This window comes from Crocodylus siamensis, chromosome 7, assembly GCF_052110815.1.
Source record: "Crocodylus siamensis isolate JL-2025a chromosome 7, ASM5211081v1, whole genome shotgun sequence".
Lineage (NCBI taxonomy): Eukaryota > Metazoa > Chordata > Crocodylia > Crocodylidae > Crocodylus > Crocodylus siamensis.
In genome coordinates this window covers 55982409-56104304 of record NC_143401.1, presented here as the reverse complement: position 1 = coordinate 56104304, position 121896 = coordinate 55982409, and the positions used below count along the sequence as shown (strand labels likewise).

At 45.3% G+C, this 121896-nt stretch overlaps 1 protein-coding gene across 4 annotated transcripts; it reads left to right on the top strand.

Annotated features, from left to right (window-relative positions):
- The first annotated feature begins 8215 nt into the window (after positions 1-8215).
- On the top strand, positions 8216-88762 carry LOC149859828 (uncharacterized). Of its 4 annotated transcripts, none has more exons than XM_090057292.1 (3): positions 8216-8246; positions 53786-53917; positions 84436-88762. In XM_090057292.1, exon 3 carries the CDS (start codon positions 85779-85781, stop codon positions 86793-86795), a length of 1017 nt encoding a protein of 338 aa, XP_089913418.1. In that variant the 5' UTR covers positions 8216-8246; positions 53786-53917; positions 84436-85778; the 3' UTR covers positions 86796-88762. The 4 variants fall into 4 exon arrangements, with proteins under 4 accessions (XP_089913418.1, XP_089913420.1, XP_089913419.1 ...); XM_090057293.1 differs by lacking the exon at positions 8216-8246 and having other exon boundaries at positions 53704-53917; positions 84436-84721; positions 84980-88762; XM_090057294.1 differs by lacking the exons at positions 8216-8246; positions 53786-53917 and adding an exon at positions 32347-32637.
- Positions 88763-121896: the final 33134 nt, after the last annotated feature.

Below are 121896 nucleotides of genomic sequence, written 5' to 3'. Positions count from 1 at the left end.
CAACCGGCAGCCCGATGTGGCCGGATCTGGCCGCAGTTGCCCAGGAATACCTGTCCTGTCCACTGACCAGTGTGCCAAGCGAGAGGGTGTTCAGCAGGGCTGTGGGTGTTGTGACACCCCACTGCACCTGCTTGGATCCTGGTTTGGGGGAGCAGCTGGTGTTCCTCAAGGTGAATCTCCCGCTGCCGGGGCTTCCCAACCGCCAGGTGCAGACAGAGCAAATGCTGCCCTCCTCGCTCCATCTGGATCATGAGTTTTGCCTGTTAGCAGCCTAAGGTGCAGTTTCCCCCAGACCTCTGTACCTATCACTGTGAAAGTTGGCAGGCTTTGTGGGCTCCTCAGGGGCTAGCAAGCCTGCAGTTCTGAGCTCCCTGTGGCTTTCCACAGAGAAGTCACAGGCAGTTTTCGCTCAAGAATTTGGGGTGCTGTTTCTCCAAACTCCCTGAACCTATCTTGTTGAAACTTGGCACGCTTTGTGAGATCCTCAGGAACTACCATTCCTGCACGTTTCATCAAGATTGGACAAGAAATGCCAAAGTTATAGCCTGCTTCAACCTTCCCCATTATAACCTATGGGGAAGTTGAAACAGCCTGAATATTTGACTGAGCTTCAACCTCGAGTCCAAGTGGACCTGCTTCAACTCGAAGCAGACGGCAAATCAAAGTGGGACCCAGTTTAATATTTGACATGGCTGTCAAATCGAATATTACCTGCTCTGCACAGCCCTAGTGTGTTTTTCCTAGTCTAGACATGGAAGTAACTGGGCTGAATGAAAGGTACCAAGGCTTGCAAAGAAATAGTAAGTATTAGGTAAGGACAGGGCACATAGAAATCTTTATTTTTACTTTTTGCTTTGTGTGCTTTTGTATTTTTGGCAGAATGAATAAATAATCCTTTATTTTGTTTTTGCGTCACTTTAACTTGCTGGTTACAGGTGTGCATAGTTAAGGGTGCATGTGCCAAATTCACCTAGACCTATTGTGTTAGCATGGTTGGGAAATGGGGAGTTGCTATCTATAATTCCAGTCTCAGAGGGTTGAACCCCATGGGTGCATCCAGAAAAGCACGCCCATGTGGTATGTGGTGCTGCAAACACATCTGCAGGACCACATACTGCACACTGAGGTGTTTTCTATGCTGCAAGGGCACACTGCCTGTGCATGTACTGCTCTCAGTTTTATTCTGTGGGGTTTTTTGGACAGTCTGGAGCTGCCAGCCAGGCTCTGCCCAGGAGAGTCACCAGGGCTGCAGCCCTGGGAGGCCCCTAGGTAAGGCTGCTGGAGCCAACCCAGTGCTGGCCCCAGCCTCCCCTACCACCTCGCAGGGTAACCTCCTATGTGCCAAAGTGTGTATGGCCCAGGCATTCCCCAGGGACAAGTAGTTGTAGTGCAAGGTGCATCCCTACTACTCGTTCCTGGGGAACCAAATGTTCACACTCATCTGGATGCAGCCCTTGGTTCCTCTCAGAGAGGGCTGACTATGACACCAGCACATAAGTAATTTCTAGAGAGTGGTATACATTTGTGTGATAGGAAGCCTGAATCCCATTCTGAATCTTGTGTATCCTACTTATCTCTAAACTCTCTAGTTCTGAAGAGAAGCTGCTACAAATGATTACTAGTCTGCAAAGACATTACTTCTCCCAGCTGCCTTATAGAGCATTTTTCTTCACACTGAAAGGATTCCTCCCTGTCTGTTGAGTCACGCATGAAGAAGAGTTTGTTAAATAGGCACCATTCAGTTTAGCTTAAAACAAATGAATTTGATTTAATGTGTCTGTAGAATGGGCAAGTATCTGTGTTATTTAAGACTATTGGCAGTTTGAAGGCTGAGCACTAAAAGCACTTCATTTTTATTTTAACTGTTAATTGAAAATAAGTTGATTCGTGCTGTTCATTCAGTAGTTCTCCTCCTGCCTTTCCTCTCCTTTCCAACCCCCCCATGATAACAGCTGCTAATGTAACACTCCTGCACAACATGTTAGTAAAAATGTGGCATGGGGCCAGGCTTTCACTTGTGGTTTATTGATTTAATTAACCATGTTCTTGCAAATACTATTTGGTGAAGCAGAGATGAGAGAATCTAACATCTCTTAGACAGTCTCCTTAGGCAGTCTGCAGGCATCAGTTGTAAAATGGGGGCCATGTGGTTTAACTTTGACTACTTAAAATCATAACTTAGAATCACATCATCTGCCACCGTATACGTTCCCATCTTTTCATTTCTTAAATTTCTCCTTCCCCCTTTGCTGCAACAGACTGAAGCTGATGAAAAAAGCAAGGGAAAGACTTGATAAAAAACAGCTGATCTCTCATGGGAAAACATTCTACTTGGAATGAGTTTTTCTTCCATATTGCATGTTTCCTGATGTTCTGGTTTCTCTGATTTTTATATACACAGATATTTGCCCGAGGATAACAATAAAGAATTGCTTAGAGGTGACCAAAAAGTTATTTTTTTTGAATTATGATGATAATGTGATGAATGCTTTAAACCAGGCTTGTCCAACATATGGCCCATGGGCCGCCATGCGGCCCGCCAAGGCATTTTCTGAGGTCCGCGGTGCTGCGACAGGAAATGAAAGTAAACACTGTTTACTCCTTGTCCCTCCCCCAGCCCCTCAGCAGCTTCCTAATGGCTGCTGAAGGGCTGGGGAAGGGACAAGGTTCCCACACGCACCGCATCAGCTTGATGTTGCTGATGTGGTGCATGTGGGAAGAGGAGTAGCCATGTGCTGCTTGGGACAGGATGAGCCCAGCTCCTCGTGGGAACCCGGCTTCAGCCGCATGTTGCTCCGGATGGGACAGACCTAGCCAGGTCAGCACCAGCCAGGAAAAGTGGCATGCAGCTGAAGCCCATGTGCTACTGGGAATGGGACAAGCCTGGCTGGGTCTGCACTGGCCAGCAGAAGTGGCAGCGGAGCCGTATGCTGCTCAGGACTGGATAAGCCCGGCTGGAGCGGCAGGGGCTGAGCTGCATTTTCCCCCTGCCTGCGCCAGTCAGTTCTGAGTGGGACATGGCTCTGCCGCCGCTTCTTCTGGCCAGTGCCAACCTGAGTGGGCTCCTCCTGTCCCCAGTAGCATGTGGGAAGCCGCCTTCAGCTGCATGCTACTCTGGATGGGACAGACCCACCCAGGTTAGCACCAGTCAGCAGAGGTGGCGGCAGAGCTGTGTACCGCTTGGGACTGACCAGTGCAGGTAGGGGGAAAGTGCAGCTGAGCCCCTGCTGCTCTGGCTGGGCTCATCCTGAGGTTCATTTCATGTTTGGCGAGCCACACATAGATGCACTGCATAGAAATGCAAAATGTATTTTGACTTATTTGATTGGCAGCTTGGGCTGAGATTTTCAAAGCTGAGTCAAAAGGCCAACTTCCATTAAAATGAATGGGATTTAGAGGGCTCCACATCTTTTATGACAACGTAACATGCCTATCTACCCCTTTTTGTACATCTCAGCCATAGTTTGGAAGCTCAGCCAAAGAACATAAGAGCTTCTGAACATAAGAGCATAAAAAGTGCTATGCTTGGTCAGCCCCATGGTCCGTCTAGCTCAGTATGCTGTCCCAAACAGTGGCAGAGGTGGATGCTATAGAGGGAGAGTTTTGACCTGGTTATACCCATTTCATTCTCACTTCCTGCAACTTCATTGGTGTCAAAGGTCACGTGACATCATTTCCTGATGTGATACCACTTCCTGTGAGGTCTTTGACTATAGCTCACCGGCCCACTGAGTGATAAATAGTTCATGATCCGGCCCCACATTCAAAAAGGTTGGACACCCATACTTTAAATAGTCCTGGTGATTGAGCACATTTTTCATTTTTAGAATCTTCCCGTGCCATATTATGAGAACATTTCAACAGGAAACATGGGTTGAGCAGTGTCATGCCTGGCTTGTGCTTGAATGGGATGCCTCCAAGGGAAAATGAGGGTGCTGCCAGATTCAGTGTTGGGTGGCTCAGTTTCTTCTCCCCTCTGAGTTGCTCCTGAACTGTTGACTAATCATGATATCAGCAGACACTGTTCTGTTAAAGTTGTCATATATTGTTTTGGAAGACATAAAACAGAGGCCCTGACCACCTGGTGTTATTCATGATCCTCTGGCATGTATTTAAAATAAATCCCAAGGTACTTTTTTACAGGAATAGAGGAGCATTATCTCCAGTGTCTTGGATAAATTGATTATAGGCTGAGTTTCAAAGCCATCTAGGCAATTTGGATTTCAGAATTGCTTCGACGGTTATGAAAACCTTAGCACTTTTATACATTATTTGCATTTCTAAATTCCACTTTTGGCAAATGCAGTTCACCTCCCTAAGTTTGCCTACAGCAACAGAGGCCAACCTTTTTGGCACACATGCCACTCTGATCCCCATCCCCCACTTAATCTGCTGCTCAGCTTTCTGTTTCCTGCCCTGTCTGCTTCTGTGCTGCTGGTCCTCTTCCCTGTCTGCTGTGTGCCATGCACAGAGGCTGCCCATGCAACTTGTGGCATGTGTGCCACAAGTTGGCGATCCCTGTCCTACAGAATGTCAGCATTCCTTATGCTTTCTTTTTTCCTAAATTTATTGCTAGTCACTGATGCCTTTATAGACCTCTTGTGATCCTCCTGGAGGTGGCTGAAATTGCTATATTGTTTGTAGTGGTTCAGAGTGGTGGGTGTACTATATCAATCTCAGATACCATTAGCTATTATTATTTTAACTTGCCTTTATGTTGTTTTGAATATCCTAGAATTATAGTGTGGTGACTCTTCCATGAAGTCGTGTTCTAACCTGCACTATGGAATTACCATGGAAATTCTTTAGGGATAGAATTGGCCTCTAGTGGATGGAAAGTTTTGGTCTAATGAATGTCACTGTCTACTTGTTGTTCAAAGAATATTCATTATTATTGTAATGTGAATGTAACATTTGTAACAGCAGGTGGAACCAGGGGGCAGTCTGCAGAGCTGTGATGTCTGTTAATTTGGACTGAAACTCCCAGAAACCCCCAGGGGCTTGGGGGCAAGGGAAAAAGAAAAGGAAGTTTGAAACTAGAGTAAGGAGAAGAGAGAGCAGCGTGCACATGGAACCTAGTCAGCTATATACAGAGAAGTGCACAGTGGAGCTGGAGATCTCTTTGGGTCGATCTACCAGGACTGTGGACTGAAGAAGCTGGACTCAGACTTGGATGCAGATGCAGGCTACTGTTTGAATGCTCTAGGAAATAAAAGTTTGTTTAGAGACACCTCTGGAGGTGTGTTTGGGAAAATTAAGGTGCTGAGTATATGCTGATGCCTAGAAAATGGTATTTAGAGGTTAGCTTCTGAGAATTGGCTTGTAGGTAAAGCAGCTACTGTATTAGAACAATGGTCCAAGGCAGTGGCAATGGTTAATTGATTTCTAGAAAGCCTGTTTGTGACACTTTCTTCAAGGCCTACTGTGTCTGACACAGGCAAGCAATAAGAAGATACACAGGCTGGGAAATTGAAGACACGTATCACGATGTTCCATAACATGAGATAAGGGACTCTGCTGTGTTGGCTAGGTTACAGTGCCCAGCTGCAGAGCCCTTAGGATTTCTAGTTTTGAGGAACAGACCAAATTAGGAGAAGAACTGGTAGGGCCCAAATTAGAATGTGTGCATGTGATGGGTTTGTGAAACAAAGGAATACGCTGACAGCACAAAATGAGGACAGTATGATGACCACAAGGAAATCAATCAGGGATGCCCAAAGATGAGTCATCAGAGGAGGCAAAGGATACAAAAAGGGGAATTTCAGAACAACAAAGGGTCCCCAAGAGAGAAATCCAAGGCCACCATGGACGAAAGGCACACCATTAGTCCATCTCACCTACTCCAGTGGGTAGAGTGGGCCTTGGCCTACAACCTCCATGCTGCTGACATCTGACATTCAAGAGAGAACTTCAGAGTGATGCTTGTGTACTGGCCAGATGTACCTGGACTTCGTGAACCCTGGGACTGGTAGATATAGAATTGTTTGCTGTATTCTTATCTGCTATCACTGTGGATCAATAAAATTTGCCTGTTATTGGACAGAGAGGTCGTGGTTGGTCTGAGGGTTTTGGGTCTGCCCGGAACAAGGTATCTGGGTCACAAATCCAGTGCCAACATACGTTGCCATAGTGTTGATGTTTCTTTATGTTTTGCCTGTTCCCTCCCTTTGGCCTATTGGCTTGTGACACTAACCTCTATAATTTTCTATATAAAAGTAGGAAGTCCCCCTTGCTTCTTGTGCCAGTTTCTGGGGCTACAGGGTTGGCACATTATTCTATAACTCTGGTTGTTATAAATACACTTCAAAATCTTTGTAGTGTCATGTCATGATATTATGCACTTGATTTCTAATGACTATATGAAAGAGTGGTCATGGTAGTGATTATTTTTATTGGTATTTTTTTGAAATTACATTATCCCTTTCTCCTACATATATTAATGGGAAGAGGAGGGGATGATGTGATTTCCTCTGGCATATGTTTCACCAGCTTAGACACCTGTGATTCAGTCCTTGAGATTCATGTATACCTGTTGACATGTGAGGTTCATCAGAGGCATGTTTCTCCACAGCAACAAAGCCATGTTTCAAGAAACAATCATTTTTTTTCTTTTGATATTTCAGACCTGGTTGTCATTGATGTTCTGTGATTCAGTGAGGAAGTATGGACTAGCTTATCTGAGGTAGGTATACGATACTTATCTCTATGTTCATTGTGTCCAGTTGGCATAGCTGAATCCAGTGCCTAAAAGACTGTGAATCAGATAAGTACTATCTGACTGATGCTCAACACAAGACAAGACTGAAGTAAAGCATATTTCTTACATGAAAACAAGCAGAAGAATGGGATTCCCTTATTGTGGGTTTACCTCCCCTTTGTGACACATGGAGCTTGTTTTCTCCTTTTGGTCCAGTGAAGTCCGAGTTGACTGTTCTTCATACATACAGTTCATTTTCTCTATAGGCTTTTGAGAAAACAGCGAGCATAAGGAAAGTATTTGCATTGCATTTGATTGGATATGAGCTGAGGATAGCTCATAAATACATAAATATAAAACGTACATGCAGCTGAGAAGTTTAAGTATCTTATTAGAAACCCAGATAATCAAAACATTTAAGAAGTCACTTGTCTCAACTTAAATAAGCGAGCTCCTTCCCTCAAGAGAGTCTTAATGGCATCAGATTAATGCATCCAAGAATGCCATTCTGAATGGCAGCTGGAGAGTGAACTTGAGGGGATCTACAATGTGAAGACAGTGTTTGCAATCAGTTATCTGATACACTCTCCTCTTAGCCTGGCTATTCAAGATGTTCAACGTATAATTGTACAATAAAGTCTTTAAAAAATCAGTATTGCAAATCATCCACAAGAAACTATATTTTCTTGCAAATTTCCTGAATATTAAATTGAGGAACTGAAGAACCTTAGAAAATATACTATATGTGGGTAGAATTATTGCTAATTGTAAAATATTTCTATGAGATGTTGACAGCTCTTTAACAAACCTATTACTGTGATCTTTCTGTAGCTTCTCTTAGTGATTTTGTGGGGAGGAGGCTTAGGGAGGCATTTACTGAAACCAAAACTATTTTAAGTGGTTGTTGCACTGAGAAATAGCTTGTGAGAACTGATAATGAAACAATGATATTCTGCAGTCATCCTTCTTGGTTTGGATTAAAAACCAAAATGTGAACAATTTCTGAATTATTTTGTTAGCTCCAAAATTAAGACTAAAGTATGCTCCCCCCTTCCCCTCATTAAATGTTATATAGAGTGATCCTGTTCTCTAGACCACACAGATATCATGTGACATTAACTTCTCAGTGCAAGCAGTTTCTGTCTCATAATTATAGATGGTTGAAAATTTCTATGACATTTCAAAGCGGAATAAGTAAACAGGAACGTGTTCTGGGTGTTTTGCCTTAGCTTCATTGGTACAAGATTTCACCCACTGACAATCTTGTAAAATCACCTTTCATTTTGGCACTGAACACAATGCAGAGAAAGCACCCGACAGGTGGTTTACTCTTTCCATAAATAGCTCTCAAGGAAGAGCTTTAGAGACAAGTGTAAGGTCTATTACTGTTAGCCATTTTGCTGTCTGAATTTCTACTCCTTATGGTATTAACTTTGGGCTGTTGTGATGAAGGTGGGACATTTACAGCTGCATCTTTTTACAGGCATCATGTGATCCACATTTTATGGGAAAAGTCTATTTAGTTCCCTGATGGATGAAGTAAACTCAGGTGAGCCTCATTCCCTTGCATGATTCTTAGCTTGCCATAAAAAAGTTACAGTTTTCCAGAATATTAGCTGTAAAACTGTGCCTTGTTAAAGTTACAATCAGAGGACGCAATAAACAGGTTATTTAAGCATATATTATAGTGTAATGCTCAACTCGAGGCGCTGTGTTCTTTGACTTGGCTGTAATGCGCACAGCCCAGTAATCCCACGGCTGCTGCTGTGGTGGAAAATACACGATCCCTCCCTTAAATAATACATCCACTCCTGCTCTGGCTCCCCTCTGGTTCAAAGACAGACCCTTTAAAATTTAATCAGTAGCTTTATCATTGCCTGCAGGCAAAAAGTACCCGTGCAAAAGTGCCTTTGGAGCAGAGAAATCTGATATCTAATGAAATTGCACCCTCTCCTCCCTTTCACCTTTTCATTTAATCTTCATAAAGATGATGATAAATAGTATCAGAGAAAGAAGGGGGTGCTTGAGTGCTGTTGTCATGGCTGAGTTCTATTACTCCAGTGAACATGTCTCAGGAATAACTGAGCCCTTAGCAAGACTCTAGGTGGGTTGGGGTTGAGTAAAACTGAAGACCTTTGCCAAAAGTGCAGTTCATGAAGCAGCAGGCATGCCAATGGCTGTTAAAAAGAACCAAAACCAAACCTCCTACCTCTGCCTTCTGCCAGAGAAATGCAAGATTGGATGCCTCAGAACACACCTCCTTGTGTGGTCATGTCTCTTTTAGTTTTCTTGTTGCATAAAGATGTTCCCAGCCTCAGAAAGGTAGGGTCAGGCTGGGGCAAGAATGGAAGGGTGGCATTTGATGAATATTGAGACTTTTCAGTAGTTGGTTATATGCTTAATCCAGCTGCTCGCTCTCACCTTTTCCATGTTTTCTAAGAGCAAAACTCAGGGAGCTATCATAAGATTAATGTAACTTGGCATATCATGTGACTAGAACAGAAGTGGGATGGCACATGGATCATGCAGTCTGAGCAGCCCAGGACAGAAATCACTGGTAAAGCTGAGGATGGGATGGGGAAAGAGTTAATTACCATGAGCCTGGAGCCTGACTAGCCTTTCAAAGACTGCATACCTGATTCCTGGCTTCTCAACAATTTCATCATTTAAGCAATACTCTGTGAGTGCATCTGCTTTCAGGGTCTCTCTGCTTTTCACTTGTATGGACATATGAAGGGAGGGCTGGTCTATGATTATAACAAGGCATGAACATATGCAGGGTAAAAGGACCAAATTCTGCTTGTAGTTACAGACTACAACTTCCATTGAAGTCCCCTCAAACAGTAATTCACTTCCTCTAATATATTTGTGCATGTATATACACACACATACATTTAAGCTAACATTCATGTACACACTCCCAATATATGCTTGCCTCCTATTATCGCCTTCCTTTTAATACAACCTGAAGCCATTTTCAGATACAGAAGATGGCATTTCTAATAATATGTATGACTAATACTTTCTGAACAAATGAGAGGCTTTAGGACTACATTGTTTGGGCAAAACTTATAATAGCAAGCTGGTGTTTTTCATCCATTTAGGTTTTGGGAAATACAGATGTTCTACTGAGAATGCTGTTAGTGCGATCAAACATCTAGTGCATATGAACATGGTCATGTAGTATTGTTGCTCCCTTAATATTTGCTCTTTTTTTTTCTTTTCCAGTAAATGTTTCTTGAGTTTGGCTAGTCGAGTGTGTGTGGCAGATCTGTGGTTCTTTTGCTGCTTGCAGACATTATGCTGTACCAGGAGTGCAGTCAGGAAAAAATATCACTTCCTCACTTGGAGAGATGCAAGAATGATACTTTAATGACCAGAGTTGTGGGACACCTTCAGCCGTGCAGTATGCAGTACTGTATTTACTTTGTATTTTTTCAAAACTGTTTGTGCTCCCTGGAGATATTTAGAGGCAGGCAAACAAGTGATGATATATGCATATAAAATACAGAGGTATATACACACGTCCTAGATATGGCATTGTTATATTCAGCTACAAAAACAGGCAAGCATTTGGTACAGCATTGCAATAGACTGATAGATCTATAAGGAGCTAGTGTAGTTTTTATGTTGACAGCTACATAGGCATTTGCAGAATTTTTAAACATAGCTTAGTATGCAGGTATTTATTCAGTATATAAATAAGAGATTGACATCTTTATAGATCTATTACAATTGTAATCCTAGCTCAAGGTGGTGATTGTTTGTTTCTTGCATGTTACAAGTAGCTCATTCAGTGAGGCCCACTGCTTCTCATGCTGGTTTTGGGACTGTCTGATCCATGCTGTGATCTCTTCCATCTTTCATGCTTCTCAGATGTTGTTTAACCTTATTGTAACTTCAGGGTTTTCTCTTGTGAGTCATAATCCAATACCACATTTCCTTGCTGTTGTTGCTACTTGTATGCACTTTTTTTTATGGCTGTGCAGATTTAAGGACATATTTTCTAGAATCTAATGGTGTTTTTCTTTTTTTTTTTGTGAACAAGTGTTAAGACTTTCTTCAGCTCCTGTCACCAACAATACCCATTTGACTGGATTGGGTTGTTGAGGAAAATTCTGAGATGTTTCTAGTTTCCTTCACTCCTGAATCTGAGTTTGCTGTCTAAGTTATAGCAAGGGTCTTGGAGTATTCCAGAGTTGGGAGAATACTGGCATAGTTTAATTTGCTTCCGTTCCTTTGCCTTGGGCTGTGAGTTTGCCCTTGTCACTTTTCATGTTAGTTCTATGCATCTCTAATCATAGTTTTATAGTTTCATAGTTGTTTGGGGCTGGAAGGGACCTTACAGTTCATCACATCCAGCCCCCCTGCACTTGGACAGCAAAGGCTGCTGGGGTCAGATGACCCCAGCAAGATGGGCATCAAGATGCTTTTCGAAGATCACCAGGGTGGGTGACTGCACCACCTCTGCAGGGACCCTGTTCCAAACCCTTGGTATTTGACTTGTAAAGAAATATTTTCTTATGTTTAGAGTCTGAAGCGATCTTCAATCAGCTTGTGCTCATTATTTCTAGTTTTAATGGGGGGCTTTCTTGGGCCCAGTCCACCGTTGGCCTGCTCACCTGTTCCTGGGCTAACTGCCCACCTCACTCACCTGCCACACCTTGTTGTTTCATAATTGGTTTTAATTTGGCAGGAGGCTGCCTATTCTTGCCCTGATGCCAAAGGGCCTTTCACCAGTATGGTAACTGGTCTGGTATTTCCTGGGTGCTCCCACACTACTAGGAGCCCCACCAGGCCACCCATTCCTGACAGGGTGCAGTTTTAGGTCATGCCCAGAACCAAGAGCCTCCTAGCCATCCCCATAAGCTCTTGCCCTTACTTCCTGGGTTGTTCCCGCTGCAGCTTAGCTAGGCAATGTTTCTGCCTGGCTGGCAGCAGCAGACTGCGGCCTTTCTATACTAGGGTCTCAAAATGGCTGCCCCCATCAGGCACCTGCTGAATGCCCACCCAGCCCTTAAAGTGGCAGGCACCAACAGTGCCCTGCCACACTAGTCCTCCCCTGGGGGGCCTTGGTGAAAAGTTGCTCCACAAGGGAGGACTAGAAATAACAATCATGCATTGTTATCATGCAGAATAAAGAAAAGAACCTGCTACCCTATCATGGAGTTTGCTTCTCTGAGTTATCACACTGTTAGAAGTGCTCTTCCTTCCTGAACTGTCTATATAGCACTGAGTTCATTCCAGTTGAGCATGGAATTCCAGGTTTTCACTCTGCAAGAAGAACTCTACCCAGAGTCAGTCCAGATACCTCATTTTCAGAAAGAAATTGTGAATTTTAATGGGTGATTCCATTGCAATGTTATTGGCATGTTTGCTGGATAAATAATTTATGTCAGTTAATTTATTTGTTGAATTTTTGTTTCTTTCTTTGGGGAACTGTTCCTGAGACAATTTTGAGGTTCTCAAGTGCATCTATTGGTAAATATTGACTACAAATAATTTTTAGTCTGCAAGTAGTTTGCAAACAGTTCAGTGTGAGCTTTTGATATTCAAAACTTATTATTTTGAGATGTGCTGGCTGTCCTGATGGGATGCTTAGATTGTACATAACCTGATTTGATAAGAGTAACTTTTTTTGGTAAAATCAGGGTGATGGAGCAGCTACCTCAGTTTATTAAGCCATAATTCACTCTGTGGATATTTTCCCATATGTCCTTAAAATTGGACTGCTTTGTGCATAGAAATCAAACACAAATGGAACACACATAGCCAACGTGAATTTTTGAGATTGTTTGAAGGTATAGTTGTGGAGCCTGTTCAGTATTCATTCATCTCCTGTGAAGATGTGCTCACTACTGTATATGTGTAAGGTAGTGCATCATTTTACCTCATGTGGCAGGCAGAACAGATAGCAGTGGGCTTCAGTCAAATACTTTTCAACTGTAGAGTCAGAAGTTAATGCTGACGGACACAGAAATCCAGCTCTGTTTCTTGTCCTCTAAAGGCTGTACAGAAAAGTCCAGTCTACAGGAAGAGATTGTTAATTTATTTCTAGACTAAGCTACATCAATATCAGCCCCTCTTAACTGAGGATAAGAAAGTCCACACAAGGGCTTTGCAATGATTTAAGCTATTAACTGGTTTACTTAAACTCATGTTATTGCTGTGTGTAGACCAGCTGAAAGCTCAATTTTGATGGACAAAGAAACTCTAACTAGGTACTTTCTTCATTTCCATTAATGGAGGGATCCCTTTGTTCAGTGCTCAGTCTTCCTTATTTAGTACTTCTCACACACAGCAGTCACCTGAAAAATCCCAAACTGGAGTCCTGAGCCCTCTTTTTAGTTCCTGCTGTGCCACTGCTGTGCTGTTAGTTTCTGCCAGCAGGGAGTCTCCCAGATTGAGAAATAACAACTGAGCAGAGAGTGGTGTTAATAAGCTAGAACATGATCTGGGCACCAAGAAACAGGTTGCTGTAGGATTCCATTTCTTCGTTTCAAGATAAAAGGGATGAGCTTTGAGAGAGATAAGTGGGGGACTGGATAACATATCTACAATAAAACTTTGTAAGCCTGGGTTCTTTATCCATTTTAGGCAAGAACATGATTGCAGTGTGGACATTTCAAGAATGGATATTAGCAAATGAAAGCCCCGATCCAGCAATCTGCTCCACACAGGCTGATTCTTATGCCTGCATGGAGTCTCAGTAAGTGGGGACCTTACATGATTTAGTTATGTGGATACATGGTCAGGCACACAGTCTTCATTGAACTTCTTTAAGTCATGGAGAGAACCCAAAACATGAAGTAGAGACTGAAGCAGAAGTAGACTCACCAGAACTCCCTGTTAACATTGTATCTGATGATGGGCTACCTTGTGGATAAAACAGTGCAAGTCAGGAGAGCTTGGTTCTATTTCCAGCTCTTCTTTTTACTTACTTAGTGTGTCCTCTTTTCAGTGTCTGTAAAATGGATGATGCCTGCCTGCTTCAAGGAAATGTATGAAGCTTTATTCATAAATGATCAAAAAACTATTGGGAATCAAAGTATTATTAAATTACTATTAATTGTTATTAATAGTTGAGTAGTAAGGGACCTACCACCTAATCATGGCATTGTATGACTGAGGCCAGGCTGTTTAGAGGCTTGGGGGAAGACTGTATGCTGCACTTTTACATGATTCAGGGAACTTAAAAGGAGTCCCAGGTGCTTCTCCCACAGTGTGATCAGAAAGTGGGGGTGGAAATGCAGTACCACAACTCCTCAGGGTCTGTCCCTGTGCTGCATAGAAAGGCAGTCTGTGACCTCAGAAGAACTTAGAACAGCTCCCAGGACTGCTGTAACTTTCGGCAGCATCCTAACAGCTGCAAATGGGCTGCTCTATATCGCAGAATCGCCACAGTGCAAGCAGGCTTGGAGGGAGGAAGGCAGTGCTGGGTAGTGCACATGCTTTATGCTGTTTCTGCACTGAAAAAAATCACCCTATTTGCCACCGGAACCGTGTACAGGAACCTGGTGCAGGCAGGGCCCCCTTGGAATCTGGTCAGGAGGTGGGAACTGGTTAACAAGCAACAGTCTTTTCCCCTTTCAAATCCTGAGACAATCCACTGCTTCTTTTAGTCTAAAAACTAACCACAATGCTTACTTCTCTCTTTTTCCCTGTTCAGAATAACAGAAGCTAGCAGATCTGTTTGTTCCCTCTAACATCATTTCCCTCTCGCCCTCCCATTTAAACTTGGCTTTGTGGAGGTGCTGGGGGTGGGATGCTATAATGAAGGGGTGGCAGACTGAAGGGGCGGGGGAGTAGAGAGCAGGTGTCAAAGACAGACTTGAAGTGAAAAGCTGCTCTGTAAACTGTTGAGCTAGTGTTTGGATTTGCTGTTGAAGTTCTTTGGCATACATCCCACAAGGCTCTTCTTGAAAAAATAAGTTCTTGGTTCTATCAAAGAAAGAAGTGTAGCACAAGTCAAACAATTCAGCTAAGTCAGCTGATTCTTTCCCTCCACCACCACCTGCCTCATTTCCGATGAATATCTCTTTTTTAGGGATTAACAGACACAGCAAAATCCTTATGTCAAGTCTCTACCTGGGCTGTCCATCCCACCCATACTTAGAGCTGAGGTTCTCATGGCAAGCTGTTTCCCTGTTTGCAGCACAGTTTTTTTTAACAAGCTAAACATTTTTTCAACAGTAAATGACACGAATAAATCCATTTCCTCTCCTCCTTTTAGTTTATTATTTAAGGGGAGCAGATGATTTAATCCACCACAGCTGATTTGAATTTTCTGTCAGGCAGGAAGAATGCAGCCAACGGGGAATCTGTCAAGCCGCAATGTTTGTATTCATCAGCAACTTGGGAGAAACAGAGATGCCAGCTGAATAGAAACATCTGTTTTTCCCTGCTTCCCTTTCTCCCTTTTTGGTTAATTTTAGTACTACTAATTGTAATGGATGGATCTGGTGTAGGAACTGCTTCTTTTCCCATACTGGCCCATTCTTTTCCCATACTAGCCCATTCACCTAGCAAGACACCTTGGCACTGGCAAGAAAATGGAGGTAGGTGTGAGCTTAGATGGTCCCTTTTCAAAATAATCTTGGCTGCTTAAAACATTCTGAAGCATGTGACCTGCTGCTTGAGTTCACTGAGTGGAAGGGGGAGTACTTCAGTGAAGTAGTTAATGATACCAACGCCAAATTTGCCGCACGCTGTCAGAGAGAAGGGGAAGTCATAGGGCCCTTGAAGCAGGAAGATAAAATGTTTCCATACCTTCAGTGGGGCCAGCCTCAACTGAGTGAAAATTTGAACAGCTAAAAGCTGTAGAAGCTCCAGTACAGCTAACAGTTGGGTTAAAAAAGACAGAGAGACTGAAATTTCATTGCCTCATATTTATTTTAGCTAATTTGACCTTTCTCCCTCAAAACCTGCTACCGGGTCTTTTGACTTTAATATTAGAAGAGACTTGAGCTGTCTTCCTCAGTAGCAGTCATGGGAAGCACAGTTTCGCATTGATTGTGTCACACTACTTATCCATTTCCAAGGAGGTCCAACGTGACCAGAGAAATTCTGGAGCCTCCCGCTTCCCCTCCCCCTCCCCCCTTTTCCCATCCTCATCCTAGGTTTAAAAGAAATTCTGATAAGAGGGTTTAGAAGTTAGTTACCTTGGCCAGTTACCTCAGGTGTCTGTACACAAATGCACGGAGCCTGGGAAAGAAGCAGGAAGAATTGGAAGTCCTCACTCAGTCATGGAAATATGACATGACTGGAATAACAGAGACTTGGTGGGATAGCTCACAGGACTGCAGCACTGTCATGGATGGGTACAAACTGTTCAGGAAGGACAGGCAGGGGAGAAGAGGAGGAGGAGTTGTGTTTTACATTAAAGAGCTGTATGATTGCTTGGAACTCTAGTATAATTCTGGAAATAGGCCTGTTGCAGTTCTCTGGGTTAGGGTCAGAGGGGAGAGCAACAAGAGTGATATCATGGTGGGTATCTGCTATAGACTACCAGACCAGGAGCATGAGGCTTTCTTCAAACAGTTAGTGGAAGTTTCACAGGCCCTGGTTCTCATGGGGGACTTCAATCACCCTGAGATGTGCTGGGAGGGCAATACAGCAGTGCACAAGCAATCCAGAAAGTTTTTGGAGAGTGTTGTGGGTACCTTCCTGGTTCAAGTGTTGGAGAGGCCAATTAGGGACCATGCTTTTCTTGACCTGCTGATCACAAACAGGGAAGACTTGGTGGAGAATGTAGAAGTGGATGGTAACTTGGGCAGCAGTGACCACTAGATGATTGACTTCAGGGTGCTGAGGAAAGGAAGGAAGGAGAGCAGCGTAGTACAGACCCTGGACTTTACAAAAGCGGACTCTGAGTCACTCAGGGAACTTATGGTCAGGATCCCCTGGGAGGCAAGTCTGAGGGGGAAAGGAGTCCAGGACAGCTGGTTGTATTTTAAAGAAACTTTACTGAGGGTACAGGAATGAACCATCCCAATGTGCAGGAAGTCTAGCAAGCACAGCAGAAAACCGGCTTGGTTTAGCAAGGAACTCTTCAGTGAGCTAAAACATGAACAGGGAATTTACAAGAAGAGTAAACTTGGACAAATGACTAAGGAGAAGTATAAGAGTGTTGCTGGGGTATATCAGGATGAAATTAAGAAGGCCAAAGCACAACTGGAGTTGCAGCTAGCAAGGGAGGTGAAGGGTAACAAGAAGGATTTCTACAACTATGTCAGCAACAAGAGGAAGCTCAAGGAAAATGTGGGTCCCTTACTGAATGGGGGAGGCAACCTAGTGACTGCAGAAAAGGTTGAAGTACTCAATAGCCTTTCTACCTCAGTCTTCACTGGCAAGGTCAGCTCCCAGACTGCTTCATCTGGCAGCACAGATGAAGGAGGAGGATCGGGGAGGAGGTGAGCAATCAATAGTGGCAGAAGAACAGGTTAGGGACTATTTAGAAAAGTTGGATGTGTATGAGTCCATGGGGCTGGATTTGGTGCACACAAGGGTGCTGAGGGAATTGTCTGATGTGATTTCAGAGCCACTGACCATTATGCTTGAAAACTTGTGGAAATTGAGAGAGGTCCCAGACAACTGGAAAAGGGAAATATAGAGCACAGATTTAAGAAAGGGAATAAGGAGGATCTAGGGAACTGCAGACCAGTCAGCCTCACCTCAGTCCCTGGAAAAATCATGGAGCAGGTCCTCAAGGAATGAATTTCTAAGCTCTTGGAGGGGAAGAAGGTGATTAGGAACAGTCAGCAAAGATTCACTTAGGGCAAGTTATGCCTGACCAACCTAATTGCCTTCTATAGTGAGGTGATTGGCTTTGTGGATGCAGGGAAAGCAGTGGACGTTATATACCTTGACTTTAGCAAGGCTTTTCAGACAGTCTCCCATAACATTCTCATAAGCAAGCTTGTATGGGAAATATGGGTTAGATTAATAGACTGTAAAGTGAATAGAAAACTGTCTGGATTGCTGAGTTCAAAAGGTAGTAATCAATGGCTCAATATGTAATTGGCAGCTGGCATCAAATGAAGTGCCCCAGGGGTTGGTCCTGGAGCCAGTTTTGTTCAATATCTTCATCAACGACCTGGAAGATGGAATGGCATGTACTCAGCAACTTTGCAAATGACACCAAGCTGGGCAGAAGAAGTAGATATGCTGGAGGGTAGGGCTAGGATTCAGTGGGACCTAGACAAATTGTAGGATGGAACCAAAATAAATCTCATGAGATTCAATAAGGACAAGTGCAAAGTCCTGCACAATCTCATACACTAGTACAGACTGGGGACCAATTGGCTAAGCAGCAGCTCTGTAGAAAAGGACCTAGGAGTTACAGTGAATAATAAACTGAATATAACCCAGCAGTGTGCCCTTGTCATGAAGAAGGCTGTACTGGGCTGCATTAACTGGAACAATCCCAGCAGATTGAGGGAACTGATTATTCCCCTCTATTCTGCACTGGTGAGGCCCTATCTTGAGTACTGTGTCCAATTTGCCTGCCCCCACTACAGAAAGGATTTAGACAAATTGGAGAGTCCAGTGGAGGGCAATCAAAATGGTTAGGGAGTTGGAGCACATGACTTCTGAGGAAAGGCTGAGGGAACTGTGTTTATTTAGTCTGCAGAAGAGAAGACTGAGGGAGGATTTAATACCAACACTCATTTACCTGAAGGGGAGTTCCAAAGAGGATGGAGCTTGACTAGTCTCAGTGGTGGCAGGTGAGAGAAGAAAGAGAAATGGTCTTAAGTTGCAGCAAGGGAAATCTAAGTTAGATATTAGGAGAAATTTTCTCATGAGGAGGACAGGAAAGCATTGGAACAGGTTACCCAGGGAGGTTGTGGAATCTCCATCCTTGGAGGTTTTTAAGACCTGGCTAGAGAAGGCTTTGGCTGGGATGATCTAGTTGGTGATGGTCTTGCTTTGAGCAGGGGGTTGGACTAGATGACCTCCTAAGGTCCCTTCCAACCCTCATTTTCTATTATTCTAAAGTATACGATGACTCATCATTCAGTCATCATAGGTGTAGATAGGATGTGATGTGTCAAGAAGAATGAGGGTCCTGGAGGTGTCTTTGAAAAGAGTTTCTGTCCCCACCAGGCGTCTAGTGAATCAAGCAAAAGGATGTGTGTATATGCAATGTGGAGGGCTGGACATACTAGTGCGTAGAAAGGGCAAACAGTTCTTGTCATCTTATTATTAAATGTCATTGAAATGTTGGGAATATAAAGATAGGGGCTGTGGAGAGAATTTGAAATAACCAATGTCATATTCTATTTAGAAACTGAGAAATAAAAGTAATCCTGGTAGGTATTTAGCTGTAACTTGTTAGAGGGAAGTTATGTTCTGCTAAAATATCCACAAATGCACACCAAAACAAGCATGCTGTATCATTTAAAATGAGAACAGAAGCCCCCTTCCCTCTCCATCCATAGGGAATACCAAGCTTCTATCCTTATGTTCTGTCTAAAACTTGCTCTCACAAGTACCCCCTGAATGTTCATGTTCCCTGATGTCAATGTTTTACTTTAAGTTGCAATAAAATCTATATACTGGCAATTGAGAATATGTGTCTCTTTCCAGTTCTGTTTTTCCTTTCATCTATTTTTCTCTCTCTCCCTTCTCTTAGGTTTTTTATTTTTATTCCTACTGTACTTTCCATTGCTCTGGTTCACTATGACTTCTTGCTAGCACAGCTATATCAGTCAGGGATATGATCTCTGACTGATAGAACTACAGAAGCCCCCAGTGCAGATGTAGTTACGTAGGCAAAACTGCTCTTTTACCAGTATAGCTTGTTTAGCTTGAGGTTAGCAGTTCTACTCGATTGGTATAAATTGCAGCTTTGCCAGTACAGTTGTATGCATGCTAGGAGTGCTTTGATGGTGTAATATACTGGTATTGCTGTACCAGCAAAGGTGTCCTAATGCAGATGTAGCCCCACCTTCATTAGTTTCTCTTCCTCATCTCTTCTCTGTGTTCCTTCTTTCGCATCTGAATCAGCATTCTCTCCTTTACCTCTCCTAATTTACTTTTCCCAGAACAGACTAGCAGGCAATGACTGCAGATGCTTTTAACACTGAATTTTTAACTAAGGCCAGCCTAATATTACAGAGCCAGACTCAGTAGAACTTCTTTTTGAATTGTTTCCACTTCTTTTAAAGCCCATTTTAATGAAGTGCTAGCAACAATTGTGGGTTAGGTCAGTTTGATATGCAGAAAAATAATTTTCATACAAAATAATCTAAACAGTTATAAATAGGAAGGTTTGGGATGATATTGTCAGGTTAAACGGCCCCTTGTTACTCACACCCCAGATTCTTTCTCTGACATACCATTAGGATTGTGATGTTCTACCTTTATTCTAGTTGCAAACCAGTGCCCACACAGCGGTCTTTTAATCACAGAATCAGGTCCCTGCATACTCCATATTGCATGTGAGCATGAACAAACCATTCTGTGGCTTACAAATCATAACGTGAATATCTTAATAAAATTGTCCGGCAGATTTCTATGTCTCTGTTCTTACAGACATAACTGACCCTGAAAAAATTAACCTCTCTTTTGGGAATATCTTTCAGACAAAAGTGAATAAATCTTGCAACAGATCAAAGAGGAGAGACACCAGACTGTTTCATTCAGAGAAGGCATGAAAAAAGATCTTGACTTTACAAAAGTGAGGGCTATTGCATCTTTGCAGATGGCATACAATAAGGCATGGATTGTAATGGCTCCTTGCAATTTGTCCTATTCAAAGCCATTGAACCATTTCAATTGATAGTGGAGTCTCCAAGTATTTGAACATAACTGATTTGATATACTTTTTTTAGACAGATTGTTCATGAATGTAAAATAGATGGTAATTGATAAACATTTTCACACTTTTGATAAAATAGCTTGTATTGTGAGCTTTGCAACTCAAGGAATGGTAAACTGGGCTTTGGATTTTTGTGGGACTGTTGATTTTTGACTGGGTTTCCTCAGAAGGTAAAAAGGTGTCATAAAATATTCTCATAGATGATATAGAAATGACAATAATTTCATTGTATTGTGACATGATGCTACTGCATTATAAAATGTTCACTTTACAACATGGTAATATGAAGTTACTTTGTCTAAAAAATAGTCTTCTACTTAGCCACTCTATAGACTTAGACATTTTTATTCTGCTGTATCATATTAAGCACTGCCTTCACTGAATGAATAACCATACCATTCCAAAGGTTAACCATGAGTCACTTAATTTCGTCTATATTTCTTTTTTTTTTTAACCTAGAAAAGCCAAGCCTCCAAAATGAAATGTATATAAAAAATATGTAGCCCAGGTCCTCTTGGGGAGGTGTGCCCTGTCCTCTGATGACAGTGGTGGTAGTCAGGCCCGGTGCTGAGGAAGGGGTCAGCTACTACAGCGGCTTTGTCCTCTCTCTATAGAGCTAGGTCAAAACCAAGTACTTAACTATGTACAGTTTATTACAAGAATTAATACAGACACTTAATATAAAACATAGAATATTTACAAGGCTTAACATATAATACAATATATAATATTCCACAATTCACATATAATACCAAATATGAACCAAATAACTTACAACCTATACAACACAAATAACACATAGGGATATTAACCTATATAACCCAAGTAAATTAACAATAATATTTCTTTAAACCTTCACAAATAACTACACCAAGATACATATTGAGGCATTAAAACACATAAACCATGTAAACCCCCTTAAAGAATACCCCTAGCTATACAGCCCTTAACACAAGGACAACCTCAAAATAGGGAGTGCACTCAGGACCTTCCCAAGGGGTTTCTCTGGAGCCCCTCCCCTTTAGGGCCCTGTGTTGTGGACACACCCCTCCTGCATTGGAGGGTGGAGGCAGCAGATCCTCCTCACCTGTGTCAGCCTCCCCTGTGGGGCCTGCTTCCCCAGTAACTCACGCTTTCTCTCTGGAGAAGTCAAGGCTCATCCCCTTGCGGCTGATCCCACATGAGCCTCTCCCCAGCAGTGCCTTTGGCTCTCCTTGATGGCCCAGTGCCCTACACAGGGCACCCAGGGCTCTCTCTCTCTCATGGAAGCCAAGCCCTTGCAGGCTCCAACTCCCCGATTTCACACTGGGGGTTCTCCCCTTTCCTGGTCCCTGCTCTGGGCACCAGGCTCTTTTAGTTGACACTAAGATGCGGGGGATGTGGGCATGCTAGAAGGGAGGAATAGGCTGCAATCGGACCTAGACAGGTTACAAGGGTGGGCGGATGAGAATACGATGGGATTCAACACCAACAAGTGCAAAGTGATGCACCTGGAGAGGAAGAACTGGCATCATACCTACAGGTTGGGGAACTCCATTCTTGTCAGTACAGAGGTGGAAAAGGATCTTGGAGTCATCATTGACTCCAGAATGAACATGGGCCAGCAGTGTGGGGATGCAGTCAGGAAGGCCAACCGTACCTTTTCATGCATTCACAGATGCACCTCAAGCAGGTCCAAAGAGGTGATCCTCCCCTTCTATGAGACACTGGTCAGGCCACAGCTGGAGTATTGCGTCCAGTTTTGGGCACCACACTTCAAGAGGGATGTGGACAACATGGAGAGGGTCCAGAGGTGGGCCACTCGCATGATCGGGGGCAGCAGGGCAGGCCTTATGAGGAGAGGCTACGGGACCTGAACTTGTTCAGCCTCCACAAGAGAAGGCTGAGGGGGGGTCTAGTGGCCTGGTACAAACTAGTCAGAGGGGACCAGCAGGCACTGGGGGAGTCCCTGTTCCCCTGAGCACTGCCAGGAGTGACCAGGAATAACGGTCACAAGCTGGCAGAGGGTAGGTTTAGGTTAGGTATTAGGAGGCGCTACTTCACGGTCAGGGCGGCTAGGATCTGGAACCAACTTCTAAGAGAAGTGGTGCTGGCTCCTACCCTGGGGGTCTTTAAGAGAAGGCTAGATGTACACCTTGCTGGGGTCGTTTGACCCCCGTACTTTTTCCTGCCATGGCAGGGGGTCGGACTAGATGATCTACTCATGTCCCTTCCAACCCTACCAATTATGAAACTATGAAACTAGTTAAAGGTAGAGCCACAATATGGGGCTCCAGTCACTCAACCTAGGGCCAGGGCTAACGTGAGGAGCCGTGAGCTGCTTCCAAGGTGGTTTCTCTGCATGTCAACCTGAACACTGGGTGAGGCCTGAGCAGCCACGAGCTGCTCCCAGGGTGAACTCTCCATGCACCGACCCATGTACTGTGTAGAGCCCAAGCAGCCATGAGCTGCTCCCAGGACCAGCTCCCCATGTGCTGATCCGCACACTATTGAAGCTCAAACAGGGTCCTGAGGACAGCTGTCTCTGAAGCTCCTCTCTCCTTGCCGTCCCTCATCATCTCTCCCCAGCCTGTCAAGCATGCTCCCCTTTTATACTCTTTAGGGGCTCCACCCGCAAAGTTCTCCGGATCTGGCTGGCACAGTTCTGATTCAGGTCCAGCTGCTCCTTGCCCCCTCCTCCCTTTGGAAAAGCGTGTGGTATTGCTTCCCTTTGCTGTTTCCAGATTAGTGGACAAGCTCCACCAATCAAACAGCAGACCCTTGAGCCTGGGACTCTACCCAAGCCCTGAAAAAGGTAAACTTGCTACACTATAATATAAATAATGCCACATTTGACAATAAATTGGTATTAATTTCCTAAATTAACAGAAGTTGTGGGATTAGGTCAACCGAGGAGGTAGATTCCTGGGGCCCCTCTTGACATCAAGGTAAAGATGATCTGTGATGCATGATTCCCCACCATCATGCCTCCTTCCCGTGACAGGGGAGCACCTCATCACACATTCAGATACTAGCGAGATAAGAACAAGTCAAAAAGTATTTTCACATGTTTTGTGGAATAACTTTGTGGCTTATTCCTTGTTCTGTTCTGCCACTAATTGATTGAATGTGTGGCTGGATCACAACTTAAGACGTGGTTGAGTATAACATTTAGATGGGGACCTGTTTGAACATATCCAATAGCATCTTCCCTGACCTAGTTCTGAGTGCTTGGCAAACTCTCGAGTGGAGCTGGCTGAAGCATACAGGAGCTGGAAAGCTGCCTTTCTGGAGAAGTTGGACCTTGAGAAGTCACTGATGCCTGTGTGTGCTAGAAATGCCAGTCTGCCAGGCAAAGGCAAGTATTCAGGGAAAGAAGAATGAGTGACATGTGAGACCCTTCACTCCCTGTTTTTTCAAAGGTGGTTGGTCTACTGTAGGAGGGAAAAATTTGACTTTGGTCATAATGAAGGGAGAACTTCTGAGAAGTTATAGCACATACCACTGAGGCTACTAGAGTATACAAATCAATAATTTCAGGGCCCATTTTCCTTCCTGGCATATTCAGAATGATTCACAGTAGGGTAGTCTTTTTTATTAATTGTGTTCAATCATTTTGCCATGTACAACCCCCTGGAAAAGGTTGATTTGGAAAATTCAGCTTTCAGAAAGTCTTGGAAATGGCGTTGTGCATTCAGAATCTGCTGCTTTGGAGCTGTTTGTTTCATTGGTTCAATGTGTTGTCTGATAATTGGCTACTGAGTTTTGAGGAGGTGATTCTGTGGAAGCTCAGTGCTGCCTTTCACATAGAGTTTCTCAGTTAAAATCTCACTCATCTTTATTATTACTTTACTAATTCCCCTCAGCATTCCTAATGACTATGATTACTGCAAGGTGAACACATTTCATTTACCTCTGAAATGATTTTCAAACACCCTCTCACACTGTGTCTTGAGGGGCTGAGCTGGGCTGGCCTCCATGGGAGTTTGGCTGCAGCCAGATTTGGAGTCTGGCCCCTGATCACACAGGGATTGGGTTGGGTTCTGCAGGAGTTTGGCCCCTTCTCTGATCATGCAGGGGTCCTGAACAGAGTGTGTGGCTGGTGGTACTGGACTCTCTGCTGCTACCAGCCTTGCCCCTCCTATCCCCCTCTCTCTGCCCCAGATTGCCTTATCTCCATCTCAGATATCTATTTATATTATATATTATATTAAAAAATATATATTTACATCTTTATGTAAATTTCAATGTAAATTTTGATGTGAGTGTCATGTGAAAAAAATATTTATTGATGTTTATTAATAAATATTGAATCCTGACAAGCTGAGTTATGTCAAAGCTGTAAACTTCCATCTCCTATAAACTACTCTTTGTTTTTTCTCTTGCTCACTCCTGTATTGGAAACATTGGGCTACATTGTGGAGTACAAACACCTAGGAGTAATTGTTTTGACTTCAATGTGACTATTGGCATGCTGCAGGGAGGAATGGCTGTAAAACTTATCCTGTGAGATTCCTGCATGAAGATGATGGTGTTATACTGTGATCAGTGGTGGCAGATGACAAACAAAGAGCAATGCTCTCAGGTTGCAGCAAGGGAGGTTTAAGTCAGATATTAGGAAAAGAGAGGTAGTGAAGGAAGGTAGTGAAGCACTGAAACAGATTACCTAGAGAGGTGGTGAAAGCTCCATCCTTGGAGGTTTTTAAGACCGAGCTAGACAAAGCCTTGGCTGAGATGATCTAGTTGGGGATGGTCTTGCTGTGAGCAAGGGGTTGGACTAGATGGCCTCCTGAGGTCTTTCCAATACTCATTTTCTGTAGTTGTATGATAGGGGATAATAGTAACATTGATGGTATAAGCAGTAACATTTTTTATCATTGCAACATAAAAAACACAGCTGTTCACTCATCCCACAGCAAAAGCCTCTACTTGGGATGTTTAATAAAGAGTGCAAAAAATGGGCCCCTGGCAATGGCAGATGGCTGTGATACAGAAAGCCATATTTAATAGTGGTCTTTAGGGACTGACCGATGCGGTTACCATTTGTGTTAACAGGAAGCCCCTCAGCCATAGCAGATTCTTAATACATTACTCAGGAAAGAGTTCTACAACCAGCAGGAGGAGACTTTTGGTGCTTCAGCTACAGATAGCAGGGACATGCATTGCCTATACAGGCCTAAAGCATCAGACAATGCTTAGGGCTTGCCTAATCACTACCTGACCTGCCCACTTTGTCCCATTTTATCCAAATAATATAATATTGTGGCCACTCTAATAAGTGTTCTTCATACTGAGTGCTAGAGGGCATGCCCAAAATAGGCAGCATTTTTTTTCAGCATTTGGTATGTGGAGAGAGGTGGCAAGTGGGCAGCTTGCATATTTGTGGTGGTGCTGGTTAGTGTAGTCTGACACAGTATAGATATGCCCTAAAAGGCCCATCGGTGTTTCTCTATGTATCAAATGACTGCAGCAACTAGTAGGATCACAGCAGCCAGGGTGTGTGTTATAGGGAGAAAATCAAACAAAACATTGCACTTTGGATACATGAATAGTATGCTGCAGTGAAAGGTGAGTCTCCATCATGGGTAGGTCTGCTCATGTTTCATAGATTTCATAGATTTCATAGACATTAGGGCTGGAAGGGACCTCGGGAGATCATCGAGTCCAGCCCCCTGCCCAAAGGGCAGGAAGTCAGCTGGGGTCATAGGATCCCAGCAAGATAAGCATCCAATTTACTCTTGAAGGTGTTCAATGTAGGTGCTTGAACCACCTCCGCTGGCAGACTGTTCCAGACCTTGGGGGCTCGGACAGTAAAGGAATTCTTCCTTATGTCCAGCCTGAAACGGTCTTGCAGGAGTTTGTGACCGTTCGACCTCGTCATCCCTTGGGGCGCTCTGGTGAACAGATGTTCCCCCAGATCCTGGTGGTCACCCCTGATAAACTTATAGGTGGCCGTCAGATCACCCCTGAGCCTGCACTTTTCCAGGCTAAAGAGTCCCATGGCTCTCAGCCTGTCATCGTAAGATCTGTGTTCCTGACCTCTGATCATGCGCGTGGCTCTCCTCTGGACTCTCTCAAGCTTCTCCACATCCTTTTTGAATTGTGGAGCCCAAAACTGGACGCAGTACTCCAGCTGCGGCCTCACCAAGGCCGAGTACAAGGGGAGAATGACGTCCCGGGATTTGCTCGAGAAGCATCTATGGATGCATGCCAGCATTTTGGTCGCTTTACTAGCCGCAGCATCGCATTGGAGGCTCATGTTCATCTTGTGGTCAATGATGACCCCCAAGTCTTTTTCTTCTGTAGTGCTAGCCAACGTAGCACTGCCGAGCCTATAAGGGTGCTGCAGGTTTTTCCTCCCAAGGTGGAGAACCTTGCATTTTTTGGTGTTAAACACCATGAGGTTCTCGTCTGCCCATTTGCTGAGCTTGTCCAGGTCAGCCTGGATCACTCGCCTATCTTCTGGCATGGATGCTTTGCCCCAAAGTTTGGTGTCATCGGCGAACTTGGCCAGTCCACTCCTAACTCCAATGTCCACATGGTTAATGAAGATGTTGAACAGTATGGGTCCCAGGACAGAGCCTTGAGGGACCCCACTGGTCACAGGGCACCACGATGAGTGACTGCCATCAATCACAACCCTCTGGGTCCGACCACGAAGCCAATTTCCCAGCCAGCAGATCGTGGTGGAGCCAAGGCCACAACTGGGCAGTTTGGCCAAGAGGTGATCATGGGATACCAGATCAAAAGCTTTTTTGAAGTCAAGATATATGACATCAATCTCTTCTCCCTTGTCCAGGTGATAGGTCACCTGGTCATAGAAGGAAATGAGATTGGTCAAACAAGACCTACCCGCAACAAACCCGTGCTGGCTGTCCCTTAGAATGTTAGCCTGGGCCAGTCCCTCAAGGATGGCCTCCTTAATAAACTTTTCTAAGATCTTCCCCAGGATAGAAGTCAGACTAATGGGCCTGTAGTTATCCGGATCCACTCTCCTCCCTTTCTTGAAGATTGGCACCACATTGGCCTTCTTCCAGTCTTTGGGCACTACACCAGAGCGCCAGGAGTTTTCAAAGATCCGTGCCAGGGGCTGGGCTATGACGCTCGCCAGCTCCTTGAGTACCCTGGGGTGCAGATTGTCAGGGCCGGCTGACTTGAAGGTATCCAGCTTCTCAAGGTGTTCCTTCATGTTAGCTGTGATCTAACAAGCAAAGTTAAGTACAATAAAGATATACCAGAATGGATTGCATTGCAAGCATTGCAAGTGTATTGTGGATGCTAGCAGGGGGTAATCCAGGGGGTGCAGTTGTTTCTCACCTGACTCCTTTACTTCCTGTTCCACCCAAACTTTAAAAGCAACTGCCTGGGAGGAGTTGTGGCATTTCTATTCAGTCAATAGTAAGGGAATCAATTGACTTCATGGCTTGAGGGCTAAATACAGACATTCAGGTGTGTTAGGGGGAGATTAAATTGATTCAAAATGGCTGCCTGATATCACATAAATTGGGATGGAGGGGTGAGCGGGTGGATTGGGGGTGTGCCGGAGAATGGGGGGAAGGAGCAACCCATGAGGGGTGGGCGGCAGGTGCAACCTGCAGGTGGGGTGGGGTCCCCCTCAATGAACCTACTACTCCCCCCTACTGCCCCTCCCCACACTGGGACTTACTTGCTCAGTTCTGGCAGCAGTGAATGCTAATAAAAGCGTCTTCATGCAGAGTGGCTTGTGGGTATTGGGGAGGGGGGTGAAAAGAGCAGCCTTGGGGCTGTACAGGGAAAGTTATACCGAAGTCCATGCACTGGTTTGACCTAAATTGAGTTTGATACTACATAGGTCTAGGTTTATTTTAAACCGGGTTCTGCAATTTTTGGACCAGTTTGTCTATATGGAACTTCTATACAGTTACAGGTTTAAACTGATTGCCGGTCACTGAGACTGGGTCTCTAAGTGTCAGATCAGCACCAGGATGAGCTAAGTTTAAATCAGGCTGCCATTTTGAATGTAATTTAAATGTTGTCCACTCCCCTAATGTCTATATTTAATCTTTCTGATTCCTGCTAATCTCTCTCCACTCGACAGGCATTAACCTGCTATCCTTTTAATGGGCTTGATGTTCCACTATTCAAACCATCCTTCTGCAATTTTGTTGTCTATTAGCCATTCTTGGTGATGTCTTCTATTTCACAGCCCTGTAAACTAGCTAAAAACATTAACTCAGGTGTGGTAATATTAACTCAAGTGCAGAAATGACTGACAGTGAAGGATTGGAGGCATTGTCAAGATTTTGTTTTGTGACTCTGAATAAGAGATGCACATTTAACTATAACGGCTCCAGGACTAATGATACAATATCTTTTGCTGAACTTGAGTATTTCTTGCTTAGTTTTTTGTGTTTTTTAAAAATGTTATATATCTTTTAGCAAATTAGTGTATGTTTCAGTAATTTAAGGGTGTCAAAGATGTCCTGAGGGCAGAATCCAGCTCATGGAGCCTTACTGTTCAGCCCCTTGGGCTGCCTGTACATCTTGAGTGGTCCTCAGAGGCAGCATGTGGGGTGAACTAGATGGCTCCTCATATCTGCTCCAGTAGTGGCCAGAGCAGGCACCATGTACAGCGTGGCTGTGGCTAGAGTGGGTGCTACATGGGACATAGTCCCGAACCAGCCATTCCAGGATATGCCATGTGCAGCATGGTCCTGGAGTAGCCAGAGCAGGAACTGCACTTGACACCCACTCTAGGGCCATGCTGTTTGTGGCACCTGTTCTGCTCTTCTGGTTCATGCACTGGAGCAGGCGTCATATGCAGTTTGGTCCTGGAACAGTGGGCTGTGCAAAACAGCACCATTTTGTTTTGACTTCCGGTTTGCTGGTTCGAAGGGACAGTGTTTTGTTTCACTGTTCTATTTCGTTTCGTTGAAACTGTTTTGCTGTTTCTACGCTGTTCTGATGTGTTGCGGCGTTTTTCCCATAGGCTATAATGGGGAATCACAAAAATGCCTATTACTTTGCCATTTCTTGCCTGCTTTGGATGAAAATTGCAAGGATGGTAGCCCCTTCTGAGGGGCACCTCAAACTGTTCAAAGCAATACTCATATCACTTGCCAGCAGCAGCAGCCTGCTGTCATCCCACAAGCAGATCCAGGGGCCTGTGCCCTGGGAGGAGTCTGGCACAGATCCACAGCCATCCTGGGGGGCTCAGGCCCCTGGATCTGCATGTGGGGTTTCAGCAACCTGCTGTTGCTGCCTGGGGAAATAGCCCAGAATTGCCACCATCACCAGCTGGCAGCGGCAGCCTGATGTCATCCCGTATCATCTGGAGGCCTGTGCCTCCTGGGAAGAGCTGGGGAAAGCGAACAGAGAGCTGGTGGAAAGACCATGGAGCTGGGGAATCCATCCAGGAACTGGGGGAGTTTTCAAAGACCTGAACATTCCCCCCAGCTCCCAGCTCAGCTCCCCAGGTCCCAGTTTGATATCCCAGCTCTGTGATCGCGTCCCTCAGTTCTCTGATCACTTCCCCCAGGTCTCTGAACATTTCTCCAGTTCTTCCAGTGGGGCGTGGGCCCCTGGATCTCTGTACTGGTTTCAACAGGCTGCCACTGAAGCAGCAGCCTGCTGAAACGTCGCATGCAGACGGGGGGCCCACATCCCCTGGGAATTGCTGGGGAAATGATCAGAGAGCTGGAGGAAGCGATCAGAGAGTTGGGGAATCAAACTGGGAGCTAGATGTCAATATCAGAGCAGTCCTTTCCCCCTCTTCCCCCTCCCACTCCTTAGTTTCTGTTTAGCTGCAAGCAAGTGTCCTCGTTTCGTTTGGAAGCTTTTTCGAAGCCTTTCATTTCATTTTGATTTCACTGTTTTGAGCTTGAAACATGTCAAAGCAGCTTCAAAAGGAAACACCCACAGAAATTTTGCACAGCCCTACCAGTCAGGGACATGTGCTCACTCTGAATCTTGTCAGTCTGTGGGCCTGGTCCAGCGCATAGACCAGCTCCATGTCACCCATCTAGCCCAGAGGGCTAAGTGACCATGACACAACTGCAATAGTTATATTTGTTATAGTTATATTTGGTTTTGCTTTGCTCTTAAACTGAATGCTAGCCCCCTAGTGTATTAATAAAGCATCTAGGGCATTTTTACATGTGCTGGGGGGGGAGGAGAGGGGCACTTTAACTAGAGTGGCTCCAAGAGCTGATCTAATTAAAGTGCCCAGAGCGTCTCATGTATCAGTGTCCTCACACTTCAAAATGGTGGCAGGGGGGCTTTATCTAAAGTGCATTGAATGGTAATTACCACACTCCAGCAGACTCAATTAATCTAGTCTGCTGTGATGCACTGTAATTACAGTGCATCTGAACAGCCTCTGCACTTGTGTACAGGCACTTGTAGTTTCTCTTTAATTGGCGAAAAATGTGATGGAGTGCTACAGCATCTGTCCCCCCCTTTGTAGAATCCTAGATCCACCCATGGATGCTGGGCTTCCACTCTTGTTCCTAGCCTGCACAGAAGCCCATGAATCTTCACTGCTGTTGTTACTGGAGCTAGTTATATTAAAGCTAGTTCTCTACAGTGCCTTTCTATGCTGCATATTTCAATGGAGACATATCCTCAGATTGTGCTTTATGCAACATCAGTGTCCAAATATAGAAGTGGACTTTTGCTTTTCCTACTAGCTATCAGTTTTTGTCACAAGTGTTTGTTAGCCTGCTGGTTGAAAATGTAGCCTTATGTTTTAAAGTTATCCACAAAAACTGGCTTGGGAGGAAGACAGAGGAGCCGTTTTTTTTATCACTGAATTATTCCCAGGCACTGGAGAAGATATAATAAGAATGTCTAGTTTCTTGCAGGTCAAATATCTGTGATTTGGTGAAATTAGCTAATTTCCATAAATAAATGTATTCCATTTCATACTTATATGTTCATGTTTATTTTAGGGCTGGAAGTATTCTGGGGCACATTCCTATTTTCAGCTGTTCTGAAAGCACATTGAAAAAACTTGCCAGTGGAAAAAGTGCAATAGGATGGGGGTAGCTCTGTGGAAAACAGGAAATTAAATGTAACCATAGTTTTTGTTTTCTATATTTTATTAAATATGGGTCCACTCTCAGGGGTTTCACTAGGAAATGAGGTACCTAACTGAATCTGCAGGAAGACCAGATTTTCAGAAAGCATCAGAATAGCTAGCTGGATATTCAAAAGAGCTCAATATGTTGATTCAAATGGGGCTGCCCCTGTACAACAAATGAAGCATGTGCTAAAATGTCAGTAATGATGGCTTTATTTTTTTATCTTTTAATTCAATATGTTTTTCTGTAATGAGTAGATTTAGCTATCACTAAATGGAAATATACTTTTAAATTAAAGTTAAATTATTTTGGCATTCCATTAATTTAAACATTCAATAAATTTCATTCCTACTGACCCTATAAATATAATCAGAGTGGTCTACAGCCTAATTAATAAACATTGATTTTTGTCCTCAGCATGTCTAAAGGTGTATATATAGCATATAGTGGGCAGGACCCAGGACAAGTTGTTAAGTAAGGCACCTCCCCTAACAAACCACATACCTGTTTGCAGCTATTGAATTTAGTTGTGCAGACATTTTTATTATGTTTTTGCATTTAGGCAGGAGCCGTATCATAGTTTAACATTAAAGAAAAATTAGTAAGCTTTATGTAAAAGCTGTTTGTCACTCATTAACAAAATCAACCAGTGCAGACGCCCAGAATGTTAGGGGTCCAGCCATAATTCCCGGTTGTTACTTCCTGAGGACACCAAACGATAGCAGGCAATGGGTGGATCTCCCCTCTGGCATACTAGGATTTCTTCCACATATTATGAAAAAATTTCTTTTAGACCAAAGGTTCCGTCACTGTCTGTTCAAAGGTATTTTGTGTATGGAGAATCTGACCAAAATTATGTGCCATTTAATATTTGGGCTAAAAGTTTGTGTAGCATCTTCTGTAAAGGAAGACAGTTTCTGCTTCAAGGAGTTAACAGCGTGGACTAATCTAAAAGGACATCACTGCAGCAAATCAACTAGTGAATGGCAAGGAAGATGATTATGCCCTCAGACACACACCTAGGCTAAGCCTCACTGGCATGGAGTACATGGGAATCGAAACAAACTGGAACGAGCAAGGTAAGCGTCTACAGGAATCCAGGAGGGAGGAAAGTTATGAAAAGGAAGAGGCTAAAGGTGTTGTGAATTAAACTTGAAAGTACATTTTAAAAAAAAGTTAGTACTAAAGTAGATAGCATAGAAAGAGAGGGATGCTGTGGAAGCAGGCCACATGTAGTAAATGGCAAATATGGGTTTAAAATCAGGGTGAAGACGTCTTGTGGCCAGAGAAATACAGTTCATGCAGATGAAGAAAGCAGCATGAGAAAAAGATGAAGGGGTGGGTGGGAGACTATCAAGACGAGGAGAGACTGCTGAATTTGGGCTGGGGAACTGGAAACAAGGAGGATACAGCATTCATGTGCAGACCTTGGCAATTTCCTCAAGGTACTGAAAAATCAGGATGCAACTGTGAAAAATATAAAAGCATACTTTACTGAGATCACTGGATCCTGTATTTTTCTATGAGCTTTTAGGCTCAATAAACACAGCTGCAGTGTTGTCACACACAGCTTTGATAACTCTTGGCTTATCCAGGCAGTCATGGAAAAACTAAGAAGTTCAAACTTCTTGCAAAAAGACATAGGTGACCAGTGAAGAAACTCAAAGGAGGTAAGGGGATCATGAGAAGCAGCAGAGGGAATCATAACTTTAATTGCAGCTTGTTGAAAGGGCCGAAAAAGATAATTTTGGAGGGAGAAATATTATTTACTCATTTAGATTTGTTTGTGATACAAAGTCTTATGTAAGTTCTGCAGCAGGTGATCCTGTGCATGACTTTAAAGTACTTCAAAGTGTAAACAGTACTATGTTGACTTGATATGTGTTATAGTCTATAGGGCAGCAAAAAGGGACATCCCTCCGAAAGGAAGCATTGAACTCTCTCCAATAACTAATTTAATCTATAATTGAAATGCTTTTATATTTGTGAATTCCTATGCATGGGTTTTGGAGGCCTGGAGCAGATACTCACTTTTGTTTAGAATCTTTTTAAAAAAATAGAACTTTGAAAAGGTAGTGTTAAAGTGCTGTTGTAGCCATGATGGTCCAGAAAACTTGCAATAGGCAAGGATTTTTGAAGATGACTACAGGTTCCTCTCACTTTACGCAGGTTCTGTATGTGTGAATTTGCTGTTATTCAGTGACCCTTTATTATACCAAAAATTCCTTATATGCGTGGTAAATTCACTGTTATGCAATCAGTGTGGAGGAAGCTCGCAGTCAGCTGCGTTGTGTGGTGCATTGCGGGAGTGATGCACACCCAAATGTAGTTTCCTGTGTGGATCTGTGCTTCTTGCTCATTGACTGCAGCACGTGTTTCTGTAGTTGCCACCCCCATTATGGTTTCTAGGCATCCCACTAGCTTATCTCCTCCCCTTCTCCCTGGTCCTGAAGACCCTTTACCACCCTCTCTTCATACCAGCTAAACATTTACCACCACTCTGTGCTTGTGTGTACTGTCTGCTGTTGGTGAGTATCAAAATTGTCTTGTAAAAGTGGTAGAAATGGGTCTGGGGTCCAGCACAGTCAAGATCTTGGAATGTATCCCTATTTGTTACATTGTAAAGTGGGTTTCCTTTATGCAAATTCGAGTTATGCATCATTTTCCAGGAATTCATGTACAGCATAAGGCAAGGGAAACTTGTATCTTTTATTAGATCAACTGCATGGTTGGGGTGGATTTAGATTTGAAAAAGTGCTTTGAAATGTACATTCTCTGTTCTCCATTGTGATTTAGTGGCTACTACATAGCACTGGGCCTCAGGAGATTGGTTTCAATTCTTGACTCTGCCACTGGCTTACTGGGTGAACTTAAGCAAATCAATTCATTTTCTTGCCTCAGTTCTCCTATCTATAAAAATTTCTCCTTGGTAAATGGTTTGAGATATAAATGAGCAGGAAACATCATACGGGAGTTAGGATTATTAACTATAATAATTCATCTTGTACTGATGTGCATGAAGCAGCGTAACTGGGGCGTGAGGGCAAAATTAGCCCAGGGCACAGGACTGCCTTGCTATGCCTCTGAGTGCATGACACAGATAGCAATACATAATGGCTCAGATTGTCAAAAGAGATTAGCACTCCTAGGGAAGCTGAATTTTCAAAATACCTGAGTTTGCCAATGGAACAACACTTCTGAAAATCTGGCCATAAGTTTCAGTGGGAGCTGCTGTCTGCAGAACACTTGGAAATACAGCTCCTATTTTAGTGCATAAGTGGAAACTGAGGTCTTTGGAAAGTCTGTTCTCAAATGTAGGCACTGAGCACCTGATATTCTGACCGTGTGTGAAATGAAAAGCAAATATGTAGGTTTATGTTTGGTATAGGGGTCCTTCTTCTTCAAGAAAGGCCACTACATTTTGTCTCAAGCCTCCAGTTGCATTTCCATCTGAGAGCTTTCAGAATGGAAAAAAAATCAAAAGCCACTTCAGTTATTTAAAAGAAAATATTTATGATTATGGTTGAACCCATCAGACTTTTTCCCTCTTCTGACAATTTTAGCAAAGCTGGAGAGATAAAGTTGCTGTCCTGCAAAACACACAAGTCCTAAAATTCAAAGCAGCCTGAAAAGAGCATACCCTGAAAAAACCTTTAATCCTTACTGAGGCTCAAAGGAAAGAAGAAACTCACTTAGGTCCTTTCTTTTCAAGGGACTGTTGCCTGGGTCCTCATTCTGTGGCAGTGCTAGGATATTGCCACCACAACACAGGGCTGTCTCTAGCATCTGATGAAGAAGAGTGGGAACCCAGATTCCTGGGTTCCACTCCTGACCATGGTGACTCAGAGAAGGGCCCATAAATAATGGGAATAAACTCTCTGTTAACTTTAATAGGCCTTGCAAAGTGAGAAACTTAGATGAAACTTTGGACAAACTTCTGGCTAATGTGAGACATTTCCTCTTGATTGGGAAGAGACAAGGAGAAAGTAGGGCCTCCTTATTCTTTTGGACAGTTAAGGATCCCTTCAGACAGAGCTTTCCTGGCCCTAGGTCTGAACAGAGACCATCAATTTTATTACACCTGAAACTGAAGACTTTATGCAAAGCAGACTGCTGGCTTGGCTAGTGCTTTGTGCACCAAACCACACATCCCCAGTCTCTGCAAATCAATCTCTTTTAAAAAAGAACCTTTTCTACTTCATCATTAATATTTTATATATTGTTTATATTATGAGTTAGCATCCCTGATCACAACAGTAATCCACATACATAAGAGTCTGCCCCTAAATGATTTAAGGGACTCTTTCTTATTCATTCTTTCTCAATGTTAATGTGTAATGCAACTATCAAAGTCCAGAGCATTGGCAACTCTCTTGTTTTGTTAATTAGTACAGGGTTGCTTGTGCCTTCAGTTCTCATTCTTATCTTTAGATGGCAGCAAGTGTCAGAGCTACTACAAAGAGGACACAGAACCCCTAGTAGGGAGCATAAAGCTGCCATGTACAAACCCCACACAGAGATGCATACTACTACAAAGCTGCCATTATAATATAAAAGACTGGTGGAGGTATGAACCGTGTGGATAACTGATTCTCATAGCATGAATCTTATCATAATAGAGAGATCATCTCATGCGTACCTCCACTTCCATTTACAACCATTCTAACACTGTTTCCATCTGCAATCACAAAACGAACCTGTGTCAACTTACAGAAGTTGCCTCAATGGAAAAACTATCTTAGAAAAGTATTTATTCTATTCTTAGCTGTCTTAATGCAATAGCTCCACTGGACACCAGGCAATTTGATACCATGTGATCTACCCTTTCTTCTACGGAACACCAATATATGTCTCATAGAAAGTAGTTTCAAAACCTCTGTAATAGTTAACAGTTAAGGGTTAAAAGTTAGATTCCTTCAGTGATATGAAACCATACCATAAAATACTTTATACAGTGGATAACATGCTTCAAGGAATAGGTGAACTGGGACAGTGGTGGTGTTCAGAATACAAGTGCCTTGTGACATCGATATGTGTCAATGATAAAGTTGCTGAAAATTTCCAGAGGAGAGCAGACTCAGGTATGTATTTTCAAAGCAATACAGGGGATTTAAATTTTCATGAAGCCACATGTTTAAATCCCCTGCACTGCTCTCCAAATAGCAACTATCATAAGCAACCCTGACACTGTGACATCACATGAGAAAATTAACTTTAATGGCATAATGTAAGTGATGGACAAGCTCATGTAGCTTAATTCTGAACTCACTTGAACAATGTGGGATCAATAGTTTGACTCAGATCTGAGCATTTAGGAACTTGCTCTAACCAGAGAGGCTGTGAGACAAAAGAGAAATGGGGAGACAGAGAAAATTTCTTCAACTGGTCATAAATACATTTGGCTGGAAATTAGAAGAGGTTTCTAACCCTGACTGGAGTGAGGTATTGAAGCAGCCTTTCCATAGGAGAAGCAATGACAGTGAAAATCTGAACTAGCTTTAAGATGTAGCTGGATCAGTTTGTGCAAGGTTATACAACACATTCTCTTGAGACAGCCAGGAACTGGACTTGATGACCCAGAAGGTACCTTATAGTCCTAGGGGTCCCTAAATAGAGAAAACTGATACAGTAAGTCTGATTCACTGATCGCTCTAGATGTAAGTGGGCAGCTGATCATTCCCATAGCAAGTGGGAGGAACCATTTTCTGCACTGGCCATCTCTTCACCTTGGCATAGGAGATCTGCAAGGAGAAGAGGGCCATCAGAAGGGGTAGATGCAGGGGACAGCTTTGATCCACTGCCCTATCTGTCCACTTGATGTATGGGGCTCCTTTTCCCCCTCATGCAGAGGTAGCAATCCAGCCAGAGCCTGTATGTGGCAGGCAGCCACAAGCTGCGAGTGACTGCATTGGGATCTGAAATCCTGGCTATGCTTGTTGCTAGCAATGGTCACACACACGCTTCAGGGAGCACAGCAGGCAAGGGGCTGGGGCTGCACAGCCATTATAAGGATTGGGCCTCTCACGGCTCCCCCACTGTCCGTCCCTGTCATGCCATCATCTTCAAATTCTATGGGCAATTGGCCCAAAATGGGCCAACCCACGATATAAACTGTGTAAGTTAGAGCAGCCCCTGGGCTGATCTCATTTATACCTGGACGCAGACTGGAACAGAGTGACTCACAAAATCAGGAAACCCAAACTGGCTCCTTGATTTGGGCCTCAGCTTATGCTGTGTGGAGTTGGGAGCCAGGAGAATCAATTCAATATACCCAATGATAATAAACTGCTTTCTTGTGGTCGCCCAACAACCCACTGTTGTGGTTTTAGTGGTAGAATCCTTGTTAGTGACAGAGGATGCAGAAAAGGCTGAAGTACTCAGTGCCTTTTTCACTTTAGTCTTCACAGGCAAGGTCAGCTCCCAGACTACTGCATCTGGCATGACAGTTTTGGAAGGAAGTGAGCAGCCGACAGTGGCAAAAGAACAGGTTAAGAACTGTTTAGAAAAGCTGGACATGTACAAGTCCATGGGAGCAGACAGGATGCACCCAGGGGAGGAGTTGGCTAATGTGATTGCTGAGGGAATTGGCTAATGTGATTGCAGAGCTGCTGGCCATCATCCTTGGAAAACTCATGGCAATTAGGAGAGGTCCTGGACAACTGGAAAAGGGCAGATATAGTGCCTATCTTTAAGAAAGGGAAGAAGGATCCAGGGAACCACAGACCCGTCAGCCTCACCTCAGTCCCTGGAAAGATTATGGAGCAGGTCCTCAAGGAATCCATTTCTAAGCACTTGGAGGAGAAGAAAGTGATTAGGAACAGTCAACATGGATTCACCAAGTACAAGTCATGCCTGACCAACCTGATTGCCCTCTATGTAACCATGTGTACTTGCAGCAGCTCAAATAGAAGCAGTGTAAATTTGAGCCCAGGCTTTTTGCCTCAGCGCATGTGCTTAGATATGCATTTTGTTGTGGAGCAAATTGTGCCACTTGGGGCAAAATAACCCTGCCTTGCTCCTCCAGGATTTGCAGCCAGGGGGATCTGGAGCCCAGGACCAGCACCTGTGCTGTCCCCAGCAGTACAAAAAGCCACCCTGTCCTGGCCCCATCAGTACAAAAAGCTGCCCTAGCAAGTAGCTCAGGGCTACTCGCTCTCAGGAGCTTCTGGGGCCCAGCCAGCTGGTACCTAGGGACACTACCCCTTGTGCCAGCTGGACTGCTGAAGCAGCCCTGAGAATTCTCTGTACCCTCTACCCACTGGAGCAGACCGGCAGTGGGGGCTGCTGCCTGGCTGTGACCTGCGGCACAACTGCCAGTCCCAGATGGGGACTGCACAGCCAGTAGAGGTTTCTGCCCCTCTAAGCCAGCTGCCGTGGGCTGTAGCTGCAGAGTTGGCCTCTGTGTGGCACTTTAACCATGTGTGTCCCCTGCCCAGCTGTCTGGGCAGCTATCTATCTCCCAGAACATGTTCCAGGTGTGGTGGCCTGCTTTGAACTGTCAAAGCATGTCCTCCTAGCTCCATTTGGCTAGGAGGTCAGCTACAGCCAGCTGGGTCCAAGGTGCCCAGCTCTGAACAGGAAGGGTCTTGCCACTGGCCTCCCTAGCACAAATTCTGGTGTTCCCTATTGGAAAACTGAAAAATCCCTGATAAAAAAATCCCAAAGTCACTCTGTAAAATACCCCAAATTCCATGTTCCTCCACAATTAAAACAAAAGGCCACTATAAAGAAAGAGAGAGAGTGAGACAGAGACAGCAATCAGTTGGGCATGTTTTGTTGCTATATCTACAGTGTTAAAGCAATGTGGAAGCCTACCAGTGTCTCTTATAATAATAATAATAATAATAATAATAATAAACTGAATCCTAAATACATTTTTCATGAATACATGAATATATATTTTGCTGCCTTCCCACAGGGGTTACGCCCCCCCCCACAGGAGCTAAAGCCCCCCAACAAGGGCCAAATGGCCCCTGCAGGGGCTACCAACTCCCCTGCAAGGCCCACATGCCCCACTCCAGCCCCCTGATGGCTGCCCCACCCAGCCTCACCCCCGCTTCCCGAGAGCCCCCAATGGCTGCCCCACCCAGCCCCAGCCCCCATTTGCACCCCCAGGCCCTCATGACTGCCCCCAACCCCAGGCACCATCACTTTAAAAAAAAAGAAAAAGGGACTCACCCTAGAGGCAGGGGCTGGGGGGGCTTAGGGGCCTCCTGGCAGAGCCCCCCGGGCAGCACAGGGCAGCAAGGGGCAGGAGGGCCCAGGCTGGGGCTGCTGGGGCTGTCTCTCTGCCCTGCACTGTGTGGGCAGGGCCCCAGTGATACAGACGGCAGCTCAAATTGCTGGTAAGTGCTGGGGTTTTTTGGTTTGTTTGTTTAATCCTATGGGGATGCTGGGGTGGGGGGGGCAGGGATCGGGGGCCTCAGGAGGGCTGGGGGTGTGGATCCGGGCAGAGCAGGGAGCAGGGGGGGAGGGTCCTGGGGGGAAGGTGGGGGTGGGGCTGGGTAGGGAACTGATTGGGGGCATCAAGGGGGCAGGTGGGGGCTGGGGCTGGGCGGGGAAGTGATTGAAGGCCTTCGGGGGGGCAGGCAGGGGATGGGGTTGGGCAGGGAAGGGATTGGGGGCCTTGGGAGGGATGGGGCAGAGCAGGGCATGGCTTGGGGAGTCTGGGGGAGTGGGAGGGGTCAGCAGGGGTCCCTCCAGCCCCTGCAACCCCTTACTTACTGGCACTGTAGCCCTGGTGCTGTAGAACACTGCCTGGTTGGCCACATTCTTCAGCACCAGGGTGAGGAACCAGCCGTAGAGACACTCTGGCAGCCGGAGCATCTCTGTGGAGGACCCAGCCTCTGTTTGCCTCAGGGCATGGTCCGGGACTGTTCCCTGCCCCGCTTTTTTTAAATCCATTTTTTTAAGACCATATCCAGGGGTCTAATATTTTCTCCCTGCACTGCAAACCTGCAGTGCAGGGAGCATTTTTTCATTCCCACACATCCCTCTTGCCCTTTCTCAAAGGGGTTTGAGACAGGGCAAGAGGCACGTGAGCACTCAAGTGGACACATCCTGTGATGAGATGACTGGCTCTATGGATGCAGGGAGACCAGTAGATGTGCTATACCTTGACTTTAGCAAGGTTTTTGATACAGTCTCCCGCAACATTCTTGCAAGGAAGCTAAGGAAGTATGGGATGGATGAATGGACTATAAGGTGGACAGAAAACTGGCTGGATTGTTCAGCTCATAGTGTAGTCAATGGCTCAAAGTGTGGTTGGCAGCTGGTATCAAGTGAAGTGCCCCATGGGTAGGTCCTGGGGCCAGTTTTGTTCACTATCTTCATCAACAACCTGGAAGATGGGATGGAGTGCAGCCTCAGCAAGTGTGCAGATGACACCAAGCAGGGTGGAGTAATAGATATGCTGGAGGGTAGGGCTAGGATTCAGAGTGACCTGCAGAAACTGGAGGATGGGACCGAAAGAAATCTCATGAGATTCAGCAAGGACAAGTGTAAAGTCCTGCACTTAAGACAGAATAATCTCATGCACTATTGCAGGCTGGGAACTGACTGGCTAAGGAAAAGCTCTGCAGAAAAGGACCTGTGGGTTACAGTGGACAATAAGATGAATATGAACTAATAGTGTGCCCTTGCTGCAAAGAAGACTAATGGCATATCGGGCTGCATTACTAGGTGTGTTGCCCGCAGATCAAGGAAAGTGATTCTCCTTTCTATTCAGCACTGGTGAGGCCACATCTGGCATACTGTGTGGCCAGTGTTGGTGCCCCTCACTACAGAAAGGGGCCAATTTTGAGCCTCTCACTACAGAAAGGATTTAAACAATTGGAGAGGGCAGCAGAGGGCAATGAAAATGGTTAGGGAGTTGGGGCACATGTCTTCTGAGGAGAGGTTGAGGGAACTGGGCTTATTTAGTCTTTTGAAGAGAAGACTGAGAGGGGATTTAATAGCAGCTTTCAACTACCTGAAGGGGGATTCCAAAGAAGATGGATTTAGACTGTTCTCAGTGGTGACCACTGACAGAACAAGGAGAAGTAGTCTCAAATTGCAGCAAAGGAAGTCTAGGTTAGATATGAGGAGAAACTTTCTCATGAGGAGGATATGAAAGCACTGGAACAGGGAGGTTGTAGAATCTCCATCCTTGGAAATTTTTAAGACCCAGCTAGACAAAGCCTTAGCTGGGATGATCTATTTGGGGATAGTCTTGTTTTGAGCAAGAGGTGAGACTAGATGACCTGCTGAGGTCCCTTCCAATGCTAATTTTCTCTGATTCCATGATACCAAAAACGTAACCGGACACTTGAGTGTTCTGGGCAGCAGTGGTGCACAGGCCAGCATCAGTGGTTGTGTGGCCAGTGGCAGCAGCTAACTGGTAGTGCCACTGTTGCTATTACTGTGCTCCCCACCAGGGTTAGCTTCCAGGGCTGGTTTCCCAGTTACTACCCCCCCACCACTTCATTTTCTACTGAGCCCTACTTTTGAGCATTATCCTTTGCTGTATAGCACAGGATTCCTTTTACCTGGACAAGCTCTTATGCTTTTTAATTGAATCATATTGGTGGAAATATTGCAAATGACAGGAAAAGTGTTTGCAAACTCAAACTTATTTTAAATTTTAATTTGTAAGGTTCATAAAGTCTCAAGTCCAGAGAGATAATCCAGTTTTATTGACTATTAATAGCACTCTTCAGAACAAGGAAGATGAAGGGAATCAGTGGTTCAGACGAAATACTGTATCTGAGGTTAGAAAATAGCTGTGCAATTATTCCGTATAAACAATTTCAATCTTGTGGTAGTGTTTGGTTCTCTGGTGGTTTAAGCCATACTTCTTTTTTGACTGGTGTTGCCTCCCTCGGTCACCAACAGCTCCCCCCTTTGAGAATACTCAACGAAGTTTTGGCTGAGTTTTCTCATATTCTGAAGACATAAAGTAATTGAGTGTTTGAAGATTGGAATCTTCAATGCAAGGGTATAATGGGGCACTTGGGGAAGGGGATGCACAGACTTTGTGCAGGAGGGCATTACAGCACGCAAATAAGAGGAGAGTAATTAAACACAACACAACACTGGTGATCAGGAGGTGAAGGATGCCCGCTCCTAGGCCTCCGAGGTTGGGCAACCAGCTCCAGAGAGAATTAAAGACAGTGGGTTCACATTCCTGACTTTTCCACAGCTCAAAAGCCTGTTCAGCTGAAATGTGTTTGTTAATACCTTGGGAATTTTCTGGGACATAAGTACAACATTCGTTCCCAATTAAAGCACATACCCCGCCCTGAGAAGCTAAAACATAATCTAGAGCCTGACGGTTTTGAAGAGATAATAAATGAAGTTGATAAATCTCAGAGTTAAGGCTCTTTTCAATAGCTAAAGTGTCATTAGCAAATTTTGTAAGGAACGTAGAAAGTTGACGATATAGCTTGGCTAACCGGCCCACTCCGTACGCCAGGAGAAAGATCATGCCAAGTCTGTCTCGTGATGAATCCAGTTCTTGTGTCCATCGACCTTTGCCGCTGTGTGGGAAACTAGTAGGACAGGGTGAGGTCCTTTCCACTTCTCTTGGAGGGGCTCATCCTTCCAGGTCTGAATGAGCATGGAATCTCCGGCTGTAACGAGTGGACTGGAGCATCCAGCGGAAGAGGCTGCAAGTCTTTAGTGTACCTATGGAAAGAAGAAAGAACAGCAGACAGAGAGCACATATACCATGACAAAATATTACATCCTATTTCCCACTCCCCTGCTAGAACCGGCGTCCCATTCATAGGCCATGCCCTTCCAAACAATCTCAAAGGGGCTAAGCCCTAATCTTCCCTTGGGGAGGGCACGGATACGAAGCAAAGCAAGGGGCAAAGCATCGGGCCATCGCAGAGAGGCCTCCTGGCAGATCTTTGATAGATGACGCTTGAGGGTCTGATTTGTACGTTCTACTACACCATTAGCTTGTGGTCGCCATGCAGTATGGAGTTTCCAGGGGATCTGTAAGGCATCTGAGATGTTTTGGATGATCTTTGAAGTGAAATGTGTTCCGTTGTCAGATTCCATCCACTGGGGAAGTCCGAAGCGGGGAATAACTTCCCGGACGAATTTTAGAGCTACAGTCTTGGCTGTACAATTGCGACATGGAAAGGCTTCAGGCCATCCGCTGAATCAATCTATTATAACAAGGAGATACTTAAATCCTTGAGTTCGGGGGAACTCAGTAAAGTCTATTTGCCAAACCAGTCCGGGGCCTGGAGTAGGTTCCAAAGTGGCTGGAGGTGCTGAGAGACTGGGTCGAGGGTTATTCTTTTGACAAATCGAACAGTATTTTGACAAATCGAACAGCTGGCCTGTATTTGGGAGGCCAGAGGTCGAAGTCCAGAGGTTAGAAAATATTTGTTCACCAACTGAGTGAGAGCTTCTTTTCCAGCGTGTGTAGTTTGATGTAGCCGTTGCAACACCGGCTGGGTCACGCTCTTTGGTAGGAGGATCCTCCCATCCGTGGAGCAGAGCCATCCCTTCTTTTCTTGGAGACCAAGCTTGTCGGCTAGTTCTTTTTCTTCATATGAGTACTGGGGATCTGGGAGCTCCCCCACTGATGGAATGAGAGCATGCATAGGGATGTCAGCAGGTCTCGGCGTCCTCAGGGTGGCAGCAATTTTAGCTTCTCTGTCTGCCCGGGCATTACCCCTGGCTACGTCTTGATCCTCTTTCTGATGTGCCTTACAGTGCATTACTGCCACTTCCGAGGGAAGTTGAACAGCTTCCAGGAGTCGGAGAATTTGGGGTCCATACTTCACTGGGGAGCCTTGGGCTGTCAGCAGTCCCCTTTGTTTCCATAGGCCAGCATGGGTATGCAGTACTCCAAAAGCATACCTAGAGTCGGTATAGATGTTGACCTGTTTCCCTTTTGACAGTTCTAGCGCCCGGGTCAGGGCCACCAGTTCAGCAAGTTGAGCAGATGTTCTGGCGGGCAAACCCTTGGCCTCAACAACATCATAGAGGGTCACAACAGCATAACCTGCCCTCCTTTGCCCTTCTACAACAATGCTACTGCCATCAGTGTACCACTCACAATCAGCATTCAGAAGTGGCTGATCCTGTAGGTCTGCATGGCTCGAGTACTGTGCATCTATGATGTCTAAACAATCATGCTCTTGTTCTCCCGTTTCAGGTAAGAGAGTAGCCGGGTTAAGGGAGGGACAGGGCTGCAGAGTCACTTCAGGGTTCTCCAAAAGCTTAGCTTGGTACCGAGCCACTCAAGCCTGGGTGAGCCAGAGACCCCCCTTTGCGTCTAGCAGAGCCTGGACCATATGTGGGGTATACACCTGCACAACTCCTCCCAGCATTAACTTTTCAGCTTCCTCAAGTACTAGGGCAGTTGCCGCAACTGCTCGTAAACACGCTGGCCATCCCTTGGAAACTGGATCAAGCTGTTTGGAGAAATAAGCAACGGGACGTTTCCACGCCCCCAACAATTGAGTAAGCATTCCCAGAGCCATCCCTTTTCGTTCATGCACATACTATTGTAAAGGTTTAGAAAGGTCTGGTAACCCCAGGGCAGGGGCTTCCATTAGTTTCCTTTTTAGTATCTTAAATGCCTTGTCGGTTTCTGGAGTCCAATAAAAGGGGTCATGGTCTGCCCCTTTCACACAGTCATATAGTGGTTTTGCCCATAGTCCAAATTCAGGGATCCATATTCTGCAAAAACCTGCCATGCCAAGGAACGCCCTGAGCTGCTTACGGTTGCTTGGGATGGGAACCTGGCATATAGCCTCCTTTCGCTCACTTGAAAGCTGGTGCTCCCCCTGTCTTATGTGAAATCCCAGGTATCGTACTTCGGGGAGAGCAATTTGAGCTTTATTTCGAGCCACCCGATATCCTTGAAGTCCAATAAAGTTCAGGAGGCTTACCGTGGCGTTAAGGCAAGAGTTTAAATCTATGGCAGCAATTAATAAATCATCCACATATTGTAACAAGAGAACTTAATGCTCGTTATTCCACTCCTCCAAGTCTTTAGCTAAGGACTGGCCGAAAAGGGTAGGAGAGTTCTTAAATCCCTGGGCTAATACTGTCCAACAAAGTTGTTTCTTTACCCTTTTTCTGTCTTCCCATTCAAAAGAGAATATCTCCTGAGAGGGGGGGTCAACTGGAATCATAAAGAAAGCGTCTTTCAAATCAAGAACTGAGAAATGAGTATGCTGCCCCCCTACGGAGGCCAGCAAGGTATACGGGTTTGGGACGAGGGGATGAAAAGTTTTAACCCGTTCGTTAACCGCCCTTAGGTCCTGCACCAGTCAATATGTGCCTTCAGGCTTTAGTACAGGCAAGACAGGAGTGTTCCAGGCAGACTGACACTCTTGCAGTATGCCGTACTTTAGGAAATGGTCTATAGTCTCCTGCAGTACCTCTCTGGCTTCCCTTTTGATTGGGTACTGCTGGATTCGTACTGGACCTTTTCCTGGCAGTAGTTGGATATTAATGAGGGTTTGATGTGTAGCCTTTCCAGGGACCCCCTTTGCCCATACCAATGGGTATACCTGGTCTTCCCACTGGTTCCACTCCGGGGGAGCGTTCATGGCCGAGGGTTCAACCGCGAGGGTCATTATCCATGCATTTGCAGGGGGCAATGTGAGGGTTATTTCATCCTGGGTAAAATGCAGTGATGCACCTAATCGACAAAGCAGGTCTCGTCCTAGCAGGGGTGTTGGGCAATCTGGAAGGTAGACCAATTTGTGAGAAAGAGCCCGGTCTCCCAGAGCACATTCTGCAGGAGCATACACTGGGCACTGAGTCTTTTTTCCCGTGGCACTCACCACGGTGAGAGAGTCCGCTACGGGAAGTTGAAGAGGTTGATTTACAGCAGTCCGTGCTGCCCCGGAGTCTATCAAAAACTCAATTTCTGAATTCCCCACCCGCATTTTTACTTGGGGTTCCGGGGGCAGGGTGGTCCGTTTCCCCGACACCTCTACTCCTGTCCTTCCGCTGCCATTACAGGAGTGCAGTCTCTCCCTTTCTCTGGGCATTCATTCTCCCAGTGTCCCTCTCACCGGCATAAGGCACACTGGTTCCGTCCCAGGCGTCTTTCTTGTGGGCCAGGGAGCCCGTGCCCACGACCCCTTATACCTCTGCCTCTCCCACCTTCTTGTGGTCTTTCTCTGACTCCAGCCTGTACTGCTGCTACTAGCATTCTAACTTGTCTCTTGTCCTTTTCTCCTTCTCTGAGAGTATATGCCCTGTTTGCAGTTTCCAGGATTTGTGCTACAGACATACCCATTAAGTTTTCCTTCTTTTGTAACTTCCTCTTTATATCAGGGGCTGCACGGCTGGTAAAAATACCCTTTATAATCGCCTCCGTTGCCTGATCATCAGGGTCTGCATTGGTATTTTGCCGAATGGCATCTCGGATGCACTGTAGGAATGCAACGGGACTTTCCTTCAGCTCCTATACGATTTCATACGGCTTTGCCCAATTATTATGTCGGACAGCCGAGTGCCTGAGCCCATGAATAAGCAGTTCTTTGTAAGAGGTAAGACAGGTATGATTCACAGGATTGTTAGGGTCCCATCCACCTAGGGTCTGCTAGGGGAACCACATCTGCCGGAACAGGAACATTGACAGGATCCCTTTCATGCCTCCGCTGTGCTTCCTCCCTTGCTTTGGAAATAACTTGGTTCCGCTCTACTTCAGATAATAAGGCTCACATAAGGATATTACAATCATCCCAATCAGGCTTGTGACTAGCTAAACATCCCTCAAAGACAGAGATAAAATTACTCGGGCTAGTTGGAAATTCTCCAGCCTGTGCTTTAAAAGCCGCCAGGTCCACTGGGTTAAAAGGTACATGGGTATATACTTGCATGGTATGGGCTGCATGCCCATCTGCCCCAGGCCGGGCTATTACAGTTTCAGTAAGTAAAGGATAAAATCCCACTGAGGGAGGAATCTCTGGAACCGGGGGCATCTGATCTTTATATGGTGGAGGTGTTAAAGCCAAAGGGGAAGCCGAGTCTGGCATTACAGTAATGGGGGAGGGGAAAGCTGAGACTCAACACTAACAACTACTGATCCTGTTGGAGTCAAATTACACTTCTGCAAAATATCTGTCTTGTTCCATAAAGCCATAAACAATTGTGCATACAAATGTTCATTCCACTTACCCGTCCGCTGACAAAACAGGAGTAATTGGAGAATTGTATTGTAGTTAATTGACCCTTCCGGAGGCCACCTTTCCTGATCCTTCAGTTGATATTGAGGCCATTTCACTGTACAGAACCTTTTAAGATCATTTTTAGTCATTAGATCTGACTTAAACAGTTTCCAATTAGTCAGAATGTGTTCTAAGGGTGTACACCATACCCTGCCAACCGTACTCTGTCCCTGCCCATACTCTAGGGAGACACTGGGTGTCCCCAGGTCCTACAGGGAGACACTGGGCATCCCCAGGTCTTAACAGACAATGCTCAGACTGCTGAGCTATCCTACCTTATCCGAGGGACCGGTTTCACACCGTCGCCCACGATCACTTCTCCACTATTAGAGCGCGTTGCACCGTTGTGCCCTCCGAGGTCGATCAAACCACGTCTCTGTCGAGGCCCCCGATGAAACCACCGGTGCGCACTGGGCATCGGTTGTTGCCGCAAGTTGTCGACCCTAGGAGGGATCCGGGCAAGGTGAAATGTTAGCCTTGAGCCCCATGTTGGACGCCAAAACTGTTGCCGGCACAAGGTGCCCGAGGGAGGCAACAATTGGGTTCGTTGCCCGGCGTGCGTCGTGCCAAATAAACACACTGGGTGGAGAAGCAGACAGAGTTTATTTGAGCTCAAGTAAAAGGCACAGGGAGACTGTATTGTCTCAAATCCTGCACACCTAACCCTGCAACAGCGAGATCTTTATACCCCGGTCAGTTTCACTGTCAGTGATTTTCCACCCGCTAGCCCCCCTTTCCCTCCTCCCTCCTCCTTTCTCTCTCCGAGCGGTGCCCTTGCATTCCACAGATAACAGTTTTAGCTCGCCTGCTTTCCAGAAGGACAGGAGATTTGCAGGCGCCAGAGAGAAAGGGTTGCAAAGGTTGGGCAAGGGGGGGCTTTGGCTCTTCTGAGCCCGGAGCAGAAGGACTTCCTCGACACTCATGGTCTTCCATCCCTCTGAGTTACCCAGGGTTATGCCCAGTGTCACCAACACTGGGGTGTGCCAGTACTGCTGCTGGAACTTAAACTTGGAGTTTCCTGGTTACAGGGTCTTACCCTTCTGTTCAGGGTCAGATAGGTCACCATATTTAGGGTCAGGAAGAAATTTTACCCCATGGTCAAATTGGTATGAACTGTGGGGGTTTTTGCCTTACTCTGTAGTGGGGGTAAGGGGACAGCCCTCTTGAGATCTCTTAAGTGTACTTTTAACAACCTTTGCAGCATCAGGATGTTGGCCACCACAATCCCCCTGTTTTACCTGTGGCAGATTAAGGTGTTTTATCTTGTATTGTTTCAGGGGTGACTGGAGTTCTGCTAAAAGGTTAGACAATAAATTTGTATGGCATAGTTGGGATAGGGATGATCCTGACTCAGGCCAGGGGTTGGACTAGTTGACCTCCTGAGGTCCCTTCCAGCCCTACTTTTCCATGATTCCTCTGTGATCTTGAACTTCTTGTATTAAAATAGTGCAATGCCTGGTTATTCTATATGGGCCTGATATTCTTCCTGTTTGCCTTCATGAGGCATCCAGTGGGAGGGGAGGAGGGAGAGGAGATAGAGAGAAAAGAAATGTGAAAGAAACAGGGAGGGAGAGAAAAGAAGAGAAGGAAAAAAGAGAAAAGAGAGAGGAAAGAGAAGGGAGGAGGTAGAGGCTAGGTCATGTGGGTACATAGGTGACTTGACTTATAAGCCTGATATAGTCCCTGGAAAAAAGGGTTTTAAGGTACTTCTTAATGGGGCTTCAGCCCTTATCAAAGCACTGAGGAAACAGAAGGGAAGACATTTAATTTCTGTGTGGGAATTTTTAGGCACCCTACTTGTTAAGGGGGATGCACTGGGTCAGCACATTTTGGCTACAGCTCAGCCTTGCTCAGCTGGCCCCTCTGACCCCTACCACCAGCAGAGGAGCAGGGATATAAATGTCTTATACTCTTGTGACTCCTAGCTGGGCAGAATTTCTACTGATGGTGGCCCACAGCCTGGATTCCATACTGGGAGTCTGTGGAGCCCAAAAGTTCATCAGGTCCTTCATTACATATATTCTATAATACTGTTTAATGGTTATTTTGCAGCTATCACTGTATCTCTCAACAATGATCTTGGGGAGAGAACCATCCCACCTTGGAAAGGACTATTATGAAATATGGAATGATTTTCATATGCAAATATAAGTTGCAAACCAAAGTGGCTTTTTTGCATTTAATGGTGGGGTAATGCTGTTAAAAGCCAGACTGCAACCACACCTAGAAGCTAGACTGTGGCATTTGATGTCATATTCAAGCTCTGTTGGAAACTCAGAAACTATTAGTGTGAAGAGATAATAAGTCACAAATCTAGCTGGCCTTCATATTTGGGAAGTCCCTATACTGTTCGACCAGTGGGGAGCTGTGGTTTCACAGATTTCATAAATTTCATAGACACTAGGGCTGGAAGGGACCTTGGAAGATCATCGAGTCCAGCCCCTCGCCCAAAGGGCAGGAAGTCAGCTGGGGTCATAGGATCCCAGCAAGATAAGCATCCAATTTGCTCTTGAAGGTGTTCAGTGTAGGTGCTTGAACCAGGTTGACTAGAAGTTGACCAGGTTGGTCAAGAAGTTCTTTCTCCACCATGTATCATTTAGCCCATATCAAGCTGCAAGATCTCTAATTAATCCTATAAACAATTATCCACTGTTCCTGGCTAAATAGCTATGTGACCTGCAGTATTAGCATGCAGCAGAGGGAAGTGAATAGCAAAGCCATAACTCTTGGTTTCTTTGCTTTCCTATGAGTTTTCAACCTGATGCAGAAATTATTTGTACTTTTTTTATTTACTCCATAATTATGCATAGTGCAAAACTGTCTTTGTGTTTCTCCATTCTTGGAAATTAAATTTTCTTACTGGTCTGACATATACCAGAGTATTTATGCCTCAGGAGCCAGTACTTTGAATCAGCAGAACAAGGGTTGATTCCTGCATAGTTCTACATACTGAGCTGGCAATACAGTGCATAGAGCTGCATACAGCCCACAAAACCTTCCTGAAGCCATTTCTTTGAAATGTGTTTAATAAATCCTGAATCAGGAAGCAAAATAACCTGCCATAATGAACCATTGGGTATTTAAGATTGCTTTAATGGGGTCACATCAATGTAATCTAAGCATTAGCTATTTAGAAGCTCACTTGTACACGCTATCATTCACATTTATATCAGAGACAAGATACAGAGGAGATAACTGAAAGGCAGAATTCTCTACAGGGTCTGTAAAGGAGAAATTCATGGATTTACTCAAATCCTGCAAGGAATAATAAGAATAAGTGTAGTACAAAACATTTTTCTCTTGAGCCAGGGAGCTCTCACACCCTAAAAGGACATACGGTTTCTTCCAGCCTTGTCCTCACTGTGTGACTGCTCCATAATCATGTGTACTTGCAGGCATACATGCAGCTGTTAGAGTTCTTCTTTTAAAAGCAGTCTGCATATATTTGCTTTTTTTCACCTTTCAACCAGGGGTGGGGTATAGAAGAGTTGGGTGGCATACAGAGCAAGCGGCACAGAAGCAGCAACCTATAAGTTGGCTGGCATAACGTTGTGAAAGAAGAAAAAAAGTAGGGAGTTTGAGTTGACATTGAGGTTATAAGTAATAGAGGAAAATGGGAGAAGTGAGTCCAGGAAAGAAAGAAGAAAATTACTTTTGAGGCAGAAGAAGAAATTCTGCCCAGAAGAAATCCTGCCTTTGAACACCATAATTGCAGGAAGACGAGATAAAGGCAAATGTTCACTTGATTAGGACAGGCAGAAAGTGGCAAGGAGACAGAGATCTCTTATTAAAGGTAGCAAAACATAAGAACAACCTCCTCCAGGCTTGGTAAAAAGGACAATTAGGACTAAAACTGAGTCTGTAATATGCAACAAATAATTTATTCAACAAATTTTGCCTTTATTTTTGTGGATATGCTCATTACTCAGAATTATTCAATGAATAAATTAAAGACTAGTTGCACAATCACACTGGACCATGTATACATTTTATGGTAAACAGTCACTGGATAAAAAACAAATAGTCCCTGGAGTGAAGACTGGAAAGTAAGAACCTTCTCTGGAACTCCCAGATGAGTGCCACAGCCATGATCCTATGGTGCCATGCTCTACCTTGCATTTCCTTTTGTGGGCCCCATGATGCTTGCACTCCTTTCTCTACTGAGAAGCAGCTTGAACAGGAGAGAAGGCCAGTGGCCCACCCCAGCCTAGTCTGTAGCCTGGTGATAAGGACATTCTCCTGAGAGGTGGGGAATGTCGGTTTTACCCCCTCAAGCTAAGGAGGACACTGAGCCCAGGTCTCCCATGTTCTCCTTGAGTGATCTAATCAGCAGGTAATTTTATCAAGTCCCCAGCAACACTGTGCCTTCATCTGGCTTCATTTGAAAAGAAATGAATGGGTCCTGCTCTCTTTTAAGGACTGGATGTGGGCATTTACCCTCAGAATGGATTTCAGGCTCTGGATCCCAAATGAACTGCCTGCCTCAAACGCTGGAGATGGGCAGCATTTAAGAGACAGCTTTGTGATTAATAATGCCTATTTCTTAGTTCTAGCTGGTTCCATGCACAGCGTCCTGGTTGTTTTGAAGTGCTTTGCTGTCCCCAGCTGATGTACAGGGAGCCAAAATGCTTAACTCCAGGCTCTGGATTCCAGGGGTCAGGTAGCGAAACACTAGGCACATAATTTTCCTTCTTTGAATCTAACCTTCATCAGTGGTTTAACTTTAAGTACACCCTTAAGTCCCATTGCCAGCATATATAATTACAATTGATTTTGATCTATTCCTTCCCTTGATCCTTTCAGCAGCGATGTCTCCAAGTGATTTTCACTGCCATGATCCTAAAGTCCTGTCTGTCTATGACCAAAGCACATCTAGCACTGTAATGTATGTAGGGACTTCCTTGGGAGACAGATCAGTCCATAAGCACTACAGGATCACTCCATTTTACTCTGAATTACCTGCAACCTGGCCAATGTGAGAAGCAGGATACTGAACTAGATGGACTGTGGTTGAGATCCAGTCTATAAATTCCTCCATTCCTATATTCCAATCACCATGTCCAATAACATGACATGTGAGATCTGTACTGAAAACACTCTTTATGTAATACATGTTTGTGTTGTAAAATTGATGATAAGCTCTTCAGGGCAGGGAGTGTACCTTACTAGATGTACAGGATGTAGAGTGCATTGTCACCATTCAGAAAAGGATGTTGAATAGACAGAAACACAGTGGAGAAACAGGCTGAGATCTAGAGAACTGAGTGCTGGTGAGTGGTCACAGCATCCAAGACCCATGCCATATGCAAATGCCAAAAGAAAATGGGAGGAACCAAGGCAAATCACAAACTAAAATAATCTTGACAGCATTTGATAAAGGCTTGTATAAGTATGTCTGCAACCTGAGAACGCAAAGTGGAGGAATAAAGCAAGACAGAAGTGGCAGCCACATTGCTGCCTGGTGGACATGAATTTGAGACAAGAATTCCAGAAGGAGAGTGATGCCAAAATCACAAGCTGTTATGAGGAAAATGATAACAGATCAGTAGACTAAGGGACAATTAGCCCTCAGGAAAATATCAGTCCCCAGTGGGATCGTGGGAAGGATGGGGAATCCCACCAATAGTAGTTCCCTTGTATTAGCCTATGTGGCACACTGTAATTTGAAACCAAAGTCAGCAGAGCTATTCTGGTCAAGACTTAAAGGTACTGTTTTTTATCCTCTGACATATTGACAATTACTAGGTTTTCAGTCAGATGAATGTTTAGAAAAAATTATTATGGAAATACCACTTTTGACTCCAACCTAAAGGTTACTCTAGATGCAAAATGTACCTAATTCCAGTCTCTGTTGCACTGGGATGAATCTGGCAGCTCTCCACTGCCTTCAGTAAACTCCACCATTTCTTAAAGCCTCAGATCAGAACACCTGCTTTGTCCTCAGAATAACAGCATGTCTTCAATTACCTCAGAGGGCTTTGATGCACCTCTGCCTTAAGAACACTTTGAAGCATCTTCTCTTCTCGCTGCACAGGCATAACGCCCATTAGCGTTTCCAGGGAGCGGTAAAACTGTAGTGCTTGCAAGAAAATTGCTGGTTTGAAGAATTAAATGAAAGAAGACCACGTTTTGCCTTGCTTTTCCAGCCAGAAGATTCATGAGGCAGGTAGGAGAGTTTAAGGGAACTTGCAGTCTTTTTATCACGTTGATGGGTGGAATGGATTTTGTTTCTTGGAGTATCTTTAAGACTTTAATTAAATCAGGAGCTCGCTCTCCACCAGGGCTCCCTGCTGCTTATCAGCCTCTTAAGGCCTTGATTCATTACCCAGTATTATTTTTTTCAGGCTGAAATAAGCTTTAAAGACCTGGTATCGAAGAGATTAAAGTTATATCATAAATAAACTCATATGCAAGTTGTTTTCACAAAGAAGATGGTTTTAGCATTATATTTAATGTTCTAAACACAAGTATTGCTTAATGTGAGCATTGCAGTTTCAATGCCTTTGAAAGAACAGATCTGGACCTTGTTAGATCTTGTGCTACTTGGACTTTTTATTTGCATTTCATCCTTGTTATCTTGTAAACAAAGACTCCTTTATACATCTGAAGATGTCACTCAGTGCTATGTGGAAACGAGAGGCTATTTTGGATAGCTATAAGACTTAAAGTTCAGGGGTGACTGAAAATCAGAATAGTAGAAGGACATTCACATCAAGGTTTAGCTAATCATGGCAGTAATTTGGGAGTGAGAGTTTTTTTCATACGCAATGTGATTTTAAGGCAGTTCTGAACAGTAGCTGGTTGAATGGTGGAAATGATAGTAGAATTAGTCCAGGGAGTTAGTACATAGTAGTGACAAAGAAATATACCTAATACAGTTCTTCTGGTTAAAATAATTCCAATATTGCCAGCTGTTTCATCACAAGTAACAAAACAGTTCCTGACTGTGATGTCACAGCTTTGAGTGAGCATCTTCATAGCCCCTAGATATCTCTTGGTTGTGTGTGTGTGCTGTACTGATTTAGGGGCAAACCCTGAGAAGTGATTAGAAATTCTCAGGGTCTGACCTTAGCTGGGTAAATCTTTGCCCAGGACCCCAAGGCTCTTACACTCCAGCACACACATGGTTAAGCACCTTTAAAAAAATCTTCTTCACTTAGTGTAGTAGATGCAAGGCTTTTTGCTTATTGCCTAGCTAGTTTTGAAGTGGCCAGGGTAGAAAGCAATTGGCGGGCAGAGAACGGGTGTGCCTGAGAGGACACATGCATACCTGGTAAACTTCAGCATGTACATGGCTGATTACTGAGCAACATGTTTCTGCTTCTGACCTCACTTCTGCTATTTTTATTTGTTGTTTTATAGCAGAGATGTGGGGCATTTCAGGAAACAAATCCTCCAGCGACCTAACAGTTCATGTGGGCTTGACTGATACCTGAGGCAATAGCATAGGCAAGCGATAAGGAGAAGGAGGGTGGAGGTGAAGGGGGTAGAGAAATGAGATTGCAGTTACTTGATTTTGGGTTCCATGGCACTTGGTGACGGAGGTATTATTAGTTCTGTTTACATTTTAAAAATCACCGTGTTCTTTGCATTTTGGGATGCTATATCGTGAGCTTTGAAGAGATACGGGAAGAAAGTAAGGCTGGTGGACTGATAGAAAAGCTTTGACGTTTCATACGCAACAGGAAGGAGGGACAGGGCAGGAGTAACCTTGTGACTGCAGCAACATGCTCATTAATGCTTGATCTGATTTACCTGCATTCTCTGTCCTGCTTGTCATATTTTAGCTTGTGAGCATTGCAACAATACTCCACACTTCCTCCAGTTAGGCAAAATTAAGATTAAAAGGCCTGATTTTCAGAGCACTGAGCATCTAGAACAGCAGCTGAAATCAAAAGAAAATGAGGATGTTCAGCTGCTTTGGAAATAGGGTGTAATGTGAGCTTCACAGCTTCAGGATTTAGATTTAGACCCGAGTCTGAATTCACTCATGTAAAGAGTTAGTATTTTGGTCTGGGTCTCTATTATAAACACAGCCACAGCTCTTTCACAGGACTAAGCTATATACATAAATAAGCTGAATCGGGATGTAGCTGCCATTGTATACAGGGAAGTTATTCTAGTGTACTATCTCTGGTTTCTGTAAAGGTTATACAAGTAAATAATTCCAATATAATAGAGAGTCCAACCAGTCATTGCCTAGCTACATAAATGACTCTTTCAAGGACTGACTTTTGCATGATAAATACACTACAGAAGAAAAAAATGTTTTTTTTAAAGGAAGCAGAGTACTGAAGTCTGAGAACCTGCCTCGGAGATGTATTTTTTTCTTTATGTTCCCAGTCTTCAAAGCTGATTAGCTTTGGGGGGGTTTTTTTGGCTTTAAGCTGGGGGAGTTGTATATATACTTTTTACTCTCAGTTGTTTGTTATCAATCAAAGGATTAGGAAGCAACTGAATGCACTGGGGAGGGGGGATGTAATACTATTAGAAGACAGGTGACCTACTGATACACATAATGTCATGGTCCAAGATTCCTCAGACCCTGATGAGTTCTAGCCCCTCACGTCCATCAGAGAGAAGTAGCCACCATTCAGACACCCCATATAGAAATAATCGGCCCAATTATCCATCCAGTTATGCCACTGCAACTACAAGTCGGTAGAGTTACCCTGTCAGAATACTTGTGAGATGGACAAGAGTCCCATACATTTGAATGAGCCTGGCCTAGAACTGTAAATCAGAACACCTAGTTTGGTTGCCTGCTGTTGATCGACTGTGTTACCTTAACCAAATCACTGAGCCCAAAATGTACAAAAGATGATCAAAATTGTGGACTCAAACCTGTATTTCTGCCTTAAAATAAAAATCTTCAATTGGACCTATGGATGCAAATCTGGCCACTCATTTGGATAGTGAAATATAGATTTAAGTATCTCACTTTAAGGACCTGCATTTGAAAATATGAATCCTGGCCAATCAGTCACTATTTTCTCAATATAAAAATAATATTTCCCTAACTATCTTCTTCTCTGTTGAACTATGCTTACTTTATTTGAATATTGGCCCTTAGCTACCAGTGTAACACCCTGCTTAGAAGAGCTCAGGATAGATTCTGGGTTGTAGCTGAGGAGTGCCTGTTGCATATCAGGAAGGGTGAGAGTGGGGATGGAACCCTTGAGCTTGGAAGTAGCTCAATGCTCTATATTACAAAGATTTATATATGTATATATATGTAAATGATGTATATTCGGTTGTAACCTGTATTTTTTTTTGCATAATATACTGTGTGAAACAAACATCATACAAAAATAAAGACTGAATAACTGAAAAATAACCTTTATATCCCTTCCTGTTAAAATACATTTCTCCACCTCTCCCTTCCATCCCTTAGGCCTTAAATCCACTTCTTGTTCTATTTCAGTTTTACCTTTAGTTCCCTTGTTTATAGGCAGCATATTCCATATTTATAAACAACAAACACATCCCTGATCCATTCAAGCTTGTTTTATCACCACAAAGAAGACCTTTCCAAAACGCTCCAGCTGCTGGTCAATTTATCATTGACCCTTGAAAGCTTCAGTTGAGGAGGAAAAACATTCTAACTATGGTTTCTGCTCCACCTCCTCACACAAACATGCTACATAATAAATTCTAACACGAGGAATGAAGAAGCATCTAATCTTTCTGCTCACTAGATTTAGCTGAACCATTAGCTGGATCCTGCACATAAAACTAATTTTATAATTTGTAAACGTAGCTGAGTGGTTTTTATAGAGGAATGTCAGGAAGTGATAAAATACCATCAATAGATTTATAAAGAAGCTTAATGCCAATAGTTTTTTTTTTCCCTCTGAGTTGCGTACAACAGAAAACATGTCCAGAGTAAGGGTTTTGTGGCTGACATCCAGGCCTTTAATTTTGCTTTTACAAGACAGTTTTACAATGTTGAGAAGAATGGAAAAGCTGCAAGCAATGCATGCTCAGGCCACTGCTCTGGAGAGCTTTGGATGGAGTCCAGGCAATGTTCAGTGGCAAAGGAAGATGAAGGTCTTTTTAAAACATATCTTCCACAGTAGGCCCAACCCTATCATTTTGAGTCTTATTGGAGGATGGCATGGGTTGGTCTCCCTGGATCTCCACATGCTTTAGGATAAGTTTGGCAGTGCAGGATGATTTGGCTCAGAAAGAGCCTCTGAGCTTTGAGATTTCTTCTTTATACGCCTGTTGAATTTTCCATATGCATCTTGTTACATAATAAAAATAAAAGGGCATGGTTGCTTTCCAAAGCATGCTGTCAGTTTCTGGGAAAATATATATCTTGCAGACTCTTTGCACTTAGGGATACTGAGACAAATGCTGTTCTGTCACCTGGAAGTAGCCATAATCTCTCTTTCTATACAAATGCATTCAAATACTACAATGATGGGTATGGTATGGTTTATGCAGGAGGGCACTGGGGCATATCTGCTCTTTTAAGGGAGTTAGCAGCTACTTGCAGGTGGTGCAGGGAGCTAATGAGAGGCTCACCTGACCAGAAGACGGCTTAGGCTGGACCTATATAAGCCCAGAGCCTAAGCTGATCAGGCAGTCTCTCTCTGGCAGCCACAAGGTGAGGAGCTCTGGGCTGCAAGGGTTCCTGAAGGGACAGCAACATATAAACTACCCTGCAGGCCTGGGAGCAGAGTCAAGCCCCCTGTGCAGAGAAGGACTGAGTTTTTACAAGCAAGTTCCCTTTGTTTTATTTTGAGCCCACAGAGGATCCTGGTGTCCAGGGAAGGGCTAAGCTGGTCCAGAGGGTCCCTGAGCTCAGAGAAGGGCCATGAGGTGGGCCAGGGGTCCAGGAGCCCAGGGAAGGGGTGGCACATAGGGCTGGGAATCCAGGAGTCCAGGGAAGGGGCAGTATGCAGGGAAATGGGTCTGGGAGCTCAGAGCAGGGATTGTGTAAGGGGGCAGGGGGTCCAAAGGACCATGGGGGCTGAGTATATAGTTATTAAACATCACAGAGTGAGAGGGCTTGGGGCATGGTGTAGGGAAGGTAAGGAGCCATGCAATTATCCCCTAAGGCGACAGGTGGCCAGAAGGGGTACAGGCAGGCTGACAGGGTCTGTTAGCCTGAGGGGCACAGGACTGTAACTGAGGCGACCCAGGAAAAGCCCAGTGGGGATCAACACAGGCTCAGGCTCATGTAGAGCATACAGGCAGCCTCCCTTTTATAACCTTCATTAAAATCAAGTTGTGGTGGGCAAGATTCAAAGGAAGGGCTGTAACTGAGCCTGAGCCTGAGCCAGGAGGGGGCTGCATGGCCACTGGGTGGGGGGGGATGTTATGGCCACTCTGTGGCCATGGACCTGCTACACTGGTGCATGGGCCAGGAACAAGCTATGCACAAGGAGAGACCCCGTGTCCCTGAAAGGGGAAAGTGAACTCTTGAGTGAAGTTAGAAAAGCCAAAAGTATCGCTAGGACAGGAGTGGGGGCTAGAGCCCAGGAAGAGGGGCCAAGGGCCGAGCAGACCACTGCTGAAAGTAGGAGGGGCCAAGAGAGGCCAAAAGCCTCAAGTGCTCTAACAGACAGGGCCAAGATCTGGGGAGACCAAAGGTCCAGAGGAGGGACTGCAGCCAGAGACTGATGGAGAGACAGATTGAGGCCCAGGTCAGGGGCTCCCCCTCATCCCAGCAAGGAAGGGGCAAAAGAACTGGGACTGAAAGAATCACAGCTGGGATGAATACTATAGATGGACTTAGATGTGAGGTATTAAGCTGCCAGCTATACTTGGATTAGGTGGGCAAGAGAGCAGCCTGTCTACAGTGGAAGCTAGAAGTAGAGAGGTCCAGATGTCAGCAAGCCAAGGCAAAAGTGGTCACCGTAGAACAACACTTGCAAACAGGGGAGAAAGGAAGCGGGGTCAAAAGAAGTTAGATGTTTGATTGCAGCAGAGGCTGAAAGAACTAGATCCCTTGAGAAGCTCCTTACAGTGCAGGCAGACAAGAACCGAGGGTGTGAGAAGTTGCACATGTTACAGAAAGAAATGGCTGATGGGACTTTGAAATCAGTAGATTTCACAACACAGACAGTTGAAACACTGGGTCTTGCCCAGTTGGTAGAAGACAAACAATGGGTCATAGAGGCCTGGTGGCAGCAACTGGAGTGTCAGGAAGACTAAACAGATGCATTATGGGAGGAGCTGGAGGACTGTAAGCAAAAGTGCCTCCAGCTTGAAGGAAATATGGAAGCACTATGGAGAGAGTTGGCTACCAGGCCTGTGTGAAGCAGCTGGTATTCACTTTGGATTCGGATATGGCTGATTAGGAGGACAGTGACTAGATCTGGTGATTCAAATCACTGTCCCAAATCAATTCAGCCAAACGTGATTCAGACTTCACTGCTGCCGAATCTCTGAATCACATAGGTCCATCCCTCTCCTGCTCTCCCAGCCCCAGCAATGGCTGCCCCGCCCACCCCAGCCGCCGGCACTTAAAATAAAAAAGCCCCAACTCATCAGGTGCTGTCAGGCAGGAGGGCTCTGCACGAGCCTCCTGACCCCCAGCATGGTCTCAGCCCACCATGGCTGCCCCGCACATCCCGGCTCCGGCTCTTTAAGAAAAAAAACAAAAAACCCCCAGACTCCCCAGTTCCTGACTGGCAGAGGGGCAATCCCTACTGCCCCCCACTGCCCCATGCCATGTTTTTTGGGGGGGTGGGTTTCTTAAAGGGCCATAGCTGAGGTGGGAGGGGCAGCTGTAGGGGAGGCTGGGGGAGCACTTGGGGGTCAGGGGGGGCTCATGACAGAGTCCCTCATGCAGCATGGGGCAGTGGGGGGCAGCAGGGATCACCTCCCTGCCAGGCAGCACTCAGTGAGTTCAGGCTTTTTCTAAAAGCACTGGGAGCTGGGGTGCGTGGAGAAGCCGAGGATGAGGGCAGGGCTGGTTAGTAGGAGGGGACTACCTGTGGTAGGGAAGTGCCTACTAAATACCAGGGGAAGTCAAGCAGGAGGTGCCTGAACACCTCCACCCCCCAGCCTGGTGGGTTATCCCTGTGATGGGGAAAAGGCAAGGGAGAATAACTCAAATGGCGAAACACTCAGTGGCATGCTACAGTAAGACTTCCCTGGGTCGTGGATAAATGGGGGAGGTGTGTAACAGGGCACTGGGGTATGCCTGCTCCCAGAGGTGACCTGAGCAGGGTGTGGGACCCGGGCAAAATCAGCCCATGCGGGGCCCCAGCCCTGCTCCGATCCCAGACCTGAAGAAGCTGCTGCCACTATTGGCGGGGGGGAGGAGGACGGTGGGTAGTGAGCAGCTGGATGTGGAGCCACCACTCCATCCAGCTTTGCACCGCAGCTGCTGTGTCCAGCTCTGTGGGGCCCCCCAAAGTGTGGGGCCCAGGGTGGTTGCCCTGATTTGCCCCCCCTAGGGATGGCCCTGCCCGCTACTTTAAGGGGGCTGCTTGCAGGTGGTGCAGGGAGCTAATGAGAGACTGATTTGACCAAAGAGGCCTCAGACTGGAGCTGTATAAGCCCAGAGCCTGAGCCAATCAGGCAGTCTCTCCCTTGCAGACACAAGGTGAAGAGCTCCTGGCACTAGGGCTCCTAAAAGGAGTGGACTTGATATAAACAGCCCTGCAGGTCTGGGAGCAGAGGCAAGCCCTCAGAGCAGAGAAGGCCTGAATTTTTACAGGCAAGTGGCCTTTGATTTATTTTAAGCCCACAGAGGGTCCTGGTGTCCAGGAAATGGCTAAGCCAGACCAGAGGGTCCCTGAGCTTGGAGAAGGGCTGCAAGGAGGACCAGGGGTCTGGGAACTTGGGGAAGGGGCCTCACAAAGGACCAGGGGTTTGGGAGCTCAGGGAAGAGATTTTGTAATGGACCAGGGGATCCAAAGTCCCAAGGGGGCTGAGTGCATAATTAGTGAACATCACAGAATGAGAACATTTGCAAGGCTTGGGGCATGGTGTAGGGGAGGTAAGGAGCCATGCACAGGGCCCCTAAGGTGACAGGTGCCTGGCAGGGGTACAGGCAGGCTGAGAGGGCCTGCTGGTCTGGAGGGTGCAGGACTGTGACTGGAGGGACCTAAGAAGAGCCCAGTGGGAATCTACACGGGCTCAGGCTCACACAGAGCCCACAGGCAGCCTCCCTTTTATAACCTTCATTAAGATCAAGGTGTGGCAGGAGAGATTCAAGGGAAGGGCTGCAGCCAAGCCTGAGCCAGGCAGGGGTACATGGCCACCAGGGGACATCAGGGCCACCCCATGGCCACGGACCCTCTACAGTTTGCTAAACTAGAAATCTAGATTAGACAGATGGAAATGAGCACACAAGCAGCATCAGTGTTCTTACTGAGAGCAGCCCTGCATACGGTCCCCTCAGGCACTTTGTATATATGCCAGAAACAGAAATCATGTCTACATGAGGATTTGTGTTTGGGCCATTGCTGGCTGAAAGTCTCACACACACTGTGCAGGGCATGCCCTTGGAGTACTCCCCATTACCTTCGTAACAACTAGGCTGTAAGTTATAGATGGTTTATGGAGCAGTCCCTCTGACTTTCCAAAGAAAGCAGAAACAAGATCAATGATTTCTGTCCCGCCCTTACTCTGCCCACACTATTTTAGGTATAAATAGGCAGCACGCAACAGAACTTGGCTACCAGATATTTAACCCCAGAAACCTTTATTGTATGCAATGCAGTGTTGCGTAGAGATACCCCAACCAGTTCTAAATGAAAAAGAAGCCCTCAAGCATGTGTCTGTCTGAAACTAGCACTGCCATTAGCCTGTATTCAAATACCCTAGAGATGGGCATTAGCAAAACCAGGGGGGAGAATGCTTTCTGTATAGCCATTGCTTGCCTATGTGAAAAAAGGTAATTTCAGCTATAGTCTCTGAGAAATATAGGTATAGGACATTATATTGGACAAACTATTGGTTCCTTAAAGATATTAATAGTATATTAATGATCCAGATCCCATCTGAAATCATTAGCATGTCTTCCATTTCCAGGTATGTGATGATTCTAGGCAATAAATAATAAGATATAATTTATAGGATGGCTTGGGTAATTAGGCATGCTTTTCCTGATATGAAACTGAGGACTTTTTCTAAAGGATCATTTACACGCTAAATGTATGGCAATCACTAAGTCTATGGCAATGCCCACTATGTGATACACTATAGGTTTCCTTCTGGCTGGGGACATCTGTCTGTGGGAAAGACCCCCCTCCCCCACAATATGTAGAAAGTATTAGATATCAGGTTTAGGTTGGTGCAGATAGGGAATCTGTGTGTCCTATACTTGAATTTTGCTGTGCAGGCAAGATGACATTATGAAAATTTGAGTGTGGGGATGTAAGGACAACCTTTGCTGCCTTTGGAATAGAAGCAAAGTTCACCTATAGTCTTGGCTGTTGATCATAGTTAGAAATGCCCCCTCCATCTTAGACGCAATGTCCCTTTATGATACAGGGGTTGAGGTAGATTTGCTATTTTCCTTCTTAGCTTTCTTCTGAGTGCTATAAATAGATTTCATTTTTCTGCTTGTGTAGAAGAGATTCTTTATAGACTAGTTTTCCCAATCTTCCTGGTACACCTGCTCAGCACTCAGCCCTGACATTAAAGCAATGCAAACCTGAGCAAGAAGCAGCTGTAGGGTGGTGAGAGTCCAGAGGAACTGCCTTGATCTATATCTTTACTCAGTCTTCCTATTTTTAGTGCTCATAAGTAATTCCCAACTAAACTATCCCCTAATCTGGCTGTGTCTCTATTATGCATTGAGGACAGAAAAGGACAGTACTTTTCTCCTAGCTTAGTTACATGTTTAGCTGACTCAGGCTGAAAGTCAGTCACACTTACTTGAAGCTCCCAAAGCTTTAAAATCACCAGAACAGAGAGAAAGGGGGTGGGCAGCTGGGGACAGGCACATAAGAAAGGAAATCATTTGTAAATGCACGAAGTAAAGAATTTTTTCTCCTTAACTTTACTATCTATCTGCATTGGTACAGATTGCTGTCTGATCTCTTCTCATCCAGCATCTTGTTTCTATTACCTTTCCTTCTGCCTGCCTTTGTGTCTGTAACACTGCTTTCTCTGGTGCATTTTGCCCCAGGAGAGCTTGAATCAGGACACTAAAGCACTGGGACTTGGAGACCCAGTTTATTGACAAGAAACCATTACTGAAACCTCTTAATGTATCTTCTGTAATTGATACAGGTACAGAGGTGGGCAATTCTTTTTTTTTCCTTTGGATGGAGGCATTTTGTGTTTTATGTGCTCTGAGTGTGGTGATCTCCAGTCCTTCCCTGAGGGGTTAATGGATATGGTTGCCACACACTTGGATTCTGTCAACACTGCCCTTTTGCCATTTTCAGATGTAATGATGGGGAGGAATCCAGCACCCAGGAAGCAGGTGGCATCAATCACAGTCTACTCAAAATGTTCAGCTGAGGGAGCAATAAAGGAGAAGGAGCAACATGCCTGCAAAACAGAGGAAAACCTCTATATTATACTGGATTCAGGGCTTTGGGGTAATTGCTGGCTCTTGCACATGTACTCCATGGGACTGTGTGTGTTTGTTTACAGGGTGGTAGCAGCAACCTCCGTCCAGGATGTTCCTGAGTACACCCCCCACTGCTCACATGCTCCAAACTTAGAAATATGCCACTGAGGCTATGTCCGGCTCATCCCCATTTTTTTGCTCATTGAAGAGCATGATCTTGAGAGTGGCCACCTGGAGTAACTGTAGCTTCTTGGCCTTTTGGCTAAGATCACATTGGCTCAGATCAAGTGCCTCCTCCATTGCGCCCACCTCAACTGCCTGCCTCTGAATGGGACCGTCCACTTCGGTGCTGACAGTGCGGCTACATGGCAGAGACCCTCCCCCATGTGCTGTGCAGCTGCAAGCCGCTCACCAGAGCCTAGCAGCTCCGCCACAACGTTGTCCAGGACCGCCTGGTAAGGGCCATCCCGGCGCAGTGGGGGAGATCTCTGTGAATCACACCGTTCCGGGCTGTGAGAGCCAGATGCGACCCAACGTTGTCATCACTAACGAAGAGGCCAAGAAAGTCATGATCATGGGCGTAACCATCCCCTTTGAGAACTGGCGCCAAGCCTTCACCGATGCCTGGGCTTGCAAGTGGGAGAAGTATGCCCCACTGACTGACATCCTGAGGGGCTGTGGCTACGACGTGACAGTCAACGCACTCATCGTGGGAACACTCGGAGCCTGGGACCCCAGCAACGAGAGCATCCTGTGTGCCTGCCGCGTCTCCCGCTGCTACACCAAGTTGATGCACTGCCTCATGGTGTCCGACACCATCCGTTGGTCCCACGACATCTATGTGGAACACATCATGGGCCACTGCCAGTACTCCAACCCCACCAGACGAACTGCTGCCGGACCGGACCCAGAGGGAACTGCCTGAACCCCTCCCCGCACCAGACAGACCTTCACTTTTGAGAGGATTCTTCAGCAGTGGATGAAACCTGCTCCACCTGAAGAGGACCCCCGCGATGAGTCTCTATATGGACTGAGACACTTTCTTCGAACCACTTCCTCCACCGTTGTGGACCATTGTAACGGGTTTGTGTGTATATATCTTCTTTCTTTCTCAGCATCACAAACCCTCTCCCTCCCCTTCTCCCTTCCCACTCCCCCCCACCCGCGGGCTTAGTTGGCTAACATTGCATCTCCTGTAACCTAGTTGCATTCCCCACCTCACCCCCCATCCCTCTAATGCTAGCCCCTCGCTCAGGTGATATGTATTTCCCTACTGACTTTGTCATCGTTTTTGGATTCACAATCTTAAACATCTACTAATAAAAGTTGCTGCATTAGTCTGTTACCTGAATGGAGATGGATTTAAATGGCATTGTGTAGGGGAGGGTGCACCCCTGTCCAATGCACTGAAGACAGGATGCTCTATGAGAGTCTTGTAATTAGCTTCCCACTGGCCAGCTTCCAGTGAAAGGATCTCAGCTAAACACCTACTTTATGCAAATGGAGGACATCTCCCTGCCTTGCTCCTGTGGCCTTTGGTTAAGGACAAGTGAAACTTGGGGGCATCTGAACCCCAAGCCTCTGGTCTTGGGCCTGCATGTAGGATGCCCACCAATGGATTTGGGAGTATCTGAAGCTCCAGGCTGAAAAGTCTGGGCTGGAGGATACTTGCTGGGTGTAGTGCCCCATACTGTTTTTAAATGATTGAGTGCTGCTCAATCAAGAGGATTCAGAACTGATTTGGCTAATTTGACTTAGAATATGAAAAAATTCCTCCCAAAAAGAAAAAAAAAGATATCCAGGTTTGAAGCATGCATGTGGGAGGCAATGGGTACAGTGGACACACACAGAAATGTCCTGGCTGGAACACAGTGCTGCCAGGCTATAGACCTATTCTGTGTGTTTTTGTGTCCCCTTCTGTGCCTGATCCTTACAGAATGTGAGCCTGTGACAAATTCTAGCTACAAAGCCTGGCTTCTTAGCACAGATTGTGACGGCTTATACCTTTTAGCTCTGGAAATCCCTAGTTTAGTCCTTACTGTGTCAGCTAAGATGGTGACTGTGATGCACACAGCAAGCTGTAAGTTTCCCTGTGCAAGGGCCAAAAACTATCTGATACCTAAATGTCATATATGTCTCTTATCTATCCACTTGCTTAGCTGCTCACATGTAGTTATCTACAGGAATGCATATATTCTTGTTATCCATATAATCTTGGCATGCATATTCTAGTCATCTCCTGGCATACCCTTTTCAGCACCTGTGCAGTATCCAGAAATTACCTGTTTCTTTTTTGCATTTGTAAGTCCTTAGTTACTCTGATTTTTCACAATGCAGATGTGCATGTTTTCAGTTCCTTCTCAAAGAACATGCCTATGAATGTCAACTGATGCTTCACTAGTACGGTTCTGTAACTTAACTTTGCTAAAGAGATCAGTCTGACTCTGTAGTCCTTCTTAGCAGGCACCCTATTTGACACTGCTTTCTACCAGTCTGCTGGATCAGAGATGAAAACTGCTTAAACTGATGCAGTTTAATAAACTGTGGCCAATTAACAGATGTTACTATTCTACTAAAATGTATATTACAGAGTCTATCAAAATGACATTTCATATGCTGAGGAAGTAAGAAAGTAATCCAGGGTATGTTGTTTTTATTCTGCCACTGTAAACAAATCCATGCCTATTTTGTTCAAAGGGTTGGAGCAGAGGCAATTTTTATTGTGCCACTAACATAGGTTCTTACATTCAACTTGGCCTGCACTTTTGGCATACATAACAAGCTTTAACAGCTTCCTCGAAGTCACTGTTTTTTTGCTACTGGTGTAAAATTGTTCTGGCACCTCTTTTTTCAGTCCTTAAGCGATTTCAGTCCTTAAGATGATTTCAGTCCCTAAGACTTTTCAGTCCTTAAATGACTTCCTTGTTTCCTTTTTTACATTGTTTGTAATAGCGTTGTATTCCCTATTTAAAAATCTTCCCCTTCTGTTTTACATTTATGTGGAACACAACCCTCCTTGAATTCCTTTCTTGCTGTTTCTTAGACTCTTCTGCCTGAGCTAAAAGAAAATGATTAAAAATATCAAGTGCTTCAGAACGAGCTATTGTCAGTAATAAGAACACTGCCTTCCTTTTTGCTGACAACCTTTGCTTGCAGCTATGGACTGACGTGATGGTAAGCCATCTTCAGTTACTGTCCCCGGTGCCAGGGTTTCAACTCCTATTAACCATTCCAGTCTTACTTCTGGTAATATATGCTGATCAGAAACCACCCAGTTTCCAAGTATCTCCTGAACTTACCTACCATAAATGCTCCTTTTCTGTTGTGTGGAGAAGTAGAAAGTTGATGGTGTGTCCATGTTTGTGCATGTCCATGTTTGTGCATTTAGCTGCCAAATCAGAACATCACCTTCCTTCCTTCAAAGCGGGAGCATCTAGAAAAGTCAAGAGCTGTGGGAGGACAGAGCAATTTATTCTGAGGTCCAAGGTAGGTGGGAGATGTTAGAAGGCAGCATCTTTCTTCCAGAGTCTGCAGAAAAGAAACTGATTGAGGGTTTTCCCCATCCAGGGAGCTGAAGCTTAGGTTGGGAGCTTCCTTTCAGCAGGCCCTCTGCCTAATGTTGAAGATCAGGAGTGCTTATTTTGTAACCCAGGTAGAGCCAGGCCTATGGATTTTGGTTTTGCTAAAACTGCAGGGCTATGAATGGACCAGGCATGGGAACTGATCATGTGCTCCTAGCCTGGCCCTACTGCTGCTATCGATAGCAATAAAATAAAGAATTATCTAAACAAACATTTGGGAGTCTAATATTACCAGATGGAAGTTCAAAAACAATAGTTTTCTAAAAAGCATTATGGCTGATACTTTTGGTAGATTTATTTTTATGAATGGTCTGTTCCTACTATCTACTCCCATCCAGGCACCCACCTGAAGTGCTCCTACCTTCACTTACCTATGCAAAACACATGCAGCAAGTGATTTAAGCTACTCCCACCTTTATCAGCTTGCATGCATGCAGAAGTAGGCACAATAGACATAGGCTGTTTGAAAAGGACTTCCACCCCTGTATGTGTGACAAGTTTTTAAATGAGGGCAGGCATTTCTATGCGGAACTTCATTTTAAAATCCTCTTCAATCACAAAATAAAAGGTTTGTGCTGATGTTTACAAAATTGCAGGCTGTCCTGGTTTTCACTGTGGTTTCAGAAATGAAAAGGGTGGGAAAGGGAGTACACTCAGATACCACAAAAGAGAGGCACTGAAATAAGAATGTAAGTCAGTCAGCTGGTAAAGAGCATGGCCTGGGGCCCTTGTACACACTGTGGTCCTGGGCCCCTGCTATCAGTGTCTATCAAGAAAAGTGTGCAAAAATTGTACAGTATTAGCAGAACAGGTGGTCACCTAGGGTAGCAAAATGTTTAGTGAATGCTGATTGTGAAAGTGACATTTTTCCAGTTTGCCTAAGGAAGCAAAAAATAAATAAATAAAAAGGGGGAAAAAAAGCTGGTACTGACCTATATCCATGTACAATTGCACACATATGCATGCAAATGTATACGCACACACACACAAGCACACATACATACACGCACGCTGCTTTAGAAACTAAAAGCAGTGGATTGGGCCTGGAGTGATACTATGCCAAAATGAAAAATAGCCAGTGTGGAGTTTTTCTGAGAGAATGCCAGACTCCTGAGACTTTGGCAGATGGGGGAGGGTTCCTGGGGAGCTCAGAGGAGACATGCTGTCACATTAAGTCAAGTGCCTAGTTATTCACCATCGGAGTGAGAAATGCAGCTGATTTGGTGGTGAAGCAAAAGCAACCTGGCCTATATTTCCAAAAGGCCTCCTATGAGTCCATGCCTTATTAATCAGCTAAAAGTGAGAGACTCCCAGGTTTCTGAATGCTATTTCAGACTGAATGCCTTGAAGCAAACTGGGGCTGCTGGCCAAAGAGCCAGGCTATGTGGACAGCCCCTGACCATGCTCTAGACTGATTTGTAATTTCCCCATCTATACTGATTCGTAATTTCACTTCTGCTGGAGCTCTTGGCCGGTTCTTGGTTATAGGAAAATAGGGCTGGAAGAGACCTCACGAGATCATCTATTCCACCCCCAACTAGATAGCTTTATGGTTAAAAAGCTATGAGATGGGGTGAGGGAGGGGTCTTTCACTTCCTTTTTTTTAACTCACTTTAATGAGTGAAAAAACAGATGTTTCTCCTCTTGGCTGATGAGATTTAGGAAGCAGCTTTTAATGGTCCATTGAGACCTGCTTGTGCTATTTTTCTTTCATCCCATGTAAGACCCCTGTCCAATACTTGATTTCCATAAATACTTATTACAAATATGAATATATTTTCTAATTATTACAAACAACTTGTAAATAATGTATTTACAATTATTATCAATAATAATACTGGTATATTATTATAAACAATAATACATTCCCAACAAAGCTGAGGGTAAGGGAATGATAACAATGTGTAAGTATCCAGAGGCAATTTAGAGCAATAACAAATTAGTTTTTTAGAGCTTGCCTGAACCGCATAACCTCAAGACAAACTTCTAAGAACATGCCTAAAAGCTCCCAAAAATTATTCATCAGGGTTTGAAGTTACAGAGGAAACATCCAGGAGATGAGGTGAATTTATTGTCCTGAAAAGGGTAGTTGTTGTGAGAGCTTTCATTATGAATTACTGATTGGAAAAGAGTAATGCTGTGTTCGTGATGGTCCAAAAAGTATGTTAGAAGCCAGATTTGTTTGGTAATGTCTCTTATTGGACCAGCTACAAAAATTGGGAGAAAGGCTGGGCAAGAGTTAGGGCACAAAATGTCTTTGATGGGGCCATCTACATGAGCTGTTTACAGCACATGTGACTACTTAGCTGTGTAGTAAATGTCTCATGTCTACATGTGCACAGCTATTAGGCTTTCATAAACTAATTTACTCTGCAGCAGGATAGTACTTGTAAATACAAGCACTATCCTTCTATGGAGTTAAAAACTCCATAACAGCGCACATGTAGATGCTGCCCAGGTTGGGACAGGAGGGTGCTTCAGTGTGGGGGCTGCCTGTTGGCTAGTCCCCACACTGAAGCTCTCTCATGCCCCAGCCAGCCCCTCTGCAGCATGTGTAGCTGGGGGAAACAGCCCCTGGCTGGCAGGCTGACCCCTGGGACCCCCTGCCAGCCAGGGCTGCTCTGACTGGGCTCCATGTACTTGCATATATAAGTTCTGGAGCTGATTGTTCTGGTGTTTATTGCTTTCAGGCACATGTTCAAACGGTGCGCCCAGCAGCAAAATTCACGTGCGCTAATTGCACATGCCTCTTATATCTGATTGGAAGAGGATTTCTACCTCTTGCTGGGAAGGACCAGACATTCTCAGGTTGCAATCTGCTCACAAATTGGACATCAGAAACAAAGCAATTTTTCCTCATTCTGCACACTGTTTAGATGTGATAGCCATGATCCCACTTCTATTTCATTTCCTATTGCTTTCAATGGTGGGAGTTGAATGATACCAACAATTTCTGATACACTTCCATGTCTTGTAGGTTGCTCTGGATTTCAGAGAAGTGAGGATGAAACTGATGGTGATGGGCTATTCTACATCTTTAAAAGCCAGTCTGGAGCTTGTTGCCCACATAGCCTGGATGCAGTCAAGGAGTATTCTGCCCTGCTTTATGTTGGGGCTATATATAAACAGAAAGATGAAAACAGGTTAGGGGTTGTGCTTGTTGTGATGAGACTTGCTCTGGGTTTGACACTGTAGCTTAACTGGGGCTCTAGAGACTTTGTTTTCTGATTGGAAGTTTGCGCGCTGAGATTTAAGGTCTTGAGATAAGGGCCTTATGAACTTGGCTTATTGTTCCTTTACTCATCTGATGCTCAAGGGAAATACAGGGAGCCAACTTCCAGATACAGTAAGGGCCGGGGTTGGCTTGATGACCTTCTGACAAGGACTGGGACCTGCATTTGTTGTTTGTTAGCTTTTGTTTCCCTTCTCTACCGGAATCTTGTATATTGACATTGTTTTGTTTGTGATTCTCAACACAATAGTGACAAATGCCTTGAAGGAAGGGAAACAATAATGGGGCGTCCAAACAATAACAAACCTCTGTCTCAAGCTGGATAATTTCCATGACTGAATCAGTAATCGAGGCATGGACTGACCCTTGAAATTCTACTTGTACCGCTAAGGGCAGTAGAGAATGGGTTTTTGAATCGGTAGTAGGATATTTGGCAATCCTTGGAAAGATTGCCAGGGACATAGAAGGTGTAAAGTTGCTGTGTACGGATCCCAGAAACATGAGTCAGTCAAGTGATCCTTCCATTAGTCCCACCTACTCACAAGATGGGCTGCAGAGCATATATGCATTCACCACATTCAGTGTAGCAAAAGGTGAGAGGAACTTGGCAGCAGGTTACAGGGCAAGGAGAGGTGGCAATGCCATGGAGCAACAATAAAACCCTCCTGGTGACTTACTGCATGTTTTCAAATTGAGCAATACAAACCACCCTCTCCCACTTCTATTGTGTATCACCCTTCTGTCCCATTTAACCACTCAAGCTAATTAGCTAAATCAATCACCTGGCAAAATCCTCTCTCCTGCTCTTAACCTCCTTCCCAGGTCCCTAAGGCAGGCCATCTATCTTTGCCAAAGCAGTAGGAGGTCTGTGGATGTACTTCTTGCACAAAAGAGATACTTTAGGGACCAAGAATATAAGGGTCTGGGGGAAAACCTGTTGAATGCCAGTTCGTGCCTCTCTCCCATTAGACCATAGCCAGTTTAACAATGACTTTTATTTATAGTCTCCTCCCCTTTGCCTGGAGCACATGGTAATTGCCTACAACAGCATTACACGTTAGATGGTTTGACCTTAGGGACCATATGAACATACTACTACTGCTGCAGGTTATGAGTATAGAAGAATGGAATGGGCTGCAAATATGAAATGTTACAATTAAAGGACAATTTTTCAACAGTATTAGGCAGTTTGCATTCTCCCTATCGATATTAATGAGCTAGGCACTGGTGCTAGCTGCACTTTTTTCCAGTCATAAGACAATCCATTATAAGAATCTCTTGAATCCTCACTAACAGGCATTTCTCTTTTTGACAGAAATTGTTTGCTAAAAAAACGGAGAAAGAAAATTACAAATACAATGAGGTATAGTAAGGAGATATTGTCAGCTGCTTTATTTATTTTTAGTCGCGAGCCTTTGCAAATCACCAGGCATATGCTAGAAATAACATTTTCCACTTCCATTCCTGTTAGTTTTCACTTGGACAAATTATTGTTGCATTGCATTTCTAGCATATTTTGAAAGTAACCTGGCCTTTTCTTTGTCTATTCCTACACCAACATCAGCATTTCAGGCAGGACTGAACTTCATGGGGACGTCAGAGTTTGTGACCTCGCTACATAGCACTGTAGCTTTTTTCTTGTGGAGTCAAACTGACACCAGTGCAAAGGACTCATAAAAGGTCCTGTGTACCACTGAAGTCCAACACAAACCTTTTAAGGACAAAACCCATTCCTACCTCCAAAAGTGTAGAAGGCCACCTGGAAAAATAACCATGGTTCTTTTGTATAGGTGGTGGCCAGGAACTGTGGGAGTATTCAAGCGTTGCACAGGAAACTTATTTGGGCTGTGGAGGGGCCCTTAACATAGCAGGGATCCAGTGTTATATTTAACAATGTATTTGTCAATTTTTTAGACTGTAAATGACCATCATAATCATTAAGTCTGATCTCCTGCAAGACAAAGGCCATAAACTCCTACTTTTCAGTAGTTTGCAGTTGAAGCAAAATGTCTCTCTTTGGCAACCATCCAGTATTGATTGATTGATTGTAAATCTTTCCAGTGCTGGAGAATCCAGCCTGCGGTAAATAATTCCAATGGTTAATAACCTTTGTTGTTAAAAATCTGTGCTCTATATTTGTCTGGATTCAGCCTCCAGCCATTGGCACTCGTTTTACCTTTGTCTGTTAGATTAAGGCATGCTCTATCAAATTTCTCTTCTCTGTATTGGTACTTGTTGATTTTACTGAAATTCACCTTTTACCTTCTTTGTTAAACTAAACATATTGAACTCTGAGGACTTGGATTAAAAAGTATATTTTCCAATCCTTTCATTGTTTTTTGTGGCTTTTCTTGGAACCCTCTCCAGTTCATCACCATACTTCTTGAACTGGGGACACCAGAGCTGGTTGTGGTTTTCTATTTGGTGTTGTATCAGTTCAAAATATTATTGATGTTCTCCTGCTTATATGTACAAGGACTGGACTGGCTCTTTCAGCCCATGTACTAAAGTTCATTTCTAGCCATGGAAAATTTCCACCACTAGAATGATTCTGGGAGAGGAAGCAGTATAAAAATTCAATCTACAACTGCTCTCTCTTCTCAGCTTCTTGTGCCTTCCCAAGACCAGGGTGATTCCATTCTGGGGGACGCATGGGCTACTTCAGGCCCCCCAGGAATGTGGCGACTCTAGTTTAAGAAGCAGGCAGAGAGCTCAAAGCATTACTTCCACTGTCCAGGAGCCAAGCAGGCAGAGTAGGGCAGCAAAACCCCCTGTCTGCTTCTCAGACCAGGGAACCCCTGTCTATGGTTGGGGTGGGAGGAGCTGCCTCCCATGCCTTCTCCAGATTGGGGTGACTTTGCTTTCTGGAAGGCATGGGAGAGTTTCCCCATGGCTCCACTCATCCTGGTTTCCCCAGATAAGCCCCACCCATCAACATAGGGAGTCTGTTTGGCTTTACTGAAAACTGTATTTTTTTAAAGCTGTGTCTATGGCCTTCTAAGAAATCAAGGATCCTTTGTATTTGTGGCGTGTCCTCAACTTTATTTACCATTTCCTCAATCTTTGCATCATTCAAAGATGTTAATAATAATGATTTTGCTTTACTTATGTTTATTTATAAAAATATTAAATAGCGAAAAGTCTAGAACTATTCCTTGGAAGACTTGCTAAAAGCATACCGCTCCCCACTTACACTTACGTTTTGAGACCTATCAGGTAGCCAATTTTTAATCTGTTTAATATATGCCATGTTGATTTTGTACTGTTCTAGTTTCTTAAAACACTGAACAGTAGCAAATTAAATGCTTTACTGAAGGCTGAGTCTTTTACATCAACACTACCTTTATCAGCCGATTTGTAACTTTATTTAAAAAAAAAAGGTAGTTTAACTAATCTAATCATCTCAAAAGTTGGTTGTCATTAATTATATTACCTTTTTAATTTTTTTGTTAATGGAGTCACTTCCCTTTTTTACTTTATATTAAAGTTAAGCTGAGAGACCCATAATTACTGGGGTCAGTCCATTTTCTCTTGCTATATATCAGTAAAATATTTGCTTTCTTCCAGTTGTCTGGAACTTTCCCAGTATTCCAGCATTTACTAAAACTCAACATTGATGGTCCAGAGAGCTCCTCTTTCAAAATTCGTGGTTGCAATTTATCTAGACCAGCTGATTTAACTAAATTTGATTTTAGTAACTACTGCTTAATGCCCCGCTTGGTTATACTTGATTGGAAAATATTTTAAAATCATTTTAAGACGTACCTCGCTATAACTTTTTCCAAATGCAGAAAAAAAATAGTCAGGGGCCCTGTAGGCCAGATGACATGGCTCTGCCTGTGTGCTGCATTTGGTCTGTGAGCTGGAGGTTGAGCACCTCTGCCCTTCATAATAAAATAACATGCTCCGTGACACGCTCTGTGTGTGGAGAACTTTTCATTGCATTTTCTTACTGAAAAAGAAGTTAAGCAAACAGGGATTCATCCTCAGAAACACTGGGCAGCAGTATTTTCTTCCATGTAGGAAGTAGGCACTCAGCAGTCTTCAGGAACAAACCCAGATAATTTAGATAATTTAGATCAGAGCTTCAACTGATGTTGTATGGAGATCTCAGGACCTAGGAGGCACATGACAGGTTTTAATCTTTTTTTCCTCATGTCTCTATTAAATTATAGTAAATTGGACCGTTATCCTCTTTGCCTTCTAGAGAGATTCTTAGGATAGGGATAATTTTGTTTTTCTTAGGACCTGTTCTCATGATGTCATAGCTGCCTCTCCCAGTATCTTGCAACAGTCAACTTTGTCATGCACTATGTAGCTAGCTGAGATTTGACTTTGACTGTTCTGATAAAGGCACAGGTAATCTTAGCTGTTGTGTGAAAACAAGCAGAGGAAATATCAGTGATATCTGGCATCTGAAGACAGGGAGTTTGCCTGGCTTTTGTTAGCAGGTTCACATGAAGGAGCTTTTAGTGGAAGTTTGATTGCTTCATATCCAAAAAGCAGTGGAAGTCAAAAATGCTCCAGGTGTGCTAGATCAGAAGGTTACAACTCTTTAAAAAGGATGTCTACTAGGGGTGTGCAGAACGGGCCATATTAGATTCAGATTTGGCCTGAACTGGGGACAGTGATTCCATTCGTTGACTCGGATCACTGTCCCCGATTCAATTTGGCTGAATCCGAATCTTTGATGCTAATTTGGAGAATCAGTGGTTTGGCCATAGACACAGCTTTAAATGTTTTTTCTACATACCTCGAGGCACCAGGCATGGCTTATAAACCCTGCGATACTGAGGTGGATGGAGTGTCCCACAGGAGCCGGGGGGGGGGGGCGTGTACTCAGCAGCAAACCCAGAAGTGGACTGGAAATATTTCTGGTGCATTTCTGGGTCCACCAGGGAGTGTGCTGGGGGACACCCCCCCCAGCTTGGCGACTGCCCCCCCCAGATGCAGGAGGCACTAATTGCTGAGCTGGGGGTGGGGGCGCCCCCTAGCGGACCCGGAAGTGAACCAGAAGTACTTTTGGTCCACTTACAAATCTGCTGCCAAGTGTGCTGGGAAGCCTGCTGCACTCCAGTGGGATGGTCCATCTGCCCCAGCATCTCAGCATTCACAAGCCACCTGGTACCTTGAGGTATGTAGAAAAAACATTTAAAGCTGTGTCTATGTTCAAATCTCTGAAACTTTCTGGCTCTCTCCAAATTGATTTGGAGGGTTCCAATTCGATTTGGAGAGATTAAGGGGTCTCCTGATTTGATCTGGATTTGGAGATTCGGCCACCAAATTGGGCCGAATCGCCACAAAATTGAACCAGGGTCCGAAGCTTCATACCGCCCTGATGTCTACACTTCACTCTAAAGCTACCTCAGGTACCGGCAACACAAAGCTCTGCATTGGGAGTTACAGTAAAATAGTTTTTGTGAAGCTCTCTGGTACCATCGGTAGGTTCCTCCTGCTACCCAGGAATCTTTGTGTTGCACTTGAGTGTACAAAGTGAAACAAACTACCTAACACTGGCAAGTGTCCACTGAGGGTAAGTGTGATGTGACCAGTGGGCCATAAATCCATACGCTAGGTCATTTGTGCAGTGACTTCCCTATGTAGTCAAGCCTTTAATTTGTTCCCCACATAAACATGTTCCAGAAGCTGTGCTGGTTTCTAGCTCATTTTCAAACATAATCTGAGGTACTAGTTAAGAACTATGAAGTTCTTTATGATTTAGGTTTTGCATGTTTTAGAAAGACTGTTCCTTGTGTTATATCCCAGCAGTAGGAATCTGCTTGAGTTTATACTATCTAGGCAGGTTTCTCTGGGAGATGGGGTAGGACTTCTCAGTGATGGTCATGCACTATGACATTTACAGACCCTACCCTTTGGTTTCAGACACAATGGCAGGCTTTATATTTTCAAGGGTTTTTTTCTGATCATGTAGGCTATGGGTGGGCATGGGATAAGTAAGGGCATGGACAGGAAGAGGATTTACTTGTTCAGAGTTGCTGGCACCAGAGGCTTGCAGTGTTGACATCAGGCTGATGATTCTGCACATGTATTTTTATAATGCTGAATAAGTATGTTCAGGTAAAGTCCAACCCCTTAATAAATAATAGAGAAATAAATAATTTTAGAAAAATGGAGTCCCTCTCATGGCCAGAATCCTTCTCCTGTATCCCCACTGGTTCAGCTAAAATGTTTTTAGGCCAATGTTTAAACTGTCTAGATTATATTTCTATGAATCTCTTTAGTATTGAAGTTTGTCTTGGATTTTCAAGATAATAAAGTGCCCAAAATGAGTTTTGGACACCTAATTCCTTTAAGGCTCTTTAAAAATCTCAGACTTTATACAAATTCTTCATTTCTTTTATTGGCTCAGTGTCAACTTCTAATTATTTTTATCCAAATGAATTCTACATCATCCAGATATTGGAACAGTTTTGGGTTTTTTTAATGAAGAAGCAAAGCATAGTACAATGTTTGTTTGTTGATTCTGAACATAGTGTAGCTCCTGATGAGAGCTAGTGTGCATCTATTTCAACTTCATACCTTTCATTTCATTTTCATTACACACACATACACACGTGCGCGCTCTTTAGGAAGTCATTATCAAGTGTTTATCATGCTTACTGAAAAATACTGAAGTTCTTAAGTGGCCATAATAAAACCCCAGTATTCAAATAGTGAAATTTCCCTTATAACTTACTGCTTTGTATTTCCAAGGCATGGACTACAAATCATATTATGGTTGGACTTTTATAAAACTTTGTTACTTTTCCCTTATTTTTGCAGTTTTAGATTATTTTGATCGTTTTTTTCTGTAAAGCAAAATAGAAAAGATATCTGATTGAAAGCATGATAAAAACAAAGCAAATTTAGGAGAGCACCTTGAACATATAGATTTTATATTCCCTTGAAGCATCGATACATAATTGGGCACAAGATAAATCTGGGTGAATTCTTTTATGGAAGAATAAGAACTAACCTGACTCTCAGTCTTAAATCTAAACTGAACAAGAACATTTTTATATTAAACTACTGCTTAGGCTCCTGTTATTTTTATGCACATACTGCCTTGTGGTGGGATCTACAAACCTCAGGTTGGCCAAGATAGTTTTAGCAAGGGTCTGTGGAGATGAATCAGTCACACCATGCTACACCTGCACCTATATTTAGCCCTACCTTCTGTCTAATGTCAGGTTAACAGGGCTAACTGCCTCTCTCTGTTAGACATGGGAAAAGGAGAGAGCATTTAAGTCAGTCATGAGGGAAAGGACAACCCTCTTAATGAGAGGGAAGTGTGGTTATAGCCAGTGAGCCTTCCTGTGTTTCAGAGAGCCTGAGCTAGTGGTTATTTGTCTGAAGACAGGCCCTGCAGTGAAAAGGTAGAATTCTGCATCAAACTGGCTGGATGACCTTCTTGGTGGGAACTCTGCTACACTGGAAGGGGTGGGACTGGAGAAGCTAGCCAGCCGAGGCACCAAACCAAATCCTCAGTTGAGGATTGACCACTGGAGGGTCCTAAGGCAGAGTAAGTAGGACCATATTGGGCTGAAAAAGATGTGATGGAGGAGAACCTGACAATATTGATTTTTTTTTAATTTAGCAAGATTAATTTGCATTGTTTAACGTTCATTTCTGGTAACATCTCTAGGTCTTCTCAAGACATCTTTTGACAAGTTATTGCTGGTATAAATCCTTAGAGATATCCTGAGTGGTTGGCTGGCAACATATGTTCTGGATTTGCCTTACTCATGGGGGACCTGTTTCCCTCTGAAAGAATTCCTGGCTATGCAAACCTCCCTGAGGAGGTGTGGAAGCTCCAGGATTGCTCAGAAAACAGGCCATTAGCCATGAGACATTGGGACTTGCTAATAGACAGGCAGATAAGGGTCTCGAAGGACTGAGCAATGAAGTATTTCCTGTTTCTTGCTAATGCCTTTTGCTTTTTTGTTTCATGAAGCACCCAGCATTCAGACAAGGGTGTAAAGGTTTACCAGTCAGGGCATATGCACAGTATGAGCAGAGACTGACAAAACTGGTGAAATTCAAACCCCAGGGGACCTCTTTTTCTATATGAAGAAGCTGCCTCTTTGATAAACTTAGCCCTCAGCTGACACAGCTATCAGAGCACTTGTTTAACTCCCATTGGAATAGATGGTCTCTTGTATTCCAGGATCAAATGAGAAAATATGAAATTTAGATTGCAATTTTAAAAAAACACCTGAAAAACATTCTTTAAGCTTGAATCAATATAACACAATAATAAGCTTTTATAGAGCGACCTCCAAGCACAGGATGCTTCCAACCTGGTCCATGCCACTCCTGCAGCTGTTATCTGTGTAATTTGATTGAAGATAGGTCTCTAGAGGTGTATGTAAGGAATCTGTTTTGGGACCCTTCCTATTTAATATTTTAATTAGCAACTTTAGTGCAAGAACCAGTTATGCATTTACAAAATTTGCAAATTGTGCAAAGCTGGCTGATGATGCAATATGAAGGACTGTATTATTATACAGGAAGAATTAGATAATCTTGTTGAGTATAGATTTTCTTTATAAATGGTATAAAGTACGAAGTAATTCATATGGAGCTTAACAACAAAAACTTTTTTTTATAAGATGAGGGCTCATAGACTGGAGGCAGTGGAAGAGGTAAGTGACCTCTTTCAAGAGCTGGCAGAGTGGTCCAGTTGTGAAAAAGGCTAATGCAATTCTAGGGTGTATTAGGCAGGATATACTTCAGCAGAGACAAGGAAGTACTAGCACCACTGTATATGGCATTGATAGGACCCCAATTAGAATATTGTGGATGATTCTAGTTACTGTGTTTTTGAACACATGTAAAGTGAGACTGTTGGGACGGTCAAGAGAATGAGGAGCACATCTTATGAGAGGTGGAGTTTGGCTTGTTTAGTTCGTTTTCTCAAAAGAAAGATTGAGAGAGAATACAATTACTTTTTATAAAGTATATTTGTGGGGTTAATGTCAGATAGGGAGAGGAGCTACTTAACTTAAAGAACAATATCAGCATAAGCACAAATGCCCACAAAATGGCTAGAAATACATTTAGACTGGAAATTAGAAATTAGAAGGTTTGTAATGATTATGGGAGTTAAGTTTTGGCATGTTTTTCCCAGTCAAGTGGAAGGGACAAAGAACTTAAATCATTTTTAAGATAGAGCTTGACAAGTTTTTAAGGAAGGAATAGTATGATAAGATTAAGATGTTCTTAGGGTAATAACAGGTGCTGCCACAGGTATGGTAAAATGTTTACCATCCCCAAGTTAGGTTGAAAGTTAGCTTAGGATTGTTAGGGTCTCTGGCAGTCCTATGCTTCAGAACTTCTACTGGTTTTTTGTTGGCTGTGCAGGGGACATGAAATAAGTCTGCTTCCTTTGCCTTCTTTCCCTTGCCAAAGCTTAAACCATTCTCCTGAGACAACTCTGTAAGCCTCTCCTTAGGGAGGTAGCTCTGTGTAGAATCCTCTGCCATGACTTTGGCTAGGTGGGCTTTTAAGGCTGCAATAGCTTTTTAAAAACCTGAGATGTGCATTTTAGAATCGTACCACTGCCACCACCTGTAATGGAGTCCGCAGGGGAGCACTTGCTTGGGATCCCCCAGCTTTGTATAGTCCTTTCAAGTACTTGATGAAGCCAGCTGAGACACAGCTTCCAGAGTGCATGAACCTCTGGCTCCTTGAAGTCTGAGATCCAGCCTTTTGGTCCCTGACTCCCCTGGCTATCTGTGGCCTGCCCTCAGGAAGCTTGCTTTTGGTTCAGCTCTTGGAGAGAGACTTGACCTCTTCAGTGAGACTGAATGCAGCTGAAGTCACATGCAGCAAAGCAATCGGCTCTTCTTAGAACAAAGTAGCCTTTATTGGCCCACAGCAATACAGCAAAGTCCTCCTGCCCTGAAACCGAAGGAGATTCTGTCAGCAAAAACAGCCTTAGCTGTTCTGTTTAGGCTGCTCTTATTGCGCGGCTTTTTTCTTCCCTTGTCTCTGGACATCCCCCATTTCAGGACCTTCTCTCAAGGGACTCCCTGGCACTAGAAACAGAGGGGGATCTTTTCAAGAGTCTACCTGATATGTCAATATAAGCAGCAAAGGCTTAGTTGCCTAATGGCCCATTATCCAATTATAGAGCACTTAAACAGATCACACCAGCTCTGGGTCCAAACATAATTAACTCCCCCTTTTCCCCGTGCAAAAGCTAGTCAGAAAAATGGAGACATACAGCATTGTTATAACATAAGCATATTTAAACCAGAAGTATTATAAAACCATGGTTTATCATAGGACAATCTTAGTACTTTGCTCAGGGTCAAACCATTGCTAGATTTGGGGAAGGAAGGAAGTTTTTCCTTAGATCAGGTTCAGAAGGACTGTGGGGACCATAGACAACTGGTAAAGAGGGCATGCCCCCCGACAGCCCTGTCTCAACTGCTGACTCTGCCAGAGGCTTCTCTGGGTGCTCACCAGCCCCATCCCTGCTGCCAGCAGCTTCTGTGGGTGCTCACCAGCCCCATCCCTGCCACCACCACCGATTTCTGCAGCTGCTCACCAGCCCTGTTCCCACCGCCACTGCCAGCTTCTGCTGGTGCCCCCCCAGAGGCACCAGTCGCCCATGGTGGGGACTTGATGTCTTCCTAAGCTTATCTGAGAATACATTTCCTATCCTTGTGTCCTTGTAACAAGATAGTTAGGGCTGTCACAAAGCTTCATTCAATTCAGTGGAGATTTGGCCTGATTCGATGGCCAAAACTCTGATTCAAATCAGAGGACCTTTAATCTCTCTGAATCTAATCAGAACCATCAGAATCAATTTGGAGAGATTCAGAAAGATTTGCGATTCAGACAAAGACACAGTTTTAAATGTTCTTCTGCATACCTCTAGGTATCATAGTTTCATAGTTGGTAGAGTCGGAAGGGACCTGAGCAGATCATCAAGTCCGACCCCCTGCCATGGCAGGAAAGAGTACTGGGCTCAAACCACCCTAGCAGCGTGTTTGCCTAGCCTTGTCTTAAAGACCCCCAGGGTAGGAGCCAGCGCCACTTCGCTTGGAAGTTGGTTCCAGATCCTAGCCGCCCTGACAGTGAAGTAGCGCCTCCTGATGTCTAATCTGAATTTACCCTCTGCCAGCTTGTGACTGTTATTTCTAGTCACTCCTGGTAGTGCTCAGGGAACAATGCCTGCTGGTCCCCTCTGACTAGTTTGTAACTGGCCACTAGATCCCCCCTCAGCCTTCTCTTGTGGAGGCTGAACAGGTTCAGGTCCCTGAGACTCTCCTGGTAGGGCCTGCCCTGCTGACTCCTGATCATGCGAGTGGCCCTCCTCTGGACCCTCTCCATGCTGTCCACATCCCTCTTGAAGTATGGCGTCCAGATCCTGACATAGTACTCCAGCTGCAGCCTGACCAGTGCCACATAGAGGGGGAGTATCACCTCCTTGGACCTGCTCGAGATGCATCTGTGGATGTATGACAAGGTATGGTTGGCCTTCCTGACTGCATCCCCACACTGCTGGCCTATGTTCATCTTGGAGTCAATGATGACTCCAAGATCCTTTTCTGCCTCTGCATTGACAAGAAGGGAGTTCCCCAGGTGCATCATTTTGCACTTGTCAGTGTTGAATCCCATCCTATTCTCATCTGCCCACCCCTGTAACCTGTTTAGGTCTGATTGCAGTCTATTCCTCCCTTCTAGCGTGCCCACATCCCCCTACATCTTAATGTCATTAGGTGGCTCATGAGTGCTGCGATGCTGGGGTTCATGGAGTGTCTCACAGGAGTGCGGGGAGGTCCCCAGCGCACTTGGCAGCAGACCCAGAAGTAGACCAGAAGCACTTCCAGTCCACTTCTGAGACCACCAGGGAGCACGCAGAGGGGCCCCCCCATGCCTCCCGGCTTGGTGACTGGTGCCTCCTGGATCCGGGGGGGCACCCAGGGTCCCTTTGCAGCCAATTGCCAATCCAGGGGGATGTGGGGGGTGGCCCTGCACACTTCCCAGTGGACCTGGAAGTGGACTGGAAGTACTTCTTCTGTGCTGCTGTGGAATGCTCCATCCGCCCCACCATCTCAGTGCTCACAAGCCATGCTGGTACTTCAAGGTATGTAGAAAAGACATTTAAAGCTGTGTCTCTGTCCGAATCACTGATTCTCTGAATCAGCATTGAACGTTCAGTTTTGGATTGGCCAAATTGAATCAGGGACAGTGATCTGAATCAACATCCCCGATTCAGGCTTAATCTGAATCCAAATCAAATAGGGCCCACTTCACATACCCCTAGTAGTTAGCAGAATTCACAGATTTGTTGGAATCTGACAGGGCAGTGCTGTGAGCACTTCTGCTATGGCCTCAAACTTGTGACCTTTGGGTTGCCTGCTGTATACCTCAGCACCCACACCACCCCAAGTCCCTGAGAATATGTTTACCTTATATATTTTCTCTGACATTGAAGTTGCAGGGCATTGGTGGCATCCTTGCCTCCTCTGCTTTATCTGTTTAGCACATTCTAGGCTGTATTTCAGTTGTATTTTTTGTGGGAAGCTGGAGTGGGCAATTTTTACTGTAGCAAAACCCCCAGTTTTCCTTTTTTTTATTATTTAAAAATACATTCCCCTCCCCTTCTTCTAACCATTTCTGACTTTCTCTCTGCCCTCTCTATCCCTTATAAGTGATTACAAGTAGCACTAGGTAAGCTAAGTTCTTATACTCCCACATAGTAATAAGCCCCTTTTATATTGTAAATAGTGTTCTATTATGTTTGTATTGATTTTTACTGTTTTATATTGAATTTATATGATTTAGGCCTATGTCTGTAAAGTAATGTCAAGTCATGTCAAGCTTCCATCTTGTGCCCCCTGATGTTGTAACCTATGACTCAACCTACCCCTCCTATGTAAATTGGTTCCTGAATGAATGGGGATGAATGCAGGTGCTTGAGAGACAATAGCAGGAGGTCTAAAAATAGCTCCCTCTGAATGACTGAACCATCAACTCGAGGACCCAACCATCACCCTGCATTGACCCTCCCTGGCTCAAGACCCTCACTGCACTCAGCTAGAAACAGGCAGCAACTCCTACGATGGTGTCGACACGGAGTGCTACCAGGGCCCCTGCCTGGGGGGGTGCAGCCTTCCCGGGGCTTGTCTGAGGCCTCCACCCAGATGGAGCCCATGGGGGGGCTGGTGTCCCCCAACACCCTGGCCTGCGGGAGCTGCCCAGCAAGGCCTGGGGGGGCAGGGACTGGTGACCCCCACACCTGTCCTGCAGGCATCTGCCTTAGGGCCCTGGACGCGCAGGTGAGGGAGCTCCAGGAGGAGGTTAGCAGGCTGAGGGGAATCTGAGAGACAGAAGAAGAAACTGACAGATATTTTCTTTCCCTGCAGGGTTGAATGACCAAGGAGGATGCACCTCAAGAAGCGCCCTCCACTGCTAAGTGGCAGACGGTCACCTCCCATGCCAGGGCTGCTCGTAACACGGCAGCACCAGTTCCTCCAGTCCAGCTGGAGAACAGATACGAGGCCTTGGCAGCCCTGGAGGAGGAGGAAGGAGAGGACGAAACCGGGGAGGAGGCAACTCCACGCTCCCCACATCCAGTGCAGGCTGAAGGAGACGAGCAGGCCAGGAGGAGAAAGCATCACATGATCATCATTGGTGACTCCATTCTGAGAGGTATGGAGGGCCCTATCTGTTGCCAGGACCCCTCAGCACGCGAGGTCTACTGCCTACCTGGAGCGAGGATTCAGGATGTGAAAGGGATGCTCCAGACCATAATCCAACCCACCGATTATTACCCCATGGTCCTAGTCCATGTGGGCACTAATGATGCGGCCAGGAGATGCCCTGATCGCCTGATGGAGGACTACCACGCTCTGGGGTGCGTGCTGAAGGAGATGGGCGCACAGGTGGTTTTCTCTTCTATCCTGCCAGTGAGTGGACGCAGCAGATAGCATGAAATGTGCATCGCAGAGACCAACTGGCAGCTGCAGGAATGGTGCTTTGAGGCGGGCTTTGGCTTCCTCAGCCATGACCGGCACATCACAACGAGAGACATGCTGGGATGGGATGGGCTCCACCTTTCCCTTAAAGGTAAGCGTGTGTTCTCTTCTAGGTTGGCGGACCTCCTCCGGGGGGCTTTAAACTAGGCTCATCGGGGGAAGGGGAAGTTGAGGGCAGAGGAAACATCGGACTGCCAGACCAAGCAACACCCACAAATACAGCCCAGCCTAGACCAACGAGCAAAACGAATAAACAGGTAAGCGGCAGGGGCCAGGGCAATGCTGGGACTAGGGGGTCAGTACACACATCCACAGGAGGCCTCAAATGCCTCTACACAAATGCTCGTAGTATGGGAAACAAGCAGAAGGAACTCACCCTCCTGCTAACTGACACCAGCCTGGACATAGTGGGGATAACTGAAACGTGGTGGGACTCAACGCACGACTGGGTGGTGAATGTCAGGGGCTATAGGCTGTACAGGAGGGACAGGACAGGAAGGAGAGGTGGGGGCGTGGCACTCTATATTAAGGAGGAATACACACCCTCATCAATTAGCAAGGAGTCAGAGGAAAGGCACTCTGAAGTGCTTTGGGTTAGAGTACAAGGCAGCTGAGGGGAAAGAGACTTAAAGGTGGGGGTCTACTACAGACCTCCCAACCAGGGGGAAGAGCTTGACCAGGAATTCTTAGGTCAGCTCACAGAGGTAGTGAAGTCTAAGGATGTGGTAGTCATGGGGGACCTGAACTTCCCGGACATCTCCTGGGAAGAGCAGTCAGCCAGGTCTGATCGCTCCCATAGGCTCTTAGAAAGAGTGCAGGACCTCCATCTAACCCAGGAGGTGCACAGCCCCACCAGGGGAGACACCTTGTTGGACCTAGTGCTGGCCACGGGTGATGACCTGGTGAGGGGGCTGCGGGTGCTCGACCACCTGGACGACAGTGATCATCACCTGCTGGAATTCACCATCCAGCGCAAGGTGGCAAAGGCCTGCAGTAAGGCAGCAGCTCTAGATTTCAGGAGGGCAAACTTCAATGAGCTAAGGAGGATAGTTGGGGAAGCGCTGAGGTCCCAGAGGGGAGGGGAGCCAGGTGTCCAAGGAGAGTGGTCGCTCCTTATAGAGACGATCCTCCAAGCCCAAAAGAAGGTAATCCCAATGAGGATCAAAGGGAGCAGGAGGGCACACAAGCCTCCATGGCTCACCAAAAGCATCCGGGAATGTCTTCTTGGTAAAAGGGAGGCGTATACCCAATGGAAAGAAGGGGACATCACCAGGGATGAATATACTGCAGCCGCTCGGGGATGTAGGGGGGCAGTCAGGAAGGCCAAGGCAGAGATGGAATTAGGACTAGCTTCCCACATTAAAGACAATAAGAAGTCCTTCTTTAAATACATAGGGGGTAAAAAGAAGGTTCCAGGTAATGTGGGGCCCCTGCACATTAAATTAAATAAATTAAATAAATTGGGAAATTTGGTCGTCACACCAGACGATAAAGCTAACATGTTTAATGATTTCTTTGCCTCCGTCTTCCTAAGTAGGGACCAGAACAGTCACCTCCCTGCTGGGCCCCCCTCGGGCCCCAGGGGAGGCACACCTGGGCCAAAGGTTAGTGAGGAACCAGTTAGGGAACTTTTGGAGGGACTGGACGTATTCAAGTCAGCGGATCCGGATGATCTCCACCCTAGAGTTCTAAAGGAATTGGCCGAGGTTATTGCAGGACCCCTGGCGCAGCTTTATGAGCACTCATAGTGCTCTGGTGTGGTGCCGGAGGACTGGAAGAGGGCCAGTGTGATTCTCATCTTCAAAAAGGGGAAGAAGGAGGACCCGGGAAACTATAGGCCAGTTACCTCGATCCTAGGCAAGTTGTTTGAGAAAATTATTCTGGCACGCATCCACGAGGGGCCAGCAGGGGACTGCATGTTTAGGGGCAACCAACACGAGTTCATCAGTGGCAGGTCCTGTCAGACCAACCTGGTGGCCTTTTACGATCAGATCACCAAATCATTAGACGCAGGGGTAGCAGTGGACACAGTCTTCCTGGACTTCCGGAAGGCTTTCGACACTGTCTCTCACCCCGTTCTCGTTAAGAAACTGCAGAACTGTGGTGTCGACACCCATACAGTCAAATGGGTCGCCAACTGGCTGGAGGGCCGCACCCAGAGGGTGGTAGTGGATGGGTCCTTCTCAGCCTGGAAGGACGTGGGCAGTGGGGTTCCGCAGGGCTCGGTCCTTGGGCCCGCACTGTTCAACATCTTCATCAGTGACTTGGACGAGGGGGTAAAAAGCACCCTGCTCAAATTTGCTGATGACACTAAGATGTGGGGGGATGTGGGCACACTAGAAGGAAGCAACAGGCTACAATCAGACCTAGACAGGTTACAAGGGTGGGCGGACGAGAAGAGTATGGGATTCAACACAGACAAGTGCTAAGTGATACACCTGGGGAGGAACAACTGGCACCATACCTACAGGCTGGGGAACTCCCTTCTTGTCAGCACAGAGGCCGAAAAGGATCTTGGAGTAATCATTGACTCCAAGATGAACATGGGCCAGCAGTGTGGGGAGGCAGTCAGGAAGGCCAACCGCACCTTGTCATGCATCCACAGATGCATCTCGAGCAGGTCCAAAGGGGTGATCCTCCCCCTCTATGCAGCACTGGTGAGGCCGCAGTTGGAGTACTGCGTCCAGTTCTGGGTGCCGCACTTCAAGAGGGATGTGGACAGCATGGAGAGGGTCCAGAGGAGGGCCACTCGCATGATCAGGGGACAGCATGGCAGCCCTATGAGGAGAGGCTACAGTACCTGAACCTGTTCAGCCTCCAAAAGAGAAGGCTGAGGGGGGATCTTGTGGCCTGTTATGAACTAGTCAGAGGGGACCAGCAGGCATTGGGGGAGTCCCTGTTCCCCCGAGCACTGCCAGGAATGACCAGGAATAACGGTCACAAGCTGGCAGAGGGTAGATTTATACTAGATATCAGGAGGTGCTACTTCACAGTCAGGGCGGCTAGGATCTGGAACCAACTTCCAAGAGAAGTGGTGCAGGCTCCTACCCTGGGGGTTTTTAAGAGGAGGTTAGATGAACACCTTGCTGGGGTCATTTGACCCCAGTACTCTTTCCTGCCATGGCAGGGGGTCGGACTAGATGATCTACTTAGGTCCCTTCCGACCATAGAAACTATGAAACTATGAAACTGAGATTTGGAAGAAAAAGACTGCTGCAGAAACCAGCCAACTCACCATTACAGACACCTGAAACTGTATGTCCTCACCTGGAATCCACATGCTCAGTGCACCAGGGGCTGGCCCTTGCCTGGGCATGCCCCCTGCCACTAGGATCATAGAAGGTCTGCCCCTTTAAAAGGGGGCAGTGAAGACAGACCCAGGAAGACGCCCTCTCCATCTGGACCAGCACCATGCCACACCACCTATCCACCCAGAGGCCCTGCCAGTGACCTCCTCTGGACAACACCTGCTGGACAAAGACCCCTACTGGGCACCGAAGACCCCCTTCTAGCCTGGATAGGTAGCTATCACCTCCACCCTCTCTTCAGCCAAGGACTTGGACTTCTCTTCCCTACCTGGACTCCAACCCTTCTACTGAGTCTCTTTCTCCAGCTACCATTGTGTGTGTGTGTGCGTGTGCGCATGTGTATGTGTAGGAAACAATAACTTCATGGGACTGTGTAGTGTGTTGTCTGTTTAATAAACTTGTTATTTTGAAACCCCAAGTTGGGTTTTGGTCTTTCCTGACTGTTTCCTTCTTGCCCCCACTTATCTGCCCCCTGATCTCCCAGCTTTCTGCCTGTTTTCATCCCTAATCTCCCAGCTTTCTGCCTCTCTCTCTTTCCTGGCTGTCTCCTCCTTGTCACCAGGTTTTTCCCCTTCCATCAGTGACCTTGAGTAACCCTGGGGCCAGTTGACCTTAAGTAACCCCAGCTCCCCTCCAGTCTGCTGGTTCTAATCCTGGCTCCAGCAACTTTCACTCCTGGCACTTTCATTTTAACCCCCATCCATCTCCCTCCTTACCCTCCTTCTGGAGATCTTTGACCCTTGATTCCCTCTCCCATAGTCACCAAGCACCCTAGGTATCCCATACACATACACCCCATACCATCCAAGTTAGGAACTCATCTGTGTGTATGTGTAGGTGGGTGGTATGTGTGTGAACTGGTGAATATATATATATGTCATTGTGTCTGTGATATATGAATTGGTGATCCGTGCATGTGTATTGGGTGTGCAGGTATTGACAATTGATTTTGTCTAACTTTTGGTGTGTATAGTGTGTAGGTGCATGAATTGCTGATAGGTGTGCATGTGCCTAGACTGGTAATTTTGGATGCGTATGTGTCTGAGTTGGTAGTGTGTGTGTGCATGCCTGGTGGAGGTGTATGCACCTAGAGTGTGTGTGTGTACCTAATTGATTTTGTTTGTGTGTGTATGTGCAATCATACACCACACCCTCCTGTCTAACAGCATGGTATTGAGATCCTGAGCATTGGCTTGACTCCACAGGGCAACATTACAACTTGTTGGATAAATGGCTGCCTACATACGTAAGGGTCAGGACTTGATAGGCTGGGAGGCCCCTTCTAAGCCAGTAAGGGTCAGGACTTGATAGGCTGGGAGGCCCCTTCTAAGCCATTGTGCTACCTCTTTTAGGTATTGGGTGGAATCTATCATCATCACCTACACATACTCCTTAACTACAAGCTCCCAGATTAAGGCCTTCACTTGAGTCACTGGGATTCTATCTCCCATTACTGAAGGCCTCAGAGGCTACATAAGCATAGTTGTAGCTGCACAAAAAACTAGCTCTTCTTGGGGAATATACCTCACAGCTCTCCACTGATGCACATTCCTCTGACCTAGAACATTTTCACTCTGAATTAGTGGAAAACTAAGCTGAACTCTCTCACCATTTAGATGACTGAATTTTAGGACCCTTTCACTTTTCTTCCTCTAGTACCCCAACCCTTCATCTTGTGCATGTAGTGCTTAAAGGAAAAACATCCCGTTAATTTTCATTCTAAATGCTTCTGACAAGTTAACCTCCTTGGATCTGTGCCAGTTGCTTAAAGCAATCCGTGAGACGCCAGTGAGTTATGTGTTAGTAAAAGTGGTGCGTTGCCGGTTGCATTTTGAAAAGAATGTTTATCATAGATGGGAGAGAGTAGGGTGTCTGTTGGATGTGCACTCAGGGTGTGTTTTCATATATGTAGGAATACATGTGCCTGCATATACTTGAAGTATTTTTCTTGGCCTGCAAAATGCACCCCTAAACCTATCTGACTCGCATTCTGCCTTTGTAATAAAAAATAACAGCGTCTTGTCCATTATTACGTTATTCTGTAGGATATTGATATGAACAAGGACCCTAAGCTCAGTTATTAGAACTGAAATGGATATTCATGTATTCATGGAAATCAGGAATGCCTGTATTGGTTTTGTAGAAAATTGTATTTTATTAAACCACAGATGACTGGCGACCTACTAAAGAAAATCCCAGCAGGATCGGTGAACTGATAGGGACCATAAGCACCATCCTCGGCTCTTCATATAATTATTGACAGACCTCCTAGGGAGATCATCACTGAGATAGAGCAGGGGTGCGGAAAATATGGCTCACAGGCTGGATCTGGCCTGCCACGGGATTCTGTCCAGCTTGTGGCAGGTCCCTTGGCTCTTCCTGGTCAATGCATGTGGGCCATGGCACATGCAGCTGGTCCCATTGCCTTTGGGTATGTTGTGGGGTAGGGGTGGCATGGTGGCCAGAATCCACTTCTGGGAACAAGTCACCAAAATTCCTTACATGTCCCTCTGGCCAAAATAATTGCTCATCCCTGCATAAGAGTTGCATGGCAATAGACAGTCTAGACTCTTCTGTTGGTTGAGTCTAAAGGCAGTTCAGCTACATTTTTATCATGCAGACTGGGGGGTTGATGCCCAAATCTTTTGCACCACATGTAGCACTGAACTGTATCAGGTATTAGCAGAAGCAGATCCAAGACTGGGGTGAGGGGTATAGTCACACCTTCCTTTGGCTGTGCCAAGCATGTGCAGTAAGTCCTGAGCTCACCATGTGGTCAGCATAAGCCTCTGCTGGATCTCTTCCTGAGCAGGTAGCTCTCTGAAATCTGGCACAATCTTTGAATATAGGTGCTGTTTCTGAGCCTGAGTCTAGGGGGTGAGTGCTGCAACTGTTCCTCCCACTTCTTGTCCTGCTCCTGAATTCAGTTGAAGGGGGAAAGGAGAAGACTCCAGTTCTTGCTCCAGCCAGAGCTTGTTGTGATCTGCTGGTGAACTCCAAGAACTCCCTGCACATAATCAGGGAGCCTGCGCTTCCCAGGTAGTGAGGTCTGAACTCATTGCTCTATGCAGCAGAGCCAAAGAAGTACATGGCTGCACTACACCTACCCTCTCCCCCCTCCTCCGCCCTGCCACACCTGCCCTTGGCTGCTAGGACATCAGCATCCAAGATAGATATGGGATTAGAAGATTAGAAGATATGGGAATGAGAGTGGGATGAAATAATATGTGTAATAGAGAATGAGGGAGAAGATCTAAAGTGGCAAGATAAAGCAAGCATATAAAGAGGTGATGCACGTGTAGCAAACAGAACATGAAAGGAGGAAGTTGTAGAGATGGAGGGAAGAAAACACAGAGTAGAATGGTAGAATAGGCACTGCATGTCATCTTGAAAATCTGATCATCCTGTAAATAGAGTGTTTTTCTCTCTTTACATAAGCACCGGATGATAATGTAATCTTCCTATTTACGTGCTTCTTCCACAACCATCTTCATACTCTGGTAGACGTCATCCCTCAGGTACTCTCTGAGCTGCTGAGCCACTCCCCTATCCCTGCCTTTTTGTCCTTCCTAAAGACCCACATCTACAAGGATTCTGCAAGAAGCTAGCCAAATAATAACAACTGATGGCCACTTGAGAGAAAATTATTAAGTTGCAGTTCTGGGCTTTGCTCCATTGTCTCGTCACATGAGTCTGTTGGAGTCAATCTGGCTTATGGCTCTCATTTTACTACTTGGTCCTTTTATATGTTGCTTAGTATCACATTTAAAGGGCAAGTTATGCATTAGGCCCCTTTGGAAGACCCCCTCAAGTGCGCCCTTCAGGTGATAAGTTTTGCTTCCTTCATCTCTTTCAAGGGCGCACATGCTATAGTTCAACCATTTGGAATAGATCTCTAGCCATGCCTCACCTGCCCCGCCCTATATCTTCTGATCATATTAACCTGACTGTGTCCATCTGACCTCGAACATCTGGTCACATGCCACTCGGGCCCAGATGTTCGGTGGTGTTCTTCTGTCCATCCCTGATGTTCTGCCGAGTGGATGTCTCTCTCCAGTGTAGTCTTTCCCCAATCTCTCCTGCCACAACTTTGAGTCTTGTTCCAGTGGTGGGTGTTCAACTACCGGGTGTCTCTCAACTATGGGACATCTGTGTGGCAATCTTCTGTGAGGCTACACCTCCCCTCTACTTTGCCCTTACACCCTGCCTTGATGGGTTCCCAATGTCCTTTGGCCGGTTCCCCTGACTGTTGAGGCTCTGTGTACACTTGTAGGGATGGTCTTATCGGCCTGCTGGGCCTAACCCTACATCTACCCCCACAGCGCCTAACCACTGCTTAGCCTCCCAGGAGATCATAAACCCCTTTCAGCTTTAAGCAACACTCGGGCTCTAAACGCCTTGCACCGCAACCCCTCCAAAAATGGGAAACAAAAGGAAAAATACCAACAACAAAGGAATATAAAGATATTAAGAGAGTATCTCTGCCCCCTTGATGCCTACTCTCTCTGCCTACCCACCAGCACCAGGCCCTAGACACCCAAGGCCCCTAGTTGGCCATAAACTGGGTCTGGGCTAAACTGCAGGCTACTGTGTCCTCCTCTTCACACATTGCCCAGCCTGTGGGCTCACTAGACCCGCGGTGGCCCTTTTCCATAAGCCTCCCCTACGTCCCTTGTCGGGGCGGCTTTATGCCACTGGGGCCTGTCTTCTGCAGCCCCTCGCACTGCTTATGCCCTTTGTTCCCCACCTGGGGTGCCTCCTCAAGCCCTCCAGAACCCACAACAGTCCCACCTGGTCTGGTGTCTTGGTAGCTGCTGCTCCCTCCGGCTCTTCGGCAGTAGCCCCTGGCGTGCGTCATGCTCCGTCTGCTCTTCCTGGGCTTCAAAGCCTTGGTCCTTGGTCTGAATGAGGTGCTTCACCTCCCTCACTCCCTGCACTGGTGCTGGCAGCATTGTTCCTGTGGTGGGCTTCGCTGCATCCTCCCAGCTTCCCACCTTTTCTCCCCTTGTAGGGGCTCCAGGAGAAGCCTCCTTGCAGGGGTCCCTGCCAGTCTCTCTCCCCCTTCCTTGCCAGTGGCTCCTTTTATATCCACTGGCCAGCTCCTGCAGCTGACATTATCAGCTGGCCGCTGCTGTATAACGACATGGCTAACAAGCCGCTGGGGTCCCGCCTCCATTTCTGGCTTTGCTGTGGATCCTGCTGCAGGTAAGAAGTTTTTTGTTTCTTTTCTTTTACTTTTGTTTTCTTCTGAGGATTCCTGACCCCAGGGTTCCCCCCTGGCTCTTTTGGGTCTTCCCCTTTGTTTCTCCCCGTGACACTGACCATCTTAACTGTATTGGGCACCAGCAAGAAATTTTCCACTGGGAGCTGGTGAGGAGTGAATGATTTTAAATTGACTCAATACATATTCAAAACCAACACAATTTGTTCACTTAGGCTAGGGACAGCCATTCAAAAAGCCTGAGCTTGAATTGATTCAATCTTTGCAGATTAGTCTAACCTGGAAAGCTTGAATCAGTTTTGGAAGTAGATAGACATTCCCTTTTCATTCCAGAAATGCAGGCACATGCCTACAGTGGCTCAGGCTAGAAGCCGGGGGGAGGGGGGGCTAGATCAGGCCCCACCCGGCCCTTCCTTTCCACACTGCTGAGCTTTGTGGGGGGCGTGGCCAGGCCCTGGCAGGATGCTCTGATTAGGAAGGGGTGTAAACCCCACACCCTGCCTGCATCATTTCAGGCTTCTCCCTGCTGGCTGCTCATGGGGCAGGAGTGTTGTCAGACCCCTGCCCTGGACTAGCACTCTGAGGCAAAGGGGTGTGGGGGGGTGCAGTACATGCATCTGTTGATGATACTGAACTTTTCAATCTCCCTCTCCCTGTTTGCAAACCATTTGGGGGGCTGATAAAACTACTGTGTTAGCAATCCATCAGCAAAACAAACAGCTCTCATTAGTTCAAGCTCTTCTTAAACAGCTTTTTCCAAGGAAGGAACAGGGAGGGACATTACCACTTGACCTGCTGATTATCTCCAAAAAGCCCTAAGCAGTCACTTTTCTGTCTGGCTGTCCCAGCGAAATTGGAGACACGCACACAGACACCTCTCAGCATTAGCTAGCATACCACATGACTAGGGTCCATGGAGCTGGGGTTCATGCTATGGGAAAAGGGAAGGAGGGAGGGCAGAAATCCCTGCTTGAACAGTGAGGAAAGCCAGGGAGACCCTGCTATGCCTGCGGTCTCCCCCAGAGGTCTGGCTAGGGAGGAAAGGGGTGGGGCCAGCCTGTTTTCTGGAGCAGGGAGCATAGCTTAGCCCAGCAAAGTTGCCAAGAAGCTGGGGGACTCTGGTTTAACTTAAACCAGGAAGGGGCCTGGGACAGACATTGCATAAATGGGTTTGACCCAAATCAGTTAAATCGGATACTACATTCAACCAGGTTTATACTAGACCAGTTTCAGCCATTTTGAAACTGGTTTATGTGCACTGAACTTATGTTCTGTTACAGGTTTAAATCAGTTTCTGATCACTTAAGCTGGTTTATGTGTAATGCCTGTCCCAAGCCCCGGAAGTAAATATCAAGCAGAGAAAATAGTTAAGACAACCAAACTCTAAAGGCTCTTGCCTGAAGTTTGGGCAAGCTTAACTTCCTCCCACCAGTTATGCACAGCCTGTATCTGTCTGTCCTTTTCAACTAGCTCCCAAACAACTGAACCACCTTCTTTCTAGAAATTTCTTTTTTCCATGTCTAAAGCCTACTCTAGGAGTTGTTTTTATAGTGATATGATATTTATAGCACTACAATAAATAAAGAAATAAAAAGCTACACGTAACACCATGGTGAAGGCCTTCTGACTGGCGCATGACAAAAACATGCTTTCCACTCAGGGGGTAACAGGGACTGCTCTTTGACTTCCCCTACCTCCTGGAAGCAGCAGCTGGAAGGCTGTCAGGGAGCCAGCTGCTTTCCCTCCCTCTTCATTGAGGGGTGCGGGAGGGAAAGGAGAGCAGAGTACTGAGAGGCAGCATGATGTAGGCGGGTCTAAGTAACAGACCAGACATTAATTTTCATGTGGCATACTTACCTGCCACAAAGATGTTCCACTTTCAAGGAGTAACTTTTGAGGTGAGTTTGCTGTTTCTAATCAAAACATGATAGCTTCAACATCTGGTGTGTTATATAATTTAATGCATTGAACTAGTATTAATTGCTTGACAAATATTTGATAGGATCAATAGTTTTTCAGTAGTGCTGTTCAAAGCTTCAGGTGCTGATTCAATTCAGAGGAGATTTGGCCTGATTCGGTGACCGAATCTCTGACTCCAAATTGAATTAGGGGACCAATTAAAAGGTCTGAATTGATTCAAAGCTTTACAAATCAATTTGGAAAAGATTCAGAGAGCTTCGGCAATTCAGGCAGTCTCCGCCTGCTGCAGCAGGGAGCTGGACCAGGCTCCAAGCTGGTAAGTAGGGGGTGGGGGAAGTGGGGCTGGAGGAGGGCGGACCTGCTAGGTCCCATCCCCCAACTGCTCCCCCAGCCTCCCCATGGCTGCCCCATCCACCCCAGCTGCTGGTGCTTTAAAAAAAAGCTCCTACTCATCAAGTGCTACCTGGCGGGTGAGAGATTCCCGCTGCCCCCTAATGCCCCATGCTGCATGGGGTGCTCGCCTGCTCTCCCACCCCCGCTGTGGCTGCTCCGCCTGCCCCAGCTCCAGCCCTTTAAGGAAAAATCCCAAAATACCCCAGACTCACCAGCTGCTGCAGCACCCTTGGGGCTTTTGGGGGCTTGTGCAGAGCCCCCCATGCGGCACAGGGCAGTAGGCAGCAGTGGGGATCAATCCCCACCAGGCAGGAGCTGGTGAGTTGGGACTTCTTTTCTTTTCTTTTTCTTAAAGGGCGAGGAGCTGGGGTGGGCGAGGCAGCCATGGTGGGGCTAGGACAGCAGGTGGGGTTTGTGGGGCTTGTGGCAAAGCCCCCCACTCAGTGGGAGGCAGCAGGGATCATCCCCCTGCTCAGCAGCACCTCGTGAGTGGGGGCTTTTTTTTTAAAAGAGCCAGGAGCTGGGGCGGGCAGGGCAGCCATTGCCGGGGATGGGACAGTAGGCGTGCGGTAGGGCCTGTGTGATTCGAGATTCAACAGATTTGGTAGCAGCCAAATCTCTGAATCAGATTCAGACAAATTGATTTGGGACAGTGATTCGAATCACCAAATTGAATCACTGTCCTCCTAATCGGCTGAATCTGAATCTGAAGCATATACTAGCTGCTTTGCCCAGGCCTGTTTTTCAGCTTTTCCAAGCCTATTGTGTAACATTGGCCAGTGCCTGGAAATAATAGAATCTTCCCAACTAATGGCCAAAGCCATAGTTTTCTACCTTAAAGACATTCACCCAAAGGTGTTTTCTTGTCCCCATCTCTGCCGTCCTCCCACTCGTCCTAACTGCTTATCTTTATTTGGCCATAGGTTGCTAGGAAACTAATGTAAAGCAGGATAACTGGTATAACTTCTTTTAGTCCTTTCTTCCTTTTTGTGTCCTTGTGACCAAATATTTAGCAGAATTTACAGATTCTCTGGAATTTGACTTGGCCACGTCATGAATGCCTCTGCTGTGGCCTAAAACATGTGACATCTGGACTGTCAACCATGCACCTTGGCGTCTGTGTCACCTCAGCGCCTACCTCTTCTGGTTAAAATAAAACACAAAACATAAACACCTTGTGTTCTTCAGGAGCCTTATTGATTGTGAGATCTTTGAAGCAACAACTTGCAGCTGTGAATTTTCAATGTTTGCAAAGGTAGGCTCTTTGTCCCCATGCTCTTTCACCCTCTCTGGATCAGGGTAATGCTTGCTTGGGACTCGCAGGATCCCCCACACTTGATTGGGACCCTCAAGCCAACTCAGACTTAACTTCTAAAGTGAGTAAGCTCCTGTCTTCTTGGAATCTGAGACCTGACCTTTTTGGTATCTGGGATATCCGTTCCCTTTTCAGAGAGTAACCTTTTGGTTTAGCTCCTGGACTGAGAGTTGACTTGAATATGGAGAGGACCTAGGACAGAAGTTCAATAAACCTATTTAATCTAAATCAGTTAAATCTGATACTACATCCATCCCGTTTATATTAAACTGGTTTCAGTCATTTTTAAAGTGATTTAAGTGCACTGAACTTCTGTTGTATTACAGACTTGAACTTGTTTCTGGTCACCAGGGATTCTGGTTTTCTTGGTTCCTCAGTTTTTGGTTTTAAAAAATGCCCAATTTTCAGTTTAAAAAAAAAGTTAACCCCAAATCCACATTTTCCCATGATTAAAATAGAACACCATTATATACATAGATATATATCTATGTAGATAGTGGTTTTTCATTATCAGAGATATATCTATGTATATAGTAGTGTATCACTATCAGAGGTATATCTATATATATAGTGGTGTTTCATTTTAATCACAGGAAAATGTGGATTTGGGGTTACTTTTTTTTTAAACCAAGAATTGGGGATTTTTTTTGATCAGAGAAAACCAGGATCCCTGCTGATCACTTACACTAGTTTGTGTAATTTCTTGCCCTATCCCTGCACTGAAGTAGGCAGATCTTCTGAAACAAAAACAGCTATTGGTCAACAGTAGGACTGTGTGAAATGGCACCATTCCAGCTTGTGTTTCAACAGAACAGAGTTGCGTTTTGAATTTTGTTTCAATTCGAAGCAGCTGTACTGTTCTGTTCCCTCAAAACAGTTTCACTGTTCCATCATTTCTCCCACAGGCTATAACGGGGTAGCTTGAAGCAGCCTATAACTTTGTCATTTCTGGCCTGATTTGGATGAAACATGCAGGAATGGTAGCTCTTTCTGAGGGCATAAAGTCTGCCAAGTTTCAGGGAGATATGTGCAGGGGTTTCAGGGAAACTCAAAGTCTTGAAAGCAAAAAACCAATGTCATGTGTATGTGTTAAGCCACAGTGGGGTCAAAACTGCAGGCATGCTAGCCCTTGCTGAGGCCACAAAACCTGCCAGCTTTCAATGAGATATGTGCAGGGGTTTCAGGGAAACTGTACCTCAGGTTGCATACAAGCAAAACTTGTGCGTGGGTGACACTGTTTGTTAAGGTGCAACCTCCTTCCTTCCTTAAGTGGCTTGTCATTTCCAGCACTCTTTTTTTTCTGTCACAGTTGCAAATTTATTCACAGCTTCAATGAGAAAGAGCTGAGTTCGTGCAGAGGCCATTGGTGACCAGTATTCAGTGGGTGAGTAGGCTAACTAGTGGTACCTTTTTTAGTTGTGTGGCTGCAAACAGGTGCTAAAAGCTTCTAATTTTGAAAGAAGTCACCCATCCTTCCCTCTTTTTGCTGTTATGCAATGAAACTCTCATGAGACTTCTCCCTTATAATGCATTCTCTCCCTGAAAGCAACTGTTATATTGGCAGCCAACTGTCTTAACCTTTCCTTTGCTGACACAGTGCATTTGCACATTTCTTTTTCTGGTAGCAGGTGTTTATAGCATACCCATTCAGAAGCTGCACTGAGAGCAATTGCATTGACAGCTACACTACTGTCTTCCTTGGTACTTCTGCAAAGAGCTGAGAGTTCTGCTTTGTTCCTCTGAACTCTCCAGCTTCTCCATTTCACCTCCTCCTCTTAAACATGCATTTGCTCAGGAGGAGAAAGACCAGAGATTTCTTTCTGAGCCTCTTGATGTTGCTGCTTAATCAGCCAGAGAAGATGTTTGTTCAGTGATGTGCGTCACTCTGTCCCGTGAGGCCACTTCTGTGGCATTTCCAGACCCTGCTGGTTTGAGGAGTGTAAGATCAGGATGGAAGCTGAACCATATGTAGCATGTTACTACCAAAGTGGAAGGCTGGCCAGCTAGTTTTGCTTCTGAAGAAGTAAATATAAGAGAGTGGAAATGCAGATCTCCATGGAAGACTTACCAAAAGGTTATAGCTTGGCCATCCCTTTTCACAGGTATGACTTGTATCTCTAATTTCACACCTGTAAACCAAACCTCAGAGCACTGGTGCTTCTAAAGAGATGTCTGCATTACTTGTTAGGGTCAGGCTCAAGGATTGCTCTCAGCTAGCCTGACCCACATGAAGCTTCTGCCCTGGGCATATGGCTGGTACTTCGGGTGCAATCACCATAAAGAGAGACATATTGGGCAGACCGAGTCTTTTAAAGGGCTGTAACTGAGTAATTTCCTGTACCATATTATACTTAGAAAGCAGTTGAATAGGTGAATTTGGGAGGAATCACCTAAATCCACAAAGAGGAAGCTGCCTTATTGAAAATGTCATTCTTGATGTTTAGACTGTGACTGAAGTTTGTAACTTGTAGGAGCCTGATCTAAAATAAATAGTATACCTTATAGTTTCCAACTTATAACATCCCTTTTACACATCAGCCCTGCTTATGAAAGCTGAGAGCCTTTTAAACTGAGTATCTTTCAGACTGAGATCTCCTGAACAGTGTACGCTGTATTAATGAATAACCCTAGTGCTGTGCTGTGATACATTCCCCACGGAGCGCTGTCACTGAAGAAAGATGCATTCATTATTTTCCAAAGAAAAGATGCAATCTCACTTCATACACTAAATTAGTTTAATTAAATGGCAGGAAAGCAAAAAAATCTCTACAATAATGTCCATTTCTCTGTGTGTCTGATTGTGCAGCAAGTGAACTATTTCTACAGTTCCAATCTGGCCTGGATGAATGAGGTGTCATCTAAACTGCATTTTTCTGCTGATGTGAATCCATTAGGACAGCATGGATCCAAGGGCTAGGTTTTAATTACAAAAACAAGATTTATGAATTTTTAAGTCACTATTATATTAGCCAATAGGATCGCTGTGAAAAAAATGAGTTGGATAGGAGAGAAAGGAGTGGGATCATTGACTTGTACTTCATGTCAAAATTACACTGAGGGGTGAGGAAAGAGGTAATATGAGAGGATGAGGATGGGGAGGGGATGTTTTGCTAATTTACTTCTAATAACAACAATAGGTGAGGGGAGGTAGAGAAGAATTCATTGCTTTCTGGTTTCTGAACCTTTACATTGTATTTGATTTCCAGTGTCAAGTTTTTCTTTGCAACCAGGATGCCTTTTCTTTTTAACTGAAAAGTGAGATTCTCATCTTGTCAAAATACTTCCTGGAGCCGGGAGTCTATGAAACACATCAAATATCATGAGACTTTCTATACAATCATGAACTAACAATGCTGTGATTTAGCTTCTTTGGTACTTTCTATTGTCTCCTTTTTTCTTCAAAAACTTTCTTTCCTTGCTTTATCACAAGTCCTTTCCTCCATTTTCTCATCCTTGAATGTTTTCTTTCTGTTCCCTCCCCTTAGGTAACTCTACTTGTTATTCCTCAGAAAGCTTCCTTTCCTGTTCTGCCTTCAAAAATCTGATTTCCCAGCCTTGCTCTATTCATTTACAGCTCTGTCACTACCTCTACTTATTTTCCTATGCTTCTATCCTTAATCTTTTTCCTGCCCTTTCCATCCACAGTGCCCCTTTCCTTGCCTGTCTCCACAGTTCCATTATTTGTCCAAAGCTTCTGGCCTTTATTCCCCCATTGCCCAATCTACCACTTGTGTTCCCTGCTCTTTCCTTTCCTCATATGAGAAGAATAGTGTGGACATTTCATTCTTTTGATAAATTGTCTTATTGAATCTCATGAACTTACAATAAGAGACAGCAGAGTTGAGCTCTAGTAAATGTCACATTATTGAATGCTACTGGCCCTGGTGACCAGCACTCTTACTTGTTGATTATGCATGACACGTGGCATGTAAACAGTTATGGCATAATAGAATGGGACAAACTCTCCCTGAAGCCTGGAAATGAGTGGCAGTGGTGCTGTCCTAAGCTCTCTGTGCTTTCTGTGGGTTTAAATAACTGTCATTATGATGTCAGGCTGATCGCCTACATCAGGCTTTAAAGTAGCTCAGATAGGGGACAGGGAGGCAGAAGAAGGAGAACATCAGGAACCTGCAAACCATGGGACATCCAGCAGTATAGCACAGGTAAGCAATAAAGGGCCCACTGCGCATCAGAGCCGGGGGGGCAACAAAGGCGCCACTCACAGGGCTCAGGTGCCTATACACTAATACTAGGAGCATGGGGAACAAGCAGGATGAACTAGCACTCCTGCTTGCAGAAAATACTTATGACTTAGTGGGGTTAAGAGAAACCTGGTGGGACTCTACTCATGACTGGGGGGTACACATTGAGGGCTATAAGCTGTACAGAAAAGCTAGAGTAGGGAGGAGAGGGGGAGGAGTTGCTCTTGATGTCAAGGAGTGTTATACACTGACCTGTATCAAAATGGGATCAGAGGAGGAGAAAGTAGAAGGATTGTGGGTTAGGATACATGGAGGTCAAGGGAAAAGGGATTTAGTGGTAGGGGTCTGCTACAGACCCCCACACCAAGGGGAAGAACTAGATTTGGAACTCTTGAGGCAGCTCTTGGAGACCATAAAGACTAGGGAAGCAGTAGTCATGGGGGACCTAAACTGCCCTGACATCTGCTGGGAGATGCAGACAGCAAATTCCCAACATTCATGCAGATTCCTATCCTGTGTGCAGGACCTCCACCTGACACAGGAGGTACATGGACCCACATGGTCCCTGGTAGTGGCAACAGGGGATGACATGGTAGGGGACCTACAGATCAGTGGTCCCCTGGGGGACAGTGACCATCAAATAATAGAATTCACCATTAGGTGTAGAGTGGGAAAGGTAACTAGTAGGGTGGAAGTGCTAGACTTTAGGAAGGCTGACTTCAGCAAGCTCAGGCATTTAGTCAATGATGCACTGCAGAGTAAGAGATTTGGTGAGATGGGAGCCCCGGAAGGGTGGTTGTGCCTTAAGGAAGCAATCTTTCAGGCACAGAGGGAGACGATCCCAATGCAAAGGAAAAGGGGGAAAGGGGCCAAGAGGCTTCCTTGGCTGACCAGAGAAATCCAGAGTAGCCTAAGGGCAAAAAGTGGGGCATATAAGCAGTGGAAATGGAGAAATTACTGAAGAGGAGTATGCCTCCTCAGCTCGCAGTTGTAGGGAGGCAGTTAGAAAGGCCAAAGCTACCATGGAGCTGAGGTTGGCATCCCAAGTTAATGATAACAAAAATTGTTTTTCAGATATATAGGGAGTAAAAGGAAGGCCCAGGGCAGCATAGGACCACTACTGAAAGGGCAAAAGCAATTGATGACAGACAGGGGGACAAGGCTGAACTCCTCAATGAGTTCTTTGCCTCAGTGTTCCTAAATGAGAGGCAAGACAAGTCTCACAATGGGATTGTAGAGAGGCAGCAGCTGGGTGCCAGACTACCAAATGTTGACCCTGAGATGTTGCAGAGTCACTTGGAAGGACTGGATGTGTTTAAGTCGGCAGGCCCAGATGAGCTCCATCCGAGGGTACTGAAGGCAGTGGCTGATGTCATTGCACAGCCACAGGCAAGAATATTTGAGCACTCGTGGTGCATGGGCCAGGTTCTAGAGGACTGGAAAAGGGCCAATGTGGTCCCTATTTTCAAGAAGGGGAGGAAGGAGGATCCAGGCAACTACAGGTCAGTTAGTCTCACCTCCATCCTTGGTAAAGTCTTTGAAAAGATTATTAAGGCTTATATATGTGAGAGTCCAGCAGGAAAAATTGTTCTGAGGGGAAACCAGTGTGGGTTCGTACCAGTTAGATCATGCCTGCCCAGGTTACAAAACACCTGGATGCAGGAGTAGGGGTTGATATCGTTTACTTAGACTTCAGGAAGGCCTTCGATATGGCCCACCCCATACTGGTGAACAAATTAAGAGGCTGTGACTTGGATGATTACACAGTCTTGTGGGTGGCAAATTGTCTACAAAGTTGTACCCAGAGAGTGGTGGTGGATGGGTCAGTATCGACCTGGAAGGACATGGGCAATGGGGTCCTGCAGGACTTGGTCCTTGGACTGATACTCTTCAATGTCTTCATCAGTGACTTGGACGAGGGAGTGAAGTGTACTCTGTCCAAGTCTGTGGATGATACAAAACTGTGGGGAGAAGTGGACACATGGGAGGCCAGGGAACTACTACAGGCAGACCTGGACAGGTTGGACAAATGGGCAGAAAACAATAGAATGTGATTTAACAAGGAGAAATGCAAAGTGCTGCACCTAGGGAGGAAAAATGTCCAGCACACCTACTGCCTAGGAAATGTCCTGCTCGGCAGCACGGAAGCGGAAAGGGATCTCGGAGTCATAGTGGACTCCAAGATGAACATGAGTCGTCAGTGTGACTGAGTCGTCAGTGTGACGAAGTCATCAGAAAGCTAACTGCACTTTATTGTGCATCAGTAGATGCACGACAAACAGAACCAAGGAGGTGATACTTCCCCTCCATCGGGCACTGGTCAGACCGCAGTTGGAATACTGCGTCCAGTTTTGGGTGCCACACTTTAAGAGGGATGTGGATAACCTGGAAAGGGTCCAGAGAAGGGCCACTTGCATGGTTAAGGGCTTGCAGGCCAAGCCCTACAAGAAGAGACTAGGGCACCTGGACCTCTTCAGCCTCCGCAAGAGAAGGTTGAGAGGCGACCTTGTGTCTGCCTATAAATTCATCATGGTGGCACAGAAGGGAATTGGTGAGGCTCTACTCACCAAGGCGCCCCTGGGGGTTACAAGAAATAATGGCCATAAGCTAGCAGAGAGCAGATTTAGACTGGACATTAGGAGGAACTTCTTCACAGTTAGGGTGGCCAAAATCTGGAATGGGCTCCCATGGGAGGTGGGACTCTCCTCTACCCTGGGGGTCTTCAAGTGGAGGCTAGATAGGCATCTGACTGGGGTCATCTGAACCCAGCACTCTTTCCTGCCTGTGCAGGGGGTCAGACTTGATGATCTATTGAGGTCCCTTCCGACCCTAACTTCAATGAATCTATGAATTATCTGAACAGACATATACATTATTGGTTAACTTGCTGTTCTTCTTTCCCCTGTCACCTTTTCATTTGCCTGTATGCCTAGACTGGACTCTTGCTGTGGTGACTCCTTGATTGCTAACCATGTTTCTTGCTGGTGATATGTGACACAGTGCTGAAATGATGAAAACTCAAACCCAGCCCAAGCTGCAGCTGTGACCCTACTTGAGATAATGGTGCACTGTATGGGAAATGTTTGAGGTTTTTCTCTTGATACCTCTCTTAGGTCAGGACCACAGGTCAGATTGCAAGGTTTTTCTTGATTTGCTGTCTTCTGGAAAGTGTACTTTAGAGGGGAGGTTTCCCAGAGCAGAACTAAACTTTCGTAGTTACTCAGGATAAAAAAAAAGGAGAGAGACTTTGCTGGGAGAGTTTAGTCAATTATAAGTAGTACCAGGGAGTGACCATACATGGTTGACCGCTAGGTGCTAAATGTAAATAATAAAGCCCTGACAATAATAAGGCATCTCTCAAATAGAAGCACCCTCTCTTGGGATTACAAACTGTTGTACTAGTCTACATAACATTGCTAAAACACATGGATTTCAAAAGAGCAGTAAAAGAGGGTGCAGTGCTGTTTTTGGATAGCAGTATAGAGAGCTCCAGGGGTTGACTGAATATTTAGCAAGTGCAAAAAAGAATCTGTGCATGTTTTACAAATGTTATGGTGCTACTTTAGTCGTTTTGTCTTAAAGAAAATAAAATGCATATGAATGGGAGGAAGAAGGGAATTCGGCATGTTTTGGGGAAAGAGATAAAACCCTCTTGTAGCAACACCCACTTGCTGTTGCTATGGGGCATGACACAGAATAACAGGACAGATCAATTCCTGGGCAGACCAGATGGTTTCAGCACCTCAGACAGGTGAAGCTCCCCTGACTTATTCAGTGCCAATGACACTGAAAGTGTTACCTTTTTGCTTCACATCCCCCCCTTTAAGTGTGCTGCTGGTCTGGGGGAGGGAGAAGGTAAACAGTAGCAAGAGAAGCTGGGTTTGCCAGTGAAGATGCAGCGCTAGGGAGCTGAAATTTTGGAAGCTGTCAGAATGGATGTGTGAAGGTTGCTGCTTTCCTATGATGTGTTCTGCCTTCACAGTCACACTTCCTATTTCTATTACTGACATATTCTGTGAGTGGTAGCATCAGGACAGGAACTACAGGCCTTGCAAGAAACATAGTTGTACAGGTTGACTACCAGCATGATTGCAGACTAATGGACAAGAACAAACTTCCTGTTCTCTAACCTCCAGGAAATGTACCACCTAAAATGCTTTCCATCTCCTGACAGATAAGCCCTTTTAGTGACCCAGACTGCCATACCCCATACACCCAACAAGGGGCAAGAAAAAATGTTTTCTATTGTTAAGGCAGTGAGATGATTTGATGTCTTTATACATAGTAGAGATGTTGGAGTTTAGATTTAAAATAGTTTGATATTGTGGTTTAGGAAGACAGTGTTTTCTTTCTCTTGGTTGAGGAGGGGAACACTGAAATAGCATGAGTGATTTTACTCCTTGCTGCAAATAGCTTACTAGTAATTCTCTCAGAAAAGCCTCCTTGAGCGTGGAGTCTCCTATACTGTACAAGCCTGAGTTCATTAGATGCCCTTTACAAACATTGGAATGGTCTTTTCTCTGCCTCTTTGTGTACAACATTGATTAAGCTGAATTCTTCTGTCTCTGGGATTTCAGATATGTGTGTATCTTGCACTTACAGGTGAAGTGTGAGCCTGAGATACTCCCTTTCTGCAATAGTGCGCTGTGCTCCTAAGAGGTGGTTTGCACTTCCCTAGGAAAAAGGAAAAGGAGCAGGAGCTGGAAGGATGTAGGTAACATTGGCTGTGTAGTTGTCTTTAGCAGGAAGTACTTAATGACAAAGATCACCAAATGGAGTTACAGTCACTGGGCAGGGCAGTAACTCCATGAGAGTCCAGCTAGCCATGAAAGTAGACTAGTTACTGTAGGCTCAATTTACCCTACTGTGCCACTTTTTTTAGTAACTGGTAAGGTATGGAAGGACAGGAGAGCACAGCTTGGTTTTCGGCTCTTCCTGCCAGTCACTTGCTATCTTGTGTTATCTCCCTGAAAGAAGGTATAGCTGGGCAGTGACTGAACAGAGGCTGCTAGATGCCAGAGCTTCCTTAATGTCTACTCTGACACCTGGATCAGTGGGGTTCTTTTTTTCACTTGATATACTGGGTTTGTATTCCTAGCTTGGCCCTGGCTTTATGGTTTGAATGGGAATACTGCAGCAGCACACCTCTCTGAAGGGGAAAACTGACCCAAATAAACTCTGTTGGAGTCCATGCAGGGATTTTTCAAGAGCCCTGAAACAATGCAGCCACACGCATAGAAGAATCTTATTAAACCTACCTCTCTAGATTTAATGGTCTGAGAACTGGATGGTCATGAAGTATAGTCATAAGCAATAATTACGAAACATGTTGGTGGGCTAGCTGCTTCTGTCAGAGATCTTTCCTGCTGGAAGGCTTTGGAACATTTGTTTTCCTTTTTCAATGTCATGAATGTTTTGGCATTCAGAACCGTGGCTAACTCACCTCCCATCAAATGTGGATCATGATGCCTTTGTGGAAGGCTGGGTTTCCTTGGCATGTGGGCCGTAAAGCTAATAAAATGGCAGCTCCAGGCCCCAAGTATCCTGGAAGCCGCTGTTTTCGTCTTCTTCTCTCTCCCTGGCACATCCTGCTGCCACAGGCTGCTGAATGGCCCTATGCTTGCCTACCCTCTGCAGTTCTTATGCAGCATTTCCCTTTTGGCTCACAGCACTCAATTATTTCTGCTTTCTGCTCAGCTCCTCTCCTGTCCCTGCTAATCCATAGCCAGAACAGGGAAAAATGGAAACACTGAACAGGTGACTGCATCCTTGGATGGCCTGCTGTGGAATAGCTGCTCTGCAGTGGGTTATGCGCATCAACATGACTATGATGGGAGCAGTAGGCAGTGTTGAGGCTGCATTAGGCGCACTGCAGAGGCTTTTCCTCAGCCACCTGCTCCTGTTGTAAAAGTTGGCATTTGCTGCTTTGGTTTTGTAATCTTTTGTCATAGTCTGCTAGTGGAAGATCGGGCCTTTCCCCCCACCTTTCTTTAAAGTAGCATTAAGTACAGAAACAGCTCTAAAAAGGTTAACTCAAGAGTCCCATCAAAAGTATTGCATTTGAAATAGTGACAACGAAAGCACTTTTTGGGGAGGCTGCATTGATTGGAAAAAAAGAAAAGAAAAGAAATAAACAAACAAACGGACCAAGCTTAAATTCTGCACTGACTATAAACCTTATGTTTTTAATTGGGGAAATTGATTTTAAATCGAAGTCTCTAAAAAACTAATCAATTTTTTTTTAAAGTTAGATTCTCTCTGTCATGGTTCACTAAGCAAAATAGGGGAAGAAGGGAATAATTGTAAGTTCTGCTGCATCTCTGGCTGCAGGACATTCTGGCTGTCAATACCCCAGGCTAGTATGATATGATCTTGTCTTGTTTGCCTCTTCAGCGCCCCCCCCCCCATGTCTACAACACCTGCTAAATGAGCAATGTTGCACTGATAAAACAAGGCCTGCTAACATAGTATCACAGCAACAGAGGAAAACTCTAGTTTCTGGTCTGAAGATTTCTGGGATGACCTGCTCTTTGTTTTTTCTTAATTTGGGCCTTTATCCTTAATTTCTGCTTTGAGTTAAATCACAATCCAGCCTCAGTCAGAGATAGATATCTACTGACTTGAGGCCTTCCCAGCAAGGTACCTAAAGTGACAAACAGTCCCAGAAAATTCCCAGTCAGCCGCCACCTTAGCTTTTTGGCATCAGACTGCGTAAGATGAAAGTTCTGCTTTTGCTCATGTCTGGAAGTGCCTCAGTCTTGACAGCTGAGCAAGGTTTCATAGTAGCTAGGGTCAGGAGGGACCTGAACAGATCATCTAGCCTGATCCCCTGCCACAGGCTGGAATGAATGCTGGGTTCACAAGTCAATGCTGAGTTCACAAGACCCCAGACAGGTGATCATTCAACCTCCTCTTGAATTTGCCCAAGGGAGGGGCAAGGACCACTTCACTGGGAAGTTGGTTCCAGATTTTGGCCACCCTAACTGTAAAAAATTGCCTCCTGATCTCTAACCTGAACCTGTTCTCCATCAGCTTATTATCATTGTTCCTTGTCACCCCAGGTGGTGCTGGGGAGAAAAGGGCTCTACCTATTTGCTGTTGATCTCCCCTGATGAGTTTGTAGGCAGCCACCAGGTTTCCCCTCAGCCTCCTCTTGCTGAGGCTGAACAGGTTCAGGTCCCTCAGTCTCTCCCCACAGGGCCTGTCCTGCTGCCCTCTCACCAAGTGGGTGGCCCTCCTCTGAACCCTCTCCAGGTTGGCCACATCCCTTTTGAAGGCTGGTGCTTATCTTGTGTCTAACCCAGTACAGGATAAAATTAGTCATTCTTCCATCTGGTTCCCTGAGGGGTCTGACATGAAGTACGTTCTCAGAGCCTGCCAAACACATACCATCTACAGGGCTCACAAAATGCCAGGGCAGCTATGGCTTACTTTTGAAGTTCAGGTAATTTATTTGAAGTTAAAATGGGGTTTAAGGAAGGCTGTGTCATCACTCTAACACTCTTCTCAATATTCCTTGCCATGATGTTACATCTGACTACCAACATGCTTCCAGTCAGAGTGGAGCTAAATTATAAAAATGGATGTTAAATTGTTTAACTTCAGCCAACTCTGAGCCAAAACAAAGACCAACCTTATCACAATCTCTGAGTTCCAGTACGCTGATGATGCGGTAGTGTGCACTCACTTGGAAGCAGACCTTCAGCCAACCATCAACATCTTTACCAAGGCATACAGGAAAAGGGTATTGATGCTTAACATTTGGAAGTTTAAGGTCCGCTACCAACAACCTCCTAATGAACAGTCTTCAGCTCTGGTAATCCAGATCCATGGTGAGACTCTGGAAAAGGCTGAGTATTTCCCATACCTTGGAAGCCATCTCCCATAGAAGGCTAACATTAATGAATAAATCCGACATAGCTTCAAATGTGTGAGTGCAGCTTTTGGGATACCTGAAGAAATGGGTATTCGAAGATCTTGACTTTGGACCCAAAACCAAGCTCATAGTTTATCAAGCAGTTGTGATCCTTGCCTTGCTATATGGAGCTGAGACATGGACAACGTACGGGAGACATCTGAAGTTGTTGGAGAAGTACCATCAGTGCTGCCTGAGGAAGAACCTCTGAATCCAGTGGGAAGATGAACGCACCAAGTGTCCTTCTACAAGCAAACACTATGAGTACTGAGGCAATGATCATCCGACATCAACTTTGCTGGGCCGGCCATGTCATCCAAATGTTCAACTCCAGACTCCCTAAACAAGTTTATTCTCCCAGCTCAGCCAGGGCATCTGCTCAAGAGGAGGGCAGAGAAAATGCTTCAGGGATGTCCTCAAAGCCAACTAAAAATGTAGTTGGCTCAAGTCAACTCATTGGAGACCATCACCCAGGACTGCCCCAAATAGACAAAGAGTCTGCTGCAGGGATTTCAGTGTTTTGAAACCTCATGACAACAACAGGAAATAGAAAAGTAGGGGTGGCAGACACAGCATATCATAGAACAACCCAAGTTGAGTCCAGTGTCACCCACCCCACATGGAAACACATGTCCACGCTTCAGTAGAGTCTGTCAATCATGGACAGGCCTCATCAGCCATCTTTGGACACACAGATAAAACAACCATGGAAGATAATCATCCTCAACTATGAGGGATTGCCGAAGAAGGAGAGGGAGATTGGAGGGAGAGACTGAGGTGTTTCTGCTGCCAATTTTCTAGTGGTTACAGCACTTGTTCCAGAAGTAGTAGGTCCATTCCTTCTTCAGCTTGATGGGATTCACACCCATGTCTCCATTCTTCCAGGAGACTGCCCTAACCACTAAGCTATAGACTATTGTGTCAGGACACCTTCCACTTCTACTGAAGCTGTATACAGAGAAAGGAGTTCAAGATGTATTGAGCCAAGAACTGTTCTTGTATGGCAAATATTGGTAGAAGCTTCTCAACATTAGGAAGACCAGTTTAGTTTTCAGGCCTCTTCAGCCCTTCCCTCATTGAAAAGCAGTGTAGTAAATAGCCTAAAGCTGTGCAATTATGCTCTGCAGTTGTTTGACTGTTACTGTAGCATTTCTATGAAACTGCTTGCCTCCCTGTGGAGACTACAAATGAAGTCTGACAGGGTGATTTAGAGACTGGGGTGGGAAGAAGTTGTCACTGCCCACTCAGGACTGGTCTGGGACCACCAGGAAAATTTTGTAGAAATTTGTAAGGGCCCCTACAGCTTGCAGTCTCCATGACCTCTGAATGTATGCCAAACAGTGATCTAGGGATAAAAGGAGCCATGTCCATGACTAGTTTTCTGAGCCATCCAGTTTATCAAATGAGGAGTTTTGCTGAAAGAATGAGTGACAGACATTTGGGCAAGGAATTTTTCTTTGCAATTCTAGTTGAAGAGAGGATTTGACAAGGTGGTGGCAGTCTCCCTATCTCCTGCTCCCCCCCACATAATTTTGTCAGTTCATCACATACTATCCACCTATAGTCCTATCAGACCTTTCTGTTTACAGAAACATTGCCAAACAAAAGACTCAGAGAAACCCTGCCTGCCAAGAAGGAACGTTTTAAGCCAGTCAGAGGCTATTCAGTCACCCTCAAACTGTGAAGACGACATATCAGCTGCATAAAATTAATTTATTTAGTTGAGGGAGGTGTTAATTAAGAGATCTCATTTATTGTGTCTTTGCAGACAGCTCTCCGGGGCCTTTGAATTGTCAGCTCTGGTGACAGCAAAAGCTAATGGTGTCACAAGTTAATAATGGGATGATTCATGTTTAGGAATAAAGTGAAAGGAGATTGCATAAAAGGTTGAAAGAGAATGAATAAGACGTATAAGTAGCGATCACTGTGGAGCTCCTCAAATCCACCTTGCAGGAAGTACAGGGTATTTAGACAATAGGTTTTGCTGGGGGGAGGGAGGGGTTTGTTGAAAGGAATTATGCTGCCAATGAAAGGATCTAAATTGATGACTGCATCTTCATCTTGCAGCATACAAATAGCTCCCATTTTAATCTGTGATTTTACTGAAGTCCTTCTGTGGAGAGAATTGGGCACGGGGTGTCTTGTGTCCTCTGATAAACCCGTTCCTGGATATAGGAAGGAGTTTTGTCCCTTTCAGGACGTAAGTTGCTTAGGCCCTGATCTCTCTGACACTGCCAGCAAAGACTATTTCTGGGGAGGAGTTTCCTGCTGGGTAGTAATACACTGAGTCCATTTCAGATAGGCCAAGGAAAGTGTGTTTCTAACAGCCCAAACAAAATCCGTGCAAGTAGCAGTGTGAAGTTCTCCAGTCAGGATGAGGGATAGTGTCTCCCTCCTTTGGAGGCCCTGTGTGGCTAGAAATACTAGAGTTTGCAGGGAAACATGGACTGTGTATTATGTGTGTTGTATTTGTTTACCGTTGCTTTTTATTATTGTAATTATTATCTCTCTCTGCATTTTATGGGGAAAGCTGACTGGCAAATAAACACCAAGGACATGTGGCCAATAGCTGTGCAAAACATGTTGACACATCAGTGAGGATTGATTTAATTAATTGATTTTTAATTGTGATTTAGAAAAACCAAATAAACTTTGATTTCAATGATCAAATTTAATTTTGTTTTTCATTAATACTTTAGAAAGATAAGTAAAGACTAGTCGATTCTCATTGGTTGGTCATCATCATGATACGTTGACTGTCAGCTAAACATAACCTTTATACTAAATGTGGTATTGTTTTTGCTAACCAGGAGGATATACTCTTTTATGTTATATAAGTATACATAGATTTGCTTTTATTCTTAATTATTAGCTTTTATTGTGTTTAGAAAATAGCAACTGACATTTACTTTTTTTCAGTTGTGATTTTTGGTTCATCTACATTTGGATGGAAATTGGAAAATAGTTAAAATCCAGAAAAACAGCATTTTTAAAACTTAACTAATAAAAATAAGTTTATATTAAACATAAAACAGTCTACATTCTAAACTGGTGTTATTAAACAAAGGAAATATTAACTATAGTTAGTAAAGTGAAATATTGTTTCTAGTCACCAAAGTTTTCAAAGTCTTAGAACTAGTAGATCTCAGCTTCTAACACCTAATTTTTAATGCACTGTTTTTGTTTTGATTTACATCCTGCCCTGCCCAGAAAGACTTAGACTGGCATACAATAACACAACGCAAACTGTAGCTTCCTCCTGTATTGTAAAGCTTAGATGGGAGCAGGGCTGTTTTGTAACCGGTTCCACTGTTCAATATACCTGTACTGAACCCACCTTAAGCAGTGGCCTGGGACTCAGCAGACTTGGCTCTGCTTGTGGTTTGCTGAATGTCCTTGGTCAGCTCGTTTCCCCAGCTAATAAAATGGAGGTAATAGTGTTTGTTTTTCTTTGTAAACTTCTTTAAACTATTAAGTGCTGTATAAGAGTGTGGCAGCTGAAAAGTATGTCTTTGTGATAAAAGTGCTTGCTGAAGGCTCTATGAAGATTAGACCAAGTGTTTTTTGGTATTTGTTTAGATATTAATCTATAAGTTGTTGCTAAAAGCCTAATTATAGTTTAAGATGTAGTGAGGCCTTGTATAAAGTAAGGCCTAGTAAATTTAGCAAAGCCTAGAGGTAGTAAGGCCCTGTGGCGCAATTAAAATGACCTTATCAAAGGAATGCAAGGCTTGTATTGCTATTGGTCAGTCTATGGACAGTTGAAGAAAAAGGAATCTAAGTGGTTGTACGTTATCAGTGTCCTTCAGAAGCTATAAATTAGCTGAAATATCTGGAAACCATTCAGAAGGAAGATGCAGCTCTGTGAAAAGGATTAGTTAGCTGTTGCCTGGATCAGTGGGCCCGTGGACCTCGAGGAGCCCAAGAACTGCATTCCAGGGTCCTTCCCGGCACCTCTCAGACAGCGTTGCTCGAGGACGCCTGACCTCGCAGAACTTTGTGGAAAGAGAAGCTTGCTGTGTATCAGGCATCAGAGGGACTGCTGATAAGTTGCCAACGCAAATTGCTTTTGTCTGTCGTCGTTTGTCTTGTTACTACATGTAGTTGTGTGTTTTTTTTAAGTCAATAAATCTGTCTTACCTTTCTACCCCCTGACCACACTCTCAATCTAAACCCTCTGCAGGCAGCTGGGACATAAATTGGCGTCACGAATGGGATTGAGAGACTCTGGTCTACAGAGAAAGGTTGGAATGAAGGGAGTTGCATGGGCTCCATTCATGGCTTTGCTTAAGGAGGTGATGGGGATGGAGGATCCCGGGTGGGATAAGATAGATTGATACCTGTCTGGAGTGACCCAGGAGCTGTACCTGATCATTGGGCTAGGTTTGCTACTGCTGCCTGAGGTAAATCCAGGAAGGGCTGCCTGTCGTGGTTGCTGGCTACATGACTGCAGTTAGGGACCGAAGAGAATGCCCAGCTCTGGGAAGAGGTCACCTGGCTGAGTAAGGAGTTAGAAAACATGAGAGATTCCAATAGCATGGTGTGCGAGGCAGTGCGAGCTGTGCAGAGCTGTTTGGAAACATTAGAACGGAGGGAAGGAAAAATTATGATTGCATGCATGGCCGCTGACACCCAGAAGAGAGTGCAGTTAGCACAGGCTGTGGAGCCATCCTTCCACAAGTGTCTGTATAGAGATAAACCAGAAGTTGAGCTTTGGGAAGATCAAAGGAATAAGATTGATGGAGAGGAGAAAATGATGAGGCTGGTGCTGAAACACCCCTGTGTGTTCCTGCCCAGAGGGAGGAACCTATCTAGGCCTTCCCTGCCCCAAAGGAGAAACTCAGCCAAGTTTCTCCCACTGTGATAACTCATTCAAGGCCGCAAGGAGAAAATCCCCGAGCAGAGCTGCATTCCTTTACCCATGTGAAGATTAAAAATATTCAAAAGCAGCAGAAGTCCAAGCTAGAAGAACCAGTAATAAACTGGCTAGTTCAAATGCAGAAGCCAAGGCTTACCAAGCTGATGAAAACTGCCAAGACCTTGGCAGTAGCCTCAGTGAAAAATAAACCCCCTGACCCCCCAAAATTGTTGAGAAAAGCTGGGAAAGGCTGGCCAAAGACTCCGCAGGCAAAAATGTGGAAAGACTTGTTAGCTGCCTGTTTCAATAAAGTGCAAATCAATAGACTGCCCTCCAATGTCTTGAGAGGGCTGGGGGCTAAACACTGTACCAAAGGGGCAAGACCAAAAGCAAAGCCTTCTGCATCACCAGCTGTGTCACTGAAGAGATTCTCTGCCCTAAGGGCAGAACTGTTGACATTGTCCCAGGCACCTGCGGGGCCACCAGCCTCTACCCCACCTGATCACATGGCCTAGGGAGTCCGGCCGGCCCAACCCCCAAAGAGAGGGGCCACAATGGGAGCAGTAGGCAGCCGGGGGCCAGTATCTAAAGTTAATATTGGCCCCTTAATTCAGATACCTCTACAGATTCAATTAGATAAAAGTACAAAATCAATTGATATGCTATTAGACACTGGTGCCCAGATTTGCATTTTAGATTCCGCAAATTAAAAGGGGAAGAAAGGAACCCCTTATCAAGTAATTGGAGTTGGAGGCACCAGATGACCAGGACATCCAGTCTGAGCAACCTTCGCATTACCTAATGGCTCTAAGGTAACAGTGGCAGCAGTAATACTTAAAGGGGGACCAAGCTTACTAGGACTTAATGTACTAAGAGGATAGTGGTTTGCCCTTGAACAAGAGAATTGGCAGTTTGGGTACGCAGTGCCTCACCAAGAAACAGAAGAAACCACTATAACCGCTGTAACTCGATATAGCATGATCCCACTAACCCTGCCTCCCATGAAAGGAGTACACAGACCCCAGTATCAAACTCCCCCTGAGGCCACCCAACCTATCCAGTGTATCATAAGTCAGCAGTTGGAAGATGGGACTATTATCTGAACCCACTCTCCGTATAACAATCCAGTGTGGCCAGTGCGCAAGCCAAATGGAGGGTGGTGACTGACTATTGACTTTTGAGCTTTGAATGCTAATAGTGACCCCTTAACAGCTGCTGTCCCATCACTACCAGCCTTGACAGAAAGCATCCAGTGTTGTAAGCCTGCACAGATAGAAGTCATTAATATCAAAAACATGTTGCGAGAGTACATGTTTGTAGCTGTAGATGTTATCACAAAGATAACGTTCGCCCACACCTCAGCGAGAGCTACAGCCCAGGACACTTGTGCAGCACTAGAAACTTTGCTGGCTGTGTATCTACCACCTATAGAAATACAGCGTGACAATGGCCCTCACTTCTGCAACCATCTTGTGTATGACTGGACTGTCAAACATAGCATGTTATGGACCTATCATATCCCATACCATCCGCAGTCTAACAGATTGGTAGAGCGAGCCTCAATCCTCAAATGCAATTTGCGGTTGGCTGCTGGCCTGGCTCTTAAAGACTGGGACTTGCACATGGATTGAACTATCAATTGGGCCAATAACCGACCCCATCTGGGAGGTAGCCCCACACAGCAGGCCTTTGGATTGGGTGGTCCCCGCGAGCCGGCAGTAGAGTGACCTAGGGGTGGTGACCCAGGAAATCTCCAGGCAGGGGATCGGATAGTAGTGAAGCATCCTCAGGGAGATAAATGAGAGGGCACATTATTAGCCAGAGTTATGCATAATACATGGTAGGTATTTAAGTCAGATTCACCTAACGGGAGCCAAGCTCCTTGTTGTCTTGCTCCTACAGATTGGATCTGTCCACAAGTGCAGCCATAACCATTCCTAATTGAGCCTGCCACTGAAGACGAGTCTTGCTCTGTCAGCGGTCTGAATCGACTGGCACCATAAAGTGGTGGACTGTTATGAATGTACTCTTTTTATTAATGACTTACTGTGTTTCCTGAATAGGCCATGTCTACTATCCTTCTTATTACCCAGATATTAATGAACTTGCTCCTGAAGACCTCAAGGAGTGTCTTGACCCTGAAGAGCACCCCCCAGAAACGCGCTCAGATGGCCTTCATGTGATCCAGCTGCAGTATCCATACTGGAAGAAACCCGCCACCCCAGAGCAAGTGAAGTCCTGGTCTCTGAGTAGAAGAAACAGGATAGTTGACTGGCAGGGTGGTAACTGTCAGTGCCCTTGTGGCACCAGTTATTATCTTGGGTTCATTCCCTACCTGAAGGCTGGAATGGCTAATGGTGGGAGGGGAGGTGATTGTTGTAGCTCTGCTTGTTTAGGAATTTGTTGTTACATACTTCCTGAAGGGAACCCTGATGAGCTTATCGCCCCTGAGTTTGTGTCCCCAATAGTGCATTCTGCATCTGTTCAGCCTCTTGAGCCACTGCGTTTATGGAAGAATCTGCCCCCTCCCATTCCTATGACTGATTGCACTCTCCAGTGGTGGTGTGAGGCCTACCAGGTGGGAGAGTGCATTACAGGTTAGAACAAAGTTATTACATGGTTTGTGAATCATACCTACACAGAAGCGTGGTGGAATGGTACCCACTTTAATACAACCAGAAGGAGGCTGAATCTGCAAGTCTCCACCACTTATTCTCATCCTTTCATACCAGTGGGATTCCTAAAGCAAATAGGTGCTATGATTCTGCCAGGACAATGCCGTTTCATTAACCCAATACAGCATTATCCCCACGAATGACATTAGAAACTCTTTTGCTCTCTGAGAGGTAAAGCATGGCTACAGGCTCCCTGAGAAGGAAGGATAAATGTAACTTGTTAAAAAAAGAAGGTGTTCACTACTATCTCTGGCCATTCCCCCACGAGAGGCCCTGACACCCTCTATGTATAACTCCACACCCTAGTGGAGGTCACAAGTTAAAATCCCAACCCTCCTAAATGCTTCATTGTTCGCTGCCCAAGTGTTGTTCAGACCAGAACAATGGTAAGTCTGAGCTACTTTTCCAAACTGTTCAGCAGGAGCCCGGGTAGCTGAAGGGTTGCTTAGATAGGAATGGCCAGTCATTTTCCGTTCCATAAGTGCACTTAAGTCCTGCAGACAAAGAAATACTCCAGGTTATCTTTAGGACGGACTTAACTCAGCTATAAATGTATGGAACTTGGATAAATCCCAGAAAAACACTGAAGGAGTAGCCAATCTCCAACAGGCGGTAGGGCTACTCACTAAAGGAGGCATGATCAAAAGAAAAACGTTAGAGCACACTAACGAATTGCTAACTGATGTAAAATTAGAGACAGCCCATCTTGCCTAGGTCATGATGGACACTGCTTTTAAAGCAGAGAAAAATTAGACTTGAAGTACTGTTTGTGCGCAAGCCCAGTTATCATTGAATATGCATTTTTCCCAGGTAATAAACAATGTTAAAAATAAAGACTGGCCCCCTGCCTTAGAGCATCATGGAATGCCTGCAACATTTAAAGAAAGATACCGGTATCAAAGTACCTAGGTTACTACTTGGGAAGGCTGTGATAAAGGAAAATGTTCATTCCTGGTGCAGAGGGTAAAAAAGAGAAACTGAACCATTGCTTACTTGCTAAACATGGGGCTAGGAGAAGGATGCCTTTGGAACTGGAATTTGCATCACCCCATATGGGAAATAGTTACCCGCGATGGCCCACTGTATGTGGCACAGTCCCCCGTGGTTCAAATTAGTAGCACCTTTATTAAATTAGGGACCCTATGGAGAAGCTGGCCTCTCAGCCCACCTAACATGACCTGCATATACAAATTACCTAATGTGTCATATGTAACAATAGGGCAATGTATTTGTTGGAAGGGACCAGGTCGTTTGCTGCATGAAAATAGTACCACCTGGCCTTTGTGTAATTTGTGTTGCTTAAAAGCTAAAAGTGAAGCCGTTGCCCTGCTGCAATTAAGTAACTGCACCACTGCCCTAAAATGGCCAGAAATTTCCTCTGAAACTATATCTCTCAACTTCACAATTCCCACTTCATGGGTATTAAATGTAGACATGCCATGGTTAGAAAACTGGAATAACATAAAAAATAAGCTGCAAAGCCTTGAAGCAAAGGCTCGGTGAGGCACTCAGTTAACTCTCCTTGCTCGAGAGAGTGGGCAAATCATCAGTCTGGCTGTCAACGTGCCCGAGCCATGTAAATGGTATTATGTAATCTGTGCTATTTGTGTGTCACCAAGTGTCACCTCAACTACGTGGCTAACCATCTTGAGCATCATAGTATTCTGCGTTGCCCTAGTGGCAACCGCTAAATAGTGTTTTAACTGTTGTTGTCATAAATCTGTTCATGCTATGCAAGTTAAATTTATACATCCCTCCCCATTTCCCAATGTAGCGCATGTAGCTTTGGCATCTCAGTTGTAGCTATCATAGTGCTTCAGCAAGCAAGGGGTGGAGTGTGGCAGCTGAAAAGTATGTCTGTGTGATAAAAGTGCTTGCTGAAGGCTCTATGAAGATTAGACCAAGTGTTTTTCGGGGGTTTTTTTAGGTATTAAGCCATAAGTTGTTGCTAAAAGCCTAATTATAGTTTAGGTTGTAGTGAGACCTTGTATAAAGTAAAGCCTAGTAAATTTAGCAAAGCCTAGAAGTAGTAAGGCCCTGTGGCGCAATTAAAATTACCTTATCAAAGGAATGCAAGGCTTGTATTGCTATTGGTCAGTCTATGGACAGTTGAAGAAAAAGGAATCTAAGTGGTCGTACATTATCAGTGTCCTTCAGAAGCTATAAATTAGCTGAAATATCTAGAAACCATTCAGAAGGAAGATGCAGCTCTGTGAAAAGGATTAGTTAGCTGTTGCCTGGATCAGTGGGCCCGTGGACCTCGAGGAGCCCAAGAACTGCATTACAGGGTCCTTCCTGGCATCCCTCAGACAGCGTTGCTTGAGGACGCCTGACCTCACTGAACTTTGTGGAAAGAGAAGCTTGCTGTGTATCAGGGATCAGAGGGACTGCCGATAAGTTGCCAATGCAAATTGCTTTTGTCTGTCGTCATTTGTCATGTTACTACACGTAGTTGTGTGTTTTTTTTAAGTCAATAAATCTTTCTTACCTTTCTACCCCTGACCATACTCTCAATCTAAATCCTCCGCAGGCAGCTGGGACATAAGAGGTAGTTGCTATATATTTCATTTGACCCCACAATTTCAATCTTTTCTACCCCTAACAGAAGATTTGCCCGTGGGATATGTTTTGGGTTGATTTCTGCACCCCTGTTTCCCCACCTTCCATGTCATCGTGAGTTTCTATCTGTGCCACTTTAGACTAAAGGAAAATTACTTAATTTTAGTTTAGCAGCGTCCTGTCACAGACTGTCAGTTCCTCCAAGGCAAAGGTGTTGCCTCCTGGCCCGAGTGTGGCCTTTGTCCACCTTTGTGCTTGAGGAGCTCTCATGGTGCAGTGGAAACGCAGGGACAACATGGAACTATCTCCGTAACTTGGAAATGGGAGACAAAACAAAGCACCAAGAGGCTGTGAAAACAGGTCCGAGAGTCAAAACACTTAAGAAAATGGCAGTCTTTCCTAAACAAGAAGCATCAATTGCAATATCTTTGTTGTGGTCTCTAGAATGAAGGGCACATTTGACACATTTCCTTCTCTGGAAAACTGTGTATCCACTGTCAGTGGGTTTTCCCAGCTGGTGACTGCAGATTGCATTGAAGATGCTATAAGTCTGGTGAGTGGGGAAGGTTCTTTGGGGCCCCAAAGTTTTGTGCTCCATTTGACATTGTACTGTGAAGATGTGATTTAAAGAATGGAAAGAAACTTTTCAAAGCAACCCCTGTGGGGATGTAGTCCTATAACATCATTGGGAGTCACCTCTGTGCGGCTGAAGTCCCTGCACAGCATACTGAGTGTGTACCCCACAGGGCAATGCTTTGTTAGTGTTGGGCAGGAAGCAGATATCACTTGCCCTTGCCTTTGATCACACCTGCAGCTTCAATTTAATTCTTGCTTATTCTTTTCCTGAGGAGGCTTCAGCAAAGATGGATTTACAGCAGAGAAAGGAAAGAAAGCAAAAGTAGAAGGAATGAGAAAATAGGCATAACTTTTTAAAATGATGGCTCCCAGGGTATTGTGTGTAAGGAGTGCTTACCTCTTCATTCGGCTGTGGTCACAGCACACGCTGTTGCTACCTGAGCGCAAGTTCCCCCAATGTGAGCTGACATGGCTGTACAGGATTCCTGGGGGCTGCCATTGAAAAAATTATCAAGGGCCACATTTGTGAGAGCCCTACAGGGGAAGTGATGTTGAGGGGTGACCAACACGGGTTTGTGCCAGGCTGATCCTGCCTGACTAACCTGGTTTCTTTCTATGACCAGGTAACAAAAGCTTAGATGTGAAGGAGGAAGTTGACGTCATCTTCTTGGACTTCCAGAAGGCCTTCGACACAGTGTCCCACCCAATTCTGGTGGGAAAGCTGAGGGGCTGCAGCATTGATGAATGCACAGTCACATGGGTGGCAAACTGGCTCCAGGGGTGCACCCAGAGGGTGGTGGTGGATGGGTCGATGTCGTCCTGGGAGGGTGTGGGCAGCGGAGTCCCCCAGGGCTCGGTCCTTGGGCCAGTGCTGTTCAACATCTTCATTAGCGACCTGGACGAGGGTGTAGAGAGCACCCTGTTCAAGTTCACTGATGACACCAAGCTGTGGGGCAAAGTGAATACACCGGCAGGCAGGGACCGTATCCAGGCAGACCTGGATAGGTTAGAGAAGTGGGCGGATCTGAACAGGATGCAGTTCAACAAGGACAAGTGCAGAGTGCTGCACCTGGGGAGAGGGAACCAGCATTATGGTTATAGGTTAGGGGCTGACCCTCTTGGCAGCACAGAGGCAGCAGAGAGGGGTCATGACTGACTCCAGGATGAATATGAGTTGCCAATGCGACGAAGCAATAGGCAGAGCCAACTACACACTGTCATGCATCAACAGGGGCATCACTAACAGGTCCAGAGAGGTCTTGCTCCCCCTCTATGCGGCACTGGTCAGGCCACAGCTGGAGTACTGTGTTCAGTTCTGGGTGCCGCACTTCAAGAAGGACGTGGAGAACCTGGAGAGAGTCCAGAGGAGGGCCACTCGTATGGTTGGGGGCCTCCGTGGCCAGCCCTATGAGGAGAGGCTGAGGGACCTGAATCTCTTCAGTCTCCGCAAAAGGAGACTAAGGGCGGATCTTGTGGCTGCCTACAACCTTATCAGGGGCCACCAGCAGGGACTCGGGGAAAGTCTGTTCACCAGGGTCCCCCTTGGAGTCACTAGGAACAATGGCCACAAGCTGAGGGAGGATAGGTTTAGGTTAGATATTAGGAAGAACTACTTCACTGTAAGGGTGGCCAGAGCCTGGAATGGGCTTCCCAGACAAGTGGTGCTCTCACCTTCCCTGGAAATCTTCAAGAGGAGACTAGACAGGCACCTGGCTGGGGTCTTATGACCCCTCCCACCCCCAGTGGTCCTTCCTGCCCATGGTAGGGGGTTGGACTTGATGATCTGTCTAGGTCACTTCCGACTCATTGATTCTGTGATTCTAGGATTCTGGCACCCCTGTCGCACCCCCTTGCTAAGTTAATGCTACTGGAAGAAAAATTAACATATCTTCTCCTATCTCTCTCCT

Bases quoted from the DNA above. Each gene is read 5' to 3' on its own strand.
- LOC149859828 (XM_090057292.1), top strand. From the start codon at position 85,779: ATGGGGGACCTGAACTTCCCGGACATCTCCTGGGAAGAGCAGTCAGCC.